The sequence below is a fragment of the Cryptomeria japonica genome, chromosome 3, assembly GCF_030272615.1.
Source record: "Cryptomeria japonica chromosome 3, Sugi_1.0, whole genome shotgun sequence".
Classification (NCBI taxonomy): Eukaryota; Viridiplantae; Streptophyta; class Pinopsida; order Cupressales; family Cupressaceae; genus Cryptomeria; species Cryptomeria japonica.
In genome coordinates, this window is record NC_081407.1 from 713,821,887 (window position 1) to 713,966,065 (window position 144,179).

Below are 144,179 nucleotides of genomic sequence, written 5' to 3' on the forward strand. Positions count from 1 at the left end.
GCAGCCCAATTGTCCACCTAGGAACTGACCAAGTTTGACTAGACAACATGGCATGTATGGAGCGAATCAGAGGACACCTATTGAAATGATGAAAGGGTATTTTATCGACAGAATTGAAGATTGTGATCGACTTTGCGGCCATGCCTGCAAGTCAATAGACTCAGAGGTCCATGTGGACGATTGACCAGGATTGACCAAGTGTCTTAGACATTGAATAAGAAGATGTATGCATGCCGATAGGCATAATGATCTACATGGAGGCCAACCGACCTTGACCATTTGATCTGGACATGAGGCTCCTTGATGAGCTAAGAATAAATCATATACGTAGAATTCGGTGATGAAGGATTCTAGTGTGGTAGTTGCCAATCTTTTCAGAGTAGGTCAAAAGAGGATGAAGAATGCATTAATGGTGAACCTGATGCAGATGGTTGATGGGCTTGAGGAAATTGACATAAGCAAAATCAAATTTGTTAGATAGATTAGGGTTGCTAAATATAGCAACTTAGTATAGAGAATGATCAGAAGAAAGGTTGGATGGATGCATTTACTACAACCAACAAGTATGAGATCATATTCAGGACAAAGAATGAAATCTCCAAAGTTGCAGATCTCCAAGACAACCAAGAATAAAATATTCAAGATTGTTGTAGAATAAAAATATGATGTGTGCAGAGTCAATCCAATCAAGCAGTAGTTGTAAATATGATTCAACATTGGTAGGTGTAGCTGTTGAGGCAGAGATAGAGGTGGAGATAAAGATATCTCCACTAATCGATTATTTAATGATGTGTTGAAAAGGTGTTGCTACTGTGTGAAGTGTTGAGTGTGAGATAGAGTGTGTCACTGGAAAAAAAAATAGATCAAATTTATAGAAGTAGAAAGTGTCATTACAGAGGAAGAACAAAGTTTTCATGGGTCGCTACTATGGTCACTCAATGGGTGTTTGTTTATTCCCCGTCCTTTATTTTCCATATATTTATTCTCTTGCATTAAACTCCTTTCCCATGTCTCTCTCCACAAGTTATCCCACGGTGGCTATTTCTTAGTGCTCCTGATCCTACGCTTGCCTGCCTTATTCTACGCCTACATGGTTTAATAGAAGTTAATGAGTTCCCATTGAATGAATAATTGTTAGTCTGTTGCCTAGTATTGCATGCTTGCCTTACTATTGCATGTTTTAATCACCCCTAGGGGCAAGAGCATTTTGACTCAAAACTGTAGGGGGCCAATGTTTATACAGTCTCTAGGCAGTATAGGGTAGTTGTAGCTGCAGTAAGTCCACTGGCTAAAGCCTATATCCCTTCCCTTTTCTATATCCCACCACCCCATGTGAACTATGGTCCATGGAATGGCTTGTTAACTCTTCCTATTATTGGGTGGTGTTATATGCCTCGTTTGTCGTGTATGCAATGTCTGACTCGCTTGTGATTGATTGATCTTACAATGAATGTATGTGATTATGAGTTGCTAACTTATAATTAATCAAATTATATGAGTAGTTGGTTTTGCTAATAGCCCTTGTAACTATGTAGTTCCCCATTTATGACTTTCAATGCTACCTAAACCAGCCACCTAACTCTGAAGCTATAGCCACCTCCACTCAAGTAGTCAAATCAATAGAGAAATGCTACGGCTCGGCCCCAGCTGAACGCCAATGCCTAGGAAATGCCAAAAACCAAGTATTTTGAACTCCGGGATCTGAATCAAGATCAATTGGTGTTGCTCCCACCTCTCCTACTTATAGCTCTCTAACCAGAAGATATGTCATTGGAAATAGCGTATAGTACCCATTAATCATTAAGGAAGTGGGTTGTATCGCATGGTTTAATCATTTTAGATGAAAGATGAAATAAGTAGGTAAACACACTTCATATAGCATAATAGAAGATTGGAGAGTCACTTGGCTCCCTCAATCAAGAAAATAACAATCGTGATCCTCATTAGTGGAAAGAAAATGACTAGTTTACATGACCTTTTTTTATTGGACAGCATACGATGATTGGCATGACCTATTGATGACACAGTAAATAAAAAGGAGGTTTTCTTTAACTCCCCCCGCTTATGTAGGTTAGGGTTTAGTAAGCCAAATAGTTTTGGGGCTACCCATTTCCAAAGGTAGGAAAAGCAGAGTCGACGAATAAAGGAGGAAGCAAGAGTAAAGAAGGAATTTATAGGTAGGGAAACGGTCAACCTCACAAGCTTGTAGAGATACATAATAGATACACAATAGATACACAATAGATACACATATATAATGCAAGAGCCATTAATTTGCTTGCTTCACCCCTCACCCTTTGGAAGCACCTTTTCTTCTCTACACTTGATCATCCCCTTTTCATAGGTTGCATTCTTTCGCTCTGTTCCAGTCCTATATTCACCAATTTCATAGTTAGTGTACCTCGAAACGAAAAGAGCAAGGGCATCAGAAATCCAATGTGTTCAAAGTGTGTGCACCCGCAACCAGTACACAATGCAAAAGACTATGTCAAATGCAGTGAGTGGGGGACCTCTATGTCAATGTCGAGAGCAATCTGTAGCAGAGAGAAGAAGTTACCCATAAAAAGGAAGGAGGAGAAATAAAGGGAAAAACGATAGCAGGCAGAGAGAGTCACTCTCAAGATATGAGAATTTTATAAGTGTTACACAATTCATTTGTAACAGGGATTTATCATTGTATTGTAAACTTGAACAATCATTGTATTTCTGTGAGTGGGTGCTCAAATAAAGGGTAGGTGCTCCTTTGAGTAGGTGCTCCTTGGGTTGGTGCCCTAAACATTGTAATATGTTATTTATTGTGAGGCTGGATTGAAGCAGTAGACTCCAACAACAATTCTCACTAAGGTTTTTCCTCATACATCTTGTGTTATGTGATGTGCTCTTGTGTGTTTGTGTTCTAAATTAATTTACAGTAGTAGTATTAGGACACATAGTTAAAAGTTTTTAAAATACACTGATTCACCCCCCTCTTAGTGTCCATTTTTGTTCTTCAATGGTGTTTCGCGATCAAACACAAACATAGGTGTGTTGATTTGAATTGATAATATTTTATTTATTAATCACTAAAAACTTGTAAATGTAAATAACATTTTATTTATAGATCTAGGGGTAGCATTCCTCTGACTTCAAGCATTTCATCAATGAGTAAACAAGAATCATAGCATGCTAAGGAAACCCTGTCAAACAAAAGTTCATTAGCTGAGAAAGCAAGACAACTGATCCAATTAACAAATTCAACACACACATGATGGATGATTTTCTGAATGATAATTTGTTTACATCTTGCATGAAGTTTTGACTATTTTGCATCTTCAAAATTTTGAATCATTGGATCTCCTGAAAATTCTCAATGATTCATCGAGCTAGAGAAAATCGCAGGGGACTCTAATACTTTTTTGGTTTTCTGTTTGTGAGGCAATCACTTGTACTGCGCAATTTTTGTCTTGAGACATGATTGGAAACATATCACTGAAGACAGTGTTCCACTTTGTGCATACAAATGGTTAAATCTTGTCTGTTTTTATGCAAGCAACACTTAGGTCGTCTTGGTTTAATTATACCTCGATGCGTGTGCCATCTTGCAATATCAAAATCCATGTACGTTTTACTTAGGTCATTATGGTTCAATTATACCATTATGCTTGTATAAACTTCCAACATAGCAAAAGCTCAATTATGACAAAGCAAAACAAAGAAAAAGCATGTGACTATACATGAATGACAATGAGAAAATGAGGGTGATCACTTAGTTGTATATCATTTTAAATCTTGCATTTAGTTGCATATCATTTTAAATCATGCATTTAGTGGCATATCATTTTAAATCTTGCATTTAGTTGCATATCATTTTAAAACTCATTATCATACATCTCATTTTCAAGATACATCTCATCATTATCATTATCATACATCTCATTTTCAAGATACATCTCACAAATCAAATTCATCAATGCGCCCTATCATTATATCATCACATCTTCATCAATCAACATCAAATCAAGAGCATTTATCTAAGCATCACATCATCATAGAAACAACATATCAATGCATAAATCATCATCCATAAACATATCACATGAGAATCGGAGAAATCAATGCCACATATATATCTCTCAAAATGGTCGAAATATACAAGGGATGTCATGTTGGTCAAAATACAACACAATGATCAAAATACAATAGAGACAAGTCTCTCAGGTATGACTATCTCTTGAGGCTAACGGTCTCGTAGCAGATGTCCTACCACCTGGATCTCCACCAATAGGATCACGACGGGGAGGCCCTGTAACCCCTCTTCTCTTTGTCCTCGAATGAGTCTGAATGGATCGACTGGATGCCACTGCAGCATAGCTAGGAGCTATGTGATCTCTAGGGACCACCTCCTCATATAAACACCTATAGTACTCAGCCTCATTGGCTGTGTATTGCATCCCTCTTAGTGTGTCTCTCATAGGGGCACCGGTCGTCGCTTTCTCCAAACTATCCACACGAGCCTCTACTCGACCTAAGCACTCTATCACCATGTCCCACTCTGTTGTGATCTATGTAATCTGGCACTTCTATGCTAGCACCTATGCCTATAACTCCTACACTATAACTTGTAGGGATGAGAGGGTACCCTAATCTGAACAGGTACCTATGTCGTAGTCCCACCTATGCCTGTCCTTGTCCGAGGTGCCAATGGAGGTAGAACATTTGATCTCCTCCTCTGGGTGGGTCGCCTATCATCCTCTATACCCCCCACAGCTGCTAACACTGTGCCTACCCTACCAGTACCACCAACACTAAGGAGAACTCCTCCTCCTCTCCCTCCATCCCCACCTCGTCCTTTATCTTGTCCTCTATCTCTATCTCTTCCTCCATCCCCACCTCGTCCTCTATCTCTCCCCAAAACTCCTATATCACCTCCATATCCTCCTCCTCCTCCTCCATCACCTCCTCCATCATCCCCACCTCCCTCTCTGACCTCCACCCCCTCCTCATCTCTCTCTCTATCTTCCCCTCACCTCTCTGGCTGCTCATCCTCTTCATCGTTAAAAGAAGGTACCATCTCTACTGGATCTGATATCTGTACCATTGCATGTGCCATGAAATACGTTGCAAACTCCTCAATCATCCCAGCATCCACAATCCCAGCTCTATAATCCCAGATATGGCCTGCTAATTTCATATTGCTACTACACTATCCACTGTGGGCCCCCACTCAAGCACATCTTGTCTCTAGCGAGCATACAAGCACACTCCTTGTGGCATCCCCTATTGTCTCCCATACTGTCGTTGCACACTGCTATGCAAGAATCTCTCGATAATGAAGGGCATCCACTCAATCAAGTATCTCGACATATATAGATAAGGCATCTCTAGTTGTCCTCAGCCCACACCTTGCAATCCATATACGGTCTCCAAATGACCTTATCAATATCATCTAATGCTCTCCGCCAGTGCTCTATTTTGCCTATCTTACGCTCAACAACTATACCTATACACCCATATGCATATGCTCGCCCAATTGGCCTATCCCTATCTGCAAGTGGTCTCGCCATAGGAATGTGCTCCCAAGCCCACACCTGTAATAATGTCACTCCTATTGACAAACTATTGTATCCTAGATACACCACCTGGTGAAGCTCCCTGTAAAGGTGTCCTAACATACAGGACCCCCAAGAAAACCTGTGTCCCGATGTAACCATGTCCTCCAGCACCAATCCCCATCCCATAGCTAGTCCCTTCGACCTGCGGTCGGGACACAAGAATCTGCCAATGAAACCTGCTAAAACAAAGGGTAAAGGGGCATAATCAAGATCTACAAACTCTTTCCAAGGGATCTCATATCCACAAATCTGATAATCTTGGAAGATGTGATGGAGAGCCTTTGTCCCACCCTCCTCAGTCTGCTCATACAGCAACAAGGCCCCCACAATCAAAATCCACATAATGTGATAACAGTCCTCAGGTGTGACTGTTATCTCGCCAGTTGCCAAATGGAAGGTGTTTTTATCACTGTGCCACCTCTCTACCAAATTTGTCAACAAACCCCAGTTAATGATATACTGAGGCATGTCTAATAACGAAGTCAAGCCGCATCTCTCAATAACATCCCTATCGGCCTGTGTCAATCGCGGAATCAATGACCACGGTCGCGGAAATCACTCTCGTGACTGAAGTACACCAAGATGTGCCTGCAAAACAACAAATGTCCATCATCAGTTCCCACATATATCCAATATATCCAATCAAAACAAAATCAACTTGAAACAACGAAGGATCAAATCAAGTCCCATATCGAAAATCAAACACCATATTGAAATCAATCAAGACCCATATCGCAAGCACCATATCAAAATCAAATCAATGACCCATAATGCAAGAAACTCAAAAATCCATATCGCAAGCATCATATCAGGAATCATATCGGAAATCAAGAATCAGAACTCATATCGGACATCAATTTCATATTGCAAGGCAAAAAATTAAAGATCCACATAACTAAAAATCAGGATCCTCATTCAAACAATCAATCAGCTTAGCACTTCAAAACAAAAGCAATTTCAGTAGACTCTCTATCATCATATCAAGACTTGGACATCATCACAGCAGGCAAAACATTGACTCGAAACCCATCCGGAAACACTCAATTTGGCAATCCATATCAGACACAAAATTCACAAATGGAGAAATCTGACACTAAGACAACAGGCACAACCTTAAAACCACTTAGCAGGCACCTATCCACTCCTAGGTCATCTACCTCATTTATTTTCCCAAGCGACGCATTCTCCAAAAATCATTTCTACCACTTTTTTACCCCACACGCCAAAGCAGTCCTTCCACGCGCTAAGCCGCTAGACATGTGTTATTCTTCTTCGCCTACGCACTATACTCTTTACCCTATGCGCTAATCTGCCCTATGCACTAGCAAACATCACCATCGCGCCAACCTGCCAACCCCATGTGCTAGTCTATCCTACGCGCTATCCTACATTCCCCATGCGCTCACCTGTTTCACTGATGCGCTAAACGACTCTATGCACTATCCTAGACCTGTGACACGTTGTTGAAACCACCCAAGATGCTACCCTAGCTAAGAAACCCTACGTGCTACTATGCTTATCATATGTGTTGTGCGAGACCTCCTATGCGCTAAAACGGTGAAATTGGAAGCAAAAAATGGAAAATGTGACCAAAATCGACAAAATAAATCAAAAACGTGGCAAAATTTAGGTAGCTTATAGGTGGACCATACACGGTGGGCCTCCGATATCGACAAACGCGCTCAAATCGGTGAGAAGCATAAGGAACCGGCATTTTTGTCAAACTCCACGTGTCACTATCACAAGAGGTCAAATATACAAATGATAAAAATAAAATCACTTTTAACCTTTTTATAGGGTAAAAGTCAAAAAGGGTTAGTAGGTGGGGCATGTATTTTGCTCATTTTCTCACTTTTAACCTTGTCAAACACCATTTTTTGGGAGATGAATCAATTACAACGCATTCAACACGGTCAAATTTTCAAAATGCAATTAATTCCAAAAACACTCACCAAATCAACAAATTTTTCAAAATCCTTGATTCATCTCCCGAGGGGGCATCATCAATATTATTCATCAAATCTAGGGCACAACATCAACATATCAACACATGACATCACATCAATCAAATTTAGACGACATATCCGACAATTTTCTTTGAAACAGCATGTGCACACACGTCACTTCAAAGAGGGGTAAAATGTAGACGTATAAAAATGACCACTTTCCCAAGTGAATATTTAATATTCATTTTAATCTCATTCATTTATTTAATTAAATGAATTACTCAATATATTTAATTAAGTTCACCTAAGCCTTTCATATCCTTTTATTAAATAAATCACTTTATTTAATTAATTCCCCTTTCTCCCCTTTTAATTAAATTTACATTTAATTAAATTGTTCCTTGCAAATAAATAAATCTAATTTATTTATTTTAATCCCCCACTTGTATTTATGCAAGTTGCATCTATTTTAGTTGAAATAAAGTAATTTATTTTAATTAAAAATCCCCTCCATCCACTTGCAAAATCCTACATCTCCCACTTGCCTTCCTAAACCCCCTTCTAGATTCTTCTAATCACTTCTAATTCAGCCTAATCCATCTCCTAAATATTGTCACATCCCTAAGAAAAGGGAAGTCACTTCTCAAACCCTTAAAGTCTTTGAAAACCATTAAAGGTTTTATGTCCTCAACAAGTTAACCTCCAAAGTCTTCCAAACCATTAATGGTTAACTCAACCTTCTTACATGGTTAGAGACTTTTTGCCTAACTCAACCTTCATCTAACCCAAGGGTCTCATCAAGCATTCATTTCTTTGACCATGGTTATCCCTTTAACCCTTGCACAAGAGTTTATCCTTTGGATAAAAGCTTTATCCAATGGATAACCTTAGCCTAACCTTAACCCTTACCTCCTAAGGTAACCATGAGGTCTTCTCAACCATTTAATGCTTGTTACATCTCCTCTCAAGCAGTCTCTTGTTGAGAATTGTCACCATTTCATTGGTGAGAATTGTAAACATGGATTGATAACTTTCAATCCTGACCCTTGTTAAGATTATCCAATCTTGACCATCCATTGCCCTGTTTTTCCTATAAATAGAGCTCTCATCTCTCATTTTCATATCCAAGTCTTTAGTATCAAACTTATAGACATTTTAATAAGTATCCAAATTTCCTACATCCATAATCATTTTTAAATCAAACATTTAGCCTCTTTTTGAATAAAAATCATCTTAATAAGCATTTTTAGAAGCATTTCTATTATCATAGCATTCTCATATTAGACTAGTATATCATGTTAGGATAGAGTTTACTAATCTTTTATCTTATCATCATATCCATGCTAGTTTAGATCATACTAGAGTTTATATCATGCATAACTAGGAATGCATTCGTATTAAGGTGATTAATATCCCTCGTTCTCATAGTTGTCATTCCTAAGTCACTTTGTTCAGTGATCTGAAAGCAAAGGCATTGACTTGAGGGATCCTATGAGATAGAGAACAATGGAGCGTCCCTTGGGAAGTTGAGCTATTCAACATAGCTCCATAACTTGCACCAAGAGTCCCATTGGTGTGTGGACTTGTCTAGAAACCAAAATTTATGTTTCATTGCACCACTTTTCCCACACACGTGTCACTAGAAGATAGAGTTGATACATTTGAAAATATGTAAGATAAATCATCATTAGCATTGTTAACATCCTCAACTATATTGAATCAGAATCATCATCTAAATTGATCACAATAGGAGTTTTTATGTGAGGAGGAGGAGGAGAAGAAGAACCATTTTGAATTGAGAACTTTAACTTTTGGTGAGGTTGGTCAAGATAAGGATCCTCTCTAGGATTGGGTGAATTCTAAGAAGACGAGATCAAATCAATATTTGATTACTTACAAGAAGAACCACCTTTGGAAGAAAGCACAAGGAGACTCCAGAGACCATGGGGACTAACTATCATACACTGGGTTACCCTAAGAGACAGTCGAAAACAACTTCCAGATGAATAAATTATAAAACTAGATAGTCTAGGGACACTAACACCCAAAAGAGACACTAGCACTCAGAAGGACACTAGCACCCAATGTTAGTGTCCCAATTTAGTATTGGTGTCTAGTTTTAATGCTTGAGTCCTAAATGGGCACTATAGTCTAGTCTAGGTATTTTAGTCTTGTTTTAACACTAATGTTATGATCAGTGAGCAACCCAAAGTTAGGGATTGGTCACTAGGACACCCCAAGAATAGAGGAATCATCCACAAATTCCTACAACACCTTAGGCACTCAAAAATGACAAAACTTGACTCAACTAAGAACTAGTTAAATGACTTCCCCAAGTGTTAGACACCACTAAAACATAAAAGGAGAATATGGGAAGGTGTTCAGTGACCTCACCAACACTCATAAGTGCTACCCTAAGCCAAAAAAACAACGATTGACAATTATGACACTTTTTGACATTAGAAATACTTCACAATACTCTACAAGAGTGTCCAATTTGGCCCAAAAACTTTACAAACCACTCAAAATTCCACAAGGAGACATGAATAAGACACAATGGGTCTACAACACCACCCAAGATGAGTCCAAGACTCATTAAATTTATTTTAATCCCAAAAACGAGTTCCCACATTCATTTACCTTAACTAATCAAAAGAAATTTGATCAATTCAATAATCATTCGTGCTCAAATCCAACACCAATACATGGAGTTCAATTCCTATTCGCTAACTTAATCCATCCAATTACATACCCTCTAAACAAGGAATCTAATGAAAGAATATTATTTTTACATTACAAGTGGACTCAATTATCCTTTCAATATATAATTACATTTTATTGAATCAACTGAAAAGAATAAGTAAAACCATAAAATATGAATCGACTAAGCCATCTCAATATGCTATCCTCTAGACCCTAACAGTGGTATACACACCACCCAACTGTGTGGAATCAAAAGATGCACTTACCTAAGCTAGGATATAGTCACACGGACCAAACACTCACATGCACAAGACACATGGGAAGAAGTCAATAAGAACATCCAAGAATGAATGATAAAGGCATCCAATCTCAAGAAATACACAACATCCAATCACAAGGAATACATAGCATACCAGAATGCAAGGATGGAGTCAACACCAATAGAAAAAAAACAAAACATCTTTTAGGTGCTAATCAACTATACTAGGACTAGATGTTAGAGAACTGGTTATGTAGTGTCATCACATGTGCATGAAGGGATGGAACCATGTGAAATCTCATACTCCTCTCATGTGGATGAGAATACTCGAGCATACATGTCAAGCATTCAATGAGTAGACATTTCTTCCCAATTCATCATCCTTAGCCTGTATGAACACTAAAGTATGCAAGGAGAATCTCAAGTCATCATCCTTATCCATTTTAATCACTCAAGGTATGGAAGGTATTTCCATTATCTTGGTTAATTAATTACCCATGTTTCATTAGTTTTCACTTGATTAAATGGCTCTTCACAACGTGATCAATCATACAATCCATTTTGAGCCAAGGGCACATTGGGAGCCACTCACATAACCTTCTCTAGTACCTACATATTAAACTCGTCACATTCCACAATGAACATGGAATAAAACTCAAACAATATTGAATTCCAATTTTCACAAGTTTTCACATTTCACATGCATTTTCTCAATTCTTGAAAATAACTTACAACACAATCCAAATGAATCTAATTTAACATTTTACAAGGTATAATAGAATACGCCCACATAATAATCCATTACAATTTGCATCAATTTCACATTTTTCCCCATTTTCACAAATTCATAAAATCCAGCAAAATTCCAAGGAATCCATTAAATAGCTTCAAAGCTCACCAAAATTCAAAATTCACAAAATCAAAATGTGAAAGATGTCCTTTTGGTTTAAAATTTCTCAACACCCCCTTTTTAACATAAACTATTCATTTGAATAATCAACAACTTCTCATAAGGATTTATAACTGAGAACGATATCTCTTGCTCAAGCGTTTTCTCCTGCCCAGGCATTTTCAAACGGCTCACGTATCCCTGTCGTTGCGAATGGTGCAACTACTAGGGATGTTGTTGTTGTTGTGGGTAGTGGTGGGGGTTGCTCTGCGCCCTTTACCATTGCCTCCCCTCCCCTTTTTGTTGAGTGTTCTATGTGTGATGCTCCCCTAGTGGTGGGTTGTGATGGTTCCCCCATGGGTGGTGTCCCTGATCCGGTTTTGGATTTGGATGCCCTTGTTGCTGCTGCTAATGCTCAGGTTAATAGGGACTCTCCTCAAATTGGTGGTGCTCCTGATGACCCCCCTGCGGGTGGTAATGCTTTGCCCAAACCTTCTTTTGTTGGGAACCGTAGCATTGCTCGTGTGGCAAGATCTGCTGCACATCCTTCCAAGGGGGTTCGTCCTCTTCCTTGTGCCAAGACTTCCCCTATTGTGGTCTGTGGCCAAGAAGTTGTGGAGAATATCAATTTCTACCAACACAGTGCTTTGGTTTGCAGATTTGTTGGGTTTTGGCCTTCTCTTCCAGACCTTCATCATTGGGTGAATGATTCTTGGAAGCCTTTAGTTACTTATGGCATTGAGCTTTTCCCTTGTGCTAAAGGCTTTTTCATTGCTTCTTTTACCTCTACTCTTGACCGTGATTTGGTTCTAGGAAAGTTGTGGTCTTGGGGGATCACTCTCTCTCTATTAAGCCCTGGTCTTCTTCCTTCAACCCCCTTACTGAATCTCTATCTATTCGTCTGATTTGGGTCCGCCTCCCCAATCTCCCCCTCCATTTCAAGGAGTCTTCTTGCTTTGAGGCCATCGGTAACTCCATTGGCAGCTTCTTGAAGGTTGACGATGCCATGAACTCCATCGCTCATTATACCTTTGCTCGCCTATTAATTTATGTTGACATATCTCTAGCCCTCCCCAAGGATGTGGTTCTTATGGTTGGGGATAGGCCATGGGCTCAACCGATGGATTATGAGGGCCTCCCCTTTCGCTGTCAAAGGTGCTTCTCAACGGGCCACTTAGCTTCAAACTGCTCTCTCTCTCTCTCGCGTCACAGAGGCGCTACTACTTGGTGGAAGGATACTACTAAAGATCACTTGACAATTAATGCTTTTGACTCAGTTGAATCCCCTCAAGATGAGGTGCCCCTTACTACTGATGATGTCTTTGTTGAGGTTACTACTATTGTAGACTCTTCCGTCCCCTTGGCTCCTACATTCGTTGCTCCTGATCCTCAGCTTCGCTCTTCTCCTGGCAATTTGGTTCTTCTTCAGCAGCAACAGTCTATTAGTGTTCTACAATAACAGTCTGCAGGTGTTCTGCTGCAGCAGTCTGGTAGTGACTCTATGAGGTCTCCCCTGCCTAATTTGTCTTTGAATATTCCTAATGATAGTGTTGCATGGACGATTGTTTGTTGCAGGCGGAAGGGAAAATATACCCCCCTTCCCCAGCCCCCCCTTCGTCAAGTTGTGGATTATCCCCACTCTTGAGTTGGGTTGGGTTGTTGATGGTTTGACAAGTGAGTTTGTTTGGCCTATCTAACTTTGTTTGTTTGGGGTTTACACCCTTGTTTGGTATGTCTAATTCTGATAGCCTGTTGGCTTTGTAAAAGGTCAGTGCCCTAGTTAACACTTCGTTATTTATCAAAAATATAAACTATTCATTTTGATCATTCTACAAAAAATTGGGCATAATAACGATGTATTTTGGAAATTTTCATAAAATTTATCAAAACGATTAAATGAATTACTAATTTCAATTCTACAAACAATGGAAATGTATTTCCTACTCCAATAAATATTTTCCAACCATTTAGAAACAAAAATCAAATGAAATGGAGAAGAAATGAAGAACTTGCCTCAATTTTAGCTAAAACTTCCTATTTGAATTTCTCCACACACAAAACAAATGCTTTATTCCATGCAGCAGTATGATCCTCTCCCAATTCATGTCCTACACACAATTCCCTTCATAATTTCCCAATCCACAAAACCAATTTCAAAGGAGAGATGGTTACTCTTTCGCCATTTTCTTCACAAAACATGCTAATTGTAAAATAACTCTCTTTTTCCTTTTTAACACTCTAAAACTCAAATATCAAAATAATGTTAATTTATTGCAAATTATATTCTCCCCCTAATTTTACCCTTGGACCAAAATAGGCATTCAAACATATTCTTTTACATATAACATACAAATCTTTCCTTAACATCCATATAAACCTATTTTAACATTAAATTACAAAAAACTACCATTTAATCCATAAAAGCTTATTTTCACACTTTAATTTACAAGAAATATAAATTAGCATCAAAACACCCAAACACTCTTTCCTATTCATCCACATAGGTATTTTGGTTTCTAGAATGCTACCAACCATTGTATCCAAGGCAATTATTGGAAACTATACTTGAACCAAGTAATTATATGGGTAGGGCTAAGCATTTATGGCCAATGTGATATATCCCATATAACCACCATTGGGTATAACTTGGACCTGTCGATCTAAGTGAAGAAATACTCTATACTTGTAATCACTCCTTAAACATCAAGTGTACCTATGTATGTAAATAATACTTGAAGCATAGAAAAATCACCCAATAGGGTTTAAAATCATAACCATAATCTCATTGCATTTAATTGATCAAACTCATGTTATCATTTGATTTCAGCATACTTATTAATGCCTCAAAACATCATAAGTTTGTAATCACATTTAATCCACATTTACATAATATATTGCACATCATGAAATTGAAGCATAATATTAAATAGGTTTGTTACCATGTCACATGCACCACATGAAATATCATCACAAAAGAATACATCAAGTCCCCACAAGGAACTTGTAACAATAGCATACATGCATATCAATTCAAATAACACCAATGACCAAAATGTTGAGGAATACCATCTCGAACATGCAAGTGGTCTATACACACCATGAATCATAAGGGTACCATAAACACATTGAAGTAAAACATAGAATAATCACTCAAAAGAAAAACTCAACCATCAACTATGCATCCCAAGATACATAGTCAAACTAGTGCCAAGATCTATACATCTTCAGGATACAAATCGGAAGGGCATTATGTTACAATAGATATCTCTTAGTGTATACACCTAAAAAATGGTATGAAGATAGCTAATTAAATATGCAGTTATTTGATTAATCCCCCTTTGCAATTAATTGAATTCACAAGCAATTTGATTAATTTATCTATTCATCTACTAGTAAATAAATCTACATGATTTATTTATATAGTTCATTTCATATCCCCCTTTGATTAATTAATTATAAATTAATTAATTCCCCTCATTTTAATCACTTCTTCTAATTCCTAATTAAGATTAACAAACTCAAGTTTGTTGAGATTAATTATCATTTTTCAAATTATTTGAATTTCCAAATTCAAATGAGCACATGACTCCTAACTTTTAACCACCTAGCCTAACCATCCTCTAACCTAACCCATTCCACCTAACCCTAGGTTTAACTAACCCTATCCTATCTTGCACATTCTAACCTCCTTATCCTAACCGCATATGGGTTGGATATCCTCCCCTTGAGACACATGGCACTTATGCCACATGTCTCCTCCCTTGGACACTAGCCCTCTTAGGAGCAAGACTCCTTGACACTTGTCACCACAGAGATGACAAATGTCCCTCCCTCCAACCTCTTCTCCAATCTCCTCCAATTTCATCCTTGATATCTTCAGACTCAATCTTGACCTTTGATTCCTGTCACCTCACCCCTGGCCTTGGAAATCCTATAAAAATCCCCCATTTTGGAGCACAAAGGATCCCATCTCATATCAATTTAGGCATTGTTACTATAGGCATATCCATTTTAGCATATCATTTAAACATTGTTATTATAGGCAATTGCATCTTAGATCTAGCTTAATTTAATCATTTTCTAGAATAATTGTTGAATCATGTAGCTTAATCAATCTCTATTCTAGCTTAATTGCATCATCATCATAGCTTAATCATGCATATCATTAGCTTAATTAGCCTCTTGGATCAATCTAGCATAATCAATCTCATCTAGCTTGCATATCATATCATTTTAAATCCTCTATCTAGGTGTATTCAAGTCACTGGGATTGCTTATCCAGATCTGAGAGCAAAATCCACACTCGCATCTCTTAGGAGGCGATAGGTCGCTTTGTCATCGTTTATCTTTCATTTGATTTGAATTTGCTAACCATGCTTTTAATGATCTATTGAGTGTTTGTGTTGCAGTTGCAAGTAGCCTACTTCACACACACAACACTTAGTCCTAGAGATGCAAGAGTATTTGGGCTCAAAGTGGCTCCAATGTCAACTAAAAATATATCTCAAGTTTAGTTCTATTTGTTTTTTCATGTTGTTTTTTGTGTCTACTTGAAGAAGAAATTTGTGGTTGAAGTTACCCAATTTAAAAGGAATCATCCAATAGAGGATCCTAATGGGTACTTTTAGTTTTGATTTGGTGTAAAAGGGAATAAAAATGACTAAGTTGTAGCCAATTGAAGGTTTTGGCCTCCTTATGAATTGGTCAAAGGTTCAACTAGTTCTGAGACCCCCTAGAACTACTGACAATTTTGAGTCCTATTAAAATAGTTGGCGTATTCATTCTTTGGTTTTTTGGCTAATTGAATATTCCACCTTCTTAAGGAGCCTAAAGGAAACTTATGTTTCAAGTTTAGGAAATTTGAAGAAGTTTGGGAAATTTGAAGAAGTTTGGAGAAAAATATTAGCAATCAAAGCTTGGACCAATTTTGGACACTTGAAAACCCTGATGGAGTTTTAAGTTCCTTCATAACCCTTAATCACCAACAAATAAAACTTTTCTCAATCTCTTCGAGCCAAAGCATGATTAAGGTCCTTGAACTTATTGAGCTACCTACAATTTTTAGTTTCATATTAAATCACCAACAAATCAGAAAAAAGTGTGATTGAATCATTATTAATGAATAAAGGTGATAAGGTTCTCAAGGAAACCTATAACTCCAACAACAAACGAAAAATGCATGGGTTCCTAATGAACCCGCACACCCTAACAAAGAACAAAGAACCAAGATGACAAGTTTAGTGAAGCCCAAAACTTTGGCGTAGGGGAAAGGGTTAAGTGGTGTTGGTTCCGAGTAAAGTTTACAACCCCAACAAAAGATGAAGACACGACAAAGGTTGAAAGTCAAACAACAAATAAAATCCTGAAGGATGGAACCTCCACAAGAATTAAAAGCTTGATAAGATTGAAAAGCTTGATAAGATTGAAAATCAATACCAACTGGGGAGTGCTAGTTCTTGGCCATACAAAAACACTCAGTAAAGGTTATACTTGGTGTCAAAAAGTGAAAAAGCAACCCAAAGGTGGTTATATGGCCTATAAAGTATATCAAAGATGAATGCTTGTGTGCCACATAATTTGACATGTCAAAACATGGGTGATTGTTTGTTGCACACAATAAATGTAAAATTTCAACTCATTTGGATGTAAAATTTCTCAAAAATAATTTGAGGGGGAATCCAATTAGGGGTGGCTATGAGAGTCTCTTATTGAGTTTGCAAGGAGAAAATCTTCGAAGAAAGCCAAATTGTAATGGTGAACCTAAAATGAATGTAAAGAATTTTAAGCATGTAATAAAATATTTTTAATATTGTTCACTATGTTATTTTTGTTGATTCGATTGTGTGATGGAGGTTGTAACATGGTTGCATGACCGGTTTGCTTGATAGAGCCCCTTGGTCATGACTACATCACCTAGTGATATAAGTGGGTAATATAATTTTTGTATTTGCACATCCTATGAAGCCCTAGCCCAATGTAGATCACTAGAACCTTTGTGATACAAGTCTATGGTGAGAAAAGCATCTATTATTCTCTTTTAGTCTTAACCTATGATGAGATGGTCTTCCAATATGCTAGACAATGGAGTAGAGAAAGTGATGTCAAATAGAATCACCCAATATACACCCAAGTCCTCCCAATCCAATATAATCTTGGTACGTATATGGTCACCCAGGTACTCATAATCTTGTACTAAGACCACAAGGTGTAGTGAAGTATAGAATACTTAAAATTAAGATTGCATAGATGACACCATATAGTATACCAGGTTATACTTGTACATATAGTAATTAAAATTTACTAACATCTATTGGAATCACTTGTAATCAAGTAGGATAGTTGTCCAAAACTCTCTTCACAAGAAACCAGACATAGATTAACATATTAGCTTATGTCCTTTCCTCTTGACAAATTAATGACTCAAAAATATCATGGAACAATGTGCACCTTTCAAAAACATCTTCTAGTTTAGCTATATCACACTTACAAAACTACATCGCACTTTCTGGACTACATCACATTTTTGGACACATCAATTCCATACATTTTTCAAGTTCCAAAATATGTTTCAAATTTTTGATATCATGACAAACTTTTAGAAGTATAGCAACTTTTATTTCAAGGAATACAACATAGGAGTGATGTTTTTCCTATAGGGAATGTTTCAAAACTTTTAACCGACATCGAAAATACATACTAGATTCTAAAGCATATAAATTTAATTATTCAATAAGGTAAAATAGAGAAATATTCAAACAATTTTAGTTGGCAGTTTAACATAATTCCTACTTATTTACAATCTCACAACTCTCACAAAAATCTAATACAATTTTTAGAACCATAAATAAGCATTGAATCCTTAAACATTTATTTAAGGCATCACAAAAAGTACTACTAATAGACAAGCTAGTATACATTTTTTTGATCCAAACCCACTTTAAATATGAAGACAAGCATTCCAAGACATTCCATAATAGAATATTACACAATTACAATCTTCATATTAAAAAAATTCATGAAAATACAATTTGTTAGGTGATTCATCCTTAACTTCGCAAAGAAGACCAAGGCCATCTCAAAGATGTCGAAGAAAGGGCAATCAATCATATTGAGTAACAAATTAGCCAAATCAAATAAGCAATCAAGCAAGTACAAACCTTAATGATTCCTAACTATTCTAAACCCTTATAGTTCTTTTCCTTTGCATTGTTTTACAATATAGCAATTATTTTGCTATAAAAGAATAGTAATGGGCATGAACAACCTACAGCATTTTTCAACAAATCCTTATAAAATGCAAAGTTGAAATACCTAATCATGGAGAACTTTGGGCCTTATCTTAGGTGCAAAGGTCATTACATATGTACTACATATTCTTGTAAAAGTCATATTCAAACAACAAGAAGCCTATGGGAAGAGATGCATATGGATCAATAAGATCCAAGAATATGACATGAAGTCCAAACTATAAAAAAAATTAGGGGCAAAAGTCTATCCAGGATAATTGCAAATGCAAACTTTGGGTAGTGTTTTGGGGTTGTGTTCCTATCAATGCATGATGCACATGAGTACAATAATCTATAACTCAATCTTTCTTGGATCTAGTGCTAGATGGTCTAGATTAGCAAAAACATCTATCGTGCTCAAAAGAGTAGCCTAGTACTTATACATGATAGGGCCTCAATAATGGCATTTCATTTTTTCACACCCCTATTATTACCTACTCATGGCTTTACATTTAGTTTGTCTCTAAACAGATTGAAATCATTTTAGCGAGATTGGAGTAACTATACAACTCCATCATAATCTATCTGGGTTTTAATGGCATTTAGGAAATGCACACAGGTCAGTGAAGCCTTTTGATTGAGTTACAAAACTTTAAGATGGAAGTGGAAGTCACAAGGAAATCCATGTGGATCCACATTTTTGTAAAGGACAGTGAAGGATGTGTGAATACAAGAATGTGGGAAAGTGAAGCATATTTGTAATGAGTGCAAACTTGGTTGTAAAGTCCAAATCTCCACAAGGATTGAAGAAAGTTGAAATATAGGCAATGATAGGAATGCAAGATTGGGAAGAAATTAGGAATATGTGAACAAATACATCAAGGTCTACAAGGCAGTGTTGATAAAGTTAACTTGTTGCAAAAAAGTAGGTGGTGAGAGGAAATGAAAAATCTACAAGAAACGTTAAGGTGTACAAAACCTCTACAAGTTTGCAAAGGAAAGAAAATGTGAAGCGAACTAGCAAGGATGTGAGGTTGTGGGGAAAAGAGGAACAACTAAAAGTGCCACAAAGTTTACATTTCTATAAAGGAAAAGAAAAATGCATAAATGCAAAGATTGGAGCCTCACAAAACTAAAGGAAATTTAAACTTCTACATGTCTTCTACAACTACACAAATAAAGAAGTAAAGTGGGGAAGTGGAAAGCAAAGGGAAAGGACGATCCTGCCAAAAAGTGTAAACACCCGTGGAAGTTCTAAATTTTCGTAGACATATAAAATGACCAAAAAAAACCCAAACTTAGAAATTTCACTTAGTCAACATAAAACAAATTTTGATGGGTGTAGAAAACAATCTTGAGAATAACTTGGATAAGATAACTTGTTTGTGATTTCTCATATTGATAACCTGTGATGGGCTAACAATGACGTCCTACAATAATAAAGAGGAATCAGATTTTAAACATTGTGTACTTTTAGGGCAAGTGCCAACATAGTGAATGATAGCCTTTGCCCTATACCAAGGTTGAACTTGTCAAAGATTGTGTAGGTTTTTTGTTGAACATACATCAGATGCTGAGAGGGGGGATGAATTAGCATGAACTAGAACTTACCCATTCATTGACACTTAAAATTCATTCATTAGCTCATGAATCATTAAATTCGGATTTGCAAGAATAAAGAAAAGAGCAAAGCATTCACCACACAAAGACACCAAGATTTTTACATGGAAAACCCAATGACAGAAAAACCAAGGTGAGAATCAACTCACAATATATGAAACAAGTATTACAATGTCTATTTTAGGCATACTGCCAAGGAAACTCATTGCCACCTGGACTTGCAAACTAAGGTGCACTGCCCTAGGCCAAGATACAATGACTTGCAAACTAAAGATCACTTCTTCACAGCAAGATAAAACATCACAATCATCACAACATAACAATGAAAAATATTAGGTGAATTATTGCAGAAGAAGCATCTCAAATGTAGGTAGTGTTGTCCTCTTTGAAGCTCGAACCTGAATCTATCACACTAGCTTTGCACAATTCGTCAATAGATATTCACACGTTACTTTCATCAAAATGACAACTACACAATTCTCAAATGATTTGTCCCTTACATATATCCTTCGCAACATCAAAAATATCTATGAGGTTGGCAAAATAGGACTCAATAAGTGAAACGTGTGACAAGGCATAGGTCAATTCAAAAACTTAATACAACATCACCAAGATGGGTTGCATATCAACCCAAATCATAGTCAGCCACAACAAGATGATAGCATGCCTCCCAAACATGCTCCAATCCAAATAAAATAGGTCAAGATCAATTGCAATCAATGGAACATACTAAATCGGCATCATACATCAAAATTGCATATCAAACATTGATACCAACACAAACTATTATCCAAGACATAACGCGGACCACCAAAACAAGATGTGTAACCCATAGTCACATGTCCTCCATTTATCTCCTAAAGTAATTGATCATAAAAAGTTGATGCACAAGTAATAGATCCCTGATCCAACAAACATTGTGTAGCAATAGTAAGCAAGAAATCATTCACCAACAGACCTGAAATTCCTGTGAGAGGTCCAAGACATTGTCTTGATCGTGTCCCCAAAACCACATGATCATATCTATCAATGCGAGAGACTGTGGAGTATTCTTTTGTATAACCTAAAATTGTTCCTTTGTCAAACTGAGTCCGAAGGATCAAACATAACAACTTTATAGATGATGAAATCAACTAAAAACTTGATATTATGTACAAGGTCCATCACCAAACCAAACTTTAGATCTGCACAACCAGATGATGCAACGTGGTGGAATACGGAGCAAAATACTAACCCGCAATCATAGAGAAACTCACTGATTCAACACTTAGTCATTTTCTTCAAACTCTCGATCATGAAACCAAATCATGACATAATCAAGACAGCCCCAAAACATGTAAATTCTAAACAAAAACATCTCCATTATGAACATAAGATATGCCATGAGAAATTACAAATACCATAAACTTTGAACTAGTAAGTTGCCCACAAATAAACCTTTGGATTGACTTCTACACCAATTGACCAACTTGCCAAAACATCTTCCAACATACTACCATCAGATATACCCGACATACTATTATCTGGAATATCCATACTACCATCTAGTCAAACTAAGTGACAACACATATTGTCAGACATCAATATTGACATCAATGACAACATACATTGCCAACATACCCTCAACAGGTCAACAAGTCTCCAACAGTTCTTTCATATGTCTATGCCTTTTCAAGGGGATGTAAGAAGAACTTAAGATAGAGGTATTATTTATGAAATAATTATTGTCGTTTATGAAATGAGAAGCCATTTCAAAACTTACATCCTCCACATTAACAAAATGCCCTTCTCACACACAAAAGTGACTACATTATAACATGTGAAGAAGGATTCAAAGTAGCATTCATATGGTATTGTATTTGACTATGTTGCATACCACACTAACAATCCTATCATCTTCAACAACACTTATGTACTTTCTACAACATCTACAAACATCAAAATTTTGCATACCCTTTCAATTTTCAAATATTAGGAAATGTTGGTAGATATACAATATTCCACGATTATAGCAACTAAGTGACAAATTGCTCCATTAACTAGGTGTTCATTTAAAACATTATTGATACTACATCACTATGGGAATTGTCTTAATGCGATGAAGTAAGTCTATGTTGTCATATAAAGTTATTCCATGGATTTGTCCTTGGATGTTGCACTTATGACAAAGGGATTATGCATTAATTCAAACAATTGAATTATAGGAAATTAATACTTACTAAGAAACTAGACAATTGTTCACATGGATAGCCACTTGCTACAATACTTGGAAGATTAATCCAAGCTCCAACAAGTATGACCCTACAAGTGGATGTGATTTCTTCAAAAAAAAAATCTTGTTCATAAGATATAAGTAAGGTATTACTAGCAAACTTATGGATATGCTAACTATACTACCTTTGTTGACAATGGTTAGCACTCTTCTTGAACACTTCAAAAAGGAAGTTAATGTAGAGGACAAAAGGTAAAACAAGGATTTTAGAGAGTTGTATCATTAATTTAAAGAAGGCAAGAATGATGATTTGCTTCTAAAAAGAATTTCTCTTTGAAAGATGGGTTGCTCTTCAAGTTACGCAACTCATGTGTTCCAAAGGAGAGAAGATTGGTCTTTTTGAGGGAGGCTCATACCTCCAAAGTGATTGGCCACTTTGAGGTCACAAAGACCATCTCAATGTGCAATGGTATGTTCATTAGCTGTCTACAATCTAATTTTCATATTTTGGTTAACATTGCAAGTTGTGTACAGTAAGTGAATCAAAAATTAGGATTATATCAACCACTACTAATAGCATCTCATCCATGGGAAAGTTTATTAATGGACTTTGTAGGTGGTTTTTTCGTGTCAAAGAAAGGGCACAACTATCTATTTATGATAGTTAATAAATTTAGCAAGATATATTCAATAAAGATGTGCATTTGTTTTTACCAAATATTTGGTGCATTTTGATTTACCTAAGTATCATATCAAACTAGGATTCAAGGTTTTCAAGGAAATTTTGGCACGCCTTATGGGAGAAAATGAAAACCTAATTGAAACATTCAACCACTTCTCAAAAAAATGGATGAGCTAATGTGATTAATAGGACTTTGGTGTAGTTGATACATGATTATAATCAAAAGCACCTAAAGGTGTGGAATGAAAGTTTTGTAGACATCGACATTGCTACAATGGCCTATACACTCTTCAACAAATTTCTCTTATAAACATATCTTGGTTATTTGCTTCCAATCCTACTTGAATTGTAGGAAAATCAAATGAACATGAAGAAAATATTGATTCAATAATTGCAAAGTCTAGATAGCTTATTGGGTGTATCTAGTAAATCCATCTTTAGATGAAAGAGAAGCTAAAAGAGAATTAAAAAAAAATTACTTGGGACAAGTAGAAACTTAGGCATAATTAGCATTACATTGCACACAAATTCAAGGTGGATGACAAATATAATTCTACTTAAAATAGACTCCAAAATCAAGCATTTCAATTGAAACCTCTAAGATATGGACCCTATAATTTTATAGAGCAAGTCAATAAGAATGCATTTTAGCTTGACTTGTCACCTAATATAAAGATATACTCGATAGTTAACATTGAGAACCTCCATTTGTTTGAATCCTTCCAATTAGATGAGAATGAAGAAATGGTTTTATTTTCATTTCATGATCTTACTCCATGCGTCTTGGAAGGACATAACATGGTGTAGTTTCTCAAAAGGAGAGGCTATCACGTAAGGGAGTCCACAAAACATGGATGGATGCATTAAAAGGGCTCTAATCAAGGCCAATGGCAACCAAAAACAAATGTAGAAAATAAATTCCCTCACCTGCTAAGTTCCTAAGCTCCCAAGAATCAAAAGCCTTCCAACTAGGAAGGCATGATCTAAAAATATATCCTTCATAATAAGAGATCAATTACTTATACAATTTTAGTCGAGAAGCAATTAAAGGAATACCTTCACAAAGGATACTATGTTTTGTAATTTTTAAGCATAAAAACTTATATGGAGGTTCAATTTCAACAAGATGATCCAAAGTAACTAGGGAAAAAAAATTGGCATGCATTTAGGTTTCTAATCTATCTGTTTTTTAGTTTAACAAATTCATCATTTTGGCAAACATGCAATCACCCTTGTGAGACCAACAATTTCATCACAAGCAAGATATTAATGGGAATTTGAAGGTTTTTTATGTTTCATCGACTTTTATGCACTGGTTTTCTTGTTTGAGACCAAAAGAATGTGTTAGTCTCTAATACTCAATTTTGGATTTGGTGCAAAGATTAGCACATGTTTTCCACCTTCGTGTTCCATTCTTACAAAAGAATGCCACTAAATCTATGGCTTGACTTATTTCAAGAGAAAATTGTTGTTTTGTTTAAAAATGATTTGTTTTTGTTTTATGTTTGCCAACTTGACTCTAATCATTACCTAGCACAATTCTCCAATTTAAACACTCCAAGCCTCTCACTCAATATGTTTTCCTAGGTATAAGAAGAGAGAGTAGCAAAGACCAATAACATGTTTAATTATGTTCGATATTCTTAAAGAAATAGTTGTATGAAGGTACTATTGCTTTGAAACTTAGTAAGATAGCCTGTAGAACATTCCTCTCAATGTCAATCCCTACTTCCAACTAGAGGTTAGATGGTGAGAGAAAGGAAACACAAACAAAACCCACTCAACGTAAAACTTTCACAAATCCAACACAACACTACAAATAGCCCACCAATTATTGAATATTACAAACTTTGTTTTTGGTTGATACTTGACACACGTGTCTATGCAGAAAACTAAGGAGGATTTAAAAAAACTAAACGTCTCCTTTATATGTCATGCGTTTTAGTTTTGCTACATAGACGTTTCCATACCGAACAGCCACTCCAACATAACCTGCCCATGCATCACATATCCTCATTCTGAAATGAAGGGCCACGATTCATTGTTTTATGGGCGCTATAGTACCTCTATAAAGCTGATTAAGCACTGAATCACGTCACAAAAAAAAATAGTACTTTGGTCGTCCAACTATCAAGAATCCCATTAACTTTCAGGTACAAGAGGGGGCTTTCCAAATGACTTCCAAAAGTATACTCCAGAAATCCTATCTGATAGGATTGCACTCACCTACAATGGTGCAACTTGTTTCAATTTCTTGCAGAGGATCGAGTACGATACGACTTGGGGTTTGAGTTCTGCCACAGACTGAAATGTAAGCATACGCCACTTGTTTTGATTGGGAAATAAAAGTTTGTAGTATGCTGCTACGCAGAATCCCTCAATTCTCCACAAAGACATGACTAAAGAATAACTTGCAGGCTTTTACTGTTCAAATATAATCTGAGTAATATGTACAAAATCAAATCCAGAATTGAGAACGCACCTGCTGATTGACAATTCATGTCAATCGTGGAATATTAAATGTAAATCAAAATGGTTTTATATTAGTGCAACCAGGAATAGAATATCACTTTTTTCGATGGGACCCAACAGGTTCTCCCGGGTTTACCCCTTGCCTGCAGAATACGTTTATAATGTAGGGTTTTTGGAAAATGCAAGTGGAACCATTATAGTAGGTAGATATTGGGATTTTATGCTTATCGCAGAAATCTCCAAATGATTTATTTTAAACGATTGTGTAAGGATTAGGCATTTGCTTCACTTTTGTTCATACCTGGAATAAACGCTAATTTCTGTGCGTGCTGTTCTGTTTACTATGTATAAATTTAAAAAAATATAGCAAACAAAAGAATTCAAAAAATGCATGTTTACATGTGTGAAAATCGACACAGGAATGCATGGAACAACTTCACAAAAGTAAGAATAAAAAATGTATCAATTTCCCCTGGGAATAAACATGCACCGTAGCACAATTTACTTACAAGCTTAATGCAAAATTTGTCTAACAATGGAACTATTTTGAACGTGAATACAAATATGAAAGGCTTTTAAATCTCTCAATTTATAAAATATTCCAATATCGAAGTGGTATTGTAAAAGAAAATATGCAGGTGATTTGAAAAATTGAAGAACCAAGAATTGAAAGCAATAGCTTAGAATATACACAAAACATATAAGAAAAAAAACACTCCAAAGTATTAAAGGTCAAGTTTAATTGGTTGAAGCATTGAGTTCTCATCGTAGAGATCCAAGTTCAGATTCTGGAATTCAAAGTTGACTCTTGATCTTTCCGGGATTTGGTTTCTAATGTGGAGGTGGTTTCTAAGTGAGTGGATTTCTAAGCTGTTACTCTTGGCCTTTCCATAAGTGATTTCTAGTGTGACTGCTTGAAAGGAACTGCTAATCTTGGTCTCGTGTTGATGTTCATATAAACAGAATAATTTTAAAAGAGGGTCAGAAAGAGAAGATGTTAAGCAAGAGCAGGGGAAACACCCTGGCGGTTGTCGGTCAGCCCACTTAAATGAAAAAGATTCCAAGGACAAAGCTATTCAAAAAGAAGCAAAAATATGTGACAATATGACTGATGAAGAGTATGCCCCAGAGGATGTCTCTGGTGAAAACTCCGAGGATGAAGATTGCAGTGCAAGGGATGACAATACTGGGGTCTGCAACAGGGACAATGCTGCTTTAAACAATGAGTTTGAAGAAGGGGTGGATTTAATGGATCTAAGATCCAAGTCTCCTACAAATTTGAGGTGATTAAAGGAAACATTGATGCCACTAATCAAGAGTTCTCCCGGATGATGATACTGGCAGAGAGTCTAGCCTGAAGGTTCAAAATGCTGATATGCAGGTTAGGCTGAAAGATCTTGAGTCAAAAGCTCAAGAGTTTCAAAAATGCAAGGCCCAGCTGGGAAGGGCGGTTAGCACTCTCTGTGTTATTACCAACGGCATTATTAGGAAGGCTGCCATGGGGTTTGTCTCTGGCCAGAGTAAGCTGAGGACAACGATCAAGAAGCAACAAGGGAAAGGTCAGCAAGAGATGGAGAACAATTCGGACCAAGATGACTGAAAAGACTACCTCTGGAAGCTATCAAGGGACTGGGGGTTGCTCAGTGGCCCCAAGTAATTGCTGTTGTTTGTGCTGGTTTGTTGGGCTATGTGCCATTTTGTTTTTTATATTATCCTTTTGGTTGTTCTATCTAGAGACTATAAGCCATAAGGCCTTGGTGCTTCTTAATGATGCTCTTATGTAGGACTAGTCTTATTTTGGTTTTCTGGTAAACTGGTTTAAATGTTTTGCCCTGTGAACCTGTTATGGTTAATTATACTCGTTTAGTCTTAGGGATGGGTAAATTACATGGGCTTGGGTTAACTAAGACTTTAAATGATGCTGTTATACAGTCTCTATTTCTCTTAGTGATAGCTATGATATGTTCTAATTTGATTAAGATGTTTTTGATTCTATTCTGGGCTGATATTTAATGGGTTAGGGGTTTTGTGCTTCTGGCTGTGCTGATGTCGCTTGCTGTTTCTTGATGAGTTTGCTGAACTGCCTTTGTGAGGGATCAGGGCCCTTTCCCTGCTAATATAATCAAACACATATAAAGAATAAATAAATACAAACACTCAATATAAAAATAAACAAAAAGGATAAAAGACATAAATATTTTAGACAGATTAAACTTTGTTATTTGCAGTCCCTGATCTTAGTTCGTTGGGTGTTTCCACTCACCACTATAGGACAAACTGGTAATAAAATAATATTTAAAAAGAGACTCGTGTAAAATATTAAATAATAATAATATATGAGGCTGAAAACAGTCTTCTCCTCTTATCCTTTCCACTTTTCCACTACTATTGTTTGCTTCCACCCATCCTCGATTAGGGATGGGTGAACATTCAACCTAGACCAGGGGAGCTTTCAAAGATATCTTCTTATGTTAAAGTCAGGAGGGTAAAGTAAGAACACTCATTAATAAAATAATAATTTTATGTTAGGCTGATTAAAGTCTGCTTCTCTTATCCTTATCATTCTTCCCATTACTGAAGTCTGTTTCTTCCCATCCTAGAGTATGTAGTCAACATTCAACCTAAACTAAGCAAGCTTTATAATTATCTTCTTCTGCTCTACTCAGAAGGATAATATATGAGTGTCCATATTCTTACGAGCCAAATTCTGCATATACAAACTAAAGAACCACTGAATTAGAGGGAAAAGAAAACAAAATATTTTTACGGAGAAACCTTTGCATTTCCACAATGAAACTTAATAGACAATAAAGCAACAAAAGAAAATCAAAATGATAATTACAATTAAACTTAATAGCCAATAAGACTTTGCTCAAGTGAAACAAAACAAGTTAAAAAATTGCAATTACAGTTAAATTTGAACAGAGAAACCTTTGCATTTTAACATTCAGAAAAGTTAAAAGTGTTGTATTCAGTCACTAGACCTAACTGAAGAGCACCCGAACACTAAGAGTAACTTAAAGCACTACTTCGGGAAAATACCTCAGCAGTTGACCTTCAGAAAATTTAAAATTGTCATACTTGTAGTGATTATGTGCAATTGAAGAGTATCCATTTGCTTAAAGACAGATTGTACACATTATAACGATTACAGTTAAAATTGAAGAAAAAACTGTCTTTCAACTTCATTAAAGCTATAAGTACCAAACTTCCAATGCCTTATTCAAGAGCGTCCATACACTTAAAGAGCTATGTTCCACGGGGACATGTCCCCTACCTTGGTACCCCCGTCCCTGTACCAGGGATGGTACAAGGACATGGGGACATTTTTTCAACGTTTCCTGCCCGCTCCAGAAATAGGGGACATTTCCGGGCCTACTGCTGCAATTTTTACTCTTTTGGCAGTCCATAAAAACTGTCTAGTTGTGTTACAAGTAGAAATAGCATGTTGAGTACAAAAACTGGAGGAAACGTTTTGGTTGAAGACTTCAAGTAGATGCAGAGGAAGCGGTGGAAGATTTTTTTTTTAAATGCTAAGCCAAAAATTGAAATTTTCTGCAAAAGCTTGCTATTTTGTTCTGTGCAAGAGCAGTAACAAAATTCGAAAAATGCATCGTACCACTTCTCTGCAACACTCTCATACAACCTTGAGAAACCAGGCAGCACACCTTCATGGGACCACTATGTAGTTCGGATATCCACCAGTTTATCATTTTTATTCATGGATGGCTCCTGAAGCATTGCATTTGACCTTGTTTCTACTGGTTTTGGAAAGTGGACGGTATTCATTTAACAAAAGAAATTGTAATGTTTCATGCATGATGCAACACTTCAAATTTTAGGGACAATCTATTACATGAATGAACTCACTCAGGTTATTGTCAGTTTTTAGAGTAAGCTTTGTGAAAGATAATTCAGGGAATCAATGCATATAGTTTATAAGCTTATACTGCAAGAGAAAATTCAGCAGGTTGAGCATTTCTTCCAGAAGGGAATAAGAATGATAATATTTTTTATCCAATCAATGATGCATTAATTTCTATGATGAATGCTTTGTCATTAATGCTTTATTATTGTTATAATATACCTATTTTTTTAACAGCTGTCCCCTGCCGTCCCCTCGAAAATGACCCAAAAGTACCCCCATACCAGAAACATATCCCGCCATCCTGTTGATGTGTATTTTGTACACTATCAAAGTCAGAATAAAATACCCAAGGGTACCTTATCCTCTCTTGAATAAAGCCTCTGATTGCTGAAGATGTCGCGAAAAAGGATCAATCAAGATGACTCCAAGGTTCTTCGATGTAGGATCTCTACGTGTGGATAAGCTCTCTGTGGTATGATGTGATTTGCTGGAATCACAAGGGGACTTACACTTGATGACTGAACTTCTGATTTGCTTGAATATTGCTGGAACACAGGATTTTACTACCTAGATTTGAAAAAAAGGAAAAAAGATGAGGGTGAGGAAAGGATCTAATCCTAACACTAAGAATGTAAGAGCAATGAATGATCTTTGATGAAATTCTAACTAAGTCTTGTTTTGACATCGCAGGACCATCTCCACAAGGTTAGTGTGATCTTCGAAGGAAAGCTTTATGATGTTCAAATCATCACTGCAAGCATAGACACCATTAGGTTGATGCATATCAATGAAAAAGCGACAATTGAAGTTAAGCTTAAGCTGAATGATTCCAGTTGACTACACAAGGCAAGTCTGCAATCAACAAACTGCTAGTAGTATGGATATACGAATTCCACCATCAATCAAGCACATTTCTTCCACTCATCTAATAACACAAAATCAAATATGAGAAGTATAGAGACCATGCAAATTGTCGAATCGACCCATAAATTTCACCATTTCTTCAATGAATTTTTACAAGTCTTTTACAACAACATCTTGGCAACAATCTTTGCCTTCTCTCTCTACTCTACTCTAATTGCTATTCTATCAACTACTAATTACTCTCTATTCACTAACTCTATTCTATTGCTTTCTATCTATTGCTTCTAACTTACTTTCTCTTTACAAATGAAGAGTCGGGGCTTATATAGTGCCCACAATACAATTCGATGGCTAAAATCAATTTGAGATCAATGGCCAGGATTCAATAATGAAAACCCTAATTAGGGTTTGTTACAACCATTACATAACATTTAATGCTCGACCAATGAAATAATTGTATTAATTGGACACATGTCCTCTCTGGAAAATTCGACCAATAGATAGCTAGGGTAGGTACATCGAAGTTTGTGCCACCTTCCATGAGTTAGGTACATTGAATCTAGACATGCTGAGGTGGATCAATCCGACTGGAGGAGTGATGACTGGGATGCCACCTCATTTGACACTTGGTTGATACTCAATTTGGTAACGTTGAGAAGTTAGCTTTAATTAATTCATCTGGAACTATCTGCTTCTTCAACGAACCCTTGCTCTGACTTCTCTTGTCTTTGATGTGCAGGATGTTGATGTACCTCGCCTTGGAATGCTGGATTGGAAGAGGTTGCCCTTGATGACGTTAGTCCAAAGAAGGTCGTCCTTGTCAATGCTAGACTGAAGAAGGTCACCCTTGTCCTTGCTTGATCTTCTTGGAGGAGACCGTCCTTGATCTGGCTTGATTTTCCAACTCCGGGATCTCCATTTGATGCCTACACAAAATATTAAAGTTAGTCTTTTGAGCATCAAACCTTAAAGTATAAAATTTAAGACCTTTCAAAGGTAAAACTTAAGATATTAATTTGAAAAAGTCGTGATAAATCAAGAATTACACATTTTCAAATTAATAATGAATGGAAATTGGATTTTCAAGACTTAGATTTTACAAAATTGCAATGGGATCACAATAAGTCTTGAATAAGAACTTCAAAAATGATTCTTCATACCTCCTCTTGAGTACTTAAGCTCTAAGAAATGATGCAAAAAATAGATGAATTTTGCTAGGTGAAGTGTAGATCATAGCCTCCCTTGGATAAAATGCACCTCCTTTAGCTTGGAAAAGAACTCCACCTTCCACTAGCTTCTTCAAGATCTGGAAATTCGCCTTCAAATGTCTTCAAAAAATCTGGAAATTATCCTCCAAACTCGCAAGAAATACGCCTCTCCAATAGCCTTCAATATGAATTTCGCCCACCTTAGTCTCCACACTTGGTAGAAATTCGCTCCACTTCAGCTAGATTTCACACCTTCAATTAACTCTCCAAACTCACACTTGAAAGGATGATTGAATGATTTAAATTGTGAAAAAACACCTCCAATATATAGAGCGCTCACCTTCTACTTACCCATGAGGCCGACTTAGCAAATAAAAGGTGAAATAATAAATAAAACCTCAAAAGGAGTAGGCCAACTTGTCAAATAAAGGCAAAATAATGCCTTGTGCGCTCAACTTTTAATTTTTAATTTCACAAAAATTAATTTTAAATGCCTTAATAATAAAAATTCGATTTTCTAAGGCGCAAAATTAATTTATTAAATGCCAATTTAATTAATTTTTTCAAATATTTCAAAGTTAGCAATTTGGCATCTAATGCGATTTGGAGGATATTAACGCCCAAATATGGTAAAAAATAATGAATGCCATTAACTTCGCTCTGGTCCCTTGGAGAGGGACAGGAGCACTTTTCTCAATCTAGGCCTTGCATTCCTCATTTTCACGTTCAAAACTTCATCTAGGCATTTAAAATGGCATTTTTGATTGGAGTCTTGCGTTTAATTCACTTGATCTTTAGAAGGAACGTGCCTTAGGACATTTTCGCCCTGGTCCCTCAGTGAGGGACAGGAGAACTTTTAGTATTTTAGGCTAGGATTCTCAAATTTTGAAGTCAAGTCTTTGTTCACCATGCTTTAGAAGATCCTTCCTATCTCACACAACCTTGCCTTAGCATAATTTCAGAGGGAAATTGTTGATTTCATAAAAATCGCCCTGGTCCTTCAGTGAGGGACAGGAGCACTTTTGAGTCCATTGCACAAATTCTTGATCACATCAACTTCAAATTACCCTCAAGGCGTAGAACATCATTCCCCACTCCTTCTTGAGTCCTGGAAACAAAAATAGCATTTCAAAATGTAAGGCAAATGGGCATATTTGGAAATTTCGCCCTGGTCCCTTGGAGAGGGACAGGAGCACTTTTGCCAATTGTCATCAAATTTTGCAACTCTCGCATCTCAATTCCACTTCAAGGCATTTTAAACACTTTTTCAAACTTGCGCCTTGGCCTCAATTTGTCCAAAATTGGTGAGAAAGGCTACATAACATGTTAAGCGCTCTGGTCCTTCAATGAGGGACAGGAGCACTTTTTCAACTTCAAGTTTATCCGTCCTTTGCTAGCTTCCCAAATTATCTTCAATGGGCTAATCATGTCCTCTTCCATTCATTTCAATCACAAACTTGCCTTGTCTTTGCAAGAAATTTACACTTTCTTGGAAAATCGCTCTGGACCCTTGGAGAGGGACGGGAGCACTTTTTTACATCATGGTATATTTCCTTGTTCTTTAAACCCTCAATCGCATCTAAGGCATAAAACATCATTGCTCCCTCCTATCCAAGTCAGGTTTTGTCTCAAAATCTCAAACAAAAAGGAGAAACTTGAAAAAATGCCCTGGTCCTTCAGTGAGGGACAGGAGCACTTTTACCTTTCTAGACAAAATCTCCATCATTTCATCATCTTTGATCAAGTCTGGATGCTCTATCACGTTCATTTCGTCCTTCACCATGCCTTTGATGTCTCAATTTAGCCAAACAAGGTCAGGAATGACTCCAATAAGCTTTTTCGCCCTGGACCCTTGGTGAGGGACAGGAGCGCTTCGCCTTGGTCCCTTGGAGAGGGACAGGAGCGAAATGCGCTCTGGATCCTCAGTGAAGGACAGGAGCAGAATTTGACTTTTTGAACTCTCTATCAGGATAATTTTTATGGAATATAACATTTAAGTATAAGTTTAAGTTATATTCCATATATACTTTCAGGATGTTTGAGAGTGGTTTCAGACCTCCAGGAGTTATATTGCAAAATCTAGTTTTTTGAGGTTTTTCAGACTTTCAAACTTAGTCAAATTTCAGGATCAGGACATTCCAGACTTAGCTAAATTTCAGGATCAGGACATCACTCCAGCAGGACCTGCTATCCTATTGATCTCCCCGACAGCACTCAAAAATGCAAAAGCCAACTGACAAAACCCTAAAAGACCTAGAAAACAAACCCTAAAAAGCAAAAAACAAGGGTCCCCATTTGCAATGGGGCGATGTGTGAAAACGTCACATCACATCCCCATCCCCAAAACTCCATGGAACATAGTTAAAGAGCAAAAGTATGCACAAAAGAGAAACACTACTGAATTGAAAAGAAAAAAACTAGAAATGAAATCACCATTGTAATTAAACCAAAATGCATCTGCATATCCATCTTCAGGTCAAGAAGAAAACTCTACAACAAAAACTGAAGATTCAATAAAACCAACAGCACAGTGACAACAATATTAAACATTTTGACAGAAGCAAAAGTTCAGAAGTTCGTAGCATAGCTGCTCAATGAATTATTGCAGTTCAATATCAAAAAACTCTTTGGTGGTCTTAACAAAATCATTGTTATGTGCAGGGTTTTGAAAACGTTGGGCTCCTCTACCTTCAAACCCTGCTCCTTCTGCAAATCACAACCAGCACATTACACCCCAACTTAGGCAACACCTAAAAATTTGTCATTTGCAATAAAATTTTCACAACCCCCGGCAAAACTAGTCCACAACAGCAAAAGTACCACTCCAGCCAACAAAGGCAAATTTCCAAGAACTAAATACATGACTCCGAAATCAATGCGCAAAGACCCCAAAGGCCAAAAAAAACACGCAAAAAGATACAATGACATGAATGAATCAGTTCATTCTATATTGACCTATTGGCCTATTGGCCAATTAGATGCTACTAGAATCTGTGATCCCTTGTTTAACAAGAGCAAAGAAACTAATTTACATCCCCTAACTAGTGAATCTGGTTTTATATCGTTATGTGAGGATGCCGACACTCGAGACAACAGTGTGACTAGAGCTCTGCAGGGCTGTAAACATTTTCTCCAGTGTAGAGCCCTTGGTGATATCTCACTAAATTTGTTTATTCCCATTATATAATTATACAATACTAATACTATTATAGTCTGAAATATATTAAACAAATTAATACATTAAAGAGAATATACAATTGTATGGTTTGGTAATTAAGTGACACTGTGAGCCTGAAACAATCTTCACAAACCCTCTAAATAAGAGACGTATGAGTGCAATGTACAAAGAAGCACACAAGTAGCTAGTGCATTAGATCATCATCTAGATTCTAAACTATAATATAGGTTATATAACTTATATCTAATGTCTTCTAGGATACAAGGTATGAAGCCATCTTTGGTCATGTTGTTAAACTCAAAACCTGTTATTACCATAATTAGTGCAAGGGCTAGTGAACTTGATGAACTCTATAAACCAACCATACTTTTCGCCAAAAATAGGAATACAATGTCTATATCTCATCAATGAACCCTACAAAACCTTTTCAACAGTAACTAGAAAAAAAATTCCTGCCATTAAACTAGAGGCCGTTCTCACATTAAAAGGTACTTTTGCCATGTTCGAGGAAAACTATAATATGAAATCAAACTTACAAGATACTGAATGCATTTTAAAACTAATTTGAAGGGAATAATTGAACAATTTAAGTTTTATACATCTTCCAGGAATTTCCCAAACAAGTAAACTTAATATGGAAGAAATAAGCAAGTGCTCAATAATATTTATATTTCTCTTATAATTATGTAGCAATTAAATTACAATGTGAACCTGAGGTAGGCTTCTCAAACCCTTTAAATAAGAAAAGTGGGTGCATTATCTAAATAAGGCAAACAAGCGGCTGCTGGGTTAGACCATCCATCTAAACCATACAATAAGACTGTGTTATAATACCTTGTAGGATTCATAGTAAGAAATCATCTGTGGTCAATTTCTAACCTGCCTCTGAAGATAAAAAAAATTATGCTGTTATAATTGTCAAGACAAGGAGAAACAAATCCCTAAACTTCAAAGTTTTATAACCATATATATGGCAAGGCTTGCAAATTTTATGAACTCTTTAGGCAACCCGCACTTTTTCAGCAAAAATTAGGAAGATGATGTCTATGTCTCATAAATGAAGCCCACAAAACCTTTTCGACAGGTAATTAGAATGTAAGTTTCTGCCTCTAAACCAGAGGCAGTTATCACATCAAAAGGCATTTTTACCTATTTTCAGGGGAAAACCATAATTTGAAATCAAACCTACAAGATAAATGTATCCCTTTAATATACATTAGCAAAGGGGGAAAAGCTCAAGTTTTTTACACTTTATAGATCTTCTAGGAATTTCACAAATAAACAAATATAATAAGTTAACATGACAGAAAAACTCAATTAAATAATATTTGTGTAGCTTAACTTTTTTAATTTTTCCATTATTTTTCCATTAGATGAAGTGCAATTCAATCCAAATAAAGTCAGCTTTAAATTTGGAGCAAGGGCTATAGAATTTTGTGGGGAAAATTATTGTTTTTCTCCAGTCCTTTGAAAAATGTGCAGAAGCGCAAAGGCTTTTATAGAAACCAAAACATTATTTTATAGGTTTACTGGACAGGGAATTCAAAATGTACAATTAACAAGGAAAAATATAGTTGCATACTTGCATTCCATTTACACTCACTGACAAGGTGAGGCAAAAGTACAAAAGGAGTTCAACTAACGAGGTATTAAACAGTAAAATATCAGGAAACTAAATAATAACATAGTACTCAGTAAAATAGAGGGAAAAAGCTGATTTTGTTGTTTCATGTCAGATAGAATACGCAGAGATTGAACAAAGTTACAAACATTTACATTAATAAAATTTATAGGGTTTACAAAATCTTGTTTACTTCTATATGTTATAGAGTTTATGTAAAAAAGGAGCTGGTACAGCCTCCTCTTTTAAAGTCAGCCCTTTTTTGGGTACCTAAACCCTCCTCACAAGATAAATTTGAGTTTAAAAAAAATTTGAATACTCTAATCCTAACAATAAAATAAGAAGGTTTTCATATGCCTGTGCTCTGAACTTTTTGAAAAACTAAGAAAAAATTCAGCAAACATTGAAAATGTGGCAGTCACAAGATTAATTGTGAATTTGTCTAGTGTAATGCTACTATGAGCAAAAATAAGTTGAGGAAATAGTTTCATAGAAACAAAAAAATCTAGTCAATTCACAACATCTAATGTAGACTGCAACTTAGAAGACAGAGAGGGGCCGGGCTTATTTGGACATACAAACACACAGAAGCCAAGCTTATTTAAACACAAATTTTCCACTCTCCCACTTCCATTATGCTTTACAAGTCTTTTGTTTGCCAATATAAGTCACCGGCATGGCTAGGATAATTGCAATTAAATTTATCACAGCTATCACTGTTATAAAACACAAGAAATGGTCTAATCATGCTCCCCATTATGCAACCATGCTCCCAAAAAGCACCTAAAAGCAGAACTATTTACTCATTATAAGCAAAAATTTACCATCCATAGGCTAGGAATAAAACAGTGACATCTCCAAGACCCTAGATAAAAATCACTATTTGATATGGACCATAAGGTTGTGTTTAGCATAGATTTAAGTCTTGTGCAAGAAAAAACAATGCATTTCAAAATCAGTGAATAAGAATATGAGAAAAATCAAAGATATAACTTACTTCCTGAAAAAAATCACAAAATGTACCATAATGTTGTGTTTAGTATAAATTTTAGTCTCAAGCAAGCAAAACAATGCATTTCAGAATTACAAAATAAGATTATGAGGAGAACGATTGCAATCAACTTAACATAAAAGATATAACTTCCTTTCTTCAAAGCTTGTTAGTTATTTGTTATTCTCAGTTTCTAACAAGAGCTAAAATGAAAGTATAGGAACATGAACTTGTAAGCTACAACAACAAAATCCTTGGCTAATTCAAATGCATAATCTCCAAATTTAAAAGTGCAAATGTAACACAGTTCTTACAGATAAGAACAACATATTAAAGAACTTGCAGAGTGTAAACAACGCCATGCATTACTGCTAGGAATTACATGTAGACGACAATTGGTCAACATCTTGCATATTCACTTGTACACAAATATGCAACCAACTAATTGAAATTCTTTGAAACATGCCCATAAAACATCAAGGGCCACTTTGTGAGGCCTACAAAATATTTAAATGGAGAACAGTGGACAACTTTGCATTCAAAAATCCACAGAAATAACTTGAATCTTTCCCATTAGCTTCATGAAGTTGAGAAGAGCAGCCTATCTATAATTCTCCAGTTAAAATGCATAATCCAATTTGCATAACAGTAGTTCCAAAAAAGGAAGAGAACAAAGCATATTATCTAAATGATCCTTTGCAGCAGAAAATATGGCAGTAAATAAGTCATCATACAAATTTTGAACAATTAACATGCATTATACAGCTTGATGAAACTAAATGGTGCCAACATGCATATGCACTCATAAATCTTTTCATTTGATTATGAGAAACTGCTAATGGAAAAGAAAGAATGAAAGGAAATTGAATAAGACTACTCAAAATTCAAATAAAATGAGTCCCACTACCTAGATAAATTTAAAGTAAACGATAGGAAGTGGTAATAGTTACAATACAAGAGTCTACCGTTTCAATTGATGGTCACTGCCATCCATGATGATAATCTACAAAGTTCCAGCAAGAGTAATCTAACATTCTCCAGTCTACAAGAGAACTCACATCATATGCCATAGCACACTTGTCAGCAGTGGACATCAAGAAGATTCACATTGCAGACTGCCTAATTAAAAGAGGAAAATGGCTACATATGTAATTAACAAAAAGAGAAAAAAGATAAAACTTTTTCACTCGTATGAGCTCTTAAATGCTCCTTTAATGAAAGGATAGCATTGGTTGCCCTGGAAGAGGTGGAGACTCGGGAGGAGAATCAAGCATTCTGTTAGCATCAGCAAAAAGTGTGACTTCTTCTACAGGTCCTGAGGGAACATCTTTCAGCAGCGTACGAAAAGAAATGGAACTACCTTTGGTTGACGAGTCCGAATCTCTTCCAATGCTAGTGGTCACTGCTCCTTCCAAAAGACTCTGGCTTGCAACAATGGAGGAATTATCATCATTGTCACTCACAAATCCAGAGAGTGTCTGGCTGAAAGATTCCAGCGGTACCATGTTTGAGTATTGATGATTCCTAGTTTGTCTTAAACCAGAAATCCCATTAACTACCAATGAATCTGATACAGGCAAGTACACCAGAACCCATATACCCACTGCCGCACAGAAAAGAAGTGCAATGAACCCTAAGAAGACCAAAGCTTCAAAGGCCAGCTTGCCAGGTGTTGACATTACGGAGAATCCCAAGAACAAAATTCTCAATGGAAGAAAACCAGACACTGTAAAAATCAACCAATAAACTCTTCTCTGCAGTCCTTTGTTTATCACAAAAGAAATCATCCTCATTCCCACATACAGGAAATAAGTTATGAACAAACAAGCAAACACTCCATTTACAATAGTACTAAAGAGAGGATAAGCACAGAAAATCATATCATCCTGTCTCCAAAACGCTCTGGTAAAATACTTAGGTATTCGAGCTCCATAGCCTTCCTTCTCTTTCCTATATCCCTTATGGAATTCAAAACTGGGGCTAATGACAACGAAAAACAGCTGTGCAATGAAAACAGGCAGGCATAAAGCGACAACAAAAGAAACTGTTCGTCTGTTCCAACTGTTTATGGTTCGATGAAGCGACCCATGCACCAAAAATATCAAAGTGAGAAAAAAGCCTGGCTCCATCAATCCTAAGTTTGACAAGAGATAGAGTCTGCACACATTCTGCTGCCATTGTGGGCTCAGAGAGTACAGAAGCCAACCTTTCTTCCTCAACAATGGCAAACGGAAGATTTCACCCAGGCACCACAGAATTGCATACACAATCAGGCTTATCCGAATGATCCATGGCACATTAAAATATTGAAGCTGGTGGTTGATTCTTTGTCTACGTATCTGATATCGAAAATACAACACATGTGCAATGCAACAAATTCCAGCAGCTATGAACAAGAGGATAAATGATAGAGTTACTGCACCGAATACATCGGCGACAAGGCTGGTCAGGGGCATCACCCGCACTGCTATCTCCACGCATGCTCTCTTCCAGCATCGATGCCGCACCCGCACCCAAGGTATATATAATTTACAACTATACCAAACTTCCCAGTGTGAAAACTGAAATCAACCTCCCTCTCAACAATGAATTGCATTAGCCCTACTCCACCTACTATAGACTCCCATTCATATCATTTTTAGGGTTTCCTCTCATATCCAAAAACAGCGCCCCTGTATTTCCTTGAGGCTATAGAGAGCAGTAAACCATTATACAAGTCACCCCAATCTGAAATCTCTTTCCGCTTAAATCATTGTTCCTGTGATTATGAATTGCAAACACTCTACTGTCTCAGGTCTCCATCCAGCTCCTCCACTTTGGGTTTAAACTTTAATCTCAAAAATAGAAACCCTCTATTCTGCTACTGCTATACGGATTGACAAACCAATACATCAAACTCACCAAAATAAAAGTCCATCATTCGGAAATCAATATGATAAGCGAAATCTCTCTACCATCTTGAGTTTCAACATAAGTTTCTATCCAAAGGGTTTGCACCAGTTACAAAAATGAAGCAACCTTTAATGTAATAGTCCAATAAAAACTTTATGGGTACACCTCTAAATGTAAACGCACAACATTTTCTACAAAACCCACTCTGTTTTCTTCCTAAAAACAATGCTTTTCACGTTTACTCAATCTATGATTGCTTATCTGTAGATACATACGGTGGAATGAAACAAAATCAAATGAAAGTGGGATTCTATTTTGTTAAGGAATACAGCTATTAGGGGTTTGGCAGGCCGACTATATCCTCAAATCTATCTGTCTAAGAGCTGTAAGAGACCAAAAGGATTGTAAACGTCCCAGCTGACAGACAGCACATTCATAGCTGTCCTTTGCTTGAGGATTGTTCATTCCTCCTTATTTTTAACACCCAATTAAAACCATCCACTAAACTACAGACCCACTAAATCCAAATTTTATAAAGAAAGCAAAAAGAGTTCAATGCTCAATCCCTGCCCAGACTACAAATCAGAATTCAATTAAAAAAACATCAAATTGAAGCCAAAAATGTGCAGAAATTAACGAGAAAACGATTAACAGATATAGACGAGAGCACCTGGAATAGATCTGCAAGCAAAATGGTGTAAATGGTGTAGATTTGGCCGTAATCCGAGGCCTAAGATGGTGTGAAACCGGCTGAGCATTGCAAGGAATTAAGAAAAACTATAGAGGTTGCTGACAGCCTGGCTCCAGCTACAACATGCTTCGGCCTCGGCACCGAGCCGCCCGCCGAGCCTACGTGGATTATCTTGTGCTGCGCTTTTATATGTGGAAAATTCTTATTGGATTTCATATGTACTACCTTTCAAAAATCGCTTGTCTTGACTATGACGAGCTTGCCTTGGGAGTTTATTTTATATTTCATTTTCGTTAAGTTCTGCACGTATTTTATGAAGGCTGGAGAATTTTAAAAGTATATCGGCCGTTACTTTTGAATTTGTACGATTATAGTTGTATTTGGGGTCACCACATGGGCGGGGCCTAGTCCATATTAGTGTGCAACTCACAAATCCTTAGCTTCACCAAAAACTCATATATAAACAAAAATCAATTTAGTTGTATAGTTGGCAATCACAACTACATAGAAGATGATGTTTGAGGTGATGGGTAGGTGCTTTGTGCTTGGAGGATGCCTTCATCTTGGGGTAAGGTTGTGGAATGTTAATGCAATTAGATGAGATGGACCATCTAGGGTTTCACACTATTAAGAGCCTTACTAGAGGAGGAGTATTTATAAGTGGTGGATTATCTATAATAAGAATGTTTTCAAGCAAAATGTATCTCTCTTTTGAATAATCTATTCTACATATGAAGAGTAGAAGTAAATTTTTCATACATGAAAATCTGCTTATGAGGTAATTTTTGAAGGTTGTTGCCCATGTTTCAATTATCATTCTCTCCTTGCTCACCCAACTTCCTAATTACCAACTTTAAAGAAAATAATAAAATGACAACTAAAAGTCCATTGATAAATTTTGCATGTACTAATAGTTGTGCATTTTACCCCCAATAGTTTGAATTTTTGGACTTTTATTGGAGTTGTGCAACTTTATTGGTACCCATAGCACACGACTATTGGGGCATTTATGCATGAGTATTGGTCCTTTTTGAGGTGGTTGTAGTGCACAGTTATTAGAGCATCTTTAAGTAGGTATCAGGTGATGCTTTGAAATTACCACTTTTTGACCCTTGCACGCATAATGGATCCCACATGTTTGTCATTACTACCCAAAAACCAAAACAATAGCTATAAGTAGTTAAGTCACATGCAAAGACAACCAAAAAAACATCGAAATTTGATGTATCGTTTATGATCTATGGGTGCACAAAGTTAGCTATAACAACTATTGGTATGCTTCCCCTAGAGGCACAAAATGTATGTTTTGAAAAAATAAATGTTTTGTATTTGGTTTAGTGTTTTTATTTATAAATCTACTTGGAGATATTTTTAATTTTGGGGGGGTTTTATTTGTGTTTAATCTATTGTATGTACTTAAATCTAAATTCATTTCACTTTTGTACTATCTTATGTCTTATATTTTATTATTGTTTAGCTTGAACACGTTAGATCGTGGTGCATTAATGTCCTCTCAAATAGGATCACACACAATAGTGTCTTTTGCATTCAAATTTTATTTTCCCACCTAAACACTTCCACATTCACATAATCCCAACCTTAACGCAATGCCTACAATGGCTAAGAACAACCATAATGTTCATAAAAAGGAATTTTCAAATGGAAATGAGCATCCAAAAGTCATTAGGGAAAGAGCATTAACACATCTACATAAATATGCCTTAGTTAAACCCTAGGGACATCAAAGACTAGTAGGAACCTCTATTAGAGCTCCATTTGAGACCTTCTGAAAAAACAACTAAAAACCAAATAAAGTCCATAAAAATCCATAAAAATCAACTAAAGCCATAAAAAAATCAAAAAAATTATAAAATGTCCTAAAATAATCACAAAAAAATTGTAAAATATCTTGAAATAATCCAAAAAAAAAATGTAAAACGTCCTAAAGAAATCAAAACATCATAAAAAGTCCTAAAAAAGCACAAACAAATCAAAAAGCTCAAAAAAAAACTAAAAATTGGAAAACATCAAAATCCAAAAACAATCGCTTTCATTTCATTTCGTTGATAGACTATCCCTTTGTACATAGACAGACATTTTAGCAAACATTAAATAAAAACACAATAAAACATTGCAATTCACGAAATCACGCATCAACAGATGAACTGTTTAATCAACCAAGCATTCAAACTGATCCAATCGTCCTATCAATCAAACAACATCAACATTATTTGTCTTTTGTCAACATTATCATGGGTCTTATACAAGGTGTGGTATACTCGAAACCAGACTATGTCTTGTCTTAAAGCTCCATTTGAGACCTTCATTGCTACACACACCACTCTTCCCACAAACCACCTAGATTCATGAATAAATAAAATAAAAAATAAAAAAATCCAAATTATTGAATCAATCTTGAATCTAACTAAAGCACATCCTAGAAACAACCTTTAGGTGTCCCCTTTCCCCTTAGTTGTAGGTTGGGATGTGGCTCCAAAATTTGCGACACTAGAGCATAGAAGAATCAAAGGGATACAAAGAAGAATAGAGTACAACAAAGGATACTAAAGCATGTAAGGGACACTACCGCATCTAAACAAACATAGTGTTGCACAATTATATCCTAGCACAAAGTGTCACAAAAATAGAAGTATAGAATCATAGTCTACTGACATCAACACCCTGTCTTCTTTTTTCTCAATCATCCACAACTTATGTAACCTTTGAATCAAACACATTATTTCCCCATGCTTATATCATTTATATTTCAAGCTTGAAATGAACATAAACAAACTCAATTTTTATTTGTTTATCTAAAATATACTTTAATGATTGACATCAAATTTTGTATGCAAAAATATAATGTTAGTAATTAAAAGTAACCCATTTAGATATAATTGTAGTTACATTTAGTGAACCTTACATATCAAACATTTTGTCAAAATCCTTCTACTTGGATTTAGTCTAGGGATCATGCTTAGAGAGTTATTCCTTCTCCAAAGTTGCCAACACTACCTCCCTTCAACTCCACAACCTTATTTTTTTTAATCTACTATACTTTCAACTTCAAATATATTGTTCTTCTCTACTTTACATTCACATCTCTCTTCTCTTTACACCTCTTTACATTTCACCATGCACAACACCCTCGTCTTCCACTTGTGTTAGTTAGGGCTTCCTCGGGCTTTCCTACTTATTTATTTTATTTTTTAACACTTAAGGTTCGATATAGAGTGTCCTAATTCTCAAACCTATAACCTACTAACTACTTCCCAAATTCCCCTTTGTGCTACTTGTTATTCCCACTCAATGTTCCAACCTTCCAATTTCTATGCCCTCCTCCACTCCCCGCACATATCTTCATACAATCAAGGTGATCCCACAATAATGGGTTACACTTCTTAGCCAAACTTGACTTTGAAATCAATATTTTGAATTAAATATTCACTTTTTGACACCTATAGTGGCTAGACCATTAGGAATTTGAAGATGATGCAAACCCGTTATTTGTAAGATTTTGTTTGTAGATTCCAAATGTATTTTAAAAAAAAAGGAATTAAATTATAATAAATTTCAATCTACTTTTAATAAATAGTTTTTAATAGTAAGCAACATTTTTTAAAATTGACATTTATGATGTTGCACATAACATATTTTACAAGGGAATAATTTAAGATATTTTTGAATTTATATTTGTAACACCAATATCTAGCACTTGTTGGCAATATAGCATTATAACAGATAATGAAAGATTTTTGGCATTTCATAAGGATATTGAGAAGGTTGTTGATGATTATGGATATAACTGATTAAGGATGTTTACTGTCTTGATATTATTATTTTGTTATTGATGTCAAGAAATTGATTTTCTAATTTAGTATGATGTTGCCATATATTGAGAACTATGATTTGAAGAATATAAAGTTGTCGGTAAAAGATACAAGAAAGAATATGATGAATAAGGGGATGAATAAGGTATTCAATGGGCAACTTTTACAGACAATGATGAGATCATGATGTTCAGATTGTTTTAACATCATACATATGTTGTAAATTGTAAAGGTTAATACTATACTATGTTATCAAGCAAAGAACCTAGTTGGTAAACCCTAAGGAACCTAGTCGGTAAACCCTAAGGTTATCGCTATCGGTTAATGAAGGCGGAATGTCTACCGAGTGAAGTTCAGTATTTACCGAGTTGTTACCAAGTTGTAACCGAGCTATAACATAATGCATTAAATGGTTACATGCATTATTTAATGAAGGAAGTTGATGAGCTGGAACTGATTAAATGATTGGTATGTCGTTAATATAGTTTGTTAATGAATCTATGGCAAAGGAAAGTCGACATAAAGATCTACAGCGCAGATTGAACCGCAATACCCTGGCACAAGTTCCAAGAAATGTATGGAAGTTCCAAGGCGGGGTAAAACGTTTTCAGATCGAAAGATGCATTGAACCTGGACAAGATCGAAAATCTGATGGCTATGATTGATCATGGGAAATGTGATCAAGGAGATTAAGCGGTTACCTAATTGTTTATAAATAGGGAACTATTGATAAACAATATATGCGGACAAGTGTATGCACAGGGATGCTACATAGTGATTACCGAGCACAGAAGCTTGAAGACCTGTTTGAATAACAGAGTATAGAAGCCCAGCAGATGGACAAGATTAGTTCTATGTCTAGATTATATTGAACAAATATGAATCTGCTTTAGCATTTTAGATGTGAAGTTGCAGATAGATTTTTATTACTGTTATTTTTGTGAAAGTGACAGAAAATCTCTTAACCGAGTGGACTTAATAGTCTTATTTGTAAAACCCTCTAGCAAGGTGACATTCTGATTGAGTGTTTGAAATCCTTTAACAAGGTCACTTCTAACAAGGTGAAGATCCTAACAAATCTGAGGGAAATCCCTTAACCGGGTTACATTTAGCAACGTGTTTGTAATCTTTAACAGGATTTGCTTTTAATCGAGCATACTTTAGAAGAGTATATTTCTTAGTGGGTCTAAAATCCCACAGTGGTTTTTCCCTATTTGGGTTTCCACGTTAAATCTAGTGTTATGAGGTTTGTGATGTTTATATGCTTTTGAGTTTGCATGTTTAACAATTTTGGTTATATTACTGATATATATGTTACCGAGGTTGAATCTGATGTTTTTATGGAAGATTAAGTTTGTATGATTCACCCCCCCCCCTCTCTCATCTTGTTGGCTATTGGATCTGTACTTACATTTAGTATCAGAACTATCAATTGGTATCAGAGCTTTGGACTCCGAAAGAAAAGTTTAAAGGCACTTGAGTTAAAGATCCAAAGATGTATAAGAGGGATGCACCGAAGCTGAACAAGTCAAGTTTCTCTACATGGCAGAAAAGGATGAAGCTGCACCTATCAGGAGTTGGAGAATATGTTGTATACTATCTGGGGAATGATTTTGTTACACCAAGAACCTATTTATTGACTATGGAAAAGATAAAGGCAAAGCAAGAACATATTCAAGCAATGATTGAAATAACATCTACATTGACCGATTCAGAGTTTAATGATCTAGAAGGCTGTAATGATGCAAAGGCAATGTGGGATAAGCTCATATCAGTATATGGAGGAGATGGACATGTTCAAAGAGCAAAAGTAGATAGTCTAAGAGGACAAATTGAATCTATGAGGATGAATGAAGGTGAGAACACAACTCAGTATAGTACAAGACTAAAGGAGATTGTCAATCAAATCAAAGGAGCAGGTGGAAATATTGAAGAAAAGGATATAGCAAGTAAGTTGTTAAGAACCCTTCTACCGGCTTATGCAATCCGAGTCTCTGCAATCAATGAATTGAGGTTTGTACCTAATATGCCAGTTTCTTTAGATGCTACTATTGGTAAGCTACATGCATTTGAATTAAGTAACTTTGATAACAGTGGATCTTCGGTAAATAAAGTTGAATCTGCATTTAGTTCTTTTCATCTTGATGAATCTAATGATTTAAATGAAAGAAAGTATAAGTACTCTGAAGGAGATCACAGTGGAGCAAGTGAAAGATTTTGTAAGAACATGGAAGAAGTTCACAAACTGTATGAGGAAATCAAAAAGCAAGAAGAGTTTGAAGCACTATTAGCCAAAAGGTTATCGAGAGGCAAAGGTAAGTATAAAGGAAAGCTACCTTTGAAATGTTTCAATTGTGATAAGATAGGACATATGGCTTCTAACTGTCCTGACAAAGATTTTACTGAAAAGAGAGATTACCGAGATGACAAATAGAAAGACAATCATTACAGAGGACACCAAGACTTCAGAAGAAGAGATAGAAAGACATGTTTAATAGCTGATGAGGAATCTAACGATGATAAATCAAATGAGACTGATACAGAGGAAGTAGTTTATGTGGCTATCAAAGATGGATCAGATAAAGAAAGGTATGAAGAAAAAGCCCTAATATCTCACATAAACACTAATGATTCTTGGATCATAGATAGTGGATGCTCACCTCATATGACAGGAGATAAACACAAGTTTGTTATATTAGAAGATTATGATGGACGCTATGTTAGATTTGGTAATGATGCACCATGTCCGGTGAAAGGTAAAGGGTCTATAACACTTCTTGACAATGCAAGATGCAATGATGTTTATTGGGTTGAAGGTTTGAAATACAATTTGTTGAGTGTAGCACAGCTAAACAACACAGGTTACCGAATAGAATTTCATAAAGGAATTGTCAAAGTTCATGACAAGAATGGAAAGTTAGCTACTACTGGGACACAAACAAAAGGTAACACATTTCACCTTGACTCAACTCAAAATAAGTGTTTGTATGCAAAGATAGATGATACATGGTTATGGCATAAAAGGTTTTGTCATGTAAATTTTGATAATCTGATCAAAATAAGTAAGAAGCACCGAGTAAGAGGTCTACCGAGTCTTGAAAAACCTGAGAATGCTATGTGTCGAGGATGCCAGATGGGTAAGATGACAAGATCAAGCTTTACAAGTAAGTCTTACACTTCTAAGGGAATTTTAGATCCAGTGCACACTTATCTTTGTAGTCCTATGAAAGTTCAAAGTTATTATGGTGATAAATATTTCATATTATTTGTGGATGATTATTCAAGGATGATGTCAGTAATGTTTTTAAAAGAAAAATCATAAGCTTTTCAAATGTTTAAATGGTACAAGGCAAGAGTTGAAAATGAAACAGGATGATAACTGAAATGTCTTAGATCAGATAGAGGAGGAGAGTTCACATTTGATGAATTCAACTTATTTTGCAATGATCATGGTATTAAAAGACAAGTCTCTACACCGAGAACTCCACAGCGGAATGGAATAGCAAAGAGAAGAAACAGATCTATTGTGGATTGTGCTAGAACACTGATGATTGAAAAGAAAGTGCCACAAACATTTTGGAGAGAAGCAATAAGTACAACAGTTTACACCTTGAACTGAGTACAATTGAAGAAAGGTACTTTGAAGACACCATATGAAATCTGGTATGATAAGAAACCTAATGTAAGTTATTTTTAAATCTTTGGAAGTAGATGCTATGTTCACAAAGATGATAGAAATGGCAAGTTTGATGAAAAGAGTGAAGAAGGAACATTTCTAGGTTATTCTTCTAGAAGCAAAGCATTTAAATGTTTGATCAAATCATCTAACAAAATAGTAGAAAGTGCAAATGTGAAAATTGATGAATTTGCAGAAAGAAACGATGAAGGAAATTCCAAGGAACTAGAAGACTACGATGAATTTGTCTATGTTCAATCGAGAAGTCTTACCGAGAAGACTGTTGAAGAAAATGAAGAGAATATCTAGTTATCGAGTGATGAAGAAGATCATACAGAGCCTACCGAGCCTGTATTAGCCAAGTATATCAGAAGACATCATGCACCAAGTCAGATTATAGGAGATAAGGATGATCCAGTGATGACAAGGAAAAAACTGAGACAGAACACATGTTTGATATCTGAATTTGAACCAAGAATAGTGAAAGAGGCATTTAATAGTAAAGATTGGATAAATGCTATGACAGAAGAGATTGATCAAATAAAAAAGAATGACACATGGACACTAATCCCAAGACCAAAGGACAAAAATGTAATCGATACAAAGTGGATTTTTAGAAACAAGTTAAATGAAAAAGGAGAGGTCATTTGAAACAAAGCAAGACTAGTTTGCAAAGGTTATGCTCAAGAAGAAGGAATTGATTATGGTGAAACTTTTGCACCTGTTGCTAGACTTGAAGGAGTAAGAACATTGTTGGCATATGCTACTTTCAAAAACTTCAAGGTATATCAAATGGATGTCAAATCTGCATTTCTGAATGGAATATTAGAAGAAGAAGTTTTTATTGAACAACCTGAAGGATTTGTTAAAGACAATAATAAAGATCAGGTATGTAAATTGAACAAAGATTTATATGGTTTGAAACAAGCACCTAGAGCATGGTATGAAAGATTGCACTCTTATTTGATTAAGATTGGTTTTATAAGGACAAGTGAGAACAACAATATGTACATGAAGAATGATGAAAATGGAATACTAATCTCAGCCATATTTGTTGATGATATTATATTTTGTGGAAATGACTCTTTATGCAAGAACTTTGGAAATGAAATGAGCAAAGAATTTGAGATGTCATTAATCGGTGAGATAAGTATTTTATAGGTTTACAGATACTGCAAATAAAAAATGAGATTTTCATTACTCAATCCAAGTACATAAAGGAAATCTTGAAGAAATTTGGAATGGAGGATTCAAAACCAGTAAGTACTCCTATGACTACCAACTATAAATTATCAAAGAATGATGAATCTGCATCTGTTGATGAGACACTTTACCGATCCATGATTGGAAAACTTCAATATGTTGTTCACAGTAGACCAGACATAGCACATGCAGTAGGTATAGTTGCAAGATTCTCTGCAGATCCTAAGGAAACACACATGACAGCAATCAAAAGAATTTTTAGATACTTGAAAGGCACTGAGGATTATGGCTTAGTATATCAGAAAGGAAATATTTTGATTTAAAAGTTTATATTGATGCTGATTGGGCAGGTAACATTGATGACAGAAAAAGCACAAGTGGAGGAGCTTTCTTTTTTAGAGAAAGACTAGTGAGTTGGCTTAGCAAGAAACAAGGATGTGTTTCACAGTCAACAGCAGAAGCTGAATACGTTGTTGTAGCATTGAATTGTACCAACATTGCATGGACCAAACAACTATTGGAAGGTATAAATGAGAAAGTTACCGAGCCAGTAATTATACTCTGTGACAATACTAGTGTCATTAATATTTCAAAGAATCCTGTTATGCACTCTAAGACAAAGCACATCTCTATTAAATATCATTATCTTATAGAAGAAGCTCAAGAGAAGAAAGTGGTGTTGGAGTATGTTAGCACAAAGGAACAAATAGCAGATATCTTCACCAAGCCACTACCAAGGGACACTTTTGAATATCTTAGAAGTAAGTTAGGGGTCCCACCCCTATCTTCTACTCACTGACCGAGTTTGGTGAAAGCAACAATCCGATGACTCTATCGAATATCTTTTGGGAGTTGATGTTGATTTATACACTTTAGGATGTTTTCTAAAGATGTACAAGAAATAATACAGGGAACAACAATTGAAGACAAAATGCTCCGACTGAGACTGAATTGACACATTACAGCAGGAATTCACTTCATACAGGAAGAAATTATGTCTTAGTTCTTTACTTTGTGGCATTGTTGTCAAAGGGGGAGAAGACTACTATAAAGGGGGAGAAGACTAAAAGTCAACTGAGAAGACTAAAAATTGGAAAGAAGACTGAAGGGAAGAGGAGAAGTCTAATGTATGGGGGAGAAAGTCTAATGACATCAAGAGAGCATTTCAACATTTCAGAATCACAGCAATCCGAATCATTTAAGGTCAAATCAATTGGTTTTGCCATCAATGCCAAAGGGGGAGATTGTTGGCAATATAGCATTATAACAGACAATGAAAGATTGCTGGCATTTCATAAGGATATTGAGAAGGTTGTTGATGATTATGGATATAACTGATTAAGGATGTTTACTGTCTTGATATTATTATTTTGTCATTGATGTCAAGAAATTGATTTTCTAATTCAGTATGATGTTGCCATATCTTGAGAAGTATGATTTGAAGAATATAAAGTTGTCGGTAAAAGACACAGGAAAGAATATGATGAATAAGGGGATGAATAAGGTATTCAATGGGCAACTTTTACCGAGTCAGACAATGATGAGATCATGATGTTCAGATTGTTTTAACATCATACATATGTTGTAAATTGTAAAAGTTAATATTATACTATGTTATCAAGCAAAGAACCTAGTCGGTAAACCCTAAGGTTATCGCTATCGGTTAATGGAGGCGGAATGTCTACCGAATGAAGTTTAGTATTTACTGAGTTGTTACCGAGATGTAACCGAGCTATAACAGAATGCATTAAATGGTTACATGCGTTATTTAATGAAGGAAGTTGATGAGCTAGAACTGATTAAATGATTGGTATGCTGTTAATATAGTTTGTTAATGAATCTATGGCAAAGGAAAGTCGACATAAAGATCTACAGTGCAGATTGAACCGCAATACCCTGGCACAAGTTCCAAGAAATGTATGGAAGTTCCAAGGTGGGGTAAAACGTTTTCAGATCGAAAGATGCATTGAACCTGGACAAGATCAAAAATCTGATGGCTATGATTGATCATGGGAAATGTGATCAAGGAGATTAAGCGGTTACCTAATTGTTTATAAATAGGGAACTATTGATAAACAATATATGCGGGCAAGTGTATACACAGGGATGCTACATAGTGATTACTGAGCATAGAAGCTTGAAGACCTATTTGAATAACAGAGTATAGAAGCCCAGTAGATGGACAAGATTAGTTCTATGTCTAGATTGTATTGAACAAATATGAATTTGCTTTAGCATTTTAGATGTGAAGTTGCAGATAGATTTTTATTATTGTTATTTTTGTGAAAGTGATAGAAAATCTCTTAACCAAGTGGACTTAACAGTCTTATTTGTAAAACCCTCTAGCAAGGTGACATTCTGATTGAGTGTTTGAAATCCTTTTACAAGGTCACTTCTAACAAGGTGAATATCCTAATAGATCTTAGGGAAATCCCTTAACCGGGTCACATCTAGCAATGTGTTTGTAATCTTTAACTAGATTTGCTTTTAACCGAGCATACTCTAGAAGAGTATATTTCTTAGTGGGTCCAAAATCCCACATTGGTTTTTCCCTATTTGGGTTTCCATGTTAAATCTGGTGTTATGAGGTTTATGATGTTTATATGCTTTTGAGTTTGCATGTTTAACAATTTTGGTTATATTATTGATATATATGTTACCGAGGTTGAATCCGATGTTTTTATGGAAGATTAAGTTTGTATGATTCACCCCCCCCCCCCCCCTTCTCTCATCTTGTTGGCTATTGGATCTGTACTTACATTTAGTATCAGAACTATCAACACTTGCATTTAGTTTTATAATATTTTATTGAATATTTTTATAATTAAATTTTGAAGTCAAACTGATTATAATTTAGACATAGGTGTATGATGTCACGCATAACTTCTTTTGTATGTATCGAAATTCAAAAAAAAAATGTTGGAACAAGGACATCAATACCTAATGCGTAGATTTTTTTAAATTTTTTTCATCCCAATAAGATATAAAGGCATTTTTTAATGAGCCTGAGGTGAGTCTATTGTTCACGAGCTCAATGACTGTTGACTCTATCTTATTAATGATTCTAAGGACATCTAGTTTTTCATTCTTAAAGAGATGTCTATTTCTCTCCTTCCATAGTTCCCATATTATGGATGAAGGGAGAGCTATCCATAAACCTTCAAAGAGACAACCACGCCTAAGGAGAGGCCAGGCTTTGAGCATTCCTAAGATGGTGTGGGGGAAGGCAGCAGACCATTCAAGTTTATTGGTGAAGCATATCCAACATTGATGAGTAAAGGGACAGTTAAGGAGTATATGATTGGTGTCCTCCTTGTTTGTCTCACAAAGAGGACATCTGCTAGGACCCTCATATCCCATACGCCTGAATTTGTCCGCAGTTAGGAGCTTGTTTTGGATCGCAAGCCAGGAGAAGATACCTGCCTTAGGCAGACAGTTTCTATCCCAACAGAGATTCAGGGGAAGCTCTGACTTAGGTCTTAAGAATGCTTTGGAAATGTGGGAATACCCATCCTTGGGGTTGTATTCCCCTCTTAAGGATCCCTCCCATACAAGCTTGTCCTCGTTATGACTTAAGACAAAGTTCCTAGAATTGAGAATTGACATAAGTTTATGCTTGTCCTTCTCCTGGATGGCTTCATCATCCCTTTCGATCCACTGCCATCTAGCCCCTTCCATTGAAGGGGAGAGATAATTATTTAACAAGGGACCTCTATGTGATTCAAGAAGGGCCCGGGTGGCCCCAAAGTCATGGAGGTTTTCAATGGCCTTATACCCACCCCAAGAATTCGACCAAAAAAGGGCTTTATCCCCGGACCCTAGGTTCCAAGTTAGCCTGTCAGAGATAATCTTCCTGCAATCGAGCATAAAATTCCACAGGCAGGATCCTCTGGGAGGGTTGGTCTCTCTAAAGATTTGGATTGGATCATCTCCATTAAGGTATTTGTGGTTTAATAATCTCGCCCATTTGAGGTGAGGAGTTCCAAACAATCTCCACACCCGCTTGGCACCCAAAGCTTTACCTTGATCCCATAGGTTTTTGATGCCAACACCACCATCTTCTTTGGGTGTGCAAATCTTGTCACAAGAAATAAGTGAGATTTTGTGGCTGCTATTAGCACCTTGCCAAAAGAAGGTCTTGAGATGCTTGTTGAGCTCAGCAAGTTTGGAGGTAGACAAATGTTGGCAGGAGAGCTGGTAAATGGGCATAGCTGATAAGACCAATCTAACCAGAGTTGCCCTTCCCGCTGAAGAGAGCCATTTTCCCTTCCAAGTGCTAATCCTAGACTTGATTTTGTTCACCAAGTTGTCCCATAAATTTGAGGATCTCCTGCCCCTGTCAAGGGGAATGCCTAGATATTTGCAAGGAAGGGTACCTTGACTAATTTCCAGTATATTGCAAATTTCTTTTCCTAAATAGGGGTCGTTGAACAAAAAAACTGTAGATTTCGCTAGATTTACCTCTTGACCCAAGGCTAACATGTATGAATTGAGGATGCCTTTGATGGCCTGAGCTTCCTTCGCACAACCTTACCCAAAAAGCATTGTGTCGTTAACAAATTGTTGGTGGGTGAAGGGGGGGAAACCACTGGTGATGGGAATTCCTTGGATCCTTCCCTCCTCTTTGGCCTTGGAGATGGATCTGCCTAGAGCTTCAACCATGATGATGAAGAGGAAGGGGGACATAGGATCACCTTGCCTGAGCCCTCTCGAGCTGCTAAAGAAACCTTCCAGAGAACCATTAACCAGAACCAAGAATTTAGGGGTGGATATGCATTCGAAGATAAGGTTGATCCAAGTTTTGGAAAAGCCAAAGGCCTCCATGCATTTGCATAGGAAACGCCAATCAACTTTGTCATATGTTTTACTTATGTCCAATTTGATTAGCATGCTTGGGGTTTTGTTGAGTTGAACTGAATGAATGGCCTCTTGGGCAATAATAACCCCATCATAGATTGATCTGTTTGCTACGAAGCTAGTTTGTTCTTCGCTAATAATTAAGGAGAGGAAATTTTGGAGTCTGGCTGCTAAGGTTTTAGTTAAGAGTTTATACAAAGTGTTGCAGAGAGCAATTGGTCTGAAGTCATTAAAGCTGTCAGGGTCCTCTTTTTTTGGAATGAGGGCGAGGAAGGTATTGTTGACCTCTTTAAGAATCTTACCAGAATTCCTCACACCCTCTAAGGCATCTGCGATTTTTGTCCCCATGAAACCCCAACTCTTTTGGAAAAAGCTGGTGGGGAAGCCATCTGGGCTCGGAGCCTTATCCAGATTCATCTTGAAGAGGACAGATTTGACCTCCTCCTCTGAGAATTTCTTTAATAGGACATGGTTGTGGTCATCGGTAATGACTTTTGGGAGATTCTTAATAATATTGAGTTGGCCCCTAAGGTTGGAGCCTTCAAGACTGTTTAATATTTTCTCAAAGAACCTAACTGCCTCAGAGGCAACCTCATTCGGTTCAGATAGGATAGATCCTTGGCAGTTCATGATCTTAGAAATTCAGTTGACCACTCTCCTTTGCTTGGTATTGTTGTGGAAGAACTTGGTATTCTGGTCCCCATCACTAAGCCAAGTTTCCCTAGATTTTTGTTTCCAGAAGATCTCTTTGTGAGATAGTATCTTCTCATACTCAGAGAGTAGGTTCTTTTCCTTAAGGAAGAGATGTTCATCGATCCCTTTCTCAAGTACCTCAATGTTAACCTTATTAAGATCATTCTCTATTAGGGTTTTTTTTTTTTAAATGTTACCAAAATTAGTCCTATTCCACTCTAAGAGCTTCCTTTTTATAAGCTTTAACTTACTAGCAACAATAAACATCTTCGACCCTGAGAAAACAGAGCTGCTCCACCAATTCTCAATTAAGTTTAGAAAGTTGTCATCTATAAACCACATGCTCTCAAATTTGAAGGGGCACTTTTTAGGGGCATGATCAGATATTAAGTTTAATTGGAGTGGGAAATGGTCAGATCTTGATAAAGGGAGAGGCTCTGCCTTCAGGGAGTAATTCAACTCCGAGAGCCCTCCATGGATAAAGAACCTATCTAGTCTCTCAGCAATGTTACAGAAACCAGATCTTCTATTGTTCCAGGTGAAGGCATTCATTGTCATCTGGATTTCCAACAGGGAATTCCTATTGATCCACATATTGAAATCTACAGCTGATGGAGGGAGCTTGCTACTTCCTCCTCTCTTGTCTGAAACCTTGGTGATGGCATTGAAATCTCCACCAATGATGCTTAGTTCATTCAAGAAACTTCTTAGGAAGGACGCAAGTTCCATCCATACCCTCACCTTATCCCTATTCTGAATAGGGCCATAAACGTTAATCAGTTTGAATCTAAGGTTATTTTTATAACTTACTACTTCTCCTCCTATCCAATTTTGCTTAATCTCTAAAGGTGTAAACAAAAGGGATCTAGAATCCCAAATGATAGCTAAACCCCCTGAGGCGCCTGTGGTCGGGGAGTATTTTAGTTGTCTAGCACCTAGTTTTTGCTCAAAAAGGGAAATCTCAGAGGAGTTCATTTTTGTTTCTTGAATTAGCATTAAGTCTAGTTTAGAATCAGAGATGCAATGCTTTAAGATGCGTTGTTTGTTAGGGGCATTCAGACCCCTAACATTCCATGTTATGATTTTCATGGCTTTGTGGGGAGGAACTTCCCCTCCCCTGCATTAAAAAGAGTAGATATTTTAGATTGACCCCTAGCTTCTCCATCCCTTAATCTCAGTTCAGCAAGGGATCTTCTGCCCCTTCTTTTACTGATTCTAGCATAATCAAGAGAGTCTTTGCTTTTTTCAAAGCAGAGAATGCCTAGGGTGTTAGGATCATGATTTTCCAAGTTATCTGATGCTATAAAGAGTTCATCTGTTTCTAAGTCGACTTTGGTAATATTTACCAGATTATTGACAAGGAAATCCCTTTGTCTTTCCAATTCCTCATCATCACAGATTTCATCAATTAATTGATCCATAAGGTCATTTACTACTTCTTCCCCTATAAAATTGGCAATGATGTTAACTTCCCTAGTCATGCGGTCACTCTCAGATTCTACAATTGTAACAGGGTCATTCCTCAGAGATGGAGGGCAAGCTCCTACCTCCAAAGGGGCTTTCATCCATGAGACTTGAGGGATTGGTTGTTCCTACATAGAAGCCAATGTTGGATCCTGGTGAGGATTGTCTATCTCTCTTGATTGCACTGGGAGGGTTAGATCTCGGAGAGGGGGGGGCCTCGAGGGACTCTCTCTCTCTGGTAGGATAAGAGAGCAGGATGGTAACATATTTGTCATACCAGGCTGCTCTTTCTAGGGGAGCCACTCGCTGATTTCTCCCTCTTCCAAGTCTCGGTCCCTGAAAGAAGAGTCAGCTATAGGGGGGTTAATAGAAGGCGATGGTTGGAAAGGAGAGCACAAGGTCTTAACGGGAGATCTCTGAGGACACAGATCCGTGGTTGGATGATTAGTGCTAATATTATTAAATCTCTCAAGGGTGAAACCCCCTCCTTCCACAAAACTAAATGGAACGGTTTTAGACTTAGGAAATGATTCAGGGAAAGAATTTTTAAAGGGAATCTTCCTTGGCATATTAACTTCGAACGGACCATTATAGAAGGGTAGTTCAAGGGTTAGACATAGATTATCGCATTTTAGTATTATGGGCTCTATAGTTTTAATATTAATATCCACGTTAACAATCAGAAGTTGATTAAAGAAGTTTAGGGCTGATTTTTTAACTTCTACGAATTTCCCAATTTTGTTTCCTATATTTCTTAAAAAATCATTGTTTCGTAATTCTACAGGAAGTTTTTTGAGAGAAATAGCTCTATTAACCATGCATGAATTTAATTGAGATGGTTGAAAGAGGGATTGCCAACCCTAGTAATCAAACCCTATGCCCTTGAATGTTGATAGGCCCTCGTTTAGCAAGGAATTTCTCAAATTTTGGTTACTGCATTCAATAGCTAAGAAATGATTAGGAAGGATGTCGATTTTTACCTGGTTATTGAGAGAAGACACCATCCAATTAGCAATTTGTTCAGGCAAGAACCCCCAACCTTTCCATCATGCAAAAATCATTCTATTGTTGCAGTGCATTTGATACCTAACCAGAGTTTGGGTATCAATTTCAATGACCAACCCGTTAGGTTTTCGAGGAGAAAGAAGGGAAGTCGTGGGGTTGTTTGACCAGTTAGGTTTTACAGAACCCTCCTTCCGACCAAGATTGGGATTTCATGTGTGGCTATTAGATTGCCTTGCTGCCTTATTATTTATGCGCCTTACCACGTGCCAGTTTCGATCCCAGCTCTTGAACGGAGGAGGGGGAGCCCGAACCATATCAACCAGAGAGTACTTTGTTTTTGCAAAGAAGGCTTCTTGCTCGAGGGTTCGAGATTTTGCCCTGCTAAGTTCCTCTGACCCAGTGTGATTAGCAAAAATAGTGAACCAATTTTCATAACCTCTGTGAATACCACGCAGTGGATAAGGATGTTCAGGAAGAAATGGTGGTGCCTTGCATCTGCTTTTCGCATGCAGAGCCATGTTTTATGTTAAAATTTTTAGATATTCTTTAAGGATAAAAACTCTTGAATCTCATAGGAGATCCTTAAATAAGATTGACACTAAATCACAAAATACACACGAACTACTTCCTACCCCTACACTACTAGTTAAAGATGTTTTTCTAATTCAGGTCCATGCAAGATCATTATTTCTAAGATTGGTGCCTTTTTTTTTCTTAATAGATAAATAACTGCAGAGGGGAAACACCCTTGTATTAATCAAAACTTAAAAAATACATTACTGGTTCAGAAAGAGCCGTAGGGGGGAAGAACCAGTAAGAAAACCCCCTGCCATTGCTCCAACAATAAATACAAAAAAGCCAACCACGTTGGTCGAGATGCTAAAAGGCTAGGACAACCAGAGGAGAAAATTGTTGATTGAACCAAAGGCCTAAACAACATATGAAATTGAGTAAGGAAATCAGGATTCTTCTATATTTGAGTCTACGTTCTCAGTACCGGGAGCAGGAGTAGCAACTGCATCCAAAATTATCAGGCAATCATTCCTACAAGCTGAATGGGCCAATGATTCTGCTTTCTCCCAGGGGTGACAGTCATCATCTAGAATCCATTCTTCTCCACTACCAAGCCCCCAAGAGCTTCCTTCAACTATGTCACTGTTGGTCGTAATATCAAGGTCTTCTCTACCTGAAAGCCCTTCCTCCTAGATATAGGTGCTTCTCTAGGCAGTCGTGAAGCCAGGCAGTAAACCAACAATCTTGCAGAGGAACTCAATATTTCTAGTAATAATAGGCTAGGAGGCTTCCAAGGCATTGAAGTCAGGAGAACTTATGATCACCATTTTCCGCACCTCCACACCATTTCCCAAACTCATATAGTAATTTTGGGGAAAGGGCAATCTGAGATTGCCATCAATATTATCCAATACTGCATCAATCTCCCCAAGAAATCGATGCTCAAACACCATTTGGGTGAGAAGCTTCGCCCTTTGCTTGCTAGTCCCCATATAGAGTAGCATGGCTAGGAAGAAAGTCGGGATGTCTACATTAGCTCAGTATCTATGGTATGCATTAAGGAATTCCTCCCCCAAAATTCTTTTAACATAGTGCATAATCAATGGGTGACTCGAGGAGAGAACCGATTGCAAGTGCTTATCAGAGATTTTGCCTAGGAGTGCCATCTGACGGCAGGTTGCCTCCAACAAAATTGGTGTTTCCATTGTAAGCAACAGAGCAAGAAATGGGAAGAGATTGATATGTTAAAAATAAGCAGGTCATCCTTTATTTATCTCGCTAGCTCATCAAGGTTGTGGAGCTTGAGGGCTTAGCTAAGCGAGCCAAATTACTTCGCACAAACAAGGTACATCTTAAGCATGCCACCTTATTTGCAATTGATTGCCTCTTTGATGTCAGTCGTCGTCCGACTTTACCGTATCTAAAAGTAATGATGCAAATTAGATATCTTTTGACAACATCTAAACCGGAGTTCGATTTAATGACCCTGGTGGGATCATACTACCGAAACCATAAAGAATATCAGTTGGGGATAGTCAAGATGCCAATAAGAATACATCTCCCAGTAAGAACTACCAACCGGTAAGGGCCAATGCCACCAGGGGCACAAACATACCTTCTTAGAACAAAATCGGATGTAACACTTCAGCCAAAATAACACCATAATCAAAATGTAGATGTGCCTCCATCCATAGAGGGTGTCTGGAGAGAGAACCGAATGCAACTGCTTATCATAAATTTGCTAGAAAATCATTCTGGCAGCATCAACTAAGGCACTGGAGTAACTTCGAAGAGATCCTAAACCGGAGTGTACAAATTACCGGTTGGGGGGAAAGGTGCAAGAGGCCTATTTAAACAACGACAATGCCAATCGGTAAAGACCGGGTAGTCGGGACTGATACCCTTACCGGTAGGAGCTAGAAAAACCACCATCAAAGGGAGACCCGTGCCCGATAAGGGTACATCCCCCAGTTTGTACTCCCAACCGGTAGAGACCAAACTTCGAGGAACCAAAGCAGTTCATTCCTCTGCCAAAATAAATGCAACATTAAACCATAATAATTGCTATTATCAAAATTTACCTATGCCTGAGCTGAATGCCCGGATCAAGACCACCATCTGCAATTGTCATCTTAGATAGTTTGTCTGCATCCACATTGCCTTCTCTATAGATATGGTTGATCCAAAAATCTTTAAAGGGTCTCAAGCAAACCCACCATAGGTCGAAGCCATAGGTTGAGATGCCAACTGGGGGTATGGTTATTACAAACAACATTGATAACATTTAATGAATCATCCTCCAAATGGATTCTTTTTATCCTCAACTCAACCCCCAATTGCAAACCTCTTAATGTCGCTCGGAATTTGGCCTGATTGTTAGTGGGCAAACCGATGTCTTCAAAAATTTCCTTAGTGCAGATGCCTTCAGAATCTCTAATACAACATCCAATACCACTTCACCCTGGATTCCCTGCAGAGGCACCATCGAAGTTAATCTTACGACACCTTGGTTTTGGGGCTTCCCACTTAACATTCAATCTTGGATTAACCGGTATCTCAAGATTACCATTACCGAAAGCGAGGGGATGGTCAAATTTGGGAGCACAAGCTTTAACTTCCAATCCCAGTCAGTGTATAGATTCTTTTTTAGCGATTTGGACTTGGCCACTTTGTTCAGGAGCTCAACTAGGTGGTTCTCAATTTTCCCACAGAGGGCTAACTGGCCCATCTCTTTATCCTGGAAAATTCTTTGATTCCTCTCTTTCCAAATTTCCCAGATCATCAGTGAGGGAAGGATAACGAATAAGTCCCCAAATAATGCCTTGCATTTTGATTTAGGCCATAGTAGAAACCAATCATCCAAACCTTTCGGAAAAGGGCATACTAGATTTAACTTACCCATAAAATGCCACCAACAGTTGCTGGAGAAATTGTAGTGTAGCAAAAGGTGATCAATTGTTTCCTCTTGATTCCAACCTAGTACACATCTACTAGGCCCATTAATACCTAATTTAAGGAGTCTTTCATTGGTTAAGATTTTCCTTTGAAAAGCCATCCAAGCAAATGAACTTGCTTTAGGAAGAAGATGTGTGTGCCAGAACAGCCTAACCGGCCAATCCTTCTTATCTACTACAACTTCTTTCAATTTATAGCCAAAGCATACCTTATACTTACCATCAGAAGAGCCACACCATCTAATGATATCCTCGTCCAAGGATGGATGAATAATTTGATTCTTTAGAATATCGGTAAGAAGGTCTTTCTGATTTTGGGCTAAAACCAATGGGTCCAGAGAGTTCCACGCCCATTTGTCCATACCATTTTCCTTAATTGAATGACCATAATCACAGACCTTGTGAAACCAAAGTCGACAAGTTTCTCTCATTATAGGTTGAAGAACGAGGTTATGACACAAGGCTTCATTGCCACTCCAAGAATCCAGCCAGAAGGACGCATTCCTCCCATTTCTGACATCCCAAGTGACCTAATCGCTAATGATCTCTCTGCACTCTAGAATAAAATTCCAAATGGCTGAGCCCCTAGGAGGGTTGGTAACTATGAGAATCCTTTTAGGCTCAAGTGAGTCCAGATATTTGTGTTTAAGGAATCTTGTCCATCTCTGATTACCGCCGCTACAAATTTCCCACACCAATTTTGTACCCATAGAAAAATTCATAATAGAAATCTGACGAAAGCCAGCACCTCCAACATTTTTTAGTTGGCTTATTTTTCCCTAGGCAATAAGTGGAAACTTCCCTTTATCATTCGTTCCATTCCAAAGGAAATTTCTCATTATGGTGATTAACTCATCTTCTATGGCAACCGATAGCTTCATGCAAGCCATGGAGAAAACCGGTAAGGCAGAAAGGATTGATTTTATCATAGTAAGCTTCTCAGTTGATGATAACCACTTCCCTTTCCAATTTTTAAGCCTAGCTTTACATTTCTCAATAAGATGTGTCCAATAGCAAGTCTTATTATGGCCACTAAAAAGAGATGTCCCAAGGAATTTACCTGGAAAGTTTGCCACTCTTAAATTGAGGATTCTTGATAGGACAACTTGCATACTTTAGGCAATTTTGAAAAATCTTCCAATATGTTTATTGCCCCATCAAGGAACCCTACAGGATACGAGCAAATTACATAAGAAATACATATCCATATTTTTTTTAGAGTAATTAAGTGTCGTCATGCACAACATACATGAGCATAATGCTCATCCTCAAGGTAAAGTCAAATATCTGATATCTAATTATGCACAAGTGAAAATATTACTTAATAAACTCCATTTAAGTTAACTCAAGTTAGTTCTATGGGTTTCCTGGTGTCACTACCTAAGCAACAAATCTCAACAAGCTAATGGATCAACCAACTAGGAGGTGACTAAATCAACCCCTAACACTATGAGAAATAAATTTATGTTCATTTTAAGCACCAATGGAAATTTTCTTATTATAACCACATATTACATCATAAATGATAAACATACAAGATCATGCTTATGGCTTATTCCAACACCAATCCACATAAAGCTACAACAAATCAGTAAGATACAAAACATATAACATTCAACTCCTTTTAGAGTGTCCATAAAACATAGTGCATCATTAAAAGCAATTCTTATCTCAAATTACATAGGCTACAACCTTTCAAGAAATGAAATAAGGAGAGAGAACAAGTGTTAAGGAAGGAGGGAGAGCTCTTCAATCCACTCGCGATCCAAGTTCTTTGGTCCCCAACTATGGTTGGAAATGCCACCCAACCATGTGGTACCCTTAGGTCCACCCCACCGTGCTCATGGAGATAGTCATATGGACCAAACAATCATACAAAACATGTAAGGGGAGTAATAGGCTCACACAATATATCAGACATGAAGTATGCACACAACAGGAACATCTTATACAATGATAACCATAATGTAACATCAATATGAAGGTAGAAAGAGTCACAACACGCAGTGCCATCCAAATCAACATAATAAGATATGCTCATCAAGAAAGTACAATAGATAATGTCATCACGTAGAACCAACTCACATTCAGTATCTCAAGAATACCATAGCACCATGATCCACACAGAGGGCATTTGCATAAAAACAAATGAAACAACAATGACAAGAGAAATTATGACACAACATCATCCGGGTGCTACTCATATTTGTAGGGCTAGGTACATAGGGGATAAGAGTGGGGAGTGTCATTGCATAGTTTGAAGGGATGACTCACACTTAATTGAGTAGTCCTCTCATATAGACAAGGAGACCCAATTATGTCATATCAATGACCCATGGATGACCAGGTCTTCCCAACTCATCCTTAGTCTATACAAGTAATCAAGGCCATGAGAGGGACATCCACTTTATCTTGGTTCATTTTATTAATGTGTCACTAGTTTTCAATTGATTAATAAAATGCCTAATGAGTTACCTGGCGGCCCCTTTATGTCGTGGACCTCATTAGACATGACTCTCATTATTGATCTTATTACCTATCCTAGGCTCAATGAAACCAAAGCATGGAACCAATAACAAGATGAACAAATACATCATTTGAGCCCAATAACCTCAATACACATTAAATAGTAATCACAATTATAATGTCATAAGCACATATAACCCTAGGATGCTCAATTAGCCAAAATGTCACAAGAACAAGTTCAAATAGATCCCAAATCAAGTTTGCAAACATAATTTTTCATGCCACATCATAAAATCGTATCAAAATCATCACAATATACTCTCATCAAGGTTAATTAGGCATTGTAAGTCAATCGTGCAGGTCAAACGACCCAAATGGGCAAATTGGGTAAATCAAATTAAAAGCACCTTTGTGCATCAAAATGCATCACAAGTGTCATTTTGGGCATCAAATGTGCCACTCTGGCCATCAGATGCACACTTTTGGGTATAACTTGTGCTAGACTATTTCGACGAACTCAAAAGAGCTAAAAACCAAAATTGATCAAAATTTCAAGGCACGAGAAGCAAAAACTAATGAAACCTAATATTTTTTATCCCTCAACATCATAAGGATGAAATTAAAACATCATTACATCCATGCCATAAAAACTTGGACATCATTTCCCTTTGTGAAACCCTTGTTTTCCAAATTGATTAAAATCATCCACAAATATATCCAATTGACTAAATTCCAAAGAAAGACTACCTCAATTCATCTAACAAACCATTCTAAAAAAATTGAAACCAAAAAAATTGAGTAACAATAGAGAAATAGAAGTTCCTACCTCAAGTTGGGAGAAAACTTCAAATTGAAAATGCACAATGAACACACCAAGGAAGAAGAAGATCTCTAGACAACCCATAGGATTAATCCACAAGATTTGAATGCTACACTACTCACAAAATACCTCCCATTCAATCTTCCCCAATCAATCATCCCAAATTCACAAGTATAGGGTTTTTGAGAAAAAAAGCCATGAAAAATAGACCAAGTGTCTAAAAATGGGCGCTAAAGACAAATTGTATCTCTTTTTGGAGTGGGAATATAATAACAATAAAATTCAAATTTAAATAATAAGACAAATTAAACTCCCAAAAGCCCCCAAAATAAAATAGTTTAGATCGCTTTAAAACAATTACATAGCTGACACATTGTACATTCTCAACATAACATTCTTAAAATAACATCAATATAAACTCATTAAATGACGAAAATTCACATATGTCCGACTATGCACAAATAGTCTTTACTGGTCATCACAATTATGGAATTGGGTAATTAAATTTTACCTAAATGGTAACCAGAGGATTATGCAATTAGGCTTATCATCCAAATTAGGAACAATGGTTAGGGCTAGGTCACATGAATGACCAATGTGCTATCTCCTGTAACCACCATTGAGGATATGAGCATGCTTAGATCCATGGAGCCAATTGTAGTCCATGCCTAAACCTGTAGCCACTAAAACATTCACATGTCAAGTGTACTTGCTCATACATATACATATATATATAAATAATCAAAGTAATTAAAATCATCATAAAGGGATTTTAACATTGCATGCATTCTAATATATTTGAATGGTGCAATATCATCCCTTCCACATCTACCTGTCAATTAAATAAGTATAACAATAGTCTCATCTAATTAAATGCATTAAATTAAAACATCAATGTTCTTTCATTGCAACAATAAACATATAATAATTCCCCAAACAGTCAACATCATAACATCATCTTCATCATATCCATCCACTAAATCTAACATGAATGCCATCAATTGTATAAATAAGCATTTAAATCCTTTTAATGAAATAAAATAAAATCAACATAATCTAGTACTTCTAATTCAATCAATTGAGTTAACATCACTTGTTCATTCCATTCATTAATCAAACCATCATTAATAACAACATCTCACATAAGGCAATTTTGAATCACTTCATTAGTCCATCATAATCATCAAGGCATAACATATCATCACACATCTCAATGCAACCACATGATCATAAATCATTAAATAAGGAAATCCAATACATCACAGGTTTAGAACAATCACAAAACACTTCAAACTAAGCATAAGATATGCACTAAAGGACATACACTGCAACCAAGTAAAACATCCAACATAATATTAAAGCATCACAAAATGATCTACATCCAAAATGCACATGGAAAATCCATAGGCACGTAGCCAAATTCACATCAGGAAGCAAGAACACAGAAGAGAGAACTAAAGAGCATTACAATATGGGTGTATATTTAAGCCGATAGGCTTTTAGTGGGAGAATCCCGCCGTGAAAGTGCAAGACAATCCGGCGACGTCGCTTCTCGGTGACCGGTGGCAAAATTCACGTTGCCAGACCCGCCAGCTTGGAAACTTGTCAGTGCAAATTTAAGAAAATCGTAACAAATCTCGACCATAGATATTAATAAATCTTGGCCCTTAGATTTAGGGAATATGGAAAAACCCTAACCTAGAATTAAACAGGATCTAGGCTTTCAGTTCTTGGGCGTTTCACGGGTCCCTTGATGCCTGATAGCACCAAGTGTTTGCATGTTTGGGATGATGTTGAAGCTGCTTCCACTCCTTCCTGGTCTACCCTTCCAAACAGGTAAATCTATTTTCCTTCTCTCTGTAGCATTGGTTTCAAAGCAAGTGTTAATGGGGGATATGGGTAATGTCTTTTTCTTTGGTTCCTAGAAGTCTGGTTTAAGGGGTATGTTAGTCATTTGTTTCAAACGCCCGTGCCCATACTATAGTTGCTCCTAATTGAGAGCTCAAGATCTGTCGGCCTATAGATAGTAGGGGTCATGCCCGATCAATATGTCGACTTTTGTCCCTATGGATACGTTCACCTCTGTTGTTGAACTCAACCTCGTTCCAGATAGCTCAACCTCTATCCCTTTTCCTTTGTTGTAGCTCAAGCTCTGTCTTTAACACCTGTGCCCTTGTTCGTGATCATGGAACCCCTATCCCAAAAGACCCCATCTGATAGCGGATCAACATCTATCCACAACGTTTGTGTTGAGCGTGTGTGCCCAGGTCTACCTCTATCCCCGATTGAAGGTGGTGTGCCCGATTAGAAGCACTTGTGCCTAATTGAGAGGAGAATGCGGGTGAATAATCCATAGCTCAATAGCTCAGTCATTAATGGGGAGTAAGCCTGTATATGAACTCATATCTGGTCGCGTTGTGTGATCTAATCTGTGACTTAATAATCCGCAGCCAAATATCTTGGCCATTCCTTCTGCAAAACTCAATAGTGTAGAGGCAGAAGGTTTTCTTTATTTGGCCACTAGCAAAAATTGGTAGGCATTTCAAACTATTTAATGTGGGACAAAGCTAACAAGCTAGGAGTTTTGAGATGGGTAGTAGTAAATGGAGAAGAGCCACCATCATGAAGACTTGTTAATACCGGCTGTTTATGGTGAAAATGGATAACAATAACAACAATATTGAAAGGCTAAATGAATTCAACCACAAAACCCTAGCCTAACAACAACAAAGATCCACCATAACATATGAAGATTACCTAAGACAATGCAAATCAAATGAAATCACAAAGATTATACCATCACATGTCCAATAGGGTTTTGATCTTCATTCTTCCTATCCCCATTGATCTTGCTTGATATATTTGCTCTCAGATTTTTATGTGCACAAGAGCTCAACAAAGAACGGAATGTGGTTGCAAGTAGGATCGTAGTGTAGCCAATTGATCAAGTTATTAGCTCCTTAGGATCATTAGAATGCTTGATTAGGGTTTGATAATGAAGGAAGCATCTCCTTAAATAGAAGACACAATATGAAATGGAGGGATAAGATTGAGAGGTGTAAAAGGAGGTCGGCTATGATTAGAAGGTAGGTAGAAGAAATAGTAAAATAGTGAAAGGGGTAGGTAGTGTAGGAATTAAGAGATGAATGACATGTGTCATGTGTAGAAAAAGATAATGAATTAATTAAATAAATAAAAGGTAGTGTAGGAATTAAGAGATGAATGACATGTGTCATGTGTAGAAAAAGATAATGAATTAATTAAATAAATAAAAATTTATTTAATTAATAGAAGAAATGGGATAATTAAATAAATAAAATATTTATTTAATTTAGGAAAAGGATAATTTAAATAAATAAATGTATTTATTTAAATGAGAAATAAGGCTAGAAGAGGATAAATGAATTAATTAAATAAATAAGGATTTATTTAATTAATAGAAGAATTAGGCTTAGATAATTAAATAAATAAATTATTTATTTAATTAGACATGACAATTTTAGGTGTCTACATTTTGCCCCTCTTTGAGACAATGCGACTTGTCGCGTTGTTTCAAAGAAGATAAGATGAACTGATACAAAGTTGCCCCAGAATGGGAATGATATGCCCCCTCGAGAGATTGGATGAAAATGTCTAAAAAGATTGCAGACAATCTCTCGATAAGAAAGAAAGGCTAGAATGGACTGACCGGATAAAGTGACAGAGTCACGGGATGAAGACTGACTCAGAAAATGAAGGCGAGGGCTAGGGTAGGCTATAAGATAGACCACGGGCAAAAGACATCCTCATTGTCATCTACACCTTCATGAGATCAAAGTGCAGAGCGAGAAAAAGAGTAGCAATAGTCAGCAGCGATGGCTTTCGTACATAGATTCGACCGTGTTCGCCGATTTCAGAGACCAGCAGAGGCAGGAGAGCCGATAAGTACCACCAAACCTCCTCGTACTTTGACGCATTTGCTTTTGTCATTAATGCTTGTCGAATAGAGCAATAAATGCGCCTAGGAATAGTGTACAAAAAAGTGCAAAAACATGAAATCGCGTCTGCGTCGGTGCTAGGCGCGTCTGTGTCCGACAGGCACGTTTGTGTCGGTGCCAGGCACGTCTGTGTCTGGAACTGCGTTTGTGTCGAATGCGGACGCGTCTACGTCTTTCAGGGGCGTTTGTGTTGCAAAGTCGTGTTTGTGAACAATTTAGGCACATTTATGTCAAACATGCGCGTCAGTGTTGTTTAGGCGTGCTTGTGCAGTCAATAGGCGCATTTGTGAGGTAGAAACGCATTTATGTCTGAAAATGCAAGGTTTGGTCTTTTAGGTCAAATTGGCAGTTCTGTGATGAACATACGCTGTCGATTGGATAAGCTACTGAGAGGATACACTCAAGCCGGTCCTCTAGGAAGACTAGAATAGATCAAGGCACTTTGTGATGAACAGGGAGCACCAAGATAGAGTACTTTGTGATGAATAGGGAGTACCCAAGGTATGAGCAGCACATTGTGATGAACAGGGAGTGCAAAATGTGAGTAACACTTTGTGATGAACAGGGAATGTCACACACGTAGTACTTTGTGATGAACAGGGAGCACTACTAGGATAGATAGCAACACTTTGTGATGAACAGTGAGTGTCACTAGAATAGATAACCATATGCATTTAGATAGCGAGTAGCATTTTGTGATGAACAGTGAATTCCACCATGACTAACATGATTGATTTGTTTGACTGCAGGAGTATTTGCCTATGCTAGAGTCACGGGAGAGATTCTCGTCCACACAGAGGTTGCGACCGGAGTTGTCTTTTCAGGATAGAGCTACCATCGAGGAGATGGGTTTGAGACACGTATTGTATGTGCCTGAGTTTCGGGCAAACATGGGATTGCTGACTGCGCTGGCTGAGAGATGGCATTCAGAGACATGCACATTTCATTTGCCGATGGGTGAGATGACAGTCACCCTGGAGGATGTTTATAGGATTCTGCACATACCGATCGATGGAGAGCTGATTCCATACGATCGCGATGGAGACAGAGAGGCTTTGAGATGGGTGTTTTAGGATCCCAGCCTAGAGATGAGAGCAGGACATGTGGCATGGGACACCATGACCGCGACAGGATTAGCCTTGCCAGCTGTGATTGGAGGAGCTATCAGTGGGTTCCTATGTCCGGACAGGGCGACACGGGGGTTGGCAGTGGGTTGGGGAGGAGCACTGGAGATATTGGTGACGCAACACACTAGATATGCGTGGGGTCCATGTGTGTTGGCCCACCTATATTATGAGCTTCACCAGTTTGTCTACCATGGATCAGTGGGACTGGGCTGTGGAGTGACACTATTGCAGGTTTGGGCATACGAGCATCTGCCTATCACATGGCCGATACACTTCAGAGGGAGAGGTCATGGACAGTGTAGTCACATAAATCTGTCCACTTAATTAAATGAATACTTAGTATTTATTTGATTATTTAACCATCAATTAATAATTAATTAAATTAATACTTAATTAATTCATCTTAACCCTATTCTCCTATTAATTAAATAAATTATTCAATTTATTTGATTTAATTCACTTAACCAAATTCAGACCATTAATTAAATAAATAAATCATATTTATTTAATTCAATCTTCTCTCACATTTAAATAAATTAATATTTATTTAAAACCCCCAAAATCCCACCTCTCACATTTAAATAAATTAATATTTATTTAAATCCCCCAAAATCCCACCTCTCACATTTAAATAAATAAATCATTTATTTAAATCACCTTTATCCTCCACCCACTTGTATTTTCCTACAAAAGCAAGTTGCACAATTATTTTAAATAAATAATTTATTTAAATCACCTTTATCCTCCACCCACTTGTATTTTCCTACAAAAGCAAGTTGCACAACTATTTTAAATAAATTATTTATTTAAAATCCTATTTATCCTCACCCACTTGAAACCTTTAATGGTTTCCCTTAAAGTATTCAAACTTGATGGCTTTAAAGTCTTCAAACTTGATGGCTTCCTTCTACAATCTTCTTAAGACTTTAATGGTTTTCCTTAAAGTCTTCAAGCCTTTAATGGTTTCCCTCAAAGTCTTCAAGCATTTTAATGCTTTATCTTCATTTTTCTCATTTAAATAAATTAATATTTATTTGAATATTTATCCAAATGCAAATTACACCATTTAATTGAAATAAATGATTTTATTTTAATTGAAAATACCAAAATTTCTCCCACTTGCATTTTCCTACAAAATCCACTTGTATGCCTAAACCCCTTCTAGATTCTTCTAAACCCTTCCTAATTAGCCTAAATTCATCCCTTAAATATTGTCACATTCCTAAGCAAATTGGAGTCACTTCTCAAAGACTCCAAAGTCTTTGAAAAGCAATTAATGCTTTGTGTGTTCAACAAATTAACCCTCAAAGTCTTGGATAACCTTTGAAGGCTTTCAACCTTCAACCACTTAATCCCCAAAGTCTCCAATAACCATTAATGGTTACCTCAAACCCTCCCACATGGTTAAAACATTTGTTTTGACTCAACCTCTACCCAACCCAAGGGTCTCATCAAGCCTTTAATGCTTTGACCATGATTATCTCTTAATCATTTGCACAAAGGTTTATCCTTGCATTAACTCCTAATCCAGTGGGTAATCCTAATTTAGACTTGACCCTTACCTTCTAGATAACCATGAGGTCTTCTCAGGCCTTTAATGCCTCCAACCTCTTCTCTCATATTTATCCCACTTGCATTTTCCTACAAAATCCACTTGTATGCCTAAACCCCTTCTAGATTCTTCTAAACCCTTCCTAATTAGCCTAAATTCATCCCTTAAATATTGTCACATTCCTAAGCAAATTGGAGTCACTTCTCAAAGACTCCAAAGTCTTTGAAAAGCAATTAATGCTTTGTGTGTTCAACAAATTAACCCTCAAAGTCTTGGATAACCTTTGAAGGCTTTCAACCTTCAACCACTTAATCCCCAAAGTCTCCAATAACCATTAATGGTTACCTCAAACCCTCCCACATGGTTAAAACATTTGTTTTGACTCAACCTCTACCCAACCCAAAGGTCTCATCAAGCCTTTAATGCTTTGACCATGATTATCTCTTAAACATTTGCACAAAGGTTTATCCTTGAATTAACTCTTAATCCAGTGGGTAATCTTAATTTAGGCTTGACCCTTACCTTCTAGATAACCATGAGGTCTTCTCAGGCCTTTAATGCCTCCAACCTCTTCTCTCAACCCAATCCTATGTTGACACTTGTCACCATTTTATTGGTGCCAATTGTGCACATGGATCCCCAACTTTCAAACTTGGCCCTTGATTAAACCATTCAATCTTAACCCTTCATTTCCCCATTTCTTCTATAAATAGAACCCTTCTCCTCAAGCAAAAAAAGAAGCATTTAGAGTATTGTTGTTATACTGGCATTAGCATAGAGCTTTTTCATAGCATCACTATCTACTCTTGCATAGTATTTGCTTATCATATTCAACCATCTTGAATCTCCATATGGCATCCATGGCTAGTGCTAAAAGCTGAGAGCTACACTCATTTGGGACTTGGAGAGGAGAGGAACAAGGGAGGAGCAACTATGAGCATCTTGATTAGCTATTTCATTCTATGTTTATATGCTTTCTATTTCATGCTTAATATCTCTCTTGATATGCCTGTTTAGGATAATCTTTTGTTTCTAACACTAACGTTTGTTTCTTGTGCTCTTGTGTGTGTTGCCATCAAACAGATTTTCTAATCCTTTTTGCAGAGCATCATTTGGTGAACCCGACGTGAATCCAAACACCAAAAAGATCAATTTTTTTTATTTTTTTTAACCAATAACATGTTTGAATGTTGAAAATGTCACACAGGTTGCGATTTTGACACTGTTTTGGTGCGTTTGGCATTATTTTGGCGCTATTCCCCCTGTTTCAGTGTTTTTCCCTTCTCTGTCTTTCCCTTTCTTTTAATACGTTTGTGTTAAATAGTGCCTCTGTTCAAACGCAGACTAGCGCTATTGTAACAAAACGTTGTACAAATCACTTTGTAACCAAAAAAAATAAAAAACCAAAAAAAAAAATAAAAAAATTTAGGCTTGTAGAAGCCCACCAAATAGGCGGATTTTACTAACTATTTTTCTCTTTTGTGCAGATTTAAATTAGATTAAAGAGTAGATTTATATTTTTTACTAACTTGTTTTTGAAGTTGGTTTTAAAAATGAATTCACTTTTTATTTTGGTTTAAAATTAACTTCACATTTCAAATTTGGGCTTTTGAAAAAGAATCACACATTTGTTTGGGGCTCTTAAAAAGAATTTCATTGTTCAAAGGTAAAAAGAACCACAAACTTATACAAAAACAACTTTATTTTTTTGCAAGTTAGGAAACAAACTTCGTTTTGGTGCTTAAAATCAACAAGGCAAATTTTATTTCTTGCATCAAGATAAAACTCACAATCCACACTTCCATTTTTGGTGCAAATAAAATTCACAATCAACTTGTCTCATTTTCAAAGCAATTTTACTTCATGCAAACGTGTTTTTCATTAAGTTGACCAGGATTTTCAAATTCTAGTTTACTCAAACAATTGCCTTTGAAAATTAAAAAGAACACCATGATTGTTGGAGCAACATCTCCAAATAGATAGAAAATCATTGCGATGACAAATTAAAAGGAACAAGTGAATTTTGTGTTTGACACACTTGTGCAAAAGAGTTGGTCGAGTGGTCCTACCTCTAACACACACTATCCTCTCCCTTGGCTCTCATGGTCCTAGGTGCAAGAGAAAAGTGTTAGTAACGCTCAAATTTTATCTTTTTAAGAGAGGCCTGCCAAGAGACACATCACTCTTGGGAACGACCTTGAGCGGTAAATCCTTCGAGCCGCTATAGAAATCAGGTGTGAGCGAAAGCTGTAGCCTTGGGTATAGCTGTTCCTACAGTGTAACTGGCCGAAAGGACAAATGGGCCCCACCACCAGTTACAAGGCTCTTAAGTGAGTCACTGCAGAATGAACTTATGTCCAAAAACATCGAACATGACTAAACACCTTTAAGTAGTAGCCCACCCGTTCTATTGATTGAGGATATTTGAGGTATAATTTAGTGCAAGAGCATAGATGGTTTTGCTCCCAAGATACTCACCATACATATTTCCTTGAGTAGAAACATAGCTTTTTGAAAGGTCACTTGTGGCTTGATAAAAGTGGTGACTCCCCCATCATAGGGATCATCTATTTGTTATGCTCGTGCAAGACTTAGTATATCACATCCTTACCTGCCACGGCGGGATTCATAAGGTATGTAGTACCAAAGTCGAAGAAATATCAAGATGTGGGCTAAATTTATCACAACTGGCCATTTGACCTTAGGGATAAAGAGTGTTTGAAGTGTGTTCGTTTTACAGACCTAGTGCAAATTGAGCCGACTTCAGGCTTTGGAATTACACCTTAAAATAAATCTAAAGGAAGGGTCAAAAACAAGTCCAAGGATTGGGTTGATCTAGACCCATACTCATTTGTGCCTTTTGAGGCAACATTCTTGTGTTTGTGTGCTTGCTTTGTTTTCTTGTCAAAGAAAAATCAGAAAATCAATCCCAAAAACAAAGTATTCATCCAACATCTGTCAACACAACCAAAAACATCAAAAACAAGGTACAAACAAACAAAGAATCAAAAATTTATGACCATTCTTCACATCTTGCGAAAGAAGAAGTGTCATCAGAATATCACCTTGAAAAGGAGACCACTAAGCTCAAAGGCTTTGATCAAAAGGAGGAAATTCTTCTATCTCAATAGACAAATCTTTGTCTCACATAGAGTCTTTCTACATCGCATGCGTCTCTATCTTCAAGGTAAAACAAACGAGTTTGATTCAGAATCACTGAACCGCAGAGCTTTTATGCAATATAGAGCTCTGAGTTATCACAAAAGTCAAGGAGGAAAGATTAATCCCAACTTCTTCCCAAACATCTGTATCACCTACAACACAGCTCGAGAAGTGCCACCAACGCCTGAAAGGGAAGAGGTAGAGTTTGTCCCATTTGTGACACAGAGTTTTTATTGAAGTTGAAAACAAAAACATCCATCATCTCACTCATACATCATCACTTCATCATCAATCCATCCCAACTCTCAAAACATTAAGAGGTTCTTGTCCCAAGATTCTTTTTTAGATATTGCTTGAAATCAAAACACATCACATCACTTTTTAGATTGTTTCTACATCTAGGATAAGCTCATCCTAAGAGACACATCTACGCAGGTTAAAACTAGTTCATGAGTGAATCCTCTCATTGCTAGGTAGTCAAAATCTGTAACACATCTCAGATTTCTCTACACCTTATCACATCCAAACTCCTCAAAACAAACAAGCAATTCAAAGAAGGAATTTCGGTTACATCTACCTTAAAAGTGCTAGAGATCCCCATACAACACAAATCACCAATCATCAATCTTTCATCACCAACTCATCATCATCTTCAATCAACTTCAAAACAAACTTGCAAACAAAATGGCTCAAACCCGATCACGATCAAGGCAGCGAGAAATAGAAATTGAGGAAGAAGAGGACAACCTCAATGAATTTCAAGAAGCACTTGGAGGAACTGGGAATGATGAAAACCCAGGTACACCCACTCCTTCAACAATCGAAAGGGTTCAGCATAACCCTCATTTTAACAGATTATTTGATGAAATACTAAGGAGCAACGCAGATGCTCACTTCTTAAGACTTGCTCAAGAAGGAGCCAAACTCCCCTCAGACTTTGATCTTGCCCAATTAAGACAAGCATCAGAAAGACAAAGTCGCCATGAGGAGGAAAGAGGTAGAAATCACATCAGATATAACATCCCTCGAGGTAACCCACCACCTCCTCCTCCAAATGAAATGGAGATGTTGCGGCAACAAGTCGAGAATCTCGCCCAACAACTTCATAGTGGTGTTAGGACCAATCAATTCTCACTTAACGACATCTGTCCCTATCCGTTTGATAGGAATCTTTATATGCCACCCTTTCCACGCGGGTTCGAAACACCAAAATTCGAAAAATATAGAGGAAAGGGAGATCCCCGTGATCATGTCCGAGAATTTCATTCCGCTTGTCTCGAAGTCGCTTATGAGGACACATACCTAATGCGCCTTTTTCCCCAAAGCTTGGGAGGAACAACCACATCATGGTTTTCCCGACTACCAGGTGGCATAAGAACATTTGAGGAACTCATCCAGAAGTTCCTATCTCATTACTCTTATAATATTGAACGCGACATCACCATGGCTGATCTGTGCAATACCAAACAAAAACCAGGTGAACTATTCTCAGTATTCCTGCAACGATGGCGCCAAATGTCTAGCAGACGTTCTCTTCAGTTACCTGAACGAGAACTAGTGGAAATTTTCATTTCCAACTTAAACGAAGAAATGGAATTTCACCTGGATGTCAAAGACACCGATTCTTTTAACGATATGATCACCAAAGGTATAAAATGTGAAAGGGCACTCATCAAAAAAGGACTCATCAAAATCTTTAATGAACCAAAAGATGGTCCTCGCCCGCGCTTCAATAGCGATAAACCGAACTTCTGGAACAAGAATAAGAATATCGTCAATGATGGGGTTGTGGATGCTCGAACTATCCAAAATGCACAACCTGTGGTTCGATTTGCAGGACAAAATCCTCCACCTCAAAATAACACAAATGTTCTTCCTAATCAAGGTCGCATCACATCTCATGATGAACCAAGACCCCGTCCACAAAAACAAAAACGCACATACACTCCCTTAGGGGAACCCATTGAAACAGTGATGCGACAACTCATTTCTCAGAATTTGATCACTCTACCTAAGTTATCAAATTATGAGCCTCAGGTCAAACCGGCATGGTGGAGAGATACTGAACATTGTGAATTCCATCAAGGAAGAGGACACAAAACAAGTAATTGTCACCGATTGAAAGATCTCATTCAGGATCTTATTGACCGAGGAGAAATTGAAATTGAAGGGCATGACCCAAAAACTACCAATAATGATCATCAGATGTTCAAGAATCCACTTCCATCACAAGATCAAAGGGGTCCTTCCACTTCCAGACGAGGTCCTGATACCACTGATTATACGCAAGCTGCGTATAACTACACTGTCAATCACCTGTATGATGCCGGTGAACAAATTGCAACTATCACCTTCAAAAATCCCACCTCAAATTGCAATGTTGTTACGCGTCGTGGCAAAGTTACCATCAAGGAAGCTCCACAAGGCACCACCTCCATCCCAAAGCAGTACAATCTTGTGGAACAATTAGACAAAACCCCTGCGCTTATATCCATCTTGGAGCTTTTGCGTCTGTCACCCTCTCATAAAACAATCTTGGATCAAGCACTCCAAGAGGCGTCAGTCCCTGCAAACCTGAACACGGACCAATTTCAAGCCATGGTTGGAAGTCTAAAGTCATCACCTTGTCTCACTTTTTCCGAAAGTGATAACTCTTCCTTCCAACAACCTCATAACGCTTCGCTACACATTGAAGGATTTGTCAACCAACACAGGATCAAGCGAGTCTTGATAGATAATGGAGCAGGCCTAAACATTTGTACACTACAGTTGGTCACAGCATTGGGATATGCACTAGAATCAGTGGATCCTCGCAAGAAGATCACCATCAAGGCCTATGATGATGCAGAGCGTTCATCCAAAGGAGCTGTGGTACTACCCATCCGAGTGGGCCCTGTGGTAAAACACATAATTTGTCAGGTTCTAGACCTTCCTCTGCCATATAATCTATTATTAGGGAGACCTTGGATACATGCCATGCAAGCCGTTCCATCTACCTACCATCAATGTATCAAGTTCCCACATAACGGTGTAGAGATCACAATCCTGGGCGATGCAAATCCCTTTGCGTTTTGCCATAATATCAGCCATCAACCAGAGATTACTGTTCCTAATAATAGGGAAGACATTTCCTCCACATCATATGTAAATCCCGCCTCTCTTGCCAGTTCAAACACCCCTATGCCCAAGCAAGAAAAGCTAAAGATGAAAGTAGCAGAGGAAGGTCCTGGAGAATATAACTTGAGTCAGCTCTTTTGTGTGGGACAAATGCCCACTTCTCCTAGAACACATGGTAAACCACAGCAGTTGCTCCAGCAACCACTAATCACGCCAGCATGTGCCTTAACGCCTTTCATCCTTGGAAAGAGTCAAGAGGAAGAAACACAAAATGAGGACCTAGCGGACTGGATCTATAAAGATCCCATCACCACTGACAAACCGCAAGTTACACTTCCTACGGAACAATATGGCAAAGGCCTCCTCATTATGCAAAGAATGGGATATGATGGTCAGAGTGCTTTGGGATACTGCAAACAAGGACGACACGAACCTCTACTACCAGAATTCAAGCCTAAAGGTAATACAGGCCTTGGCTTTGAAAAAGAGATCCTTCCTAAACTCAGATTCAAAGGAAAACCCAGCAAACCATTTTGCCCACCTACTGCAAAGAGGATACCTTTCATAATCAAAGCACCATCAAGCAATATTGCCATTGCCCCATCGAGGCTCACAACCCCACCGCAACCATCACCAGTGCCAAACATACCACCAATCGAACCAGTAATCCCGTCAATAACACCAATAGCAGCAGCAACTGTATCAGAACCCGCAGCAACATCTATGGCGCCAGTAGTTCTAGCAGAAGCCACTGAGTCACCATTACCAATACTTCCAGTAACAAATCCTTTAAACCCCATCACGGTTCCTGCAGCATTGATCACCACAAAAGTACATAAACCAATCACGCCTGCAGTATTTAACTCCAAAGACATCCCAGTATGGTATAGCAATCGGATGCTGGAAAGTGATTCAGAGACCGACTCACATGAGTGGGAATTCGATTCAGTGCAACTTAACACTTCAGATGAGGAAGACACATCACCACCTCCGCCACGCAAAGACATTCCTGTTTACGGAGAAGCACAGATAAAGACCACTTGGGTACCTGAGCTGGAAACATCTTCCACAGACCCTACGTCTCATCCTACGCCTGATTCTGATAGGGAAAGTACCATCAACTACCTTCACCACACTGTTTTAACCCTCACTGATACATCTCCCGCACTTAACCTAATCGATGACGTAATGCCCATTGTCCACCCTGAACTCATTGAATGGAACCAACCAAATCCCCCATGTCTTGACCTCTTCCAAAATGATGAGGCTATCATTGACTTTTTGGAATTAAGGGATAATCTACCAAGCGGGGATCACAAAGCTGGATTCGCCATTGAACTTAATAGCGCAGCATACTTCGGGGCGGATGCCAAACCCTTCAGCTGCAAAAATATAACATTAAAACATGGATCTTCTAGTGAAAACCACACTGTGGCACTGTTTGATCCAACAAAAGTAAAAAGAAAGAGCGTATCCAACAGTGAAAACCTCTCTGAGGCGCCTGAGGATGAAGGGTTTGACATTCTCCCTGCTAGTACACAACAGGAACGATCGACGATTCTCATTGAGGAGACTAAAGAATACAATGTGGGGACTCCTGAAAACCCTCATATCATACATCTGGCATCTCTGCTCACTCCAGAGGAACAACCTAAGTTTATAGAGTTCTTCCAGAAGCGTCAGATCAACTTTGCATGGTCATATGCAGACATGCCTGGGCTTGATCCTGATTTAGTCATGCATCATCTCACAGTAGCAAAAGGAGCCAAACCTGTCAAGCAGAAGCTTCGTAAGATGCATCCTCAGATTGCCGTGCTAGTCAAAACAGAACTCAAGAAACTCCTGGATGTTGGTTTCATTAGACCAATTGATTATGCAGAATGGATCTCCAATATTGTGCCTGTCGGCAAACCAAAAGGGGGCATCCGCATTTGTACTGACTTCAGAGATCTAAATAAGGCATGTCCTAAGGATGACTTTCCCCTACCAAATATCGACATCATAGTGGATCTAATAGCAGGACATGCGATGCTTTCACTCATGGATGGATTTTCAGGATATAATCAAATAAAGATCGCACCAGAAGATCAACATAAGACAGCTTTCACATGTCCATGGGGCACATATTGCTGGAATGTAATGCCTTTTGGTCTAAAGAATGCAGGAGCGACCTATCAAAGAGCAATGACCACCATCTTCCATGACATGATGCATACTATGATGGAAGATTATGTGGATGACTTACTAGCAAAATCACTCACAAGAGGAGGACATCTCCATATCTTAGATCAAATCTTTGATAGACTGGAACAATATCATGTTCGACTCAACCCAAAGAAATGTGTCTTCGGAGTGACCTCCGGGAAGCTTCTAGGATACATTGTCTCAAGCAAAGGCATTGAGGTCGATCCAGCAAAGGTTAAAGCAATCATGGACATGCCACCTCCAAAGAATATCAGCCAGCTAAGGACATTACAAGGGCGACTTCAATCCATCCGAAGATTCATTCCACAATTGGCTGATAAGTGTCACCCATTCACACACCTGCTACACAAGAACATCCGCTTTCAATGGGATGACAGATGCCAGCAAGCATTTCAGGCACTTAAAGACTATCTCATGAATCCACCCTTGCTGATGCCACCAGATCCAAGTAGACCGTTGTTACTTTATATCTCAGCGACAAGTACAGCATTGGGTGTACTACTGGCACAACATAATACAGAAGGTAAAGAGTGTGCTATTTACTACATCTCTCGCACACTGGTTGGCTATGAACTCAATTACACACCTATTGAGCGAGCTTGCCTAGCAGTAATCTTAGCAGCCACTAAATTGCGGCACTATCTGTTAACACACAAGGTGCAACTCATTGCAAAGATTGATCCACTCAAGTATTTACTTAGCAAAGCAGCATTGACAGGTCGTTTGGCCAAATGGGTAATGATTCTAAGTGAATTCGACATTGAGTATGTGGACCGTAAGGCTATCAAAGGGCAAGTTATTGCAGATCAGTTGGCCGATGCACCACTCATAGGCGATCATCCTCTCATTTCCAATTTTCCAGATGAAGAGATATTCATGATCACAGAAGCACAGCCATGGAAACTATATTTTGATGGTTCATACACTAGGCACGGCTCGGGGGCAGGCATTCTGTTTATCACACCTCAAGGTGATAGCATCCCGAAGTCTTACAGGCTCACATTTCCATGCACAAACAACATAGCAGAGTATGAGGCTTTGATCACAGGACTCAGATTAGCCATACAATGGAAATTACAAGAACTACAAGTATATGGCGATTCCCAACTAGTCATTCGACAAGCAACAGATGAGTATCAGACCAAAGATGATAAACTCATGCCATACAAGCAAATGGTGGACAATCTAAAAACATCATTTACTACTATCACTTTTGAGCAGATACCAAGAGATCAGAATCGAGCTGCTGATGCCATGGCTACCATCGCATCTCTACTAGATCTTCCACAGAATTCAACATGCTACGAGTTCTTGGTAGAACAGCTTTGGATCCCCGCTTATGATATCCCTGAATCTGAAATAATATGTCGCCTTGTCGGTTCCGAATCCCCATGGTACGGTGAGTTCTACACCTATCTTCGCGATCACACCCTTCCTCCCAACCAATCGAATAACCAACGAAAAACCTTCATTCGCCAAACTGCTCGATATACCATTATTGCCGAAACCCTATACCGACGTAGTCTTGATGGTACTCTCCTTCGATGTCTGGAACAAGGTGAGATAACAAAGGCTTTGGAAGAGGTACATGAAGGAATTTGCGGGACTCACTCAAGTGGTCCATCACTAGCCAAGAAGATCATGCGAGCTGGATACTATTGGCCATCTATGGAAAAGGATTCCTACTACTTTGTCAGGAAATGCAAGAAATGTCAAGTTCACGGTGACCTGATACATGCACCAGCACAGGAACTACAACCAATCACAACACCATGGCCTTTTTGTCAATGGGGTCTTGATCTTGTGGGTAAAATCCATCCATCTTCATCCAATGGCCATAAATTCATTATTACCGCCACCGAATATTTCACCAAGTGGATCGAAGCTGTTCCACTTACCCAAGTCACCGGCAAGCAGATCGCCTCATTCATCCTCAATTACATCATCTGCCGGTATGGTGTGCCCATGTCCATTGTCACAGATAACGGTCTTCCTTTCAAAAATCAGGATGTTCGTGAGCTTTGTGAGAAATTTCATATCCAACACCGCTTTTCCACTCCCTATTACCCACAAGGCAATGGTCAAGCCGAAGCATCCAATAAAAACATATTGAGGATCCTAAAGAAGACAGTCAATGATGCTGGCCGTGATTGGCATGTTCAATTGAATCCAGCGCTATGGGCATATCGAACTAGCATTCGGACCCCTACAGGTGCAACTCCTTATTCATTGGTCTATGGTGCTGAAGCTATCTTACCTATTGAGGTCGAGATACCATCCTTACGAGTTTCATTGCACAATCTCATCGATGATGAAGCATACAGAGTATCTCGTCTTCAGGACTTAGAGTTACTAGATGAGAAGCGACAAGCTGCATACAATCACCTCAAAGCCTATCAGCAGCGCATGAGTAGAAGCTACAATCACCGAGTTAGATCTCGTACATTTGAGGTAGGTGATCTTGTTCTTCGAGAAAATCCTCGCAACCAACCAAACAGAGAACATCAAGGCAAGTTTGAATCAAACTGGTTGGGCCCATATGTTGTCACTGCTGTATTTGGGTCCGGGGCATATCAGTTGGCTACATCAGACGGAGAACCGCTCGCAGATCCAATCAATAGCATGCACCTCAAACGGTTTTATACCTAAGGTGTACAAGGCATCAGGCTCCCCTGCATATCAGAAAATACCAAAAACATTCAGAAAAATGTCCTAAAGAAAATACAAAAACATTCAAAAAAGTAAAGAAAAATCATGCATCCAAACGGTGAACAACCACTCCAGTGGCACCTTGGGTAAGTACGATGGCGAAAACCTGGCAAACAGGCGCCACTCGTAAAGGCAATGGCTCCAGTATCTTTCAGGCTCATTGCGATCACATTCATACATACACACATCCATCCATCTAACCATGGCTTGTTATTTGATCTGTCATCCAAGAAAGTACTTCATGCGTCTAGCATCCCACTTTTTCATAAATCATGTCCAACTTGGGGGCAATGCCCTTACAATCTAGATGATGGAAGTGGATTCTACATTACTGGTGATTCATTGGCAAAAACATTCAAAAATGTCTCGCAAAATACAAAAACATTCAAAAATGTCTCGCAAAATACAAAAACATTCAAAAATGTCTCGCAAAATATCAAAAACATTCAAAAATGACTCACAAAATCCACAAACATTCAAAAAATATTACACAAAATCCAAAAACATCGAAAAACCATCGAAAATCACCCAAAAAAACATGACAACACCTTGTACATATTCATCCGATCAGATACAAAATACTCACACAAATGACCACTTATCACTCGACCAACACAATCAACATCAACAATCCAAACTGTCTTAAACAAGGATGCATCCTTCCTTATCAAAACAAAGACAAGATGACATTTTATTTGACAAGAAAATTATGTTAAGCTATCAAATACTTGGTTGATTTATGAGTACAATCATTTGTTTATCTGTATCAGGATCTTTCAGCATTGTTTTGTATCGTTTGCGCATTGCTTCCGATGAAGTTCTGGGGCATGTACTAATGGTGTCTACGTGGGAAGTTCACTAAGCTATGTGATCATAGGCAAAAATATAGTCATAGATCACTACGGCTTGCTGACTACAACGTATACCTCGACCATATGAGCATGAACCATTACCAAGGATCCTTATTCTTTATTCTTTATGTATATACTGTTTGTTTGCAGGTACAATGCTCTTCCTTTGGTTCGTCCTACCTCGTCCAAACTGGATAAAGGTTTTATTTCTTTGTACGGTATGCACTTGTCTCAGGATATGATCAGCCTAAGATCAAGGAGGACGATCCAAGTCATGCATGAACAGAGATAATCCTTGTCTGTTCCGCAAGCAATACTCAGGTCAACTTGATCCATTATATCAAGTTGCTTGTATTAACTTGCTATATCAAATCCATGTAAGAAATACTCTGGTCATCTTGAATCTTTATGTCAAGTTGCTTGTATTTTCTTACAACATTTTAAAGCTCAATGATGAAAAATAAAGCACTATGGATCGTCATTTCATCTCATCTGTATATATTGCATTTCGTTGCATTCCACCCATCCATACATTCATAATAGCTGCATATCATGCATACATAGTCATAATAATGCATACTCTATTTTACTCATCTTCTTCCATAGGACTCGGTCCTAGTCCTCCATAACTTCTATCTAACATCGAATCCCCCCTCACCCTCCCCATCTCGATAATCACCATCACATACCCTACATCATGTCCCAATCAACCTAATCAAGCCACGTTCATCACCATCCATCTCTAAATAGGAGGGATTGTGTTTCCTATCCTAAGTCATCCAATAAGTCAAGAAAGTTACTCTATTTTGCACAGATACATCGACTCCCACACACCTAGACTATCAACAGATACTCTGATCAAGTATCTTCGGGTCTCAACAGGTAATCGATCATGGTAATCCTAGACTACATCAGGCATTTATCATAATGACCTAGTCTCAACGGGGCTGCTATGATTCCCCACAACCATCCATCACACGCACATACTATCAATTGATCAACCAATCAAACACAATCCAATGGACAATTACATCAATTGTCTACGTCTCAACGAGTATTTTTCTTCATATACCTTGACTTCATCGGGCAATTACATCAATTGTCTAAGTCACATCAGGTCACTTTGATTCACTTACTCAGACTTTATCATGTCCAAGTGACCAACTGACATCAACTGTCACGCTTTGACTTGACCGGGGCAATTAAACCGATTGCACCAGATTGTCCAACCAATTTTGATCAATTGTATAGCATCAATCCAAACCCCACACTACATCTGCTATGTATCTCTTGCATGACCTCAGGGTACCCACTGGCTTGTTGTTTCTTCATATTCACTCCATTTTCTCCCATTCTTTCATCATTAGTTCTAATTTCTTCTATTCTACCTCCCCTCCACTTTGCATTCTTTTTCGAGAGATCGCCCGATTTTTCAAAACAAAATTTGGCCCATCTCTCGAGGGGGCATACCACCCATTAAATTTACATTTTATGGGGCATTTCTTCACACCTATTTTTCTTTCTTTGAAACGACGCGATAAACCGCACCGTCTCAAAGAGGGGCAAATGTAGTCACATAAATCTGTCCACTTAATTAAATGAATACTTAGTATTTATTTGATTATTTAACCATCAATTAATAATTAATTAAATTAATACTTAATTAATTCATTTTAACCCTATTCTCCTATTAATTAAATAAATTATTCAATTTATTTGATTTAATTCACTTAACCAAATTCAGACCATTAATTAAATAAATAAATCATATTTATTTAATTAAATCTTCTCTCACATTTAAATAAATTAATATTTATTTAAAACCCCCAAAATCCCACCTCTCACATTTAAATAAATTAATATTTATTTAAATCCCCCAAAATCCCACCTCTCACATTTAAATAAATAAATCATTTATTTAAATCACCTTTATCCTCCACCCACTTGTATTTTCCTACAAAAGCAAGTTGCACAATTATTTTAAATAAATAATTTATTTAAATCACCTTTATCCTCCACCCACTTGTATTTTCCTACAAAAGCAAGTTGCACAACTATTTTAAATAAATTATTTATTTAAAATCCTATTTATCCTCACCCACTTGAAACCTTTAATGGTTTCCCTTAAAGTATTCAAACTTGATGGCTTTAAAGTCTTCAAACTTGATGGCTTCCTTCTACAATCTTCTTAAGACTTTAATGGTTTTCCTTAAAGTCTTCAAGCCTTTAATGGTTTCCCTCAAAGTCTTCAAGCATTTTAATGTTTTATCTTCATTTTTCTCATTTAAATAAATTAATATTTATTTGAATATTTATCCAAATGCAAATTACACCATTTAATTGAAATAAATGATTTTATTTTAATTGAAAATACCAAAATTTCTCCCACTTGCATTTTCCTACAAAATCCACTTGTATGCCTAAACCCCTTCTAGATTCTTCTAAACCCTTCCTAATTAGCCTAAATTCATCCCTTAAATATTGTCACATTCCTAAGCAAATTGGAGTCACTTCTCAAAGACTCCAAAGTCTTTGAAAAACAATTAATGCTTTGTGTGTTCAACAAATTAACCCTCAAAGTCTTGGATAACCTTTGAAGGCTTTCAACCTTCAACCACTTAATCCCCAAAGTCTCCAATAACCATTAATGGTTACCTCAAACCCTCCCACATGGTTAAAACATTTGTTTTGACTCAACCTCTACCCAACCCAAAGGTCTCATCAAACCTTTAATGCTTTGACCATGATTATCTCTTAAACATTTGCACAAAGGTTTATCCTTGAATTAACTCTTAATCCAGTGGGTAATCTTAATTTAGGCTTGACCCTTACCTTCTAGATAACCATGAGGTCTTCTCAGGCCTTTAATGCCTCCAACCTCTTCTCTCAACCCAATCCTATGTTGACACTTGTCACCATTTTATTGGTGCCAATTGTGCACATGGATCCCCAACTTTCAAACTTGGCCCTTGATTAAACCATTCAATCTTAACCCTTCATTTCCCCATTTCTTCTATAAATAGAACCCTTCTCCTCAAGCAAAAAAAGAAGCATTTAGAGTATTGTTGTTATACTGGCATTAGCATAGAGCTTTTTCATAGCATCACTATCTACTCTTGCATAGTATTTGCTTATCATATTCAACCATCTTGAATCTCCATATGGCATCCATGGCTAGTGCTAAAAGCTGAGAGCTACACTCATTTGGGACTTGGAGAGGAGAGGAACAAGGGAGGAGCAACTATGAGCATCTTGATTAGCTATTTCATTCTATGTTTATATGCTTTCTATTTCATGCTTAATATCTCTCTTGATATGCCTGTTTAGGATAATCTTTTGTTTCTAACACTAACGTTTGTTTCTTGTGCTCTTGTGTGTGTTACCATCAAACAGATTTTCTAATCCTTTTTGCAGAGCATCAGACAGAGTTTTGTTCATCTGTATGATATGATCACTTCACAGCCTCGGATTGGCAGGTTAGAGCATTGGCGGCGAGTGATAGATGACATTGACGACGTCATCTGGAGGCCATATCTGGGATGTGAGGAGTGGGAGGATGATGCAATGGAGCTGCCTTACACCTTCCGGAGCAGGTATCTGATTGGGCGGACGCCCTATATATTGGAGAGACAGCTGGTAGACAGAGTATGCAGGTAGTATGGCAGGATCCAGAGGATGCCACGAGGCTCGGGTATGTATGCCCGTACAGTTAGGGATCAGGTGCAGTTCGGGCCTTTATTGTCATATGATCAGGTAGTTACACAGCTGGCAGAGATGGTGCCCCTACCCTGGGATATGTGGCCAGAGATCGAGGACGCCGGGATGGATGCAGAGTATTCAGCATATTGGGCCGAGCATCCATTCCCTCGACTGACAGATCCAAGAGAGCTACTAGAGGGCGATGGAGGAGGAGATGATGATGAGGATGGTGGGGGTGATGGAGGCCGAGGCCGACAGAGACGGAGGGGAGTAGTTGGGGAGAGGAGGGTGGCACCTCGGAGAGAGGGTGGACAGGAGGGACAGGCCCAGGTGGTGAGGGGTCGCGGTGGAGTGCCCCTACAGGTACCAGCAGCACAGGGACAGAGACAGGGACAGGTGCCAGTACAGGCACAGGGACAGAGACAAGTACAGGGACCTAGGCATGTACCGAGATAGGTACCCGTTCAGGCACCAGTACAGGTACAGGGACAGGTACAGGGGTAGGCACCCGCAGAGGGAGAGCCACAGGCAGAGGCAGAGGGTGGGGATCTAGAGGAGGATGAGTTGATTAAGCTCAGGGAGATCTGCTAGGGCTAGGCAGACGAGATCCAAGAGCTGGAGAGGGAGAGGGACCGACTCAGGATCAGGCTCAGGGATACTAAGCGGGAGAGGGATCAGGTGATTCAACGCTACACTGAGGCTGAGACAGCACTGAGGGCAGGGAGGCAGGCGGTGGAGGACACAGGAGCAGGCTACGCATATGTCCTGTGAGCCGGAGAGGAGATTGCCTACTGGAGGGACCTGTATTATGGTGTCGTGCCAGCAGATCAGCGGGCGAGGAGCTTCCATAGACCATCGCGGACAGCGACAGCTACGGGAGGGAGCCGGAGGAGACAGGCATCGAGTGGTGGGGTCATGGGTCCTCCACCACCACTAGACAGGCAGGCTGATCCTGGAGCGGGTCCTTCTAGGGCTCAGATTCCGTCGAGGCCAGCGGCTCCGAGGGAGGGAGTTCATCATAGCCATAGAGGGATCCCTTGTATCAGTATTTGTACCCTTTTTTGTATTGTAGACACCTGCGGGTGATTGTAGCCATATGATTTTTTTGACATCATTGTATCATGACACTTTTGATTATATATATGAGAGATGATTCATTTTTGCGGCAGCTATATGCATGTGTACCTATGTGATGAGATGTTCTTAGAATGTATGTTTTATGATATGGATGCTTATGATATGGATGCAAATATGTACATGATGCAATGCAATATTTTTGTTCTTTTATGTTGTATATGTGATGCATGATGCAAATGTGAATGTAAATTGTGCTAACAGGTGTTGTGTGCAGGATGTGATGCAGTTGTGATATCTATATGTATGTAAGAAATGCTTATATGTGGTAATGCAGGTGCAGCTACATGAAATGAAAATGTTTTTGGTGTGTCATTATACTCAGTCATGTGATAGCGGGCTATGCGGACTCAAGAAGGACGGTGGAAGTCAATCAAGAAAGGGGGATGAAAGACAGAAGATATGAAAGTGATAGAGCTTCTTGTGCGTTATCATCATTGAGCTTATTATGGCAAGATAGGTTATGACAATCGAGGCATATGTTCGACCCAGAAAGTCATTGTACCCGTTTGCATGGAGATAAGACAGTCACAAACAAGGAATGACCCAGTTCACACTAGACTCACAGTGTCCTCATATCCTTGGACAAGTCATAGCATTACTAAAAGACAATCCACAGACAGCAAATTCAAATAGGTGATGATACCCCATCCTTGCCTTTCTAGTCAAAGACATCCTGGAAATAGAATCTCTAGTCAGAGACATCCCGGAAAAGCTAAAAGACATGTCACCAGAAAGATAAAATCAAAAGAAAACCAAGACTCGACACCAACATCCACTGTAATCCTCAAGTTTAGTGTCTCTTGTCACTTGTATAAGTCGTATTTGATTGTGGTCACAATGTTTACTTTCACAGAAAGGATAGATAGCACTGAACCATATGTTGTCTGAGTCTGTTGAAATATTTGATTTGTTGAAGCCCATTGTTGCTGCTGTGTCTCATCTGAAACTGACTGAATCCATGAAACTGATACTTTATTACGGAGAAGATGAAACTTTATTGCGGATTTGTGATGCAGATGTTGCTTTATTACGGATTGTACGTGAATAGACTGAAGGAAGCCGGAAGAAACTGTACTCCTCAAAACATGTAATGTTCTTAGTTCCACACCCATCACTAGACATAGGAATTGCCTTAGCCACAGATAGGATTTGACTTATTATGGATGGAAAGGGATGATGAAAAGGGATGTTTATTATGAATGGCTAACCAATCTTGAGTAGATCAATAACAAGCCATGATGGGAATGGGTAAGTTTATTATGAACGAATAGGTTGTGAGTGTGTGCAATGTGAAGTGATGAAAGTGAATCCTGAAGGAGGGAGGAGCAATGTCTCTACGCATGGTGCTGGTGACCCAGTTTTCACCATGGTACTTGCCCAGAGCGCCACCGAAGTGGCTTTCACTGTTGGACGAAATTATTTCTCTTTACTTTTTTTGATTTTTCAATGTTTTTTGTGTCACAAGGCGCCTGTTTGCCAGGTTTTCACCAAGTAACGATTTATTTTTTTATTTTTTTATTTTTTTTATTTTTTTATTTTTTGATTTTTTTTTGTATTTTTGAATTAGGATATTTCGAAGAGCTATGTGTAGAACCTGCGAAGGTGCATGCTGTTGATAGGATCCTCCAAAGGTTCACCTTCTGTAGTTGAGAGCTGATATGCACCAGATCCATAGACTGTTGTAACGATGTAAGGACCCAGCCAGTTTGGTTCAAACTTGCCCTTCTTCTCTCTGTCTTGCTGATTTTTGGGATTTTCTCTGAGAACTAAGTCACCTACCTCAAATGTGTGAGGCTTGACTTTGTGGTTGTAGCTGCGACTCATTCATTGTTGGTAAGCCTTGAGATGATTAAAAGCAATTTGTCTCCGTTCATCTAGCAGTTCTAGTTCTTGTAAGCGAGAGACCCTGTAATCTTCATCGCTGATGATGTTTTGCAAAGAGACCCGTAAAGAAGGTAACTCAACCTCAATAGGCAAGATGGCTTCAGCGCCGTAGACAAGTGAATATGGTGTAGCTCCTGTAGGTGTGCGGACACTTGTGCGGTAGGCCCAAAGAGCAGGATTGAGTTGGATATGTCAGTTACGGCCAACGTCGTCGACTGTCTTTTTGAGGATTTTAAGAATTGTTTTATTAGACACCTCAGCTTGACCATTACCTTGGGGGTAATATGGTGTGGAGAAACGATGGGAAATATGGAAGCGGTCATAGAGTTCACGAACATCCTGATTTTTGAAGGGACGCCCGTTATCAGTAATAATGGACTTAGGAATACCATATCGATAAATAATATAGTTAAGGATGAAGGTAAAAATTTGTTTCCCAGTGACTTGTGTGAGAGGCACAGCCTCAATCCACTTTGTGAAATACTCTGTGGCTGTGATAATGAATTTATGACCACTGGAAGAAGGAGGGTGAATCTTGCCTATGAGATCAAGTCCCCACTGACAAAAGGGCCAAGGAAACGCAAGTGGTTGTAGTTCTTGTGCTGGTGCATGTATGAGGTCTCCATGAATTTGACATTGCTTACATTTCTTGACAAACTGATATGAGTCTTTTTTCATATTGGGTCAGTAATATCCAGTCCTGATGAGTTTTTTGGCCAAAGTAGGACCACTAGCATGCAGACCACATATCCCTTCATGCACTTCACGTAACGCAATCTGAGCTTCGTCGCTTTCTAAACATCTAAGAAGAGTGCCATCTAGACCTCGTCGGTATAGGATATCAGCTAGAATGACATATCGAGAGGATTGGTGAATGAAAGTGCGGCGTTGGTAGTTTGATAGATCAGGAGGTAAGATATTGTCGCGAAGATATGTGAATATGGAACCATATAACTGGGATTCGGGACCAACAATGCATATCATTTCAGTAGGAGTGATCTCATATGAAGGAACCAACAGGTTGTCTACCAGGAACTCATAGCAGGTCTCATTTTGAGGTAGATCAATCAGTGAGGCAATTGTAGCCATAGCATCTGCGACACGATTCTGCTCTCTTGGTATCTGCTCAAAATCTATCTTTGTGAAGTGCTGTTTCAAATCATCTACCAGTTGCTTGTAAGGCATTAATTTTTCATCTTTTGTTTGGTAATCATCAGTCGCTTGACGGATGACAAGTTGAGAATCCCCAAAAACACGAAGTTCTTGGATCTTCCACTGAACTGCAATTCGTAATCCAGTTGTTAATGCCTCATATTCCGCTATATTGTTGGTGCAAGGAAATGATAAGCGGTATGATTTTGGTATAGAATCGCCTTGAGGAGTTATAAAGAGAATACCAGCTCCTACCCCATGCTATGTGTATGAGCCATCAAAGTACAGTTGCCATGGCCTTGCATGTGATATTGTTAAAATGGATTCATCTGAAAATTCTGAATTTAGAGGAACATCATCTATCATGGGAGCATTGCTAATTGATCCGCGATTGCCTGTCCTTTTATTGCTTTTCTGTCCACATACTCAATGTCGAATTCACTCAGGATCATTACCCACTTGGCCAGTCGCCCAGTAAGTGTAGCTTTGTTAAGAAGGTATTTTAATGGATCAATTCTTGCAATCAACTTAGTCTTATGAGTGAGCATATAATGTCGTAATTTCTATGAAGCAAAGACCACAGCGAGACATGCGCGCTCGATTGGTGTGTAATTTAGCTCATATCCCACCAATGTGCGACTGATATAGTATACTGCTTTTTCCTTGCCGTCAGCTATTTGTTGCGCTAGGAGTGCCCCCAGTGCTGTTGGAGTAGCTGATATGTATAGCAACAAAGGCTGATCTGGAATTGGTGGCATCAAAACTGGCGGATTCAAAAGATAATCTTTGAGCATCTGAAAAGCTTGTTGATAGTTATTATCCCATTTGAACTTGATATTTTTATGTAGCAGATGTTGAAAAGGATTACACTTATCTGCAAGTTGTGCTATGAATCTTCGTATAGACTGGAGTCTCCCTTGTAAGGATCGAAGTTGATTGATATTTCTGGGTGGCAGCATGTCCAAGATAGCTTTGACTTTTGCTAGATCGGCTTCGATTCCTCTTTTGGACACAATGAATCCTAGGAGCTTCCCGGAGGTTACTCCAAAGACACATTTCTTGGGGTTTAATCTTACTTTGTATTTTTCCAACCGATCAAAGACGACTGAAAATATGTCCAAATGTGTATCTCTGTCTATTGATTTACCCAAGAGATCATCAACATAATCTTCCACGGTTATGTGCATGAGATCATGAAAGATAGTGGTCATTGCTCTTTGATATGTAGCACCTGCATTTTTTAGCCCAAAGGGCATGACATTCCAACAGAAAGTTCCCCATGGACAAGTAAATGTTGTTTTATGTTGATCCTCAGGTGCAATCCTGATTTGATTATAACCAGAAAATACGTCCATTAAAGATAACATTTCGTGACCTACTGTGAGATCAACGATCAAGTCGATATTTGGTAATGGGAAGTCATCTTTCAGACAAGCTTTGTTGATGTCTCTGAAATCTGTACATATTCTGATGCTGCGATCTGGTTTACTGACAAGTACTAAATTGGAGATCCATTCGAGATAATCAATTGGGCGTATGAATCCGACATCCAGTAATTTCTCCAGCTCTGCTTTGACTAGTAATGCCACTTGTGGATGCATTTTCCTTAATTTCTGTTTCACTGGCTTTGCCCCCGGTTTGACTGTCAAATGATGCATTACCAAATCCGGATCTAGTCCAGGCATATCAGCGTATGACCATGCAAAGTTGATTTGTCGTTCTTTGAAGAAGCTTATGAATTTTGATCTTTCGGACTCTGTTAATGATTGAGCCAGGAATATGTTGTGTGGAACCTCTTCTGTACCAATGTTTGTTTTGATAGTCTCCTCTACCAACATGGATGATTTTTCCTCATATGATGCTGGGAGAATGTCGAGCCTTCCATCTTCGGGTGCCTCAGAGAGGTTTTCGCCCTCAGATACGTCCTTTCTTTTTACTTTTTTGGGATCAGATAGCGCCACAGTGTGGTTTTTGCCATAAGACCCTTGATTTGTTCTTATTTTCATATTTTTGCGACTGGAAGGTTCGACACCCTCACCAAAATATGCCATGTTGTTGAGTTCTATGGTGTATCCTACTTTGTGGTCCCCAGGGGGAAGATCATCTCGTATGCCAAGATAGTCAATAATAGCTTCGTCATTTTGAAATGTGTCAAATTGTGCTGGTCCTTCATAATCCCAGTCAATGAGTTGGTGGTGAACAAGGGGAAGGCCTTTAATGTTTTCGGAGTTTGCAGGGCTAAGAGTGAAGATGTGGTTATATTCGGGTATATCGAGGCAATCGTCGAGGTCATTGATGGCACTCTCCTCATCAATTTCGATCGCAAGTGAATCCAAATTGTCGTCACTAGTAGCGCCTTCCGGGACAGGTGTCCTCATCCTATGTGATTTCGTCCTAGAACCTTGAGACGAAGACTGTGTGGAATCCTTATGGGTTGTTTCTTGACCAACTCTGAACTTTTTATAAAATTCCTCTTCTTCTGTGGGTTCATCTGGCTCTCTGAATGTCTTGGTGAGCTCATAGTCACTGGAGGATTTGTCTGAACCCCATTCCCATTCGTTGGAATCTGTGGAATAGCAATCCTCTTGTTGAATTTTGGCAACTTTGATTTGTGATGCCTCTTTTATCCTTTTAGTGTGGATCTTGGAAGTCGGAAAACCAAGTCCCTTTGAGCGTTCCCTTTTAACAGTCAATTCAGGTTGTAAGGGTTCCATGACGCCTTCTTTGCGTAACCCAAGAGGGCTTTTTCCATCATACCCGAATTTTTGTAGAATCTTGAAGCCTTTGCCATATTTCTCACAAGGTATATTGATCTGATCATGTGTGTCCTCTTCAATGTCTTTATAGAGAATCTTGTATAAATCTTCCTCTTCTAGTTCGCCCCATCTTTGAAAGGTAGTAGGATCCCATTTGAGTATCATGATGGATATTTGCTTGTTAGGATGTGGCCTTCCATATTCTTTCAAAGAGCTCATGACTTGTCGTAAGTACATTGTCTGATTTAAAGTGTATTCTCCCATGCCTTTGTCTTGAAATTTGCCTTTAAGTTCACCTTGTTTTGATGTCGAAGGTTTCAATGACTCAGGGTCAATGTATGCCGAAGAAGGAACAGCTTCACGATTACTGGGAATGATGGTCTCCGTATGTGATCTCAAGTTATTGCAATATATGAACGGATTAGGATCACCGTTAACTGTTACCTCAACTCCATTATGAGGAAACTTAATGCATTGATGATATGTTGATGGGACTGCCCTCATCTCATGAATCCAAGGACGTCCTAGCAATATGTTGTATGTGAGATCCAGATCTAGGACTTGACAAACCACATCCTTTGTGACTGGCCCAATTCTTAGAGGTAAGGTGACTGTGCCCTTGGATGAACGCTCTTCATCATCATATGCCTTGATGGTGATTTGATTTGTTGAATTCACAGCTTTATCAGAATATCCCAATTGTTTAATGGTGCTCAATGTACAAATGTTTATACCAGCTCCTCCATCTATCAAGACTCACTTTATTCGATGTTTGTGTATGAAGGCTTCAATATGTAATGGTGCATTATGTGGCTGACTTACAGAGGCATCATCGGCTTCTGTGAATGTAAGGGAAAGTGGAATGGAAAGGTATCCCACCATGGCTTGAAACTGGTCCACGTTCAGATCAGTAGGAACGGCGGTGTCTCTCAAGATTTTGTCAAGAATAGCTTTATGAGCGGGGGATATGCGTAAGAGCTCAAGGATGGAGATGAGCGCGGGTGTCTTCCCTAACTGTTCTACAAGGTCATACTCAAGTTTGGTAGATGAAGAAGTGGTGTTTTTAGTGGAGGCACCTGGCAACGTAATTTTACCTCGACAAGTTGTAACATGACATTCAGAGGTAGGTTCGGAAGAAGATCCAACACCTCTTAGGACAATCTTGGGTCGCTGAGGAGGATTCTCAGGGTTTTTGTTCTTGATGGTAATAGTAGAGATATGATTGTCCATCGAGATATGATTGATAGTTGAATCATAGTTGTAAGGTGCTCTAGTATAGTTGGCCTGATCATCTGTGACTTGGGCTTTTCCTTTGTCATGCTTTGGGAATGGTTCCTTAAACATCTCATGTTCTTGATTGGATGAGTGTCCCTCAATCTCAATGTCACCTCTATCAATGAGATCTTGCACAATGTTCTTCAGTCGATGGCAATTTCCTATCTTATGACCCTTGCTCTTATGAAACTCACAATACTCATCATCATTCCACCAATTTGGTTTGACCTTTGGTTCATATGGAGGAAAATCTGGAACTATGATCACTTTGTTTGCCACTAGCTTTTTGAAGACTGATTCAAGTGGTTCTCCCAATGGGGTGCACTTCCTTCGTGATCTAGAAGTTGTTTGAGTATTCACTTGATTGTTTGTAGAACTTGATCCTGAAAAGATGAATTTGGGTCTCACTGTATTGGCATCAACAACACCATCATTGACTGTGTTCTTGTTTTTATTCCAAAATCTTGGCTTGTCTTTTCCTTTAAAGTCATCTTTGTTTTCCTTAAGTATCTTAATGACTCCTTGCTCAATTAAGACCTTTTCTGTTGCTAAGCCCTTTTCAATAACATCCTTGAAGGTGGACAAACAAGCTTTCCTTAGATCATAGCCAATATCCTTGTTAACGTTTTGAGTGAACATTTCTACCATTTGTTTCTGTGGAATTTCGCAAGAGCATCTGCTAGCTAGATTTCTCCATCTTTGTAAAAATGATGCAAAATATTCTCCCTCTTTTTGCTTGGTGTTGCACAAAGTAGTGACTGAGATATCTGTCTCAATATCGTAGGAGAAATGCTGAATAAATGCCTCTACTAAGTCACCCCATGACTTAATACCAGGAGGTAATTGAGAGAACCATTCCATAGCTTGATCGCCTAAGCTTTGCGGGAACAACCTCATCAAATATGTTTCTTCTGCCGCTACCTCTATGCAAGCTGTGAAAAATTGTCGTATGTGTGCCTTGGGGTCTCCTTTTCCTCAATACTTGTCAAATTTTGGCGTCACAAAGTGTGCAGGGAATGGAGGCATTGGAATGCTCTTATCAAATGGATAAGGACATATGTCTCTCATAGTGTATGTTGGTTTTGGTGTACTCATGTCCTCCATTTTCTTTTGTAAATCTTTGATTTGTTGCTCCAAATTATTCTTAGGTGGCGATCGATTTCTTGTAGCATACCCCATGTTTGAGACACCAATTTGAGGAGGAGCTTGTTGCATGTATGGATGATATTGATCATAGATATGTTCATATGGAGGAGGTTTATATTGATGCGGCATATAAGGAGCACTTGGTATAGCTTCATGTTGAGGAACCCCATATCTATTTTGTGCATATATACCATATTCTATAGGTACGTCGGGTTCTATTGTGTTGCCCCCAAATTTGACATGAGGTTTCCTTATGTCCAAATTTTGAGCATGCCTTTGAATGTCCACTTGTTTTGGTTGATCCATAGCTTGAGCATGTGATTGAGCATATCTATCTGCATAAGACTTCCATAATGGTCTTCGAAGGTAAGTATCATATGTTTGACCGTGTGTATGTGGGATTTCTGGTTTTTGAAGCAAAGCTGATGGTGATTCAGGTACCATATGCGGTCCTCTATTTCCTCCACTATTGGGTCTCCTTTGATCCATGTTGGAGTGAGTTTGTTGCGAGGGTCGGTTTTCCATAAGTTGAGACATGTCAAAGTCATGAGGTATTTTAGCTCCACTTTGTGCCATCATGTGTAAGAAGTATTGTCTATCCCTCTTCATTATCTCTTCAACCAATCTATTGAAATGAGGATTCATTATGGATTCTTCTATATCTGCTGATTGTATTGAAAAGTTGTCCACATTGTCATTGTGTGTAGCCTTGTTGTTTGTAGTGTCTGCATTTTCCACATTTGGAATGTGTCTATAAACATCCATGTCAGGCAGTGTAGTGTGCTCAGGATTGAAAAATAAATCATTGTCATACTCATAAGAACTCATGTTTGCGGACTCTTGAGCTTCTTTAGCTTTTCTCCTAGATTTTTGAAGACGGGTTTCAACCATGAACTAGGTGTTTGACCAAGATGTGAGAGACTAGATGAAAAATGGAAAGAGTATGGAAGACCAAGAGTTGTATGGAGTGTAAATGAATCTTGAGGTGTACTTGCAATGTCCAAAGTGTAAGACCAAGTATGTAAGTAGTAGAGTAGGTGTGACTTCCAAAGAGATGATAGTTTCTCTTGATGAGGTAAGCTGACCTTGACTCTAAGTAAGACCAAATGAGACCCAAAGGTAAGAAACCTTGATGAGGGACCACTTAGCAAAGTGTAGTTGTATGTAGTATGTTGACAAAGTATGATGAGGACAAGCAAGTGACCTTTTGACTCAAGTTTAGACAATTGTGAATGTAATGAGAGATGTGAAGCAATGATGGACTGTATGAGACCCAAAGACAGGTTGAATGCTAGATGAAACCTAAAGAAACAACCTAGGAAGCTCAAGTATTCCGAAACTGATTTCTCTTGTTTGCCGGACTGTAAAAAATTTCAATCCTGGACACAGACGCTTCTGTATACTTCACAGACGCAATTCCCAGACACAGACGTGTCTATGTTCGACACAGACACTGCTAGACACATAGACGCTATTATGCCCTTCACAGACGCGCTTAGATGACTCAGACGCGGTTAAAACAGACACAGACGCGTTTCTGTAAACTTCGTGCAATTTTTCCAATCTGTGAAGTTGTTTTGTTGTGACCAAATCTGACTGTGTGACTGTTTTTCGTTACAAGAGGACACAATGTTGATGAGGACTCAATGTTTGCAAGTGTTTAGACTCCAAAAGTGTGTTGTTTGATGTAAAATGTTTTGCATACACTTGAAGACACAAAAGACACAATATTTTGTTGTTTGGTCTTGAATGTTTTGAATGTTTAACATAAGACAAGCACAATTCTTATGGCTGGCCAAGACAATAGTTGTTGATCCCACATAGGGTTTTACCCCCGAGGCTACGCTATTCAGAGCGGATACTTAGATGCTTGACCTCACTGGCTCCACCCTTGGCACTCACTTCTCGGGTCAGCCAAGCATCAGTCCCCATGAAAACTCCCCATGGCGAACTTTGTATCTCTACTAAGAATCGTATGTGTGTGGGCCACTACCAGAGGTCCGACCTCCTGCCCCAACAACTAGAAGGATTTGGGCTTCTAAAACAAAAAGGTGCTAGTAAGGGCATCCGCTCGTGTGGCCATACATGCGGCACTTTCAGCTCTGTAAATACAGAAGGCTCCCAGCCGGTAGGGGTTACGCCCTACAAATGATCAAATAAATTTGATCAAACAGGTTTATGGGGAGACATAGTGTCGATATGAACTAATCAGCACACGTTATTCATAGTTTTCACCATGAATACATTTGATTATAGTGGTTCGGAAGAGGTGGGTTTTCCTCGCTACCACTTGGGTCGTTCTCTTCTCACTAGTAGTCCTAATGACCACACGGGAAGACAGGCCCTCTAAAGATTAAACAAAAAGAGCCTATTGCTCAAGACACAAAAGACAATGATTCAACTTTAGTGCACCAATCGAAGTGTTTGCTAATCTATGAAAACAAGGCACACAACAAAATTTCAAAACCCTAGCCAAGAACCTGCAACAAAATTTGTTAGTAGTTTGGGTTGTTTCAAATGATCACCCCTTCCTGCAAGCACACAAGTTAGGTAAATTTTAGAAACCCAAAAGACTTTGTGAAAGAGGGGCCTTCAACCAAAACATTTTAGCTTCCAAGGCAAGCTGCACAAACTTAGTTAGCTAGATCTGAAAGGGTTAGTCCAAAAATAAACCAGATTTGAAACCCTAAGTACGAAATCCGAAAATTGAATCAAAGAAAATTTGAAAATTTTAAAACAATAAAAACACAGACGCTGTTACCCACGACACAGACGCGTTTATATGACACAGACGCGGTTCTGTGACTTACAGATGCGGCCAAAAATCACAGACGTCCCTCTTCGACACAGATGCGAGCAGAAATAACACAAACGCGCTTATAAAACACAAACATTCATGTTTGAGACCTGCAAAATAAAACTTGTCAAAAACACAGACGCTACTCCAGTATCCGCAGACGCTCCTGAAAATCAGAGACGCGATCCGAAAGTTCGCAGACGTGGAAAAACCTAAAATGTCATCGAAAAATGTCCGATCTGCCACTTCAAAAACGCAAAATCTGCAACAAAAAGGTTAAATGCAAAGGGACAAGAGTCCCACCGGGCGTGCCAAAATGTTTATGGTGAAAATGGATAAAAATAGCAACAATATTGAAAGGCTAAATGAATTCAACCACAAAACCCTTGCCTAACAACAACAAAGATCCACCATAACATATGAAGATTACCTAAGACAATGCAAATCAAATGAAATCACAAAGATTATACCATCACATGTCCAATAGGGTTTTGATCTCCATTCTTCCTATCTCCATTGATCTTGCTTGATATATTTGCTCTCAGATTTTTATGTGCACAAGAGCTCAACAAAGAACGGAATGTGGTTGCAAGTAGGATCGTAGTGTAGCCAATTGATCAAGTTATTAGCTCCTTAGGATCATTAGAATGCTTGATTAGGGTTTGATAATGAAGGAAACATCTCCTTAAATAGAAGACACAATATGAAATGGAGGGATAAGATTGAGAGGTGTAAAAGGAGGTCGGCTATGATTAGAGTGTAGGTAGAAGAAATAGTAAAATAGTGAAAGGGGTAGGTACTGTAGGAATTAAGAGATGAATGACATGTGTCATGTGTAGAAAAAGAAAATGAATTAATTAAATAAATAAAAATTTATTTAATTAATAGAAGAAATGGGATAATTAAATAAATAAAATATTTATATAATTTAGGAAAAGGATAATCTAAATAAACAAATGTATTTATTTAAATGAGAAATAAGGCTAGAAGAGGATAAATGAATTAATTAAATAAATAAGGATTTATTTAATTAATAGAAGAATTAGGCTTAGATAATTAAATAAATAAAATATTTATTTAATTAGACATGACAATTTTAGGTGTCTACACCGGCTATAACAACAAACCCTTTTGGCAGGAGATTACAACTTGCTTGGTAGGCGAGTTTGAGCATAGACAATATTCCACCACCGCCACTCACTCCTCACCTCATTCCTCAACCCTACAAGCCCTCAAATAGGGTGAACATGAGTCTATTAGCAATGAAGGCTATGGAAATTAAACTCGACAACCCTGAAATCTCATCAGACCCATTCTTATATACCAAGCCATAAGTTTGCAAAATAATGGAATATTTGGATTATGTTCTTAGTTTTTGGGATAAGACAACATGTCTGCTATATCTGGACGCAACTATTTTTTATTTTTTAGAGTTTTCATTTATTCGATATAGCAATTTTTCCCTATAAATGATAGAGTAGATGTTTAGGAAGGGTTCGTTCTCTATAATATTCAAAGATATGTTAGTTGTCTTTCACGGAGATTAGCACTATTCACAATTTTAAAAGATTTTATTGAACTGTTACGTTTTTCATAGAGATTAGTGGTTATTTTATTGATGTTCTAATGAGTTGTTAAATCTACAGGTTTCACAAACATTCATATAGGTTTTATCCTTTTTGGTTGATCTGCAATACAGCAATCTTTTCTTTTGGTTCATTTTCTTGGTTCAGATGGTAATTTTATGAAGCTAACAATCCCCCTTGGAAAATTAAATCACAGTTGTTGCTCTTTCTGAAGACTATAAACCAAACAAGAGTGATGAATGCCAGCGTATTGAGCAAGCTGGAGGTAATGTTATGTGGGCTGGTAATAGTAATAAGTCTTCCCTTTCCAATATAACTTGTGAAAGGGTTTAACTTTATACGCTACTTAAAATGTGTGATTTGCATTGATAATACTAAAATGAATATTTTCATTTTGGAGAGAACTTCTACTTATGAAAATAGTTTCTTCATTATAAGTATATAGAGATCCTTCCATGCTCAGGGGAACTTAATATCTACAATTTAGTTTCCTTCCACGCACATGGAGGGTGAGATGAGTGATGGCTGTATCAAATGATGTTGGTTTCTTCTAACCTATATTTATTAAGTGATGATTTAATTTTTTTTTACATCTAAAACAATTATCTTAATTATTCAACTTTCCTTGTCCTCATGGTAGGAGGTTGTTTCACTCGTGAAATTAATTGAGAACCCAAAAGCTGCTGCAAGGAAATTGACTGAAACCGCCTTCAACAAGGGAAATGTTGACAATATTACTTGTGTTGTGCGGTTTAATCATGGCAAAGATGATTTGCCTTGATATTATTTTAGATGCTTTTGTCCTATTTTATTGTGAGTTTATCATGATTCGAAGTGACCGCAGAACAAGATGCTCTGTGATTAAGAGTTGTGCATGTTTTAAAGGACATTTGCTCCATATGTTTATTGTATTTGACTTTTATGCCAGTAATGGCACATCACCTTCATGTTTTTATTGGTATGTACTAAATAATGAATGTGCAATTGAGGAATTTTTTGCATTTATATGGATTTTGGATGGTTGCCTTTTCCGCTAATTTTACTTGCTATGACTATTGAATGGGTTATCAATTGGTTTTAGAAATGCTTTTATATAACCATTATATATGTATACTCTTTTCTCTCCTTCACCGTGTAGTGTTTTGTATCTTTAACTTGCAGTCATATAAGGTTCTGATTTGCAGTGTTACGATATGCTTGGTTATATGACTACAAATGAGAACCTTACATAACTATGCAAGTTGGTTCCTTTTCTCATTCAAGCCCCTACCTGCCCCTACCTTGACCGATTTGGTTCAAATTTTCCTTTTTAAAGATGAAAAATTGCTCACAGGTTAATCCTGAAATCTGCACAACTCTACCTTTTTCATTGGAGTAGCATCTATTTGGTTTTTGGGTGAGATGGGACTATACCACTGAACAATCCTTAAATTAAATGAGAATGCACTCCAAAAGTTATTTCATTAGAGAGCACAATATGATGGAAATGAAATGATATGAATACTACAAGCACATCTCCATTCTTCAATCTATTCATAATTTTCTTGAATTCTTATAGTTTACCCTTTTCTTGTCAATAAGGATGAACAAAAAATTTAATGTATAGGGCTGAAACTAGGCATCAGTTGCAATTCTTTTGAGAATTTCCTGAGCACCTACAGCTGCTTATAAATGCAATGTTTGCTACTCATTATTGAATATCCTCCTCTTATTGGCAAGGCCATTCACACATTTATCTTTTGAAACTATTGCATTGTTTGTTTTCCAATGCAACCTAGATAGAAAATGAAGGAAATTTTCGGTTCCTTTCAATCAGGATAAAAGAGTAAAGCTCTTCCTTTTACATTGAGATGGTTGATTCGTTTGTTTTCCCTTGGATGTTTCTTCTATTTCTCATGATAAATGTTGCAAACTTTGCATTCACAAGCAGGTCCTCGATGATGGTTACCAATGATGGACAAACTACAATTTTTCCACAATCTGTTCTATATTCTGGTAAATATTTATGGAAACAACTATGTAGGATCAAAAAACATTTGTTTCCTAAAATCTTTATCAGAAAGGTGCCACTGTATACAATTTTAAAAATCTCTCATTACTATATTAATATCAATATAGAAATAAAATGTTGTCTTAATGATTATTCTGGATAGAAAAGTTGTTAAAACATTTTTCTCACCATCCCTTTCTTTTCACTTAGGATTGGTATAACGGCGACTTAGTCAAGGTGCTTGTTAGTTATCTATGGAATTTAATAAGAAATAGATTGCAAAAGGATTGGTACAAATACTTACATACTCTGTTTCATAGCAAAAGTTTCAACATTTGTTTTCATCTTTATTTGCCTTACATAACTTGTAATTTGTCTAACACTCAAGGAAATTTATTATATACATATTTTTCTATTCTTTGCATTCCTTGCATCTTTCCCTTTATTTGCTTTTATTTGCTTTCTTTCTCTATGCCTTTACAATCACACCTATCGGCCTCCTGTTGCAGGCACTCTCCCTACAACTGCTAGTTATATGTGTCTTGTCCTCAATAAGATTATAGAGCAATTCACCCTTGACCTATCTGTAAAACACCTCAAAGTTGAATAATTTTCATTCATAGGTTGTATTTTTTAGCCTCTCTTATTTTGTATTGGAATTTCAAAATTTTGTTAATGAATTCACAGACTTCATGCAACAAATTTAACAAATCCTCAATTCAACCATAGTAAAAAAGCTTTCATTTTTTTCTTGTTATCATTTGGGCTGCATGAGGTCTGTAAATTTTTATTTGTGGGTGTGTTTCGATAGTGACATAATCTATTTAATTTCCCTACAAATTTAACCCATAAACACTTTACATTTTTTTTTTATATGAGTCAAAAAGTTGTTAAAGATTTTAGTCCCATTTTTTGTTAGCTCAAAATTGCCTATTGGGTTTTGATATGTATACCTAATCTCATTACAAAAAGCCCAATTTTGAAGTATTCCCCCATGTTCTAGGTGCACCACATTAGAAGATTTTCAAGATGATAGAGTGCAGGTAGTTGTATGATTTTGGAGTCAAGGTGATAGAGTGAAGTTAGTTGTATAATTTTGGAGTCGAGATGATAGAGTGAAGTTAGTTGTATAGTTTTGGAGTCAAGATGATAGAGCGAATTTAGTTGTATAATTTTGGAGCTTAAGATTGGTCTTGTATTATAATATATGTTGAATTTAGTAATTTGACATATTTGTAATCATTAAGCCCATTGTTGATTACATTATTTTTATAGTTCACAAGATTTGGTTATAAAGACAACAACTAAAAACAATCAATCTCAAATAAAATAAAAATTTAAATTTTTATTATTTAAATAATCAAACAAAGAATTTAACAATTCTAGTTTTTAATATTTTATAACTATAATATCTTAAAGAATTTTTTCTAGAGATATTACTTCACTATTCCTACTATCATTCTTTGAATAGATTCTTCAATCTAGGTATTTTTCTTTTTTGATTTATTAAAATTGACAAATTTATAGTTATTAGTATTTTTTATGCACATAATCCTAAGCAAATGGTAACCATAAGCAAATGGTAACTATAACCCTAATCGTACCATGAACCCATTCCTAATCCTAACATATTTATAATTTATCCTTTTTTTTTATGGAGGTTTGTCCATAAATTCATTTTTGCTAGTAATAATTAATATAAATATACTAATTGTTAACTCTAAATTCTACCTTAAATGTGAACAGCCTTATGGGAAATTCAGTGATTGGGGACCAAACGCGCAAAACTCATTGAATGCCCTCCGGATTTAAGAAGCCGACTCTTCATTATGATTGAGGGAAAAGGGAAAGAAGAAACTTAAAACAAATGATCTAAACTATTTAGGCGATGCGACAGAACATTTTGAAAAAGCATTAACAACATATAAAACCTAGAAACATTCGGTTTTAAAGCCCATTTAACAATCTATATGCCTGGACAAAACCATAATCAATATACAACCAAAATTCCTTTTAACATAAAGAAATATACATCACGCATCCACTAGATAACAAGTGCAAAACATAGTTTAATCAACGGAGCATTAGGCATATATTTCCAAAGCTATACCAACAGTCATCATAGAGGCCACAAGCACAATTTGATTATCCTTTCTTCATAAATACAATAACAGCTAAAAAGGCTTAATTCCTATCTGGAATACTTGACTATATCTTTTTTATACAAGTTCTGAACCCCTAAAATAAGAAAAACATCTGCATAAATAGATCCCTCGGCTTAGCTAATAGCTCATGGCCTCAGCAACCTCTCAGCAACCGCTTCTGACCAGAAAACCTATCGTGGCACCCTTCGGAAATATACCCAGCAAAAAATTGCCCCCAAAGTTGTTATTTTCACCTCCATACCTTCTCAACAAGAAAACCTTGATGTGAACCGCATCCTGATTCACGAACCACCATGGTATACACGCGACAGCTCTGAGGACATCTGAAAAAGAGCGCAGAAATAGACATAGGTCGAGCAATGCGGAGGAACCACGTGTCCTTATCTTCGCACAATGTAAGGTGGGGTCAAGAGGAATGCCACGTCATAAAAACCAGAGACACTTGGCAACTCCGCGTTCCTTCAAACTATGGATGGAAAAGCCGAGCGACTAGAAACAACGTCGAGATGACATTTGGCTCGTTTGTTCTATACAAAGAGCATATCTTGAAAATAAAAAAGAATGGGTGCCACCCAATCAAAAAAAGTCGCCTACGGACTACTTCGAAATAATGTTAACATTTCTTGGCGACTATAAGGGGGAATTCTGCCTGGGGAATTCTAGAACCCAAAATTGTTGGTTCGGAGACCAGACTTCATGTCATAATAGGGCAGAGTAGATCGAAGACCTGTTGCAATGGAAACCATTCTTCCTCAGAGGGCAGTACCTACACCTCCAGATTCTGGTAATGTTGATCCAAACAAATTATCTCATCAAATGGCAAGCCTACCGACTCATCATGGACCAGTTTCAAAAGTGTGTAGAGCTAAGCTAGGGGACGCAAGAGATGCTTGACCTCTTCTGCCAAAATAGTATTGTTCAAGTGTTGTAGGAAGGTCCTATCTTGCTGCAAATGCTTGACCTGGTTTAACATTTGCTCAATACCCAATATAGAACCATCCGCAGGGAACAAAGAAGACAAAACTAATGAAACAAACCTCTCTATGTGCTACTTGATGTTCGGGACTGAAATATGTAATGGCTCAAGTGCCGCTGACACATGCATAATCACTCTATGTTGGTTGATGAAGACATTGGTCTTCCTGATCAATTGTCGGTGGTCTGCTATTCCTTTCTCTCTCAACTCTTCATCTTGAGCCTCATACGACATCTGGATTAAGTCCTAAGCCACGGGGAGTTTGGAACCAATGACAAGCATAGAGCTATGGATGAGGGCTCCCAGATCGGAGCAGAGGGATTGCTCTTCTCTGAGGAATATCAGCACAGGTTGCAACGAGGGGTTATACTGCTTAATTCTTTCCCAATGGGAAGCATATAATTCTACCAGGATCAGAGAAAAATCTTGTGAGACCTCTACGGTGGGAAGAATATTTAACAAACATGAGACCTCCTCATCCTTTGCAGTTATTTCCTATTGCAGCTTTTTGCACCTATCTTGTTCAAGAACCACTTGATTCTCCAAAATAAGGATTTTGGCACTTCCATCCTGCACGGTTTGTTGGAGTCGCGACATGAGATCTCATTCCTACTGCAATAAAACTTTCATGTCTAGGAATTTCCTCTCGGCTTGCTCTAGGATAATCTCTTTTCCATGCAACTATGTTTCAAACCTCGCTTTCTCTTTCGAAAGCATGACCCGCGTGTCACTCAGTTGTCGAGCGTACTCTTCTTTTAGTCAAATCTCTTCATGCAACTATGCATGCATTTGGGTGGCATCTCTGGAAGCTACCTTTAGTTGTTGAATTTCATGGTCTTTCTCTTACAATTCTTTTAAGGCCACACTTCTTGTTACCTCCTGGCCTTTCAACTGAGAACTAACATTGTTAAGGGCGGACTACAACTTTCCTTTTTCTGAGTTAACCTGCGTCAACAATCACTGCAAGCGATTGATCTTGGAATTCTGAGCTTTGTCTTCTTTTCTCTATTGGGATAGAGATTCTCAAAGATTTGCATTCTCCACTTGCATCTTCTGCAAGCGACGACTCTTTTTGATGAAATCCGAAGACACGGTCTTCAAAGTTTCTTCCATCATTTCAACCTTGTCAGACGTCGTAGCATTCAGGAGGTTGACACCGATAGCATGCAAAGTGTAATCATTGGGTCTCATTTGGGCTTCTGGTTTGTCAACCTTAGGGAACATGGTTGCAAAGAAAAGACTATCCTTAACCTCACTGAAATGTGTCTATAAGTGTGGACGGGCTGGCCTTGCACTATCTTTTTCTTTTTGTTTACTAGTCTTACCAATACAAGCAGTCTTGGAATTAGTAACTTGTTGTCGGTAATCATCTGTGTTGGCAATAGCTTGGCCTACAAATGTTGCACTAGGGGGAATTGGGAAATAGGACCACCAAAAGCAGTCTGAATAGGGCATGCAAGTGTGGTTGGGGAAAACAATGGGACAAAGGGAGAGGCTCCTTAGGAAAATGGATCAGTGGACGCTGCTCCAACATTTGGGGGAGGAGTGGACTCTCCAAAACCAAGCCTACGTGAGACAGTAGTTGTTTTAGGCATCTACGAGGAAAATGTTGTGGGAATAAAATAGGGGACTGGGAATGAAATGGAGACCTGCGGAAACACTTCTTGAGGGTCAACCGGTGTCCCGACGGGTGCTAACGTAAGGGCGGTGGGAATCTGGGTCTGCATTTCAACAAGATGGACAACAGTAGAAGAAACAACTTGAGTAGAAGGAAAAGGCAAAGAAGGGTGTACTTGAACTGTGGAAGTCACTAGCCGCTAAGGAATTGAGGGAACCTCTGGGGCTTGAGAAGATGAACCTTTCTTTGTTGAACCTAGATTTTGCTTCTTAAGGGAAGGAGAGTCGGGCGCCTGCTTCTCAGCTTGTCTCTTACCCACCTAAAAATGAGGTTTGCAAGCAGAACTGGTCAGAGGAAGAAGAATATGAGGCTCGTTGTCTTTCTCTTCAATACTTATAACCTCTATGTCCTGTCATTGGGCCACCTCGAGGGACGAGTATCCACGTGGGGAGCTATCGCATGTCTCTTCATCAGACTTATTTTACTGGCACCATTCAAGCTCAAAATGCTCATCCAAAGGGGCATTCCTAATGTTAGCTCTAAGCTGACTCACTTCCTGCTGAAAGATCCAGAAATCCTCCCTCTTTTTCTTAAGCTAGGAATCTAAAGTCATGGCTTCCAACATGGCTCGGTGGATGGGTTTTGCAGGATTGTACTTTTGCATGACTGAATAGAATCTCAACCACAAAGGTCCCTTTAGCATGGTAAAATCACTGAGACCCACATAAAAATTTGGTTCATCCACCTGTGGATTAGTGCACCCTTCCCATGAGCTTCACGGTTTGTGCTTTACTGCATTCTTTCTTCTACTAAGACACCCACCTGGGTCATAACTCCAAGAATCATCCATCACCACTAAGCCAAGATGCACCAGCTTGGATGTCAGGACATCCTCTACAATGTTTATCTGAACCAGAGTGATGGGGCCAATAGCTTTATGGTCCTTTGTAATGGAGATGTCATGCTTCCCCGCCCCTATGATCCTTTCGATTCTTACCAACTGTCGTGCAATTTCAAGGGCGAGGATCCTTTTTGTGACATAGGTAGGTAGGTGGAAGGGTTCTTCTGAGAAACCATGCACTCGGATAAAAGAAAAATTGCGACCTAAGAACCACTCACAGGTAGGGCGTTCATTGTGCATCCAGTTCATTTGAACTTGAGAGAAACGAGCAAGCGATTCATTAGGGATTGAATCGAAGTCCCTAAGCATGGGAGTTAAGAAACAATCAAAAAATTGATAGGCATTGTAAGAAGCTAATAGAATGGGTGTCCAAGCTGACAGCGACATCTTGTTTCCCGACTCATCGCAGATAGCCAATTGCATGTATTGGCTGAAGAAGACCTCATTTTGGTGCAGGAGCAGGTGTACAAGGACCGAGGTGAATTTGAAGCACTGAAACTGATGAAACTCAAATAACTACTTTACTATTTCTTTGGCGATGAAGTCAGAGAAGTCAAAATGGAAAGACCCCTTCTGCTTCTGATATTTGAAGAGGAAACCCATCATAGCAGTAGTGATCTCCCAGTCATTATCGTGACCGAATAGCCATGCAAGAGTGGATGAGATATCCTTGAGGTCATCATGCCTCAAGTTATTGTAAGACAAAGGGAGCCTTGGGAGTCCAAAAGACAGAGTCTGATTGAGGGCACCATGGAAAAAAGAGACATCCCTTTCTGGCGTTCCAAAATTCTTCCATAACAGCTTCAGAGAACACCCGTGTCCCCTTAAAAATGGGACAACACATCATATCCCTTATGGCCTCCGGGGAGATCACCATTTTTAGGAAAGAGCCACTAATTGAGCAGGTAATGGGGTTGACCTCGTTAGCGCACATAACCATGAACTTTGGACAATGAAGAACCATGGGGACCACAAATTGAGGGCCACCACTATTCCAGAAATAAGTTGTCATGGATTGCGGCTCTGCTCTATGATGAATCATTCTACTACATACGGCCTCTCGGAGTTTTTTGGGCAGCTTATGGAGCTTGAGTTCAACAACACTCTCAAAATAATCTATTACTGCAGATGTGTTACGCGTAGCCATCTTGGATCAGGCCTTGGTTCTCAAATATTTTGACTTGGGCGGAATAGCGTGGGAAGAATAAGAGAGTTTGCCAAAAACATCTACCCACAATCCTCCCCAAGCAAAACCTGAGGGAGTCGCTTCTACTTCCATTTTCTATAAGAGAACCTTTATTTCTTGACTCTTCAAAAGTTTTGGGCACTTAGGTTGAAAAAATGAGCAATAAGATGAATATCTGGCGACCTCCTTCCTTTAATGCACTACATGCCTAGATTTTCGTGAAAGGAGACACTTAATGACTAGCGTCCATTTGCACGTATGTCAATTCATTTAACAGTCACAATTAATCCTGAGGAGGATGAACGCCACCATCTACAATTTCCAAGAGAAAAATTATTCACTCGGTCGTTAATCAAAGCCACTTGAGACGATTTGCTTGTCCGGATGGATCTCCCCCTTAATGAAGAATATCATCAGCTAGCAGGGTTCGTACAAGTAAAGATAGTCCTACGAGAATTAGGGTTTAAACGCGATGTACCTACACATACGCGTGGCATCTGAGGACATCACCTCTTTCTTTGAGGTACTGGGCAGGACATTTGCCAACTCTGAACCAGACCTCGCCTACTTGTGCGAATTGATGAGGAATGACAGGAGCCTCGAAATTCGGGAGTGCTGGCATCTTTTCCAATTGTTACCTAGAGCTGAGAATTCGTTATAAATATCTCTTTCTAGAAATTCCTTAACACAGTATCAGCTTCAATGACGAAGCTTCTTCAGGAAATGGATACTCCTGTTAGACTCGTCAATAGTAAGGCTTAGGTCACTTTCCTCGGGAATTTTTCTGACTGGAGGCTGTAGAGGATGACAAGGCGAAAGAATCCCCTGATTATCGCTGCTATCAAATGGGTACTTGGTGAGAACTTTATAGATAACATGGACCAATACCGTGTAAACACAGACATTTGTTCACATTTCATGGCTTCACTGTTGGATTCTGGAATGACAGGGCTTTTGACCTCAAAGCTCACCTCGGGCTTATCTGGGGGGGGGGGATTGGAGGATAGCGTGGCATACCACATCCCTTTCAGAGGTCTTCCTCTAGCATCAGATTTGAGGTGCTTCATTACTTCAGGCAAGGAGGTGACCTGACACCTGCTTATCGGCGGTCGGAGAACAATGATGTTGTCATCCCATTGTTTTCGAGCAGAGCTTGCTACAGAGTTTCTCCTTTGAATTCACCTGCTAGTTCTTGTTCCGGATGGCACTAAGTGGTACACCAACTTCAAGGATTACATATTCCCATGGGTCTTGATGCCACACATCCAACCGAATCTGGTTGTTGTGTCCGTAGCCAAGGAGCCTGGTGGCGTTTCTGACCATGAGTGGTCAAAGGGAGAGGATGTTGCAGATGACATTGAAGAATCTAATTTCAAGATGGAGGATGATGAAGATGAAGAGGTTCCTTGAGGAAATGGCAGTCTATCTTCAAAAACTTCATTCTGCTCTTTTTTATTAAAATTGGGTTGGAGGCCTGCCCATGAATTGTAAAAACTACCCATAATATAATGATTTTCTTTTTCCTTAATTATGGCGTATCTTGTGATTTTCAATTTGTCTGCTTGAGATCATGACGGGAAATAATTAAATAAATAAGACACACAAAAGCACTATTTACATTGTATACATTTAGAGAAATAGGTCGCTAATGAAAAGGCTTAAGGTGGAACCCGTTGACCGGGATCTTGAGAGAGTCTCCTTGCATATCTTTGAGGTCAAAAGAATTGAACCCTTTGCAACCTATGATGTGGAAAGGTCCCTCCCATAACCCATCAAACTTGGCATGCTGACCACGCTTGGCCACCCTCTCGTTGTACTTAAAAACAAGGTCACCTTGTTTGAGTTCTGGGTTAGAACTCTTCTTATTGTCGAATCACTTCTTAATGGTTTGTTGATGGTTCTGAAGAGACACAAATGTTGTTTTCCTCACTTCTTCTAATTCCATAATCTTTGACAACCTTACGTCCATGGGACCATTCTCTGCCACTTCGATAGGCTTAAGTAATTGTAAGGCTAGGATTTCCAGAGGTACATGAAATAGTGCGTCTTTACCATAAACCAGCTTATATGGGGAGTTCTTTAAGACTTGCTTGGGCATTATCTGGTCAACCCATAACACACTCCTCGAGTGGTGATGCCACTCCCTTTTGTACTCTGAGCCTATCCTTTTAATGAGTCGGATGAGATTCTTATTAGTGGACTTGGCGAGTCCATTTCCTTGCAGATAGTAGTTTGAGGAGGTTTTTAGGTAAATACCTTTGTTGAGAACAAATTGGGTGATTCGTGACCCTAGGAATGCACGCACATTATCTGATATTATGGTCTTTGGCGGACCATATCGACACACTAGATCCTCCAGGAACGTCAACACTTCTGTCTCTGACGAATTCTTCAGGGGATCAGCTTTGGACGATCTGGTGAAGTAGTCAGTAGCGGTTAAAATCCCCTTATGTCCAACTGAACTTGGAGGATTGATCATCCCTATGAAGTAGAGTCCCCATTCAGCAAAGGGTTCTTCCACCATTATAGGCCTAAGGGGCACTGTAGTACTGGTATTCCTTGCACTCCCTTACCAGGGTGTGCACATTTTTTAACATAGAGGGCCAAAAATATCCTACACGAGTGATCTTGATGATGGTAGTTTGTGCCAAAAAGTGACCTTTTGATGAACCATAATGCAATTAATGTAAAATCTTGCTAGCCAAGCTTTGGCTGACGTAGCGGAGTAGAATTCCATCAAAATTTCTTTTGAAAAGTACGCCATCCACCAAGCGGAAACCGCTATTTTGTAGTCTATAGAATCTTCTCTTTTCAAGGGGGAGGCCCTCGAGGAAAGTCCATGTTTTCATGAAACATTTCTGAGCCTCCATCCAGCATGCCTTTGCTAGTTCAGAGGTGACCATTACAACTTCTATGGTTATCTCGGTTTCTCGGGATCCGAACTCTTGGGCTATGTATTCGCACAAACCTTTGCCGCAAATTATCTTGGTGGGCCTGACATCAAAGTTGTACTCTAGGATTTTGGTAATCCAGTTCACCCTCTTTTCTATGATGTCGCCTTTCATGATATATTCTTTGACCGAAGGCTGAGCAACATATACGGTTGTCTTATTACAGGCGATGAAGTGTCTAAATTTTTCAATGAAATTATACTTATCCTTTTATTCCTTTAGAGTTTTGGAATGGAAAGCTACAGGGTGCTCACCTTCTTTTTTGTATCTTTCTGGGTCAGAACCACAACAATGCTATAGTGGCTAGAGAAAACATTCATTATGAAATCCTTAGACATATCAAGGTTGTATAACACGGGGGCTGAGCATATAACATCTTTGATTTTATCGAAAGCCTCCTTAGCTTTGAGAGTCCATTTGAAATGTGTTTCCTTATTGAGCATCAGGGTGATAGGCCTCACCATCCCTGCAAAATCTGAAATAAAGTGGCTAACGAAGTTAACCTTACCTAAGAAAGACTAGACCCCCTTTTTATTGACGAGAAGGGGAAGCTCTTTTATTGCCTTAACTCTATCAGGATTGATAGAGACCCCTTCCTTTGACACTATGTGCCCTAGTAATTTTCCTTGTGGGACCCCAAAAATACATTTCTTTGGGTTCAAAGAGATTCCAAACTCCAAACACTTTTGGAATACCAACTCAAGATGATCGAAATGATCTTCTTTGTATTTTGAAAACATGGTTAAGTCATCCAAATATATAAGGATGATTTTGTTGACAAGCTCCTAGAAGGCCAGGTCCATAGCTATTTGAAAAGTCGTGCTGACATTCGACAAACCAAATGGCATCTTCTGATAAGCAAATGTCCCCCATTTGGTTGTGAAGGTTGTCTTATATTGATCCTCTAGCTTCACCAATACTTGATTATAACACAAGAAACCATCAAACATTGAGAACATTTCTGACCCTGTCACCGTGCTTAACAATTTTTCCATTGGTCGCAAAGGGTAGTGGTCTTTGAGAGATGCTTGGTTTAAGTCCCTGAAATCCATGCAGAGTCGGATGGCTCCGTTCTTTTTCCTGACTGGCACTAGGTTGGATACCCATGTACTGTGCTTGAGGGGGTAAATGATTTTTGATTCTATCAGTGTTTTCAACTCCTAGGCCATAAGGGACTCAATTTTTGGTTTGACGGGTCTCTACTTCTATCGGACCAGCTTGGCCCCATCGGTAAGCTCGATGGTGTGCTAAATAATATTGGGGTCATAAGATTTCAAATCTTCATAGGACCATGCTAATACACCCACATATTCATCACAATATCAAGCAAATCTCTTTCGATCTTCTGAAGGAACCTCCTTCCCGATCTGGAGTATTCTCCCACCTCTACTGACATTTCCGTATAATCTCCTTTATCAGCTGTAAGCTTTTGCCTGTCATTTTTGGCATCATCATGGTCGAACAAATTTTCCAGGGTGATTAACCTGTTAGGGAGCTTGTTGGATTTCAGCTGGATGATCCGATCCCCGTAAGCTCTTTCACCTTAGGTTGCAGTTGATCCGCAAACTCCCCAAAATATTAAATGAATAGGGCGATTTGCTTATCGCTTTCAAAAACTTTCTAGTGGGTGTCATTATCAGGAATAGCTGACCAAACAACCACACAGACTGTCTGGGAGTTGGCGAGTAGGTCCATAGCAGGGTCGAATTGTGACCCTATTGTAGCCATCTGATCAGTAGAAGCATTTGTTTTTCGAGGAATTCTCTAAATATTGAAAGCATCAAAGCTTTCGATGAGATCCCATGTCCTATGATGATAAGATCTCATATGAACATGTTTTGCACTTGAGATTCCTCGAACTTGGTACACAACCAGCTCGGAATCACCCAGAACTTTCAATTGCTTAATACCCATCCTCTCCGCCAAGCTCAAACCTCAGATCAGTCCTTCACATTCTGCTTCATTATTAGAGCATGCAAATTGTAGACAAAAAGACTTTAGGATCCGTTCACCTGAAGGTGAAGTGAGGCAAATCCCAGCCCCTGAGCCAACCTTGCATCTTGCTCCATCAAAATATAGAGTCCATAGTGCAGAAGACAACTCATCTTCAGTAAATGGTTCTTTGGTAAGTTTTGGAATGACCTGGTTTTCATCAAAAATGCAGTAAGTACCTAGACCGGGGGCATGGTAGTTGGAGTATGGGTCATAGTTTATGAATTCATTTAGAAAAATCTCCTGATCAGGCGGAATATCCCCAGTCACCTCCTCGTCCTCCAGAAGCTCTACAATTTTCCTTTCTTTGTTTGAGATGGAGGTGTGAGTGGGTTCAAAATTGATCATGGCTTGGTCTACTACGTGTTCAATGTGAAGGGGCTCTTAAAGGATTTTGAGTTTGGTACCACATTGGGTTTGAAGGATAAGGTGAGACTAGTCTTAAGACAAGTAACCTCCTATTTTGGTAGTAAAATCTCGGGAAAGGCAGAGCCCAAAAACAAGCGGGATGTCGATAACTAACACTTCTTGGGATACGATAACACTAGGACATGTGAACAATGTCAATGGAAGATTCTTGATAAGAACCATGGTCTGGACCTTATTTTTGTCTAACTGCATAACACCCCTATTTAAAGGCTCATATTTGATTTCCAAAACCTCAGCGATTTGCTTAGGCATGACGGTGGTGCTAGCACCAAAATCTATCATAGAATTATGCAAAAGTTTATCCCAGACTATGAGGGTCAGATAGAAGGGATTTGGTTTAGGCTCACCTTCTGTTTGAGACTTAAGAGGCATGGCTTCATTTGTCAGCACAGTTGGAGAGCATGATCTATTTGCAGAGGGTTGAAACCTTTCTTCGTTGATCTGTGGAGCTTTGGCGACATTTTCGCTTACATTTTTCTTAGTCTCAGACAAGCCCTCTTTTAGTCGATCCTTTTGCTTTGGAATACTAAGGAGATCCCACAAAGAGACTTTGGTTGGAGCTTTCTTCAGTTGTTCCACCACGTCCAGTATTGTCGGCACCAACGCCTTTGGCTCTCTTGGTTTATAGGGGATAAACTCCTTTCTTGGGTATGTGGAAACAACTATGGGTTGTTCAGGAGTTTTATTTGGGGCCATTCTCCTCGGTGTGTTTATATTTTCCCCAGTGAAAAGCCTTTTCAAGCGGAGGTTGTAATCTGATTGCACGAGGGCAACCCCTAAGTTTGAGGTGGTTGCGCCATTGGTGAGCACAACATCTTTGTCCTCCATCCAAGAGAATATTGAATGGTCTGAAGCTATCTCCACTTCTTGTTGTATTGACATACCCTACATTTGGGCAATGAGAGACGCATTATCCATGTCAGGAGATGCATAAACCGAATCATCTGGTACCATGCCTAGGCTTCGTTGCTCTGCAATTTTTTGCTACAAATTGTCTCTTGGACAATTTCTTGGAGTGTGGGCATTGTTGCATGGAAAACACCAAGAATTAGCATCACCCGCTAGATTATTTTGCCCCACTGTCAACTCCTTGCCGGTGCTAGGGTAAACGGTTTGCAAAGGATTGGGTACAGGAACTATTTGGCTGGCTTGATTTGTCAAGATGGTTGTTTGCATACTGGTTCTGCTGGTATGTAGGTCTATTCCCTTGGAAATTTTGTTGAAAAGAGGATCTAGCAGGCAGGATTTGGGACCTTTTTAGATTAACGATCTCGTTTGAGAAGATTCTCAACAAATTTTTCATGTCGCTGACCTCCGCGACCAAAGACGATTATGGAGGGGAATATGCTTGTTGGGGATCAGGGTACATATACATGGATTGAGGAGCGGATGTGCTGGGCATGACCTCTTCAGAGGCTTGATTTGATAGCTCGGGAAACACTGGCATGAGGGGTCGTGGCGCAAGCTTCCCAACATCGATCATATTATTTTCTGCTTGTACCGCTATTTCGAACACTTGCGGGAGGGTATTGCCTCCTAGAGATTGTATCATTACTGATATGTCAGAATTGAAAGCTTTCAGATAAAAGATGAATGCCATATCCATAGGAGGGTAGGTGAACAACGGTATTCTTTTCCAGGTCCTTTGGAATCTTAAGTTAAATTTTGTCACTGCTTCCTGAGGGGTCCTCTTTATCGCAATCAACTGGTGCATCAAAGATGATCTGTCAACCTCGTCGAAGAATCTTTGAAAGAAGCAGTCACCCAGCTGATCCCAATCTGCTATAGTATTTGGACCCAAGGATCTGTATCAATCTAGAGCTCTTCCTTTAAAATATGCCACGAGCAATCTCAAGGCTACATTTTTCTCGATGATAGCGTGGATGGTGCAGGCATTGGCTATATCTTGTAGATGTTTCTTGGGGGTCTTGTGACATTCTCCAAAAAATTTAGGGATGACCTTTAACGCAACAGAGGGAATTGGTCCCCATACTATAGGTGGAGTGGGGGGAATGAGAGGGCTTCCATTATTCCATGTCACAAAATTTCTAGGAGGAATCTACGCCATTGTTGTAAGGGCAACTGCAGGGAAGATCTGCAGCCGAATGGACATTTACTAGGGGTGGAAGGAGTAAACTGGGATTCAGGGTTGTTTGACTCTTGGTAACGGGCTTGTGACTCATAAACTAGTTCAAGCTTACTCAAAATTATGGTCCCACTGGGCATGCCAGAAAAAAAACTGTTGACTCTAAAATTTACCTTAAATGTGAACAACCTTATGGAAAATTTAGTGATGGGGGACCAATTGTGCAAAACTCACTGAATGACCTCCAAATTTAAGAGACGGTTCTTCATTATGATTGAGGGAAAAGGGAAAGAAGAAACTTAAAGCAAAATGATCTAAACTATTTAGGCGATGCGCTAGAAATTTTTGGAAAAGCATTAACAACATATAAAACCTAGAAACATCTGGTTTTAAAGCCCATTCAACAATCTATATGCTTGGACAGAACCAAAATCCCTTTTAACATAAAGAAACATACATCATGCATCCACCAAATAACAAGTGCAAAACATAGTTTAATCGACGGAGTATTAAGCATATATTTCCAAAGCTATACTAGAATTACAAGAATACACATAAAACTATCACAACACATTGAAAAATAGTCATCATAGAGGCCACAGGCACAATTTGATTATCCTTTGTTCATAAATATAATAACAGCTACAAAGGCTTAATTCCTATCTAGAATACTTGACTATATCTTTTTTATAAAAGTTTTGAACCCCTAAAACAAGAAAAACATCTACATAAATAGAGCCCTCAACTTAGCTAACAACTCGCTACCTCAACAACCTCCTAGCAACCACTTCTGACTAGAAAACCTATCGTGGCACCCTTTGGAAACATACCCAGCAAAAAATCGCCCTCGAAGTTGTTATTTTCACCATGACATGGCAACCTCCATACCTACTCAATAAGAAATCCTTTGATGCGAACCGCATCCTAACTCACGAACCACCATGGTATACATGCGACAGCTCTGTGGACATCTGAAAAAGAGCACAGAAACAGACATAGGTCGAGAAGAGCGGAGGCACCACGTGTCCTTATCTTTGCATGATGTAGGGTGGGGTCAAGAGGAACGCCGCGTCATAAAAACCAGAGACACTTGGCAACTTCGCGTTCCTTCAAACTATGGATGGAAAAGTCGAGAGACTAGAAACAACGCTATGACAACATCTGGGTCGTGCGTTCTGTACAGAGAGCATAGCTTGAAAATAAAAAAGAATGGGTGCCACCTGATCAAAAAATGCTGCCTACGGACTACTCCGAAATAATGTTAACACTAATAATTAATTATAATATAAAAAAATATTATCAATTTTAATAGAGTGAAATACTTCCAAAATTATTTTAAAAATATAATATATTAAAAATTAATTATAATGAAAAATTATCATCAATTTTAATAAATTGAAATACTTCAAAAATTATTTACTTAAAATACCTTTCAAAATGTAAGTATTTATTAGCCAATAGACTTTAAGTGTGGGTTTTGAGCCCGGAGAGTTCATTTTTTTTTCCAGAAAAATGTCATCCTGCTAGGTTGTGTGCTCTTTTCCAGTGGAAGTTGTGTTGTCCAATACTCTTTGTTGTGTATTTCTTCCTGCGACCACGTCTAGGATTTGTGTCAACTTGCTAGCTATCGTTTTGGGAAGCGCTTGTTGAATTCACTGCCCCAAATGAAGGCAAACAGAGAACAACAAAATCCTGAATAATACTTGCAGCCGAGAAAAAGGGAGTTTGAGCCAACCACAGAAAAGAGAGGAAAAATCTTGACTGACTTTTGCAAGGATTTTTAGGACAGTGGAGGTATACCATTGTTTTGTCTTGTTTTGTTTGTCTAAAAGGTTTTAAAAGGTTTTAAAAATTATGAACTTAGGAAAAAAAGTGTGTTTCATTCAAGAATGCTGCATTAACCAATATTTTTCCCTCTTTTTTAGAGGGTTCAAAAAATTTTGAATTTAGGCAAACCTGGGACATAGTGATATTGGGATTTATTTACAACATGAATTTATAATCAAATTCCCTCAAAGGTACACACATGTCGAAACCTTATCATTATGAACTAAAATTAATAAAAATAAGAATTAAAATTCTGAACATTCAGTCTCTGTGCAAGATTTTTGTTATGTAATTGATTTAATGGTTTCCCTATCATGGGATTCCATTTATGAAGTAACTTTGTCAAGAAGGTTTTACATTGACCTATTTATGCCCTAAATCCCTTCTCTGAGAAAATATCACCCAGCTAATGTGTTTTCTAGGTTTTGTGTGGTCTGGTTTTGTTGAGGGAAATATTTAATCGACTCGAAACTTGCTTTTCTTTAATCGAGTTGTTCTGTTTAGATGCCAAACCTAATGCAACTATGGCTGCAAGCATCTTCCAGCATGTGCCCAGTTAGCAACTCTGCAATATTGAAAGGAATTCTCTGCATATGCAATGCGTATGACTGATAAAATAGTGGTCTTCTGGGTCATGAAAACATGATTCGGGTCATTTTTAACACTACTAAGCTTCAAAAAACCATCAAAGCGCTAAAAATTCAATTAGTTGGGCACAAGAATAGCTTGAAAAAATATTTGGAAGGTAGAAACAAGAGTTTTGAAATAATATTTGGAAGGTAGAAACAAGAGTTTTCACTAACAAAATGGCTCATAAACAAGTCTTAAACCCTATGCAAACATTATTCCAGTAGAATTCAGGACATGAATATTGAACTCAATAGAAACCCTTGAAATGTAGTCTCATGGTACTCGTTGTTCTTCCTATACCTCTCTTGCAAATACTTAACATTAGAAACCTCACATTTCTCCAGAATGTTTTGCCACATTTACCACCAAAAAGCCTTGAGCATAGACAAGTTATGTGCATTGTGAACTATTGAGTAGAATGTTTGTTTAAGTGTAAATCTTACTTGCAAAGCATATCGGTCATTTGACCAAATTTCTTGAGGAAAATTGTTAGTTACAGTAGCTTTAAAACAGAGCATAGAGAAGCTACGTGAACTATATACTAGAATGTATTATTTCAGCCTGTCTAGGTACATTGCATGCCATCCCTAAACATATTTTGTAGCTGAAATATTTTATGGTTATTTGTAAACTGATGGACAATACCAAATTTTATCACTTGTCCATTGGTATAAACTATAAATCTTTATTCTCTATGAGTGGCCCTGAGTTATTAATTACTATTACCCAAAATGGAAATAAACTTTTTGGTTTAAGATTCAATAGTTGTGTTTGAGGATCACAAACATCACATTGAAAAGAATGTTGTCCAACTTTTAGAAAAAATGTTCTATTAATGAACATAGAATCGACATGTTTGCAACTTTAGAACACCAATAGAATTTCCCTTAGCTTAGACTAGGTAACTGTCTAGGCGGTCATTAAGTCTAGTTATTCCTAGCTTTAAGAAGATCACGTATTATATTATACTATAATATACTATATTATAACTGTCAAGTAAGTCATTGAGTCTGGTTATTATATTATATTTTTAAAATAATTTTGGAAGTATTTCACTTTATTAAAATTGATAATATTTTTTTTTATAATTAATTATTAGTGTTAACATTATTTCAGAGTAGTCCGTAGGCAGCATTTTTTGATCAAGTGGCACCCATTCTTTTTTATTTTCAATCTATGCTCTCCGTACAGAACGCACGAGCCAGATATCATCTCAGTGTTGTTTCTAGTCACTCGGCTTTTCCATCCATAGTTTCAAGGAACGCGAAGTTTCCAAGTGTCTTTGGTTTTTATGACGTGGCGTTCCTCTTGACCCCACCCTACATCATGCGAAGATAAGGACACATGGTGCCTCCGCGCTACTCGACCTAGGTCTGTTTCTGTGCTTTTTTTCAGATGTCCTCAAAGCCATGGTGGTTCGTGAGTTAGGATGCAGTTCGCATCAAGGTTTTCTTGTTGATCAAGTATGGAGGTTGCCACGTCATGGTGAAAATAACAACTTTGAGGGCGATTTCTTGCTGGGTATGTTTCCGAAGGGTGCCACGATAGGTTTTCTAGTTAGAAGCGGTTGTTGGGAGGTTGTTGAGGCCACGAGCTGTATGCTGAGCCGAGGGCTCTATTTATGCGGATGCTTTTCTTATTTTAGGGGTTCAGAACTTTTATAAAAAAGATATAGTCAAGTATTCCAAGTAAGAATTAAACCTTTTTAGCTATTATTGTATTTCTAAAGAAAGGATAATCAAATTGTACCTGTGGCCTCTATGATGACTGTTTTTCAGTGCGATGTGATAGTTTTATGTGTATTCTTGTAATTCTGGTATAACTCTAGAAATATATGCCTAATACTCTGTCGATTAAACTATGTTTTGCATTTGTTATCTGGTGGATGCGTGATGTATGTTTCTTTATGTTAAAATGGATTTTGGTTGTATCTTGATTATGGTTTTGTCCAGGCATATAGATTATTGAATGGGCTTTAAAACTGAATGTTTCTAGGTTTTATATGTTGTTAGTGCTTTTCCAAAATGTTCTGGCGCATCGCCTAAATAGTTTAGATCATTTTGTTTTAAGTTTCTTCTTTCCCTTTTCCCTCAATCATAATGAAGAGTTGACTCTTAAATCCGGAGGTCATTCAGTGAGTTTTGCGCAATTGGTCCCCCATCACTGAATTTCCCATAAGGTTGTTCACATTTAAGGTAAAATTTAGAATCAACAGTTCTTTTTCTGGCACGCCACCTGTGGGACCATAATTTTGAGTAAGCCTGAGCTAGTTTATGAGTCACGAGCTTGTTACCAGGAGTCAAACAGCCCTGAATCCCAGTTTACTACTTCCACCCCTGGTAAACGTCCATTCGACTGCAACATCTTCTTCCTAGAGCTTACCTATCTTCCCTACAGTTGCCCTTACAACAATGGCACGGGTTCCTCCTAGAAGTTTTGTGACATGGAATAATGGAAGCCCTCTCATACCCCCCACTCCATCTGTAGTATGGGGACCAATTCCCTCCATCACATTAAAGGTCATCCCTAAATTTACCGGAAAATTTCACAAGACCCCCAGGAAACATCTACAAGATATAGCCAATGTCTGCAACATCCACCGTATCACTGAGAAAAATGTAACCTTGAGATTGCTCATGGCATCTTTTAAAGGAAGAGCTCTAGATTGGTACAAATCCCTGGGTCCAAATACTATAGCGGATTGGGATCAACTGGGTGACCACTTCTTTTAAAGATTCTCCGACAAGGTCGATAGATCATCTTTGATGCACCAGTTGATTACGATAAAGAGGGCCCCTCAGGAAGCAGTGACGAAATTCAACTTAAGATTCTAGAGGACCTGGAAAAGAATACCATTGTCCGTTCGCCCTCTTGCGGATATGGCATTCCTCTTTTATCTAAAAGCTTTCAATTCTGACATATCAGTAATGATCCAATCTCTAGGAGGCAATACCCTCCCGCAAGCATTCGAAATAGCGATACAAGCAAAAAATAATATGATCGATGTCAGGAAGCTTGCGCCACGACCCCTCATGCCAGTCTTTCCCGAGCTATCAAATCAAGCCTCTGAAGAGGTTGTGCCCAACACATCCGCTTCTCAATCCATGTATATGTACCCTGATCCCCAACAAGTATATTCCCCTCCACAATTGTCTTTGGTCGAGGAGGTTAGTGACATGAAAAAATTATTGAGAACCTTCTCAAACAAGATCGTTAATCTGAAAAGGTTCCAAATCTCACCTGCTAGAGCCCCTTTTCAACAAAATTTCCAAGGGAATAGACCTACATACAAGAAGAACCAGTAAGCAAACAACCATGTTGATAAATCAAGCTAGCCAAACTGCCAAATAGTTCCTCTACCCAATCCTTTGCAGACCGTTTACCCCAGCACCGACAAGGAGTTGATAGTGGGGCAAAATAATCTAGCGGATGATGCTAATTATTGGTCTTTTCCATGCAACAATGCCCACACTCCAAGAAATTGTCCGAGAGGCAATTTGCAGCAAAAAATTGTAGAACAATGAAGCCTAGGCATGGTACCAGATGATTCGGTTTATGCATCTCCTGGCATGGATAATGCATCTCTCATTGCCCAAATGTAAGGTATGTACATACAACAAGAAGCGAAGATAGCTTTGGACGATGCACTATTATCTTGGATGGAGGACGAAGATGTTGTGCTCACCAATGGCACAACCACCTTAAACTAGGGGGCTCCCCTCGTGCAATCAAATTACAACCTTTGCTTGAAAAGGTGCTTCACTGGGGAAAATATAAACGTACCGAGGAGAATGGTCATAGATAAAGCTCCTGAACAACCCGTAGTTGTTTCCACATACCCAAGAAAGGAGTTTATCCCCTAGAAACCAAGAGAGACAAAGGCATCGGTGCCGGGAATATTAGATGTGGTGGAACAGCTAAAGAAAGCTCCGATCAACATCTCTTTGTAGGATCTCTTTGTATCCCAGAGCAAAAGGATCAGCTAATAGAGGCGTTGTCCGAGATCGAGAAAAATGCAAGCGGTAATGCCGCCAAAGCTCCGCAGATCAGTGAAGAAAGGTTTCAACCATCTGCAGACAGATCATGCTCTCCAATTGTGCTGACAAATGAAGCCATGCCTTTTAAGTCTAAAAGGGAAGGTAAGCCTAAACCAAATCCCTTATATTTGATCCTCATAGTTGGGGATAAACTTTTGCACAATTCTATGATATGTTCCAATGCTACCAGCACCGTCATGCCTAAGCAAATCGTTGAGGTTTTGAAAATCAAATACGAGCCTTTAAATAGGGGTGTTATGCAGTTAGATGAAAATAAGGTCTAGACCATGGGTCTTATCAAGAATCTTCTGCTGACATTGTTCGCGTGTCCTAGTGTTACCGTATCCCAAGAAGTGGTAGTTATCGACATCCCGCCTATTTTTGGGCTTTGCCTTTCCTGAGAGTTTACTACCAAAATAAGAGGTTACTTGTCTTTAGACTGGTCCCACCTTATCCTTCGAACCCAGCGTGGTGTCAAACTCAAAATCCTTTCAGATCCCCTTCACGTTGAACATGTAGTAGACCAAGCCATGATCAATTTTGAACCCACTCACACCTCCATCTCAAACGAAGAAAGAAAAACCGTAGAGCTTCAGGAGGACGGAGAGGTGATCGGGGATATTTCGCTCGATCAGGAGATTTTTTTAAATGAATTCATAGACTATGACCCATACTCCAACTACCATGCCACCGGTCTAGGTACTTACTGCATTTTTTATGAAAACCAGGTCATTCCAAAACTTACCAAAGAACCATTTACTGAAGATGAGTTGTCTTTTGCACTATGGAATCTGCATTTCGATGGTGCAAGATGCAAGGTTGGCTCAGGGGCTGGGATTTACCTCACTCCACCTTCGGGTGAATGTATCTTAAAGTATTTTCATCTATAATTTGCATGCTCTAATAATGAAGTAGAATATGAAGGATTGATCCAAGGTTTGAGCTTGGCAGAGAGGATGCGTATTAAGCAATTGAAAGTTCTGGGCGATTTCGAGATGGTTGTGTACCAAGTTTGAGGAATCTCTAGTGCCAAACATGTCTATATGAGATCCTATCATCATAGGACATGGGATCTCATCGAAAGCTTTGATGCTTTCAATATCTAAAGAATTCCTTGAAAAACAAATGCTTCTGCTGATCAGATGACTATGATAGGGTCACAATTTGACCCTCCTGCGGACCTGCTCGCCAACTCCCAGACAATCTATGTGGTTGTCTGGCCAACTGTTCTTGATAATGACACCCACTAGCAAGTTTTCGAAAGCGATGAGAAAATCCCCCTATTCATTCAATATTTTGGGGAGTTCTCGGATCAATTGCAACCTAAGGTGAAAGAGGCTTACGGGGATCAGATATTCTAGCTAAAATCCAACAAGCTTCCTAATGGGTTAATCACCCTGGAAAATTTATTCAACCATCATGATGCCAAAAATGACAGGCGAAAGCTTATAGCTGATAAAGGAGATTATACTGAAATGTCGGTAGGAGGTGGGAGAATACTCAAGATCAGGAAGGAGGTTCCTTCAGAATATTGAAAGACATTGGTCGGTTACTGTGATGAATATGTGGGTGTATTAGCATGGTCCTATGAATATTTGTAAGGTTATGACCCCAACATTATTCAGCACACCACCGAGCTTACTGATGGGGCCAAGTCGATCCAACAGAAGAAGAGACTTGTCAATCCAAAAATTAAGTCCCTTATGGCCTGAGAGTTGAAAAAGCTGATAGAATCAATAATCATTTACCCCCTCAACCACAGTACATGGGTATCCAACATCGTGTCAGTCAAGAAAAAGAATGGAGACATCTGGCTCTGCATGGATTTCAGGGACTTAAACCAAGCGTCTCTCAAAGACCACTACCCTTTGCCACCAATGGAACAAATGCTAAGCACGGTGGCAGGATCATAAATGTTCTTAATGTTAGATGGTTTCTCGAGTTATAATCAAGTATTGGTGAAGCCAAAGGATCAACATAAGACAACCTTCAGGACCAAATGGGGGACATTCGCTTATCAGAAGATGCCATTTGGGTTGTCGAATGTCGGCATGACTTTTCAAATAGCTATAGACCCGGCCTTCAAGGAGCTTTTCAACAAAATCATTCTTATATATTTGGATGACTTAACTGTGTTTTCAAAACACAAAGAAGATCATTTCGATCAACTTGAGCTAGTATTCCAAAAGTGTTTGGAGTTTGGAATCTCTTTGAACCCAAAGAAATATATTTTTGGGGTCCCACAAGGAAAATGACTAGGGCACGTAGTGTCAAAGGAAGGAGTCTCTATCGATCTCGATCGAGTTAAGGCAATAAAAGAGCTTCCCCTTCTCGTCAATAAAAAGGGTGTCCAATCTTTCTTAGGTAAGGTTAACTTCATTAGCCACTTTATTTCAGATTTTGTAGGGATGGTGAGGCCTCTCACCCTGATGCTCAAGAAGCAAACACATTTCAAATGGACTCTCAGAGCTAAGGAGGCTTTCGCTAAAATCAAAGATGTTATCTGCTCAGCCCCTGTGTTATCTAACCCTGATATGTCTAAGGATTTCATAATGTATGTTTTCTCTAGCCACTATAGCATTGTTGTGGTTCTAACCCAGAAAGACACAAAAAAAGGAGGTGAGCACCCTATAGCTTTCCATTCCAAAACTCTAAAGGAATACGAGGCTAAGTATAACTTCATTGAAAAACAAGCTTTGGTTGTAGTCAAGGGCCTTAAAAAATTTAGAAACTTCATCGCCTGTAATAAGACTACCGTATATGTTGTTCATCCTTCGGTTAGAGAATATATCATGGAAGGCGACATCACAAAAAAGAGGGTGAACTGGATTACCAAAATCTTGGAGTACGACGTTGATGTTAGGCCCACCAAGATAATTTGCAGCAAAGGTTTGTGCAAATACATAGCCCAAGAGTTCAGACATAGAGAAACCGAGATAGCCGCAGAAGAAGTTGTAATGGTCACCTCTGAACTAGCAGAGGCATGCTAGATGGAGGCCCGGAAAAGTTTCATGAAAACATGGACTTTCCCCGAGGGCCTCCCCCTTGAAAAGAGGAGATTCTATAGACTACAAAATAGCAGTTTTCGCTTGGTGAATGGTGTAATTTTCAAAAGAAATTTTGATGGAATCCTACTATGATGTGTTAGCCAAAGCTAGTCTGGCAATATTTTACATGAATTTCATTATGGTTCATCAGGAGGTCACTTTTCGGCACAAACTACCATCATCAAGATCACTCGTGCAGGATATTTCTAGCCCTCTATGTTAAAAAATGTGCACACACTAGTAAGGGAGTGCAAAGAATGCCAGTACTATAGTGGTAGGCGTAGAAAAGCGGTGATGCCCCTCAGGCCTATAATGGTGGAAGAACCCTTTGCTGAATGGGGACTCGACTTCATAGGGATGATTAATCCTCCAAGCTCAGCTAGACAAAAGTGGATTTTAACCGCTACTGACTACTTCACCAGATGGTCCAAAGTTGTTCCCCTGAAGAATTCGTCAAAGATTGAAGTGTTGATGTTCCTGGAGGATCTAGTGTGTCAATATGGTTCACCGAAGACCATAATATCAGATAACGCGCGTGCATTCCTAGGTTCATGAATCACCCAATTTGCCCTCAGCAAAGGTATTTACCGATAAACCTCCTCAAACTACTATCTACAAGGAAATGGACTCGCCGAGTCCACTAATAAGAATCATATCAGACTCATTAAAAGGATAGGCTTAGAGTACAAAAGGGAGTGGCATCACCACTCGAGGAGTACGTTATGGGTCGACTGGATAACGCCCAAGCAGGGCTTAAACAATTCCCCATATAAGTTGGTCTATGGTAAAGATGCACTATTTCTTGTGCCTCTAGAAATCCTAGCCTTACAATTACTTAAGTCTATCGAAGTGGCAGAGAATGGTCCCATGGACGTAAGGTTGTCGAAGATTGTGGAATTAGAAGAAGCGAGGGAAACAACATTCGTGTCTCTTTAGAACTATCAGCAAACCATTAAGAAGTGGTTCGACAATAAGAAGAGTTCTGACCCAAAATTCAAACAAGGTGATCTTGTTTTGAAGTACAATGAGAGGGCGGCCAAGCCTGGTCAGCATACCAAGTTTGATGGGTTATGGGAGGGACCTTTCCGCATCATAGGTTGCAAAGGGTTCAATTCTTTTGACCTCGAAAATATGCAAGGAGACTCTCTCAAGATCTCGGTCAACGGGTTCCACCTTAAGCCTTTTCATTAGTGATATTTCTCTAAATGTATACAATGTAAATAGTGCTTTTGTGTGCCTTATTTATTTAATTATTACTCGTCATGATCTCAAGTAGACAAATTGAAAATCACAAGATACACCATAATTAAGCAAAAAGAAAATCATTATATTATGGGTAGTTTTTACAATTCATGGGCAGGCCTCCGACCTAATTTTAATATAAAAGAGCAGAATGAAGTTTTTGAAGATAGACTGTCATTTCCTCAAATATCCTCTTCATCTTCATCATCTTCCATCTCACAATCAGAGTCTTCAACGTCATCTGCAACATCCTCTCCCTCTAACCACTCATGGTCAGAAACGCCACCAGGCTCCTCTACTACGGACACAACAACTAGATTCTATTGGATCTGTGGCATCAAGACCCATGGCAATATGTAATCCCTGGAGTCAGTGTACCACTTGGTGCCATCCAAAACATGAACTATCAGGTGAATTCGGAGGAGAAACTCTGTAGCGAGCTCTGCTAAAAAATGATGGGATCACAACGTCATTGTTCTCAGACCACTGATAAGCAGGTGCAAGGTCACCTCCTCGCCTGAAGTAATGAAGCGCCTCAAATCCAACGCAAGAGGAAGACATATGAAAGGGACGTGGTATGCCACAACATCCTCCAATCCCCCCAGATAATCCCGAGAGAAGAGTGCCTTGGTGAGCTTCGAGGTCAGAAGCTCTGTCATTCCAGAATCCAACAATGAAGCCATGAAACGCAAACAAATGTCCGTGTATACACGGTATTGGTCCATGTTATCTATAAAGTCCTCACCAAGCACCCATTTGATAGCTACGATAATCAAAGGATTCTTCCACCCTGTCATCCTCTGTAGCCTCTGGTCATAAATATTCCTGAGGAAAGCGACCTGAGCCTTACTCCTGATGAGTCTAACAGGAGTATCCATTTCCTGAAGAAGCTCCATCATTGAAGCTGATACTGTGTAAAGGTATATTTGAAAAGACATATTTATAATCAATTCTCAGCTCCAGGTAAAAATTGGAAAAGATGCTAGTGCTCCAATATTCTGAGGCTCCTGTCATTCCTCATCAATTTGCACAAGTAGGCGAGGTTTGGTTCAGAGTTGGCAAATGTCCTACCCGGTACCTCGAAGAAAGAGGTGATGTCCTCAAATGCCACATGTATGTGTAGGTACATCACGTTTAAACCATAATTCTCGATGGACTGTCTTAACTTGTGCGAACCCTGCTGGCTGCTGATATTCTTCATTAAGGGGGAGATCCGTTTGGACAAGCAAATCATCTCAAGCGGCTTTGATTAATGATCGATTGAATAAGTTTTCTCTTGGAAATTGTAGATGGCGGCACTCATCCTCCTTAGGATTAATTGGGACTATAAAATGAATTGACATATGTGCAATGCACGCTCGTCATTAAGTGTCTCCTTTCACAAAAATCTAGGCATGTAGTCCATTAAAGGAAGAAGGTCGCCATATATTCATCTTATTGCTCATTTTTGCAACTTAAGGGCCCAAAAATTTTGAAGAGTCAAGAAATAAAGGTTGTTTTACAGAAAATGGAAGCAAGGTGACTCCCTCAGGTTTTGCTTAGGGAGGATTGTGGGTAGATGTTTTTGGCAAACTCTCTTATTATTCCTATGCTATTCCGCCCAGGTCAAAATATCCAAGAACCAAGGCCCAGTCCAAGATGGCTACCCATAACACATCTACAGTAATAGATTATTTTGAGAGTGTTGCTGAACTTGAGCTCCATAAGCAGCCCAAATATCTCCGAGAGGCCGCATACAATAGAATGATTCACCACAGAGCGGAGTCGCAATCCATGGCAACTCATTTCTGGAATAGTCGCGCCCCTCAATTTGTGGTCCCCATGATTCCTCACTGTCCAAAGTTCGTGGTTCAACCTCATTTCCTGCTCAATTAGTGGCTCTTTCCTAAAAATGGTGATCTCCCTGGAAGCCATAAAGGATATGATGTGTCGTCCCATTTTTGAGGGGACATAGGTGTTCTCTGAAGTTGTTATGGAAGAATTTTGGAATACCAAAGAGGGATGATGTCTCTTTTTGCCATGGTGCCCTCAATCAGAGTCTGTCTTATGGACTCCCAAGGCTCCCTTTGTCTTACAATAACTTGAGGCATGATGACCTCAAGGATATCTCATCCACTCTTGCATGGCTATTCGGTCACAATAATGACTGAGATATCACTGCTGCTATGATGGGTTTCCTCTTCAAATGCCAGAAGCAGAAGGGGTCTTTCCATTTTGACTTCTTTGTCTTCATAGCCAAAGAAATAGTAAAGCAATTATCTGAGTTTCATCAGTTTCGGTGCTTCAATTTGGCTTCATTCCTTGTACACGTGCTCCTGCACCAAAATAAGGTCTTCTTCAGTCAATACATGTGATTGGCTATCTGCGATGAGTCGGGAAACAAGATGTCGCTGTCAGCTTGGACACCCATTATATTAGCTTTTTACAATGCCTATCAATTTTTTGATTGTTTCTTAACTCCCATCCTTAGGGACTTCGATTCAATCCCTAATGAACTGCTTGCTCATTTCTCTCAGGTTCAAATGAATTGGATGAACAATGAATGCCCTACCTGTGAGTGGTTCTTAGGTAGCAATTTTTCTTTTATCTAAGTGCATGGTTTATCGAAAGAACCCTTTCACCTACTTACCTATGTCACAGAAAGGATCCTCGCCCTTGAAATTGCATGACAGTTGGTAAGAATCGAAAGGGCCATAGGGGTGGGGAAGCATGACATCTCCATTACAAAGGACCAAAAATCTATTGGCCCCATCACTCTGGTTCAAAGAAACATTGTAGAGGACATCCTAACATCCAAGCTGGTGCAGCTTGGCTTAGTGGTGATTGACGATTCTTGGAGTTATGACCCAAATGGGTGTCTTAGTAGAAGAAAGAATGTAGTAAAGCACAAACCGCAGAGCTCATGGGAAGGGCGCACTAATCCATAGGTGGATGACCCAAATTTTTATGTGGGTATCAATGATTTTCCCATGCTAAAGTGACCCCTGTGGTTGAGATTCTATTGAGTCATGCAAAACTACAATCCCACGAAACCCATCGTCGGAGCCATGTTGGAAGCCATGACTTTAGATTTCTGGCCTAGGAAAAAGACGAAGGATTTCTGGATCTTTCAGCAGGAATTGAGTCAGCCTAGGGCTAACATCGGGAATGCCCCTTTGGACGAGCGTTTTGAGCTTGAATGGTGCCAGTACAACAAGTCTAATGAAGAGAGGCGATAGTTCCCCACGTGGATACTCGTCCCTTGAGGTAGCCCAGTGGCAGGACATAGAGGTTATAAGTATCGAGGAGCAAGACAACGAGCCTCATATTCTTCTTCCTCTCGCCAGTTTTTCTCGTAGACCTCATTCCCAGGCGGATAAGAAACAAGCTGAGAAGCAGGTGCTCGACTCTCCTTCCCATTAGAAGCAAAATCTGGGTTCAGCAAATAAAGGTTCATCTTCTCAATCCCCAGAGGTTCCCTCAATTCCTCAACGGCTAGTGACTTCCACTATTTAGATACGCCCTTCTTTGCCTTTTCCTTCTACTCAATTTGTTTCTTCTACTGTTGCCCATATTATTTCAGTGCAGACCCAGATTCCCACCACCCTTACGTTAGCACCCGTCAGGACATAGGTTGACCCCCAACAAGCATTTCCATAGGTCTCCATTTCATTGCCAGCCCCCTATTTTATTCCCACAACATTTTCCTCATAGATGCCTGAAACAGCTACTATCTCGCATAGGCTTGGTTTTGGAGAGTCCACTCCTCCCCCAAATGTTGGAGCAACGTTTGCTGATCCATTTTCCTCAGGAGCCTCTCCCTTTGTCCCATTTTTTTCCCCAACCACACTTGCACACCCTATTCAGACCGCTTTTGGTGGTCCTATTTCCCAATTCCCCCTAGCGCAACATTTGTAGGCCAAGCTATTGCCAACACAAATGATTACCAACAACAAGTTACTTATTCCAAGACTACTTGTATTGCCAAGACTAGTAAACAAAAATAAAAAGATAGTGCGGAGAAGGATAGTCTTTTCTTTGCAACCATGTTCACTAAGGTTGACAAACCGGAAGCCCAAATGAGACCCAATGATTACACTCTGCATGCTATCAGTGTCAACCTTCGGAATGCTACAACGTCTAACAAGGTTGAAATGATGGAAGAAACTTCAAAGACCGTGTCTTCGAATTTCATCAAAAAGAGTCATTGCCTCAAGAAGCTGCAAGTGGAGGATGTGAATCTCTGAGTATCTCTGGCCCAACAGAGAAAAGAAGACATAGCTCAGAATGTCGAGATCAATCGCTTGCAGGGATTGTTAACGCAGGCTAACTCAAAAAAAGGAAAGTTGCAGTCCGCCCTTAACAATGTGAGTTCTCAGTTGAAAGGCCAGGAGGTAACAAGAAGTGTGGCCTTAAAGGAATTGCAGGAGAAAGACTAGGAAATTCAGCAGCTAAAGGTAGCTTCCAGAGATGCAACCCAAATGCATGCACAACTGCGTGAAGAGATTCAGCTAAAAGAAGAGTACGCTCAACAACTGAGTGACACGTGGGTCATGCTTTCGGAAGAGAAAGTGAGGTTTCAAAAAAAGTTTCATGGAAAAGAGAGTATCCTAGAGCGAGCCGAGAGGAAATTCCTAGACATGAAAGTTTTATTGCAGTAGAAATGAGATCTCATGTCACGACTCCAACAAACCATGCATGATGGAAGTGTCGAAATCCTCGCTTTGGAGAATCAAGTGGTTCTTGAACAAGACAGGTACAAAAAGTTGCAACAACAAATAACAACAAAGGATGAGGAGGTGTCATGGTTGTTAAATATTCCTCCCATCGTAGAGGTCTCTCAAGATTTTTCTCTGATCCTGGTAGAATTATATGCTTCCCATTGGAAAAGAATTAAGCAGTATAGCCCCTCATTGCAACCTATGTTGAGATTCCTTAGAGAAGTGCAATCGCTCTGCTCTGATCTGGGAGCCCTTGTCAACAACTCTATGCTTGACATTGGTCCCAAACTCCCCATGACTCGGGACTTAATCCAGATGTTGTATGCGGCTCAAGATGAAGAGTTGAGATAGAAAGGAATAGCAGACCGTCGATAATTGATTAGGAAGACTAATGTCTTCATCAACCAACATAGATTGATAATGCATGTGTCAGCGGTGCTTGAGCCATTATAGATTTCAGTCCCGAACATCAAGCAGCGCATAGGGAGGTTTGTTTCATTGGGTCTGTCTTCTTCATTCCCTGCAGACAGTTCTGTATTGGGTATTGAGCAAGTGTTAAACCAGGTCAAGCATTTTCAGCAAGATAGGACCTTCGTACAATGCTTGAACAATCCTATTCGGCGGAAGATGTCGAGCATCTCTTGCATCCCTTGGCTTAGCTCTACGTGCTTTTGAAACTGGTCCATGATGAGCCGGTAGGCTTGCCATTTGATGAGATAATTTGTTTGGATCAACATTACCAGAATATGGAGGCACAGGTACTTCCTTCTGAGGAATAATAGATTCCATTGCAGTAGGTCTTCGATATGCTCCTCCATGTTCTGACATGAAGTTTGGTCTCCGAACCAGCAATTTTCGGTTCTAGCATTCCGTAGGCAGAATTCCCCCTTTTAGTCGCCAAGAAATGTTAACATTATTTTGAAGTAGTCCGTAGGTGACTTTTTTTGATCAGGTGGCACCCATTCTTTTTTATTTTCAAGCTATGCTCTCTGTACAGAACACGCGAGCCAAATGTCATCTCGGCGTTGTTTCTAGTCGCTCGGCTTTTCCATCCATAGTTTGAAGGAATGTGGAGTTGCCAAGTGTCTCTGGTTTTTATGACGTGGCGTTCCTCTTGACCCCACCTTACATCATGCAAAGATAAGGACATGTGATGCCTTTGCGCTGCCCAACCTATGTCTCTTTCTGCGCTCTTTTTCAGATGTCCTCAGAGCTCTTGCGTGTATACCATGGTGGTTCGTGAATCAGGGTGCAGTACGCATCAAGGTTTTCTTGTTGAGAAGGTATGGAGGTTGCCATGTCATGGTGAAAATAACAACTTCGGGGGCGATTTTTTGCTGGGTATCTTTTTGAAGGTGCCACGATAGGTTTTCTGGTCAGAAGTGGTTGCTGAGGCCGCGAGTTTTAGCTGAGATGAGGGTTGTATTTATGCAGATGTTTTTCTTGTTTTAGGGGTTCATAACTTTTATAAAAAAGATATAGTCAAGTATTCTAGATAGGAATTAAGCCTTTTTAGCTGTTATTGTATTTATGAAGAAAGGATAATCAAATTGTGTTTGTGGCCTATATGATGACTGTTGGTATTGTATATGGTGAAAATAGAAACAACAATATTGAAAGACTAAATGAATTCAACCACAAGACCCTAGCCTAACAACAACAAAGATCCACCATAACATATGAAGATTACCTAAGACAATGCAAATCAAATGAAATCACAAAGATTATACCATTACATGTCCAATAGGGTTTGAATCTCCATTCTTCCTATCTCTATTGATCTTGCTTGATATATTTGCTCTCAGATTTTATGTGCACAAGAGCTCAACAAAGAACGGAAATGTGGTTGCAAGTAGGATCGCATATGAAAGTGCAAAGCGTAGTGTAGTCAATTGATCAAGTAGTCAGGGTGCATAGTTAGGGTTTGATAATGAAGGAAGCATCTCCTTATATAGAAGACACTATATGAAATGGCGGGATAAGATTGAGAGGTGTAAAAAGAGGTCGGCTATGATTAGAGGGAAGGTATGGGAAATAATAAAATAATGAGAGGGTAGGTAGTGTATGAATTAAGAGATGAATGACATGTGTCATAGGTAGAAAAGGTTAATAAATTAATTAAATAAATAAAGATTTATTTAATTAATAGTAGAAGTGGGATCAATTAAATAAATAAGATATTTATTTAATTTAGGAAAAGGATAATTTAAATAAATAAAAGTATTTATTTAAATGAGAAATAAGGCTAGAAGAGGATAAATGAATGAATTAAATAAATAAGGATTTATTTAATTAATAGAAGAATTAGGTTAAAATAATTAAATAAATAAAATATTTATTTAATTGGACATGACAATTTTAGGTGTCTACATTTTGCCCCTCTTTGAGACAATGCAGCTTGTCGCGTTGTTTCAAAGAAGATAATATGAACTGATACAAAGTTACCCCAAGATGGGAATGATATGCCCCCTCGAGAGATTGGATGAAAATGTCTGAAAAGGTCGTAGACAATCTCTCGATAAGAAAGAAAGGCTAGAATGGACTGACCGAATAGGATAGAGTGATGAAGTCACGGGATAAAGAAGACTGACTCGGGCAAGGACTAGGGCTAGGGCTAGGGCTAGGGCTAGGGCTAGGGCTAGGCTAGTCTATAAGATAGACCATTGTCATCCACACATCCAAGAGCTCAGAGTGCAAAGAGAGAATAGAGCACCAACAGTCAGCAACGATGACATTGGTGCATAGATTCGATCGCGTTTGCCGATATCAAAGGCCAGCAAATGCAGGAGAAATACCACAAAACCTCTTTGTACTTTGTCACATTAATTGTTGTCATTAATGCATGCTAGGTAGTGCAATAAATGCACTTTAGGATAATGTCAAAAAAATGTCAAAAATGTGTAGGCGCATCTGCGTTGGTGTCAGGCGCGTCCATGTTAGCTAGGCGCGTCTATGTTTGTGCCAGGCACGTCTATGCTAGGAAAAGCATTTATGTCAAATGCGAACGCGTCTGTGTTGTGTAGACATGTTTGTGCAATGTAGGTACATCTGTGCAGGATAGGCACGTCTATGTATTTCAGGCACGTCTGTGTAGAGCAGGCACGTTTGTGCAGTCTATAAGCGCGTTTATGTCATGAAGGCGCGTTTGTGTCTTCAAGGTCAAATCGACAGTTCTGTGATGAACATACGTTGTCGATTGGATAAGTTGTTGAGAGGATACACTCAAGAAGGTCCTCTAGGGAAGACTAGAAAAGCAGATAGGGCTAGGTTTGACAATTTTGTGATAGAGCATACGTTGCCAACTAGGAAACTACTCAAGAGGATTCACTCAAGCAGAGGCTCTAGGATAGGATAGATCAAGGCACTTTGTGATGAATAGTGAGTACCAAGACACAGTACTTTGTGATGAATAGGGAGTACAAATAGGAGTAGCACTTTGTGATGAATAGGGAGTGCAAATATGAGCAGCACTTTGTGATGAACAGGGAGTGCAAATATGAGCAGCACTTTGTGATGAACAGGGAATGCAAAACTCGTAGTACTTTGTGATGAACAGGGAGTACCACTAGGATAGATAGCAACACTTTGTGATGAACAGTGAGTGTCACTAGGATAGATAGCAACACTTTGTGATGAACAGTGAGTGTCACTAGGATAGATAGCAACACTTTGTGATGAACAGTGAGTGTCACTTTGACTGACATGATTGCTTTGCTTGACTGCAGGAGTATTTGCCTATGCTCAAGTCACGAGAGAGATTTCTGTCGACGCAGAGATTACGACCAGAGTTGACATTTGAGGATAGAGCAGTTATTGAGGTTATGGGTCTATGATACATTTTGTATGTGCCTGAGTTTCGGGCGAACATGGGTTTGCTGACTGCACTTGCTGAGAGATGGCATTCTGAGACATGCATTTTTCATTTGTCGATGGGTGAGATGACAATCACCTTGGAGGATGTTTATACGATTTTGAGGATATCGATCGATGGGGAGTTAGTACCCTATGATCGAGATGGAGATAGGGAGGCCTTGAGACGAGTGTTCCGGGATCCCAGACTGGAGATGAGAGCTGGACACGTGGCATGGGATACCATGACAGCGACAGGACTAGCACTACCAGCAATGTTAGGAGGAATGATCAATGGGTTCCTATGTCCAGATAGGGTGACACGGGGGTTGGTTGTAGGTCAGGGGAGCACCTTGGAGACGCTGGTTACACAACACACCAGATATGCCTAGGGACCGTGTGTGCTGGCCCACTTGTACTATGAGTTGTATCAGTTTGTGTTTCATGGATCTGTAGGATTGGGCTGTGGAGTTACATTGCTATAGGTGTGGGCATATGAGCATTTGCCAGTTACCCGACCGATACATTTCAAGGGCAGGGGTCATGGACGCAGCTTTGTGCATTTGTACGATATGATTACATCACAACCATGGATTGGCAAGTTAGAGTACTGGCAGCGAGTGCTTGATGAGATCGACATTGTGATGTGGAGGTTGTACCGCGAGTGCAAGTAGTGGGAGGATGATGTAGTGGATCTGCCATACATTCAGGAGCAGATATCTGATTGGGCGGACACCCTATGTACTGGAGAGGCAGTTAGTGGACAGGGTATGCAGACAGTTTGGTAGGATTCAACAAATTCCATGGGGTTCTAGGATGTATGCTCGGATAGTCAGGGATCAGGCATACTTTGGGCCATTGTTATCATATGATCAGGTCGTGATGCAGCTGGTAGAGATGGTGCCAATGCCATGGGACATGTGGCCGAAGATTGAGGATGCAGGCATGGATTCAGAGTACATGACATATTGGGATAAGCATCCCTTTCCACAACTGACAGACCCAGGGGAGCCTCTAGATGGAGATGGAGGTGGGGATGGGGATGATGATGGAGATGGTGGAGGGAGAGGCCAACGGAGGAGATGGGGTGCAGTTGGAGAGAGGAGGGTAGCTCCACGGAGAGAGGGTGGGGAGGAGAGACAAGCTCGGGTGGTGAGGGGTCATGGTGGATTGCCACTACAGGTGCCAGCAGTATAGGGTCCTAGATAGGTGCAAGGATAGGGATAGAGGCAGGTACAAGCAGAGGTACAGGTACCAGTACAAGGTGAGCCACAGGTAGAGCCATGGGTAGAGGCACAAGGGGTCAAGGAGGAGAAGGATGAGCTTCTTGAGCTGAGGGAGATCTGCCAGGGACAGGCAGATGAGATCCAGGACCTGGAGAGAGAGACAGTTAGGCTCAGGAGGCGACTGAGGGAGACAGAGCATGAGCGGGATCGGGCTATCTAGCGCTATATTGAGGCTGAGACATCGCTGAGGGCTGGGAGGCAGGCGATAGAGGACATAGGGGCTGGATATGCCTATGTTCTATGGGTAGGGGAGGAGATAGGTTACTGGAGAGACCTATATTACGGGGCAGTGCCACCAGAGCAGCGGGCGAGGAGCTTCCACAGACCATCGCAGACAGCGACGGCTACGAGAGGGAGTCAGAGGAGATAGGCATCCAACGATGGGGTTATGGGTCCTCCACCACCACCAGATAGAGGGGGCAGGAGAGATGATCCTGGGGCAGGTCCTTCTAGGGCATAGACTCCGTCGAGGCCAGGCGGCTCCTAGGGAGGGAGTTCATCATAGCCATAGAGGGCTCCCTATGTATCAATTTTGTACCATTTTGTATTATGATGTATACACCTTTGGGTGGTTTTGTAGCCATATGCTTTTGACATCATTGTATCGTGACACTTTTGATTATATATATATGAGATGATTCATCTTTGCAGCAGCTATATGCATGTGTACCTATGTGATGTATGTTTCATGATGTATGTTTCTATGTGATGGTTATGATATGGATGCAAATATGTATGTGATGCAATGCAATATTTTTGATCTTTTATGTTTTTAATATGTTATGTATGATGCAAATGTGAATATATGAAATGCAGATGAATATGATAATGCAAATGATGAAATGCATGAGTAAAATGTAGAATGTGCTGACATGTGTTATGTGCAGGATGTGATGCAATTGTGATATCTATATGTATGTATGAAATGCTTAATATGTGATAATGTCGGTGCAACTACATGAGATGCAAATGTTTTTGGTGTGTCATTATACTCAGTCATGTGATAGCAGGCTACACAGACTTAGGAAGGATGATGGAAGTCAATCAAGAAAGGGGGATGGAAGATAGAAGATATGAAAGTGAAAGAGCTTCTTGTGCGTTATCATCATTAAGCTTTATTATGGCAAAATAGGTTATGACAATCAAGGCATATGTTCGACCCAGAAAGTAATTGTACCCGTTTGCATGGAGATAAGACAGTTGCAAACAAGGAATGCCCTAGTTCATACTAGACTTACAGTGTCCTCATATCCTTGGACAAGTCATAGCATTACTAAGAGACAATCCATAGATAACAAATAAAAATAGGTGACGACACCCCATCCTCGCCTTTCTAGTCAAAGACATCCTGGAGATAGAATCTCTAGTCAGAGACATCCTAGAAAAGCTAAAAGACATGTCACCAAAAGATAAAATCAAAAGAAAACCAAGATTCGACACCAACATCCACTGTAGTCCTCAAGTTTAGTGTCTCTTGTCACTTGTATAAGTCTATTTGATTGTGGTCACAATGTTTACTGTCACAAAAGGATAGATAGCACTGAACCATAATGTTGTTTGAGTCTGTTGAAAGATTTGATTTGTTGAAGCCTATTGTTGCTACTGTGTCTCATCTGAAACTGACTGAATCCATGAAATGGATACTTTATTGCGGAGAAAGAGAAACTTTATTGCGGATTGATGATGCAAGTGTTGCTTTATTGCGGATTGTGCGCGTATAGACTGAAGAAGGTTGGAAGAGACTGTACTCCTCGAAACATGTGATGCTCTTAGTTCCACACCCATTACTAGACATAGGATTTTCCTTAGCCACAGATAGGAGCTGATTTATTATGGATGAAAAGGGATGAAAAGGAAGGTTTATTATGAATGGCGAACCAATCTTGGGTAGATCAATAACAAGCCATGATGGGAATGTGTATGTTTATTATGAATGGATAGGTTGTGAGTATGTGCAAAGTGAAGAAGGAAATGGAATCCTGAAGGAGGGAGGAGCAATGTCTCTACGCATGGTGTCGGTGACCCGGTTTTCACCATGGTACTTGCCCAGGACGACACCGAAGTGGTTTTCACCATTGGATGAAATATTTTCTCTTTACTTTTTTTATTTTTTTAATTTTTTTAATTTTTTTGTTGTCACAAGGTGCCTGTTTGCCAGGTTTTCACCGAGTAACGATTTTTATGTTTTATGATTTTTTTGTATTTTTAATTTTATTTTTATTTTTTTTGTATTTTTGAATTAGGATACTCAGAAGAGCTATGTGTAAAACTTGCGAAGGTGCATGTTATTGATAGGATCCTTCAAAGGTTTTCCATCTGGAGTTGAGAGCTGATATGCACCAGATCCATAGGCTATTGTGATGATGTAAGGACCAAGCCAATTTGGTTTGAACTTGCCCTTCCTCTCTCTGTCTTGTTGATTTTTAGGATTTTCTATGAGAACCAAGGCACCCACCTCAAATGTGTGAGGCTTAACCTTATGATTGTAACTGCAACGTTCCTTGACTGAATGATGTGTATCTCGAGTGACTATCTTCCTTGATGAAGGAACTGAGATAGAATTACTAGTGTGTGGACTACACAGGCCCATATGCGTGTCACCTGAAGAAGTTTGGGTATCCCTGATAACAAAGTCCTTCAAGGAAGTTCCATTAAAGGTCCATGATGTATCGCCAGAAGGGAAACAATGTGTGGAACAAGTGGATGAGTGATAAAGGCTTATGATTGTGAAAAGAAGTGAAAGTAGGATAGCATGATGGAGATTTAGGATCAACAAGTGTGCTTTTTGACTTGAAATTGTAGAACTTTTGCCCCCAGTTATTTTGATATTAGGGGAGATCAACTCTTGTTCTTTTTGCTTCATAGGATTTTTATCCTTGACTTTGATTTTTGTGGAGTCCAATAGCTTTTGATTTTGATTTGGACTAAAGGAGTTTTCTTTATTATTTACTTTTAGATTTTTCTTTTCAAGGCTTGATTTTTTATCCCCAATTAGTAAGGGATTTTGTAATTCTTGTTGATCCAAGTCTAGAAGTGGAGTAGAAATGGAATGAGTGGATGAAATGGTAAAGCTATGTGAGTTTTCAAGAGGGTTGGCGATATGCTCAATAGATTCTTTGCTAGAACCACTCTTAGGATTATTGATATCAAGAGTTGCTTGCACCACTAGAGGAGATTTACATTCAAATTAGTAGCCACAACACTAGGTGGTTCACATCCGATTCCTTGACATTGCAACTTGTTTATAGATTGTTCCTGTTGACTAAATACCTTAGGAGATAGTGGGAGTTGATGAACATGAAAGATATACTCACCACATCCCAGGTCTTTAAACTTGAATTTTTCTTTTAGCTCTGATTGTTTGGATGTAGAAGCTTTCAAGGATTCTAGATCCACATATGTTGAAGATGGAACAACTTCTTGATTGGGTGGTATTGTTATTTCTGATCTAGGTCACAGATTGTTGCAATATATGAATGGATTTGGGTCAGCTTTGACGATCACTTCAACTCCATTGTGCAGAAACTTGATGCATCAATGATATGTAGAGGGTACTACGCTCATCTCATGAATCCATGGATATCCCAGCAATATGTTGTATGTGAGATCAAGGTCTAGGACTTGACAAACCACATCTTTTGTAACTGGCCCAACTTTGAGAGGCAAGATGACTATGCCTTTGGATGAACGTTCTTCATCATCATATGCTTTGATGGTAATTTTGTTTGTAGAATTTACAGCTTTATCAGAATATCCCAATTGTTTTATTGTGCTCAATGTGCATATGTTAAGACCAGCTCCTCCATCTATCAGGACTCGTTTTATTCGATGTTTGTGTAGGAAGGCTTCAATGTGTAAAGGTGCATTATGTGGCTGACTTACGAAGACATCATCGGCTTCTGTGAATGTAAGGGAGTATGGAATGGAAAGGTATCCCATCATGGCTTGAAATTGGTCCACATTCAGATCAGTGGGAACGACAGTGTCTCTCAAAGTTTTATCAAGAATGGCTTTATGTGAGGGGGATATGCGTAAAAGCTCAAGGATTGAGATAAGCGCAGGTGTCTTCCGTAACTATTCTACAAGTTCATACTCAGGTTTGGTTGATGAGGAAGCAGTGTTTTTAGCTGGGGCACCTTGCAAAGTGAATTTACCTCGACGAGTAGTGACATTACATTTAGAGGTAGGTTTAGAAGAAGATCCAATGCCTTTTAGGACAATCTTGGGTCTTTGGGTAGAATTATCTGGCATTTTGTCCTTGATGATAATGGTAGAGACATAATTGTCTAGCAAAATGTGATTCACAGTTGAATCATAGTTGTAGGATGCTCTGGTATAGTTGGTTTGGTCATCTGTGGCTTTAGACTTTCCCTTGTCTTGTTTTGGAAATGGTTCTTTAAACATCTCATGTTCTTGATTGGATGAGTGTCCTTCAATCTCAATGTCACCTCTATCAATGAGATCTTGTATGATGTTCTTCAGTCGATGATAGTTTCCTGTCTTATGACCCTTGCTCTTGTGAAATTCACAATACTCATCATCATTCCACCAATTTGGTTTGACCTTGGTTCATATGGAGGAAAATCTGGAATTGTGATTACCTTGTTTGCCACTAGCTTCTTGAAAACTGACTCAAGTGGTTCTCCCAATGGAGTGTACTTCCTTCGTAACTTTGAAGTTATTTGAGTATTCACTTGATTGTTTATAGAGCTTGATCCAGAAAAAATGATTTTAGGTCGCACTGTATTGGCATCCACAACACCATCATTGATTGTGTTCTTGTTTTTATTCCAAAATCTTGGCTTATCTTTTCCTTTAAAGTCCTCTTTGTTTTCTTTGAATATTTTGATGACTCCTTGTTCGATTAGGACCTTCTCTGTTGCTAAGCCTTTTTCAATGACATCTTTGAAGGTGGACAAACAAGCTTTTCTTAGGTCATAACCAATGTCTTTGTTAACATTCTGGGTGAACATCTCTACCATTTGTTTTTGTGGAATTTCACAAGAGCACCTACTGGCTAGATTTCTCCATCTTTGTAAAAATGATGAAAAAGATTCTCCATCCTTTTGCTTGGTGTTGCACAAAGTGGTGACTGATATGTCTGTCTCTATGTTGTATGAGAAATGTTGGATAAAAGCCTCTACTAAGTCACCCCATGACTTAATTCCAGGTGGAAGTTGGGAGAACCATTCCATAGCTTGATCGCCTAAGCTCTATGGGAATAATCTCATCAAATATGTCTCTTATGCTGCTACTTCAATGCAAGCTGTGAAAAATTGTCTTATATGTACCTTAGGATCCCCTTTGCCTCTATATTTATCAAACTTAGGCATCACAAAGTGTGTAGGAAATGGAGGCATTGGAATGCTCTTGCCAAATGGATAGGGACATATGTTTCTCATTGTGTATGTTGGCTTCGGTGTATTTATGTCCTCCATTTTCTTTTGTAAGTCCTTGATTTGTTGTTCCAAATTATTCTTAGGTGGAGAGCGACTTCTTGGACCATACCCCATGCCTAAACCAACAAGCGGAGGAGGAGCATGTTGCATATATGGATGATATTGATCATACACATGTTCATATGGAGGAGGTCTATAATGGTGTTGTGTATGCATATAAGGACCACTTGGTATAGAGTCATGGTGAGGAATGGAATATCTTCTTTGTCCATGTATACCATACTCTACAGGAATGTCATGAGTTTGTTCTAGTGTGTTGCCCCCAAATTTGACGCGGGGTTTCCTTGTGTCCAAATTTTGAGCATGCCTTTGAATATCCAATTGCTTTGGTGGTTGATCCTTAGCATTGGTATGTGATTGAGTATATTTTTCTGAATAAGACCTCCATAATGGTCTGCGAAGGTGCGTATCATATGCTTGACCATGTGTGTATGGGACCTCTAGTTTTTTAAAAAAAGATTATGGTGATTTAGGCACCAGATGTGGTCCTCTATTGCCTCCACTATTAGGCCTCCTTTGATCCATGTTGGAGTGAGTTTGTTGCAAAGGTCGATTTTCCATTATTTGAGACATGTCGAAATCATGAGGGATTTTGGCTCCACTTTGTGCCATCACTTGTAAGAAGTATTGTCTATCTCTCCTCATTATTTCCTCAACCAATCGATTGAAACGGGGATCCATAATGGTGTCTTCCACTTTTGCTGAATGTACTGAAAAGTTGTCCATATTGTCATTGTGTGTATCATTGTCCATGTTCTCAACATTTGGAATGTTTCTATAAGCATCCATGTCAAGTAATGTAGTATGATCAGAATTGAAAAAGACATCATTGTCATGCTCATAGGAACTCATGTTTGCGGACTCTTGAGCCTCTTTAGCTTTTCTCCTAGATTTTTGGGAACGAGTTTCAACCATGAACTAGGTATTGACCAAGATGTGCGAGACTAGATGAAAATGGAAAGAGTATGGAAGACCAAGAGTTGGATGGAATGCAAATGAATTTGAGGTGTACTTACAATTTCCAAAGTGTAAGACCAAGTATGTATGTAGTAGAGTAGGTGTGACTTCCAAAGAGACAATAGTTTCTCTTGATGAGGTAAGTTGACCTTGACTCTAAGTAAGACCAAATGAGACCCAAAGGTGATAGACCTTGATGAGGGACCACTTAGCAAAATGTTGTTGTATGTAGTGTGTTGACAAAGTATGATGAGGACAAGCAAGTGACCTTTTGACTCAGGTTTAGACAAATGTGAGTGTAATGTAAGGTGTAAAGCAATGATGG

At 38.6% G+C, this 144,179-nt stretch overlaps 1 protein-coding gene and 1 long non-coding RNA gene across 2 annotated transcripts; one reads left to right on the forward strand and one right to left on the reverse strand.

Annotated features, from left to right (window-relative positions):
- Positions 1 to 38,213: 38,213 nt before the first annotated feature.
- LOC131034197 (uncharacterized) lies at positions 38,214 to 40,899 on the reverse strand. Its single transcript, XM_057965591.2, has one exon. The coding sequence runs from the start codon at positions 39,784 to 39,786 to the stop codon at positions 38,542 to 38,544; it is 1,245 nt and encodes a 414-aa protein (XP_057821574.1). The 5' UTR covers positions 39,787 to 40,899; the 3' UTR covers positions 38,214 to 38,541.
- A 25,227-nt stretch (positions 40,900 to 66,126) lies between these two features.
- On the forward strand, positions 66,127 to 101,529 carry LOC131034212 (uncharacterized). The gene is made up of 2 exons (XR_009371879.1): positions 66,127 to 66,230; positions 101,167 to 101,529. It is a non-coding gene; the product is annotated as an uncharacterized LOC131034212 (long non-coding RNA).
- Positions 101,530 to 144,179: the final 42,650 nt, after the last annotated feature.

Bases quoted from the DNA above. Each gene is read 5' to 3' on its own strand.
- LOC131034197 (XM_057965591.2), bottom strand. From the start codon at position 39,786: ATGCCCCTGACCAGCCTTGTCGCCGATGTATTCGGTGCAGTAACTCTA.